The 104,328-nt window shown below is 35.2% G+C and overlaps 14 protein-coding genes, 2 long non-coding RNA genes and 3 pseudogenes across 25 annotated transcripts; 4 read left to right on the top strand and 15 right to left on the bottom strand.

The window, feature by feature from the left end:
- Positions 1–7,678: 7,678 nt before the first annotated feature.
- On the bottom strand, positions 7,679–9,712 carry LOC147282551 (uncharacterized). Its single transcript, XM_086248231.1, has 4 exons — positions 9,145–9,712; positions 8,351–9,066; positions 8,000–8,165; positions 7,679–7,845 (listed from the first exon to the last, which is right to left on the bottom strand). Exons 1-4 carry the CDS (start codon positions 9,710–9,712, stop codon positions 7,679–7,681), a joined length of 1,617 nt encoding a protein of 538 aa, XP_086104357.1.
- A 4,800-nt stretch (positions 9,713–14,512) lies between these two features.
- LOC147282550 (uncharacterized) lies at positions 14,513–16,583 on the bottom strand. Its single transcript, XM_086246137.1, has one exon. The coding sequence runs from the start codon at positions 16,581–16,583 to the stop codon at positions 14,799–14,801; it is 1,785 nt and encodes a 594-aa protein (XP_086102263.1). The 3' UTR covers positions 14,513–14,798.
- A 1,530-nt stretch (positions 16,584–18,113) lies between these two features.
- On the bottom strand, positions 18,114–20,146 carry LOC147282549 (putative FBD-associated F-box protein At5g53635). The gene is made up of 4 exons (XM_086248230.1): positions 19,441–20,146; positions 19,079–19,338; positions 18,504–18,683; positions 18,114–18,380 (listed from the first exon to the last, which is right to left on the bottom strand). The coding sequence occupies exons 1-4, from the start codon at positions 20,144–20,146 to the stop codon at positions 18,114–18,116; spliced, it is 1,413 nt and encodes a 470-aa protein (XP_086104356.1).
- Positions 20,147–21,175: 1,029 nt separating this feature from the next.
- Positions 21,176–23,236, bottom strand: LOC147282548 (DNA-directed RNA polymerase V subunit 7 pseudogene; annotated as a pseudogene). 3 transcript variants are annotated; one of them, XR_015122877.1, is made up of 2 exons: positions 23,094–23,174; positions 21,176–21,895 (listed from the first exon to the last, which is right to left on the bottom strand). The product of XR_015122877.1 is annotated as a DNA-directed RNA polymerase V subunit 7 pseudogene, transcript variant X3 (transcript). The 3 variants fall into 3 exon arrangements; XR_015122875.1 differs by lacking the exon at positions 23,094–23,174 and adding an exon at positions 22,041–22,157 and having other exon boundaries at positions 21,176–21,892; XR_015122876.1 differs by having other exon boundaries at positions 21,177–21,892; positions 23,094–23,236.
- A 205-nt stretch (positions 23,237–23,441) lies between these two features.
- LOC147282547 (uncharacterized) lies at positions 23,442–25,243 on the bottom strand. The gene has a single exon (XM_086247598.1). The coding sequence runs from the start codon at positions 25,240–25,242 to the stop codon at positions 23,458–23,460; it is 1,785 nt and encodes a 594-aa protein (XP_086103724.1). The 5' UTR covers position 25,243; the 3' UTR covers positions 23,442–23,457.
- Positions 25,244–32,178: 6,935 nt separating this feature from the next.
- LOC147282546 (uncharacterized) lies at positions 32,179–33,969 on the bottom strand. Its single transcript, XM_086246688.1, has one exon. It carries the CDS (start codon positions 33,967–33,969, stop codon positions 32,179–32,181), a length of 1,791 nt encoding a protein of 596 aa, XP_086102814.1.
- A 3,641-nt stretch (positions 33,970–37,610) lies between these two features.
- LOC147282545 (uncharacterized) lies at positions 37,611–39,444 on the bottom strand. Its single transcript, XM_086246689.1, has one exon. The coding sequence runs from the start codon at positions 39,339–39,341 to the stop codon at positions 37,767–37,769; it is 1,575 nt and encodes a 524-aa protein (XP_086102815.1). The 5' UTR covers positions 39,342–39,444; the 3' UTR covers positions 37,611–37,766.
- A 1,621-nt stretch (positions 39,445–41,065) lies between these two features.
- Positions 41,066–48,367, bottom strand: LOC147282543 (putative FBD-associated F-box protein At5g53635). Its single transcript, XM_086248228.1, has 7 exons — positions 47,662–48,367; positions 47,300–47,559; positions 46,724–46,903; positions 46,346–46,600; positions 41,851–41,925; positions 41,460–41,639; positions 41,066–41,332 (listed from the first exon to the last, which is right to left on the bottom strand). The coding sequence occupies exons 1-7, from the start codon at positions 48,365–48,367 to the stop codon at positions 41,066–41,068; spliced, it is 1,923 nt and encodes a 640-aa protein (XP_086104354.1).
- On the bottom strand, positions 43,009–44,934 carry LOC147282544 (uncharacterized). The gene has a single exon (XM_086247815.1). The coding sequence runs from the start codon at positions 44,932–44,934 to the stop codon at positions 43,132–43,134; it is 1,803 nt and encodes a 600-aa protein (XP_086103941.1). The 3' UTR covers positions 43,009–43,131.
- Positions 48,368–49,456: 1,089 nt separating the features above from the next.
- Positions 49,457–51,714, bottom strand: LOC147282542 (DNA-directed RNA polymerase V subunit 7 pseudogene; annotated as a pseudogene). 4 transcript variants are annotated; one of them, XR_015123025.1, is made up of 3 exons: positions 51,575–51,708; positions 50,262–50,425; positions 49,457–50,116 (listed from the first exon to the last, which is right to left on the bottom strand). The product of XR_015123025.1 is annotated as a DNA-directed RNA polymerase V subunit 7 pseudogene, transcript variant X2 (transcript). The 4 variants fall into 4 exon arrangements; XR_015123024.1 differs by having other exon boundaries at positions 49,457–50,113; XR_015123026.1 differs by having other exon boundaries at positions 49,457–50,113; positions 50,262–50,403.
- Positions 51,715–56,936: 5,222 nt separating this feature from the next.
- LOC147282541 (UPF0481 protein At3g47200-like) lies at positions 56,937–58,425 on the top strand (annotated as a pseudogene).
- Positions 58,426–59,392: 967 nt separating this feature from the next.
- Positions 59,393–61,476, bottom strand: LOC147282540 (uncharacterized). 2 transcript variants are annotated; one of them, XR_015123037.1, is made up of 3 exons: positions 61,115–61,476; positions 60,935–60,978; positions 59,393–60,514 (listed from the first exon to the last, which is right to left on the bottom strand). It is a non-coding gene; the product is annotated as an uncharacterized LOC147282540 (long non-coding RNA). The 2 variants fall into 2 exon arrangements; XR_015123036.1 differs by having other exon boundaries at positions 60,935–61,476.
- Positions 61,477–63,782: 2,306 nt separating this feature from the next.
- On the top strand, positions 63,783–65,948 carry LOC147282539 (UPF0481 protein At3g47200-like). The gene has a single exon (XM_086248858.1). It carries the CDS (start codon positions 64,098–64,100, stop codon positions 65,499–65,501), a length of 1,404 nt encoding a protein of 467 aa, XP_086104984.1. The 5' UTR covers positions 63,783–64,097; the 3' UTR covers positions 65,502–65,948.
- Positions 65,949–66,705: 757 nt separating this feature from the next.
- LYC (lycopene cyclase) lies at positions 66,706–68,858 on the bottom strand. The gene is made up of 2 exons (XM_086248503.1): positions 68,701–68,858; positions 66,706–68,516 (listed from the first exon to the last, which is right to left on the bottom strand). The coding sequence occupies exon 2, from the start codon at positions 68,382–68,384 to the stop codon at positions 66,870–66,872; it is 1,515 nt and encodes a 504-aa protein (XP_086104629.1). The 5' UTR covers positions 68,385–68,516; positions 68,701–68,858; the 3' UTR covers positions 66,706–66,869.
- Positions 68,859–72,946: 4,088 nt separating this feature from the next.
- LOC147282537 (SEC14 cytosolic factor family protein / phosphoglyceride transfer family protein) lies at positions 72,947–76,297 on the top strand. Its single transcript, XM_086247490.1, has 3 exons — positions 72,947–73,287; positions 74,824–75,088; positions 75,781–76,297. Exons 1-3 carry the CDS (start codon positions 73,047–73,049, stop codon positions 76,013–76,015), a joined length of 741 nt encoding a protein of 246 aa, XP_086103616.1. The 5' UTR covers positions 72,947–73,046; the 3' UTR covers positions 76,016–76,297.
- A 3,836-nt stretch (positions 76,298–80,133) lies between these two features.
- GLDH (L-galactono-1,4-lactone dehydrogenase) lies at positions 80,134–86,790 on the top strand. Its single transcript, XM_086248963.1, has 6 exons — positions 80,134–80,832; positions 81,322–81,572; positions 82,089–82,274; positions 84,979–85,381; positions 85,991–86,131; positions 86,431–86,790. The coding sequence occupies exons 1-6, from the start codon at positions 80,179–80,181 to the stop codon at positions 86,587–86,589; spliced, it is 1,794 nt and encodes a 597-aa protein (XP_086105089.1). The 5' UTR covers positions 80,134–80,178; the 3' UTR covers positions 86,590–86,790.
- A 334-nt stretch (positions 86,791–87,124) lies between these two features.
- Positions 87,125–88,210, bottom strand: LOC147282535 (uncharacterized). Its single transcript, XR_015123023.1, has 3 exons — positions 87,941–88,210; positions 87,738–87,828; positions 87,125–87,363 (listed from the first exon to the last, which is right to left on the bottom strand). It is a non-coding gene; the product is annotated as an uncharacterized LOC147282535 (long non-coding RNA).
- Positions 88,211–89,531: 1,321 nt separating this feature from the next.
- LOC147282534 (mediator of RNA polymerase II transcription subunit 15a-like) lies at positions 89,532–91,451 on the bottom strand. Of its 2 annotated transcripts, none has more exons than XM_086248878.1 (4): positions 91,154–91,451; positions 90,845–90,959; positions 89,937–90,045; positions 89,532–89,803 (listed from the first exon to the last, which is right to left on the bottom strand). In XM_086248878.1, the coding sequence occupies exons 2-4, from the start codon at positions 90,952–90,954 to the stop codon at positions 89,699–89,701; spliced, it is 324 nt and encodes a 107-aa protein (XP_086105004.1). In that variant the 5' UTR covers positions 90,955–90,959; positions 91,154–91,451; the 3' UTR covers positions 89,532–89,698. The 2 variants fall into 2 exon arrangements, with proteins under 2 accessions (XP_086105004.1, XP_086105005.1); XM_086248879.1 differs by having other exon boundaries at positions 91,192–91,451.
- Positions 91,452–95,046: 3,595 nt separating this feature from the next.
- LOC147282533 (mediator of RNA polymerase II transcription subunit 15a-like) lies at positions 95,047–99,660 on the bottom strand. The gene is made up of 4 exons (XM_086248227.1): positions 99,611–99,660; positions 99,221–99,314; positions 95,310–95,415; positions 95,047–95,172 (listed from the first exon to the last, which is right to left on the bottom strand). The coding sequence occupies exons 2-4, from the start codon at positions 99,307–99,309 to the stop codon at positions 95,047–95,049; spliced, it is 321 nt and encodes a 106-aa protein (XP_086104353.1). The 5' UTR covers positions 99,310–99,314; positions 99,611–99,660.
- Between the last annotated feature and the right edge of the window lie 4,668 nt (positions 99,661–104,328).

Here is a 104,328-nt window from a genome sequence, read left to right as displayed (position 1 = left end):
AATTTTCCAAAAAAGCCTGTGCCCATTGGTCCGGTTCTGGTTCAGTAAACTGCAAATGCAGATTTACAGAAGACTAGGAATGCCATTGGGCAATCCCCGGATTATTCAATTCGGAGATTCCCCGTACCCATATCCGTGGGGAATGGGATCCTCATCCTGTAATTCACTCCATTAATTATTATTATTTTTTTAAATTTTTTAACAAATAAATTTACTTTAAATGCAGATAATATAGCCAAGGAGGAAAATTTCGTTTTTTGAGTAGGGGGAAATTTTATTTCAATTCCATACTTTTTCGGTAAAATTTCGTTTATTTCGCCGAAATTTCGCCGAAATTTTGGGGGAAATTTCGAAGCCTACTAATGTGCAAGTCTGTTGTCTTTTCGCGATACATTGACGAAATTTCGCCGAAATTTTGGCGAAATTTCGCCGAAATTTTGGCGAAATTTCGTTTTCCATTTCCAGAAGTCAGAAGTTCAGAACAGTTCCCAGCCTCCCCGCGATTTCAGTCTTCGCGAGAGACCGGAGGGAGAGAGGGGAGGCAGAGACCAGAGCCGCCCGTCGCCGGAGGGAGAGAAGAGATCGGAGAGGGAGATCGGGGAGGGAGAGGGAGGAGAGAGAAGAGATTAGGCGGAGGGAAGAGGGAGTGAGGGATTGGGAGAGAGAAAGAGAAGGTGAGAAATCTAACTGTCTAAGCAAAGTGCAGAACTGAGAAATGATTGAGTTCAAATAAGTTACTGGAATTGGAATATACTTGAAGTTGAAGAGAAGTTTTCCGCTCCTTCTGAACTTCCTTGGAGTGATGGAGACTTGGAGAGTCCTCGCGTTGGGTTGGAACTTGGAGCCTTGTTGGAGGTTTGACATTTGACAGCTTGGCTTTCCAAGAAAGGCAATATCACAATATCACGTTCATTGAACAGTGGCCCAAATCATCTCTTTGACTCTTTCCTTTTATTTATGCAGTAGACTAGTAATAGTGTAATACTAATGAAAAAAGACTAATCATCTCTTTGATTCTTTCCTTTTATTAATGGAGTAGACTATTAGTAATAGACTAATAGTGTAATACTAATGAAAAAAGACTAATCATTTCTTTGATTCTTTCCTTTTATTAATGGAGTAGACTATTAATGATTAATGAGAGAAGACTTGAGAGGTCACGGGGGAAAAAGGAAAAATGAAGGAAAGAAAGAAAAAAAAAAAAAAGAAGAGAAAAGAAAAGAAAAAAAAAAAAGTTTAAGGTTGATTGGGGTTTGGGGCCTTTGGGCAATTGAAAAAAAAAAGATTTGGGGTTTCGTTTGGCCGTTTTAATGTTTCGTTTAGTTGTTTTTAAACCCTAATATATTTTTATATAAAAAATAATTTAAAATACCTTAAAGGACCTAAATACTAATATCTTAAACAATATGAAATATAAATTATAGAGTATATAGAGTTTAGTGAAAAATTATAGAGTATAAAGAGTATTAAGGTAGATAGAATATATAGGGTTTAGTATTAGGATTTAGTCTATAGATTATAAAGTATAAAGAATATACTAATTTTATTTATTTATTATACTAATTTTATTTAATAATATTTGCTTCCAGCGCGCATTATATTCACCTTATATCACATGAAACCTACTATATAATTTAGTTTTTTCAATATTTTTTATCAATGTAGTAGATAATATGTTAAATAAACATATGGTTAAGTTTCATTCAAAATTTATGTATTTTGATAGCAATTTCCGTCGTTTTTGTTTAATTATGTCGAAATCGAAATTTTAATCGAAATTTCCACGAAAATTTCCATCGAAATTTCCATCGAAAATTTCCTCGAAACCAAAATTTTACTCCTTGAATATAGCTAAAAAAAAAAAAAATCATACTTGACCAAAAGGAAAATATAATGCAAAGCTAGTTATACATATTTTTATATTGGTAATATAAAATATGATGAGCGCTCTAGAACTAACCAGTTAGTAAGATAATACGACGCTAACTATTATTGAGTCTACTACACAATGTAATCACATGATCTGAACCGTTTATTTTTTAGGTTCACATTTAAATATCATTCTTGCAAAAAATCAACAAAATAGGAAATTGTTTAGTCAACTATTAGTAAACTAATTGTGCTCATGTAAATAGACAAATACAAGTTTTTCGATAAAATATGAAATGATTGTAATGATAATTAAATGACTAAATAATTTCCGATTTGGTTAATTTTTTGCAAGGTTGATCTTTAATTAGAGACTTAAAATATGAACGGTTTGGATTATGAAATTACATTGCGTAGTGAGCCCAAAATAGTGGTTAGCACTATATCATCTTACTAACTGGATAACTCTAGAGCATTTTTATATAAAATATTATACAAAATGAATATATTATAAATTTTTTATATTAATAATAGGGTCCATTAACATACAGGTATTAGCACCTAAATTTATTAACCAAAACCACCCAAAGCCCCTTTCTTTCTTTGCGGGCCAACTATCACAATTCTATTATTCCTTTGCGGACACCACATCCACTGAATAACAAAAATTAAAAATACCTGCCGTGTCCTCACCAGCTGCAACATGCCAAAACACTAATAAACTGAAACTGCAAGTCAGCAACTCCAATAAACTGCAGTTTCAACTCTAATAAATTGCAGTTTCTGCAGTTTTAGTTCACTTACAGTTCCAGAAACTGCAGTTTCAGTTCACTTGCAGTTTCAGAAACTGCAGAAAGTTCACTTGTAATTCCAGAAACTGCAGTTTCAGTTCACTGTAAACTGCATAAACTGCAGTTTTTTATGCAGTTTCAGTTCACTTGCAGTTTCAGAAACTGCAGAAAGTTCACTTGTAATTCCAGAAACTGCAGTTTCAGTTCACTGTAAACTGCATAAACTACAGTTTTTTATACAGTTTCAGTTCACTTGCAGTTTCAGAAACTGCAGTTCTAGAAACTGCAGAAAAATGCAAAAAACTGCAGTTTGACTTAAAATGGCATAAATGCATAAAGAGAGAAGATGAACGTGAAGAGAGAAGAAAGAGAAAGACAAAAAGGAAATAAAATGGCAATTGACCAGATTTCAAGATAAGCCAGCTAGCTGCAACTTACCTTGTTATTAAAAAAAACTAATTGGTACACTAGAGAGTAAAAACAATAAGTAAAAGGTACCTTAGAGTAATTAATTCTTAATAATATTATAAAAATTAAATAAAAATTTTTTTTTTTTTTAATTCGGGGCTGGTTTGGAGATGGGGGTTGCAATACCATCCCTGCCTATATCTGATCGGGTTATTTTTTAAAATTCTCAAATCCATACCCATACGTACCCAGATTGTCTCTATATCTGCCCCATTCGATTCAGGTAACCACGAGTGCCCAAACCTACGATTTTTTTTGCCATCCCTACAGAAAACTCATATAAAGAGACAAAACCAACTTATATAGGAACAAGAGGTTCGACCTTGAGTAGAGTTCTTTTAATTCACCATATCCTAAACCTTGCTACAATGCACTTTTGATTACTTTAATTGAGTCAGACGAGGAAGATTGTAAAGTCAAAGATTAGGCTTGTTGACCAAATGCTAAATCATTAATTATTAGAGAATAATTAATGTTATCTTATTAATTAAAATAAACTATTAATAGTCCGTAATTTTAAATCCCATAACCTCCCAAAAAATTTGCCTAAACCTTCACCCATCTAGAAACTCTTTCGAAACCCCTTATAACTTATAATCCTAAATTACTCTTTTGATGCACGTTGACATCATTGTAACTAAATTTTGCTGAAATTGATTTTTTCTGAAACTATTTTTTTGCTAAAACTCAATATTTCGCTAAAACTAAAATCGAACACTGAAACTGAATTTCATGAATTAAATTACACTGAAAATGAATTTCAAAAATTCAATTACACTAAATTAGAGAATTTAGTTATGAATTCATTTACTGAAACTGAATTAAGTGATAAATTAACTCACTAAAACTAAATTCAGTTTAACTAAATTCTTGAAACTGAATTAATAGCCAAAGTCCATATCATCCTTCATTCTCACATGCGTCGTCAAGTACGCAACAACCATCGTTCATATTTGCTACTTAAAAATAGTTTAATTACAGTTTAATTACACTGTCACACTGCTTAAAAATTCTATTACACCTAAAATAAAATTCTATTTCACCTATACACTGAATAAAATAATTAGATAGTTACAAAGCATTGGGCATTTTTTTAATTACAACTAAAACTCAACAAAAATCTTCAGTATTTCAATCCTCAAATCTTCAAATCTTTAAATTGTAATTGAAAGTGAACAATAAAACAATTTCAATCGAAAGGGCATGAAACAGAACACTATAGTCAAAGCAACATACATGTTCAAACTAAAACTGAATACGAACCGAAACTGAATATGAACTGAAACTGAATATGAATTGAAATTTTTTTTAAAGCATATAATCAGAGAACAACAACAAAACATATCACTATAATCAAAGCAACATACCTATTCAAACTGAAATTGAATACGAACTGAAACTGAATATGAACTGACACTTTCTCTAAAGCATATAATCAAAGACCAACAACAAAACAACAAGGAATCTGATTCTCACAGTATGTTTTCTTATCCGTTCTACAATATTTGTTAATATGGTCATATGGTTTATTAATAATAAGTTAATCATCTTATTATTAATAGAATATCTTATATAGCTAAAGCCTAAAACAACTCTCACAAATTGCAAACATTAATTAATTAATTTGCTGATCCAAATAACTGCATCAAAATTTGTAAAACCACCATCACATGTTTCTTTTTCCTTACCATTTAGCTAGATTGATATAGTGAAGAAAATGTTCATCATGTAGCTTATATGATTATTTAGAGATCAGCTAGAACTATTCGATCTATTCCTTTTCTTTGTTTTTTTTTTTCTCTTGTAAAGATTAGGTTCATAAAGTGAACATCAATAACAACACCATAATACAAACCAAAAGGCACATATATACAAATACAAAACGAAGACAACCAAAATGCAAATTAAAAAATGCTCAGATCATGAAAACGTAAAATTACATTAACAATCAGATCCAAAAGACATAAATTTGAGGAACATGGAGAGAGAAAAAACAGAGAGAGAAAGAGAAAAGGCACTGACAAGTATGGAGGCATTCAAAGATGGTAGTGGCCTGACTGAAGAGCTTTTTGCAGAGAGGATGACGCCAGAATTTTAAGCATTCAGAGATGCTTGGGGCAGACTATCCTAAAGCTGTTGTATTGATTATCGATTAATTACTCGCAAATGCACTAATCAATTGTAGTAAAGCTAATGCAAGAGCGAGATCGTACCCACAGAGAATTGTTTAAAGAAAATTATTACTACTACTTATACTTTTCAATAAACACTAGTTATAAAACATAAATTAAAATGGTTGATTTTGAGTTTGTGAAGAATGCAAAGTAAATAAGAAAGTAAAGTGACGAGTAAATATTTGAACAATGATAAAAGCGAGTGATGAAGAGAGAGAGAGAGAGAGAGAGAGAGAGAGAGAGAGAGAGACGAAGTTGATGGTGGTGGTCTCGCTGGCAACCGTCGCCACACACGCCGGCGATAGTCGTGCGTGGAGGAGAGAGCAGAGAGAACAGAGAGAACAGAGAGGGTGCATGAATGAGAGAGAGAGAGAGAGAGAGAGAGAGAGACTGATTATGAATAACTAGCTAGGGTTATAATAGGAATATTTTTATTTTTTTAAAAAAAGGTCAAATCTAGTTGAGTGTTAGTTGACCAGGGGGTTTTGAGAGAGTTTAAGTGACTACTAGGAGGTTTTGAATCAGTTTTATTAAGGGTATGGAGGTTTTGAAATAACTAAGCTCTAAATAGGGGGTTATAGTTTACTAAAGGGAAAATTTGAGGGAAATGACTTCAACTTGTGTGTCGCAGTTAGATTAGGACTCTTTATTCAAAAGTGCATCTGTCAGGATTATTACTTCACTTAAACGTCAAATGAGGCTATTCCGTTAAATCCATTAACATTTTCTGTTAAAAATATTAAAATATTATTTTTCACTATTAAAATATTTATAAAAATTAAAAAAATAACACTAAAATATGAAAATTAATAAAAAAAAAACTAAAAGAAGAAAAAATAAAAACAAATTAAAGAAGAAGAAATATTATAATTGTTAAAGGAAAAAATAAATATAAATATTTTTTTGTATTTATTCTTCTTCCAGTTTTTTCATTTTTATTAATTTTAGTCTTTTAGTGTTATTTTTTTTATTAATTTTAAGTCCAAATCAAATGGCCGAAAAAGCTCATGATAAGATGACCCATTTACAAAAATACGGTGATAAGCCAATCCACTTTAATGAGTCGTATGCTTGGGTTTTTTTTTTTTTTTTTTTTTCAAATAGCCATGGTTCAATAGTGTGAAAGAGTGACTATCTGGAATTGCATTAAATTAATACTTATAGATATATATATTTTTTTACATAAATATGTCAAAAATTAATAAAACTAACATAAAACACAAAATTCAAACTTCTAGAGTCAATGACCATGATAGACATTATTGAACAAATGCAATCTGTCCAGTACGCAAAAAATTTAAAATAAACAACACACCAAGTGCTCTACAGGGGGTGCCGAGTGTTTAGCATTGTAAAAAACACACCTCCCAGTTATAACACAAGTTCATTTATCATTTTTCAAGTAAAAAGATGATCTTTTTATAATTGTAACCTTTAGGTGGTTTGATTTATTTAAAATCGTTTACTTAAAAAAGATCCATATGTTTATAAAATATGTAGTTTCAACCTGCCTTTTATTATTATACGTGTTTTACCAACCAACTATTAAATTTTCTTTTCAAAAAAAATTGTAAGTTTGACTCATTCGTGCTTTCGTGTTATGTTCATGCCGGCCCATACAACTAAGGCCTAGGACCAACATGGCCTGTGACTCATTCGTACCGTGCCTCAATTGGATGTGTTGGTGCATACAATACTGTTCTATCTTTCTTTAATTTTGCAGGCACCAGAAATCATAGATGATGACAACTGAGTTCTACATTAATTTTGGGAATACGCTTGAATGCCAACCCTTCAATGGGATTCCAACTCCCATAAATTATTTAAGACAGTTCATTTATTTTATGATTGAGTGCCTGAAAGAAAATAAAAAAGGAGGTAGCAATTCCAACCAATAGAATATAAGACAGTTCATTTATTTTATGATTGAGTCCATGTAAGAATATTTCAACCACAAAAAAAAAAAAAAAAAAAAAAAAAAAACAAGGCCAATTGATCTTTCAAGCACACCATCAAAGAGTTTCTTCGTGAAGTTACCCAAATGCAATTACCTGTATCACCATAACCCCTGCCTTAATTACAAGCAGAGGAAAACAACAGAGAGTAACAGTCACTGGTCTTAACAGACCCCTTTCTTCTCTGCAGATCAGTTTTTCATCTTTCATTTACTACATTACAAACTTGCACCCTCACCCTCACATTGCAAGACCAAAATTTCAAAATTGAGTTGGAATATTCAGCGCTGAAAGCTCTAACCAACTCTGTAATTCTCACATAGCGCCAATTTACTACAAAACCAGAATGTGAGAAAAATTAGAGAGTCAAAAATTATATATTAACTTTTGTAGGAAATCTTTGCTCCACTAGAAAGAAGAATCATACCAGGTCAAGCCTCGCAAACCCACAAACACTGTCAACCACTTCAACCATAAAATCTCTGCCCCTACAGAAAACTGTCACAGTACCAGCATCAGCACCTCCAGGTCCTCCATGATCAACAAACCTGGAACAACTACCACTCCACCCAACATTCACAGCCACCTCTAAAGACAAGAAGCACCAACATGATAAAATACATACACAAAAAGGATAATAGATAACATTTATAAGACAAGGCCGAAATGCGAAAAAATGAGATATTAAAAAAATCATATATTAACTTTTTGGGAACATCATAGCTCCACTAGAAAGAAAAACCATCCCAGGTCAAGACTGATCTTGCATCCCGCCCATACCCACAAGCACTGTCAAACACTTTAACCATAAAACCTCCCCCCGCAACAACTGTCACTGCATCAGCACCAGCACCAGCACAATCAACAAACCTGGAACATCTACTACTCCACCCAACGTTTACAGCCACCTACAAATTATATATGATAGAATACATGATGGATAATAGATGTCATATTGAAGACATCCATAGTTGTCAAAGGTGAACCAGTTTCAACGTTCATTATGATAGTAAGAAGGATCCGTTTCAATTTCAAAAGATGCAAATTAACTTCATTATGCTTTTTTTATCAATGGCAACAAAGCAGGATCTACATTATCCTTAGACAATAAGTCAACTATCAATTCCGTCGTTGATGTATCTGCAGAGAAACCCCTCTCCACCATTTCATGAATAAGTCCCACTACCCTTAATGTCTCATTATTGTTCAAAAACCCTCGGATAATTGTGTTATACGTGCAACCATTCGGAGAACAGCCTTTCCCTTTCATTTGTGCAAGCAACTTCTCTGCTTCATTTATTAGGCCCCTGTTACAAAATCCACTAATCATTATATTATATGTCCACACATCAGGTTCAAATCCCTTTGATGATAAACTGCAAAAGAGATCCCTCGCAGATTCAAATTTTCCAGCTTTGCACAAACCTTCAATTAGAATATTGTAAATCACAATATTCATATCCAACTTCTTGCCTTCTATCTCTGTAAACAATTCTATTGCCATAGAAAGTCGTTGGTTTTTACAAAGGCCATCTAGTAAAACAGCATAAGTTCGAACATTTGGAAGTTGGCCACAAGCTTGCATCTTAGAGAGCAAGTTTTGAGCATCTTGTAATCTCCCCACTTTGCAAAAACCATCGATAAGAGTGTTATAAGTAATGGTATTTGGAACCAGTCCCTTACGAGACATTTCCTCATAAAGCATCATGGCGTCTTTGATCTTTTTATGCTTGCAATATCCGTTTATCAATATGTTATAACTATGAGCATCAAAAATGGCACCCTTGCTATGCATTAGATCAAAAACTCGTTTTGCTTCCTTCAATTCTCCTCGCAAGCAGTAACCATCCATAAGCGAACTGTAAATAACCGTATTAGGTTCAATATCTCTTTGAATCATAATTTCAACCACACTGTTTGCTTCCACAGCTTTCCCCTCCTTACAAAGTGTATCTACTAAGACATTGAAGGTGTGTACATCTGGAAAGATTTTTTTACTCACCATTTCCTTCAATAATCTCGTAGCTTCTTCCCACTCTCCTAATTTGCAAACTCCATCAATCAAAGAGGTGTATGTAACAACATCTGGGACAATACCCCTACTAATCATTTCTGAGAAGAGGTTCAATGCATCAGCAACTAGTGTGTCTTTACAAAGACTGTCAATGATCGTGCTATAGACAACTACGTTAGGTTTACAGCCTTCTTGTTCCATCTTCCTAAGCAATTGAATAGCCGCGCCATTGTTACCCATTTTACAAAAAGCGTTAATTAATGTATTATATGTAACCACATTGGGCTTACAACCGCCCTCCACCATATTTCTGTACAGTCCTGCTGCCTCAGCAACTCTACCCGCAAGAAGAAAGCCCTTGATTAGAGTGGTGAAGGTCGTGACATCTGGTTCAAAGCCAAATTTGAAGAATTTTCCCAAGACAGATAAGCTATAGCCCATTTGTTTCAAATGACAAAACCAATTGATGACAATAGTAAGAGTATAAATATCTAGCACTACTGTAAAACTAAACTTCATTTCCTTTTATTCGATGTCTCATACTTTCATATATATATATATATATATATATTGTGATCAACCAAAAGGAAAATGTCTCATATATTGTTGATGGCCCAATACAACTATTAGTTGTTCAGTAATTGAGATAAAAAGGTCCAAAACACTATGCATAAGTTAGGCGCAGAGGGATTTGAATTTTTTGTTGCGTTTCTTTTCCTTGTGTTAATTCTAACTAATGTATATAGGATATAAGAAAAAGAGATAATTAGACTTAGATTCTTTAGAAAAACAGTTTTTAGATAGATACCGGAGGTGTTTTAAAATTTATAAGAAAATATTTTTAATTCATAATAATTTATAAGAAATTTTTTTTTAATTCATAATAAAGTCATTTTAATTTATAAGAAAATCTTATTAATTCATAATAAAGTCATTCTCTGATTTGAAGGCTATTTCCCTTTTTAGGATATGGAGTGGGCTTTGTAGATGTTGCATGTTAAGTTTTAACTCCGAGATTTTGGGCGGAGTCCAAAATCTTGGAGTTAAAACCTAACATAAAGCCGTCAAAGAAGATTTTGGGCGGAGTCCAAAATCTTGGAGTTAAAACCTAACATAAAGCCGTCAAAGAAGAAAAATAAAAGGACTTCAGTAAAAACTCTAAATCACTACCGGTCTTAGTCTAAGTAAGACTTATAAAATGGACTGGACTCTAAATCTCCCTAAGAAAAATTACAGTTTAGTCTTTCTAACATTTCTTATTTAGAAAAAAACTTTATGACTTTTTTTTTTCAAATAATGTTTTTATTTTTTTAAAATAAAGTCTTTTGACCATTGCCTTGTGGCCCTTGTCAAAAAAATATATTATTATTTTTTATATTTTTTGAGGGTATAGGGTACATGTTAACCTCGTATCTTCCTAGAGTTTATAATGAGGTTTGTGGAGGTTGCATGTTAGGTTTCAACTCTGAGATTTTGGGCAGTCATAGTTAAAACCTAATATAAAGCCGACAAATCAGGGTTTGCCGAAGAAGTAAAAATGTACTGCCGAACACTCGAAAATGGCCACAGCTCAACGCCCGGTATGTGTGGAAAAATAGAAAATAATAGACCAATATTATGTAACATGGAATGGTTACAATATTATTTGATTTTAGTTATAATTTTAAAAGTCATAATGCTTTATTCAGTAAATTATAAAATTAAAAAACCTAAATGGAAGTCTCCCTAAAATATATAAGAAAACTACCAAATCAAGTTTGGCAATGCTTTTAAAAGGAGAGCGCTTTCAAGTAATCAAAAACGCTTTTGTTTGCATTTGACAAAATAAATTAAAAGCGTTTTTGAGTTATATAAACACTTTAAGCGCTTCATGGAAAAACACTTTGATTTATAGATGCTTCCTCAAAAAATGCTTCCAAGTATATTTGCAAACACTATGATATTTTTTTTTTTAATATTTATATGCTTCTAACAAAAGCGCTTCCAATAAAAACACTATTGGACAAAAACGCTTCCAATAAAAACGCTACTGGACAAAAACGCTTCCTACATAAGCCCTAAGTCATCACTAATCAATAAAAAATCTTTAAGGTTTTTTATTTTTATTTTTATTTTATTTTGTTTTTAATCAAAGATTAATAAGGAAAGAGATTTTAGTAAAGTAGAAAAACAATGTACATAGGAAAAATTCGAGTAAAATGACATGACATTACACCAATACGCAGTTGAGGATGCGACATTCAAAGTGTTCCAATTAAGGACTCCACTTTCATTTACGGTTCAATCAAGGACTTTCCGTTAACTCTGTTATAACATCCGTTAAAAATTGATCATGTGCCACGCACATGACCAATTTTTAGGGGTAAATGTGTAAAAGTGTCTATTCTTCTAAAAAATAATTTAAAAAATAAAACTAAATAATTACAAAAAATAAAACTAAACTAATTAAAAAAATAGAAAAAAAATTAAACTAAAATAAACTTAAAAAACTAAACTCATCACCTAGCCCCTCCCCCTTACCCCCCCACCCTCAGCCTATGCAAAGACTTTTTTTTTTTTTTTTTTTTTTCAAATGAGGTGTACGCCTCTGATACCCATTCTCATCCTATTTTATAACAGAGTTGACGGAAAGTCTTTAATTGAACCGTAAGTGAAAGTTGAATCCTTAATTGGAACACTTTGAATGTCTCATCTTCAACTACGAATGAGTGTTAATGTCACGTCATTTTGCTCGAATTTTCCCTAAATATATATATATTTTAACATAAAATATGTTGTTATAAAATAAAAAGTAAAAACTAAAATGGGCCTTCGCGTGAGTGGGTTTTTGAGGGTGGGGTGGGTATTAAATAATGAGTGCTGCTATTTGCACACCCTAAATCTCTCTTTGCACACCCTTTCTTGAAAAAAAAAAAAAAAAAAAACTCAAGGGAAAAGACCATTTGGCCATTCCCTCACCCACACACCCCATTCCCATCTCCCCCCCCGTACACACCCCACCCCTCACCTACAAATTTCCCTCACCTGCAAATTTTTTTTTTTTCTTCTTCACCGTCGCACCCTCCACCCTTTATCTTCTTCTTCTTCTTCCCCCCACCCCAACCACCTCCCCCCGAGCCCTCCCCTCCTCTCCTCTCCTCTCCGACTCCTCCCCCCTTGCTCTGTTTTTTTTTCCTCCGCCGATCACCACCTTCCTCGCACCAGCAGCACCACATTCCTCGCAGAACCACCACCGCGCGCCACCACCTTCCTCGCAGCTAGCTCACCGTCGCGCGCCGGAGAGAAGATAACTTAAAAAAAAAAAAAATTGGAGTGGGTTCGGCGGACTAGTGCCGAACCCGATGGTTTCGTTCGGTAAGTACCCACCGAACAATCCTATTCTATTCGGCGGGTACCTGTCGAACGAAACCACCGGGTTCGGCACTGGTCCGCCGAACCCGCTGCAATTTTTTTTTTTTTAAAATTTGTTTGGCTGTCTGCTGGGTGAGAGGAGAGAGGGAAGGAGAGAGAGAGAGAGAGAGAGAGAGAGAGAGAGAGAGAGAGAGCGCTGCGCGCGGTGGCTGGAGGGCTGGGGTGGTCGGGGCTGGGTTGGGCGCGGGGAGGGTGGTGCAGCAGGGAGGAGAGAGAGGGGTGGTGCATGGTGGTGGGCACGGGGAGAGTGGTGCAGCAGGGTGGTGGGCGCACGGTGGTGGTGCTGCGCGCGGGGAGAGTGGTGCAGCAGGGTGGTGGGCGCAAGGTGGTGGTGCTGTGCGCGGGGAGGGTAGTGCAGCAGGGTGGTGGGCGCAAGGTGGTGGTGCTGCGCGCGGGGAGGGTAGTGCAGCATGGTGGTGGGCGCGGGGAGGGTGGTGGGCGCACGGTGGTGGTGCTGCGCGCGGGGAGGGTGGTGCAGCATGCTGGTGGGCGCAAGGTGGTGGTGCTGCGCGCGGGGAGGGTAGTGCAGCATGGTGGTGGGCGCGGGGAGGGTGGTGCAGCAGGGTGGTGGGCCCACGGTGGTGGTGCTGCGCGCGGGGAGGGTGGTGCAGCATGGTGGAGAGGTGGGGAGGGGGTGTATACCGGGGGAGGAGATGGGGATGGGGTGTGTGAGTTTTGGGTGTGTGTGTTTTTTTTTTCTGTTTAGGGAGGGTGTGCAAAAAGAAAAATGGATGGGGTGTGTGGGTGAGGGAATGGCCAAATGGTCTTTTTCCTTGAGTTTTTTTTTTTTTTTTTTCAAGAAAGGGTGTGCAAATAGCAGCACTCTAAATAATTTACAAGAAAGTGTGCCCACCCGCATTAAATAATTTAGTATGGATGTTTGAGAAGTTTGTACCTTGTTGTTGACGTTTTATAATTTGCGTGCTGTTTATGATTTTTATAGATCCTTGGAAGTGTTGTTTCTAGGTCTGTTAAATGTTGTATTTCTTTGTTGCTTTCGTAATCCTCTGTTGTAAAGTCGGTTACCATTCCTTAGTACTGGTGTATTCTACTGTTCTTACATCATATTTATTATAGCATTCCAAAAATGCTATAAAAAATAATTTCTTATTTATTACAGCATTTTCAAAATATTGTGAAACACTAGTTCTAACATTATTGGTGGCATCCATCTGTGTCTCCTAACATTTAAAATTTTGTTCATACCTTCTAAAATGATCAGGAATGTCATCAAATTGATAACAAAGATATTAATGAAAATGACAACAAAACAAGCTGGTGGCGGTGGGAGCATACATCAGGAATGTCATCAAATTCATTACCCTTTGCAGACCATACTATGCATTACCCTTTGCTCATTTTCTTGATTGGAGAAAGTTCACAATACAAATTTCACCAAAGATAATACCGAAAATTAAGACAATATTGAAAATACTTGAGATTGCAGGTGAAAAGGCATTTTGAACTAAATCGACCAACTGAACCATTTGATGTATTTCATATGGTACTCCACTCAATATGGCTAAGAAGCTTTTAAATAACATTTTAATCGTCATTTAAATGAGCATGTCATTTACTTCACTTGTACTTCATTTGAAAATCTCTAATCCTTTTAATCTTTTTGGTCCCTGCATCATTTTCTATGTAAAAGAAGTGACATATTATCACAGAATTTTTTTTCATTTCAAACACAGAGTCCGAAGAAAATACAAGGTTACAGTGGAAAGTGTAAACTAAACTTACATATTAACTTTTCAGGGATATCTTTGTTCCATTCGAAGGAAGAACCATACGAGGTCAAGCCTTGTACCAGGTCCTCGCATACCCATAAGCACTGTGAACCACTTGGATCATAAAACCTCTACCAACACAACAAACTATCATTGCACCACCACCACCACCACCACCACAATCAACCAACCTGCAACAACTACCACACCAACAAACTTTCACACCCAGCTCTAAAGATCAGAAGAATCTACATGATAAGAGACATAAATTTCACATATCATATAGACCGACATCTATCGTTGTTAAAAGTGCAGTAGTTTCAAAGTTTATTGTGATAATAAGGAGGATCTGAAAAAACTTTGAATTTTCAAAGATGCAAATCAACTCATGTTATCAATGCCAACAAAGCAGGATCTACATTATCCTTAGACAATAAATCAACTATCAATCCCAACGTTGATGCATCTGCAGAGAAACCCCTTTCCACCATTTCTTGAATAAGTCCCGTCGCCCTTAATTCCTCATTGTTATTTACAACCCCTCGGATAATTGTGTTATACGTGCAACCATCTGGAGAACAGCCTTTCCCTTTCATTTGTGCAAGCAACTTCTCTGCTTCATTTATTAGGCCCCTGTTACAAAATCCATTAATCATTACAGTATATGTCCTCACATCAGGTTGAAGTCCCTTTGATGATAAACCACGAAAGAGATCCCATGCAGATTCAATTTTTCCAGCTATGCACAAACCTTCAATTAGAATATTGTAAATCACAATATCCATATCCAACTTCTTGCCTTCTATCTCTCTAAACAATTCTATTGCCATAGAAATTCGTTGGTTTTTACAAAGGCCATCCAGTAAAACAGCATAAGTTCGGACATTTGGAAGTTGGCCACAAGCTTGCATCTTAGAGAGCAAGTTTTGAGCATCTTGTGTTCTCCCCACTTTGCAAAAACCACCCATAAGAGTGTTATAAGTAATGGTATCTGGAATGATTTCCTTGAGAGACATTTCTTCAAAAAGCATCATGGCCTCTTCGATCTTTTTATGCTTGCAATATCCGTTTATCAATATGTTATAACTATGAGCATTGACAATGTCACCCTTGCTAAGCATTACATCAAAAACTCTTTTTGCTTCCTTTAATTCTCCTCGCAAGCAGTAACCATCCATAAGCGAACAGTACGTAACTGTATCAGGTTCAATACCTCTTTGAATCATAATTTCAACCACACTTTTTGCTTCCACAGCTTTCCCCTCCTTACAAAGTGTATCTACTAAGACATTGAAGGTGCGTACATCTGGAAAGATTTTTTTACTCACCATTTCCTTCAATAATCTCGTAGTTTCTTCCCACTCTCCTAATTTGCAAACTCCATCAATCAAAGAGTTATAAGTAATGACGTTTGGAGGAATACCCCTACTAATCATTTCTGTAAAGAGGTTCAATGCATCAGCAACTAGCGTGTCTTTACAAAGACTGTCAATGATCGTGCTATAGGAAACTACGTTTGGTTTACAACCTTCTTGTTCCATCTTCCTAAGCAATTGAATAGCCGCGCCATTGTTACCCATTTTACAAAAAGCGTTTATTAATGTATTATATGTGACCACATCGGGCTTACAACCTCCCTCCACCATATTTCTGTACAGTCCTGCAGCCTCAGCAACTCTATCTTCGAGAAGAAAGCCCCTGATTAGAGTGTTGAAGGTTGCAACATTTGGTTCAAAGCCAAATTTGAAGAATTTTCCCAACACCGATAAACTACAACCCATTTGGTTCAGATGACTAAAACAATTAATGATAATGTTTAGAGTATAAACATCAGGTGCAATTCCCAACAGGCACATTTGTTTATACAAAGAGATGACTGCCGAATAATGTTTCAATTTGGCAAGTTGACCCATAATTTGATTGAAACGGACAACCGAAGGCAGAGGACGCATTTGAAGCATGGTATTGAACAAATTGAAAGCATCGTGGAGATTAGGGGGTTTGGGTTGGGGGTTTGTAGATTTTGTTGGGTTTGAGGATTGAGAATGAAACAAGGCAAAGTAATTGTTGAAGAAAAGAAGATGAGTAGAGTAGTGAAGACAAGGCAAAGGAATACCTCTGTGTCTGTTGCAAGAAGAAGAAGCACTTCTCCACATCGTCGTCTTCAGCATCTTAGAGCCCCTACGGTCAGAGAAAGCTGGGAACAAAGCTGAAGTGGTTTTGGAATGCGTGTTGGAAGAAGCAAGTTAAGCAACCGTTTGAGGAGTGCATGAACTAATGGATCTCGGTTTGGACTAGTCGGTGGGCTTGAAGGTGGACTAGTGGGTGGGCCTGCAAGCCCAATTTCCAGCCCACCCACTAGTGGCTGGGTTTGGAGGCTGCTGGGCGGACGTCCAAAATCCTCTCAATTTAAGGCTTTATCTTGAAAGAAATCACAAATTTCCAAAAAAGCCTGTGCCCAATGGTCAGGTTCTGGTTCAGTAAACTGCAAATGCAGATTTACACAAAACTAGGAATGGCATTGGGGATGGGTGGGGATGGATATGCAACATTCATATCCATTGTTCAATTCGAGATTCCCCGTACTCATATTCGCGGGAAATGGGATCTCTATTCCCGAATTCGCTACGTTAGTTAAAAAATTTTATTTTTTATTTTTTATTTTTTATTTTTTATTTTTAACAAATAAATTTTACTTTAAATGCACATAATATAGCTAAAGAAAAAAACAATCATAATTGACCAAAAGGAAATTATAGTCCAAAACTAGTTATATATATTTTTATATTGGTAATATAAAATATGAGCACCGCTCTAGAACTAACCAGTTAGTAAGATAATACAATGATAACCATCATTTTGAGTCTACTACACAATGTAATCACATGATTTGAACTGTTTATTTTTTAGGTTCACATTCAAAGATCATTCTCACAAAAAATTAACAAAATCGAAAATTGTTTAGTCAACTATTAATAAGCTAATTGTGCTCATGTAAATGGACAAACACAAGTTTTTCTATAAAACATGAAATGATTGTAATGATAATCAAATGACTAAATAATTTCTGATTTGATTGATTTTTTGCAAGGTTGATCGTTAATTGGAGACCTAAAATATAAACGGTTTGGATTATGAGATTACTTTGTGTAATGAGCCCAAAAAGGTGATTAGCACAATATCATCTTACTAACTAGTTAGCTCTAAAACATTTTTATATAAAATATTATACAAAATGAATATATTATAATTTTTTTATATTAATAATATTATAAAAAATAAATAAAAATATATTTTTTTTAATTCGGGGCGGGTTTGGGGATGGGGGTTGCAATACCATCCTCGCCCGTATCCAATCGGGTATTTTCAAAAGATTTCCAAATCCGTACCCATACGTACATAAATTTTTTCTATATCCGCCCCGTTCGGTTCGGGTAACCAGTAGTGCCCAAACCCACGGTTTGTTTTTTTTTTTTCCATCCCTACAGAAAACTCACATAATTAAAGAGACAAAACCAACTTATATAGGAACAAGAGGCTCGACAGATTCTCGTTCAATAGAAATGCCAAATGTTTTGAATGGATTGAAACTGCTTGGCTTAAGGTTGAAGAGACAGACAGTTTCTCGATCTGGTTGAGCCCTCTCGAGGAGAAAAGACAATCCTTGTAAACTACTTCTTCAGCTTTATCAGATAACCTATCTATTTCTTAGCTCTTTGGTTGCTTCTGTTTTGATCTTCTTGAAAGACAAGTGTGGTATTGGAAGCCCTCTTGCTTTTATTTAACCTCCTAATAGCATTAGACTGTTCGGGAGAATGAACCATCACCATTTTCTTCAAATTCTGAGCATGGCGGAGGAGATACTTTGCAAACTCAATTCCATCAAACTCATTGGAAATCTCTATGGTTACCTCCTTAAGTTGATCAATAAAAGCAAGGTTTTGCGACTTCATATTAAACCCATAACACTGAAAATGCAACAATTGAAAAGCAAATCAATTGAAAATTTCCAGAAAAATTACAAAAATTAAGGCTGATTCCAAAATGACAATAGGAAAAACCAGAGAGAGAGAGGCAAGACTTTTACTTACACCAGTTTTGGAGCCAAGGAAGTGTGGGTCAGACTTTATCTCTAAGGAACTCAAATTAGGCATTCCTCCCAAAAAACAGACCAATTCCGAGACTAGGATATTAAGCCAGCTCCCAAGATTAATACACAAATAACAAACATTCTCTAATGGTATTGGCATGGAACCTCCCTTGAATAGAGCCTGCAAGACTTGCAAGTTATAAACACAATTAAATAAAGGAACCCAAAAGCACTGCATGAAAAGTAATAGAAAAATACATATATGCAATATTTTACCAAAATCAAGTTGATTCAATGAATCATCAATTTAGTCAAAAGTTGAAACCCATCATGTTTTTAAAGTAACTCTGTAGATGTAATATTACTAAGTATCTCACACAGACATTTCATACCAAACTAGAGGCATAATGAGTTTTCATTCTAGCAAGTGTGACCAGTATTAATGTAAAAGCAGTGTTATCATTCATCTGAAAATAACATAAATTAATAAAGTAACTAATTAATCTTATTGCCATGACGTAAGAGATTATATATAATCTAACAAAATAATCCTGATAAAGAGTAGTGTATCTTTACCATTGTGGTCTCTTTGTTTAGAACAAGAACTTTTGCCCTGCGTATACTGTAAATAACCTCAAACACAATGTTAAATTCATCAGCCTTGGGCTCCAGAAGAAGCTCAGCTTTTTCTAAACACATGAAGCTCCCCAGATTTAGGTGAATTGACAAATTCCCTTCCAATTTTAGATATTTAAGACTTGGAGCAAGTATATTCAAAGATTTGTTGCCAGGTGAATCGAATTTCCAGTCTACATGTATCTCTTCGATTTTCTCACCTGAGATGTTAAGATGACAGATATGAAAATCGCGATAAGCAGCATGCTTAAATCTAAATGATATCAGAGAGGAACTTTCAATGGTGACATTGTGTATCCCACCAACATGTTCAAGATGTAATTCCTTGATGCATTTGCAGCAACATGAGATCCATTTGAAAATCCCCTCATCCGATACATGAACAAATCTGAACCTTAAGTATTCAAGATTAGAGAAAGAAGTGAGTGAGGGTGCTTTAGGCATCTTGCATTGCATTCCCACAAATAGTGACCTCAAAGATTCACAAAGAAAAACACAAGACGGAAAGGATGGTGTCTCCTTAGATGCATAGTACTCTTTGTCCAAATAACAATAAGATGTAAAGTTCCCAAGATGAATGACTTCAACGTTACACTTTACAGCATAGTGGATCCAGGTCATCATTCGAAATTTCACATCTTTGCAGAAGCTTCTTATTTCATTCAAATGGATCCAAAAAACACAAGAGCCTATGCGAAAGCACTGTATCTTATTATTCCCACGATGCATTAAGAACCTATCCAAAGAACTCAACAAATTTAAACTATTATTTGTGGAAATTTCATCAAAATTCAACGAGGGAGTTGACAGATAAAGTTGTCTGCATCTTTTGGACGCACAACCAAAACGAGTGAGGTCGGTTATAGCAAGGAAGGACAGAATGTGATGAGCAACTTCGTCTGCAAGATTACTAAATCTGTCATTCATAGTCTCAGTAGTACTACAAGCTCTAACTCCTTGAGCCTGATAACTTGCAGAGGCCAGTAACTTATTATGCCTACGCTCCATGAATGAAGTCTGAATTCTAAGTGCAGAAACAGCAACACACACTATAGAAGAAAAAAGGACTCACTTACAAAATTGCCTCGAAGACTCAAAAACTGATCCACTAAATGAAGGCATCAATCAGGCAATGGTAAACCGTTAAGGAGATTAAGAAAGCAAAAAATGGCAGTTGGGATTTGGGGTTTTAAAATCATACCTCAAAAAGATGAGAGCTTGAGAGGAAACCCAACACTTGTTTTGGCTTTCGCAGTTCATGCAACGTAGGATACTAGGAACAAGAGAGATTCTTCAGGAGGAATAAGCCAAGAGGGGGAAAAAATGAGGAGAGCAGTTACGAGGGGAGGAATTGGCGGATATACGTGGCATAATCTAAACCGTTTGATCATTTGCCTGAAGGCTGTCCCATGTTTATAGGGAGAGAAATCATTCTGCTGATATTTTGGCGATCAGTTGGATTTGGGCCGAATGGTTTTCTCTCAGCCTCTTGAGGAGTATGTGAGTATCTGTTTGAGGAATCTCTTGGTCTCTCTACACCTCCATTTTTTTTCAATTTGGTTTCTCGGGTTTGGGATGGGTTGGTGAGTTTCTTTTCACCGGCGACGCAGAGTGAGGTGCTGCACTGTGGTCTAGCAGTTTTTTGGGTACCAGATTTTGGAAGCCATGGTAGTTGAGAGTACTGAATTAAATTAGATGGCCAATTCATCATTTATATGAATAATTCCCCAGAGACATGTATGTAATTTGAAAAATGCAAAACTGGTCTCTTCTAAACATCAAATTATCTAAATTTTATAACCACTATAAAAGCAGTACTACCAATTTACCATGGCAGCACCAATTTGGGTATACTCTTTGCTGCACTTCCAACGCATCAAGTACCTTTCTTTATTGCTCATAAAGAGAAAAGGTAGTACTACAAATGATATGCTGCAATTTTAACATCAGAACTGTCCAGAGTTAGAATATCAAATAAGCATTTGTAGCACTACACGAGCAGCCATTAGGACCCCAAATTCTTGTACAAATGACCATATGACTTAAATTGCGTGCAACAAATGATTTTGGAAAACTTATGTCCACAACACAGAAAAATCAGATCTCATTTCTCACAAGCATCTAAGTAAAATAAACTCATCTTCGTATAAGATAATTTACAGAAGCAACCTTCATATAGTTTGAATATTTACAAATCGAATTCATCAGGACCAGAAGATATAATGGGACCAAGTGAATCACCTTCTAAACTGGCAAGCAACCCAAACTCCTTTCTTATATCTTCCCATCTGACTGCAAGTACCTTGAAACGAACTACAATATCTTTCTTTATCCCTACACGCTCATGACACAAGTAAAGTGGATTTTCCCCAACAACGACATAGTGGTAATTTGGCATTTTTCGGGCAGACAGAAAAGCATATTTAATAGGTCCACATCTCAGCAAGACTCCGATTCTGTATATTCTATGAACGACTCCCTCCAAGATTTCTCCCTTGCAAGGTAGGAATGTGCGACAGTTAAAAACTACACGGAATAACGCATCTCCTGAGTCATTTACAACCTCTCCTTTGCCTATCCTCTTTAAGCCAGTGACTGCAAGAAAGTAGCCATGATCCTTGCTGGCTTTCTCACTTAACAAGTCCTCCAAAAGCTTCGTTATAATGGACCTCCAAGAAACACTATCTTTGTCTAGATTTTCAGCAAGAACCATCACATTCCTGAGCAGTTCCACTTCATTAAACATGTTCCGGTCTGCTTCAAAAAACAAAAATGACCAAGAGAAACAATATTATAAATGCATTTTTGCAAAATCAATTAACCCGCTTCTTAGGAAACACATAAAAAGAAAACAAATGCCCCAATAAACTGAGAAGCAAGAATGCAAATATGCTATATAGACCTCTCTAAATATAGAAGTGGTAGCCTATGGAGAGCTGGCCAGCTATCAAGCATTGATCGATGGAATGACATTGATTTATGTACCACAGGATCAGTTCATATGGGATCCATGGCCTCAACTCTTCTCATGTACTTTTTCAGTACTTCAATGTTCAGCAGAAAGGGCTACAATTAGTCATCATGATATACTCAGGACAACCTTATTTAAAAATTCCATATATATTAATAGTTAAGCAAAAGGCATGTAAATTTCTATAAACAACAAACCTCCCACCATGGCACAACCCAAAACAATAACATTAAATTTCATACAAAACGATCATGAAGCTGCAACTGCACTCAACTCATAAAGTGGACCATGTTATTTATATTAGATATAATCATTACATACACAGAGAGAGAGAGAGAGAGAGAGAGCTTGCCAATGAGGGAAACATGAGGCATAACATACACACAAGAATGATAGTGTATGACATGAAAGAGGTGATGTGCTTTCTAAAAGCATATTACTGATTCTTCCCTGATTTCGGTTCCATTCTTTTGTCCTTTTTTATTACCATGGAAAAATACTTGTTTGTTTGAAACATATCAGATCACAAGGGTATTAGACTGTTCGGGAGAATGAACCATCACCATTTTGCAGACCATACTATGCATTACCCTTTGCTCATTTTCTTGATTGGAGAAAGTTCACAATACAAATTTCACCAAAGATAATACCGAAAATTAAGACAATATTGAAAATACTTGAGATTGCGGGTGAAAAGGCATTTTGAACTAAATCGACCAACTGAACCATTTGATGTATTTCATATGGTACTCCACTCAATATGGCTAAGAAGCTTTTAAATAACATTTTAATCGTCATTTAAATGAGCATGTCATTTACTTCACTTGTACTTCATTTGAAAATCTCTAATCCTTTTAATCTTTTTGGTCCCTACATCATTTTCTATGTAAAAGAAGTGACATATTATCACAGAATTTTTTTTTCATTTCAAACAGAGTCCAAAGAAAATACAAGGTTACAGTGGAAAGTGTAAAATAAACTTACATATTAACTTTTCAGGGATATCTTTGTTCCATTCGAAGGAAGAACCATACGAGGTCAAGCCTCATACCAGGTCCTCGCATACCCATAAGCACTGTGAACCACTTGGACCATAAAACCTCTACCAACACAACAAACTATCATTACACCACCACCACCACAATCAACCAACCTGCAACAACTACCACACAAACAAACTTTCACACCCTGCTCTAAAGATCAGAAGAATCTACATGATAAGAGACATAAATTTCACATAACATATAGACCAACATCTATCGTTGTTAAAAGTGCAGTAGTTTCAAAGTTTATTGTGATAATGAGGAGGATCTGAAAAAACTTTGAATTTTCAAAGATGCAAATCAACTCATGTTATCAATGCCAACAAAGCAGGATCTACATTATCCTTAGACAATAAATCAACTATCAATTCCAACGTTGATGCATCTGCAGAGAAACCCCTTTCCACCATTTCTTGAATAAGTCCCGTCGCCCTTAATGCCTCATTGTTATTTACAACCCCTCGGATAATTGTTTTATACGTGCAACCATTTGGAGAACAGCCTTTCCCTTTCATTTGTGCAAGCAACTTCTCTGCTTCATTTATTAGGCCCCTCTTACAAAATCCACTAATCATTATATTATATGTCCACACATCAGGTTCAAATCCCTTTGATGATAAACTGCAAAAGAGATCCCTTGCAGATTCAAGTTTTCCAGCTTTGCACAAACCTTCAATTAGAATATTGTAAATCACAATATCCATATCCAACTTCTTGCCTTCTATCTCTCTAAACAATTCTATTGCCATAGAAAGTCGTTGGTTTTTACAAAGGCCATCCAGTAAAACAGCATAAGTTTGGACATTTGGAAGTTGGCCACAAGCTTGCATCTTAGAGAGCAAGTTTTGAGCATCTTGTGTTCTCCCCACTTTGCAAAAACCATCCATAACAGTGGTATAAGTAATGGTATCGGGAACCACTCCCTTACGAGACATTTCTTCAAAAAGCATCAAGGCCTCTTCCATGTTTTTATGCTTGCAATATCCATTTATTAATATGGTATAACTATGAGCATTAACAATGGCATCCTTGCTACGCATTAGATCAAAAACTTTTTTTGCCTTGTCCATTTCTCCGCGCAAGCAGTAACCATCCATAAGCGAAGTGTATGTAACCGTATTAGGTTCAATATCTCTTTCAATCATCATTTCAACCACACTTTCTGCTTCCACAGCTTTCCCCTCCTTACAAAGTGTATTTACTAAGACATTGTAGGTGCGTACATTTGGAAAGATTTTTTTACTCACCATTTCCTTCAACAATCTCGTAGCTTCTTCCCACTTGCCTAATTTGCAAACTCCATCAATCAAAGAGGTGTATGTAACAACATCTGGGACAATACCGGTACTAATCATTTCTGAGAAGAGGTTCAATGCATCAGCAACTAGCGTGTCTTTACAAAGACTGTCAATGATGGTGTTATAGACAACTACGTTAGGTTTACAGCCTTCTTGTTCCATCTTCCTAAGCAATTGAATAGCTGCACCATTATTCCCCATTTTGCAAAATGCGTTTATTAAAGTAATAAATGTGACCACATCGGGCTTACAACCTCCCTCCACCATATTTCTGTACAGCCCTGCTGCCTCTGAAACTCTATACTCAAGAAGAAAGCCCTTGATTAGAGTGGTGAAGGTCGTGACATCTGGTTCAAAGCCAAATTTGAAGAATTTTCCCAAGACAGATAAACTACAACCCATTTGGTTCAGATGACTAAAACAATTAATGATAATGTTTAGAGTATAAACATCAGGTGCAATTCCCAACAGGCACATTTGGTTATTCAAAGATATGACCACCGAATAATGTTTCAATTTGGCAAGTTGACCCATAATTTGATTGAAACGGAAAACCGAAGGCAGAGGACGCATTTGAAGCATGGTATTGAACAAATTGAAAGCATCGTGGAGATTAGTGGGTTTGGGTTGGGGGTTTGTAGATTTTGTTGGGTTTGAGGATTGAGAATGAAACAAGGCAAAGTAATTGTTGAAGAAAAGAAGATGAGTAGAGTAGTGAAGACAAGGCAAAGGAATACCTCTGTGTCTGTTGCAAGAAGAAGAAGCACTTCTCCACATCGTCGTCTTCAGCATCTCGGAGCACACGGTCAGCTCAAGTGGTTTTGGAATGTGTGTTGGAAGAAGCAAGTTAAGCAACCGGTTGAGGAGTGCATGAACTAATGGATCTCGGTTTGGATTACTGGGTGGGCTTGCAGGTGGACTAGTGGGTGAGCCTTCAAGCCCAATTTCCAGCCCACCCGCTAGTGGCTGGGTTGGGAGGCTGCTGGGTGGGCTTGCAAATGTAACGGACGTCCAAAATCCTTTCAGCTTAAGGCTTTATCCAGAAAGAAATTACAATTTTCCAAAAAAGCCTGTGCCCATTGGTCCGGTTCTGGTTCAGTAAACTGCAAATGCAGATTTACAGAAGACTAGGAATGCCATTGGGCAATCCCCAGATTATTCAATTCGGAGATTCCCCGTACCCATATCCGTGGGGAATGGGATCCTCATCCTGTAATTCACTCCATTAATTATTATTATTTTTTAAAATTTTTTAACAAATAAATTTACTTTAAATGCAGATAATATAGCTAAAGAAAAAAAAAATCATACTTGACCAAAAGGAAAATATAGTCCAAAGCTAACTATACATATTTTTATATTGGTAATATAAAATATGATGAGCGCTCTAGAACTAACCAGTTAATAAGATAATACGACGCTAACTATTATTTTGAGTCTACTACACAATGTAATCACATGATCTGAACCGTTTATTTTTTAGGTTCACATTTAAATATCATTCTTGCAAAAAATCAACAAATTAGGAAATTGTTTAGTCAACTATTAGTAAACTAATTGTGCTCATGTAAATGGACAAATACAAGTTTTTCGATAAAATATGAAATGATTGTAATGATAATTAAATGACTAAATAATTTCCGATTTGGTTAATTTTTTGCAAGGTTGATCTTTAATTAGAGACCTAAAATATGAACGGTTTGGATTATGAAATTACATTGTGTAGTGAGCCCAAAATGGTGGTTAGCACTATATCATCTTACTAACTGGATAACTCTAGAGCATTTTTATATAAAATATTATACAAAATGAATATATTATAAATTTTTTATATTAATAATAGGGTCCATTAACATACAGGTATTAGCACCTAAATTTATTAACCAAAACCACCCAAAGCCCCTTTCTTTCTTTGCGGGCCAACTATCACAATTCTATTATTCCTTTGCGGACACCACATCCACTGAATAACAAAAATTAAAAATACATGCCGTGTCCTCACCAGCTGCAACATGCCAAAACACTAATAAACTGAAACTGCAAGTCAGCAACTCTAATAAACTGCAGTTTCAACTCTAATAAATTGCAGTTTCTGCAGTTTCAGTTCACTTACAGTTCCAGAAACTGCAGTTTCAGTTCACTTGCAGTTTCAGAAACTGCAGAAAGTTCACTTGTAATTCCAGAAACTGCAGTTTCAGTTCACTGTAAACTGCATAAACTGCAGTTTTTTATGCAGTTTCAGTTCATTTGCAGTTTCAGAAACTGCAAAAAATTCACTTGTAATTCCAGAAACTGCAGTTTCAGTTCACTGTAAACTGCATAAACTACAGTTTTTTATGCAGTTTCAGAAACTGCAGAAAACTGCAGTTCTAGAAACTGCAGAAAAATGCAAAAAACTGCAGTTTGACTTAAAATGGCATAAATGCATAAAGAGAGAAGATGAACGTGAAGAGAGAAGAAAGAGAAAGACAAAAAGGAAATAAAATGGCAATTGACCAGATTTCAAGATAAGCCAGCTAGCTGCAACTTACCTTGTTATTAAAAAAAACTAATTGGTGCACTAGAGAGTAAAAACAATAAGTAAAAGGTACCTTAGAGTAATTAATTCTTAATAATATTATAAACATTAAATAAAAATATATTTTTTTTTAATTCGGGGCTGGTTTGGAGATGGGTGTTGCAATACCATCCCTGCCTATATCTGATCGGGTATTTTTTTTTTAAATTCTCAAATCCATTCCCATACGTACCCAGATTGTCTCTATATCTGCCCCATTCGATTCAGGTAACCACGAGTGCCCAAACCTACGATTTTTTTTGCCATCCCTACAGAAAACTCATATAAAGAGACAAAACCAACTTATATAGGAACAAGAGGTTCGACCTTGAGTAGAGTTCTTTTAATTCACCATATCCTAAACCTTGCTACAATGCACTTTTGATTACTTTAATTGAGTCAGACGAGGAAGATTGTGAAGTCAAAGCTTAGGCTTGTTGACCAAATGCTAAATCATTAATTATTAGAGAATAATTAATGTTATCTTATTAATTAAAATAAACTATTAATAGTCCGTAATTTTAAATCCCATAACCTCCCAAAAAATTTGCCTAAACCTTCACCCATCTAGAAACTCTTTCGAAACCCCTTATAACTTATAATCCTAAATTACTCTTTTGATGCACGTTGACATCATTGTAACTAAATTTTGCTGAAATTGATTTTTTCTGAAACTATTTTTTTGCTAAAACTCAATATTTCGCTAAAACTAAAATCGAACACTGAAACTGAATTTCATGAATTAAATTACACTGAAAATGAATTTCAAAAATTCAATTACACTAAATTAGAGAATTTAGTTATGAATTCATTTACTGAAACTGAATTAAGTGATAAATTAACTCACTAAAACTAAATTCAGTTTAACTAAATTCTTGAAACTGAATTAATAGCCAAAGTCCATATCATCCTTCATTCTCACATGCGTCGTCAAGTACGCAACAACCATCGTTCATATTTGCTACTTAAAAATAGTTTAATTACAGTTTAATTACACTGTCACACTGCTTAAAAATTCTATTACACCTAAAATAAAATTCTATTTCACCTATACACTGAATAAAATAATTAGATAGTTACAAAGCATTGGGCATTTTTTTAATTACAACTAAAACTCAACAAAAATCTTCAGTATTTCAATCCTCAAATCTTCAAATCTTTAAATTGTAATTGAAAGTGAACAATAAAACAATTTCAATCGAAAGGGCATGAAACAGAACACTATAGTCAAAGCAACATACATGTTCAAACTAAAACTGAATACGAACCGAAACTGAATATGAACTGAAACTGAATATGAATTGAAATTTTTTTTAAAGCATATAATCAGAGAACAACAACAAAACATATCACTATAATCAAAGCAACATACCTATTCAAACTGAAATTGAATACGAACTGAAACTGAATATGAACTGACACTTTCTCTAAAGCATATAATCAAAGACCAACAACAAAACAACAAGGAATCTGATTCTCACAGTATGTTTTCTTATCCGTTCTACAATATTTGTTAATATGGTCATATGGTTTATTAATAATAAGTTAATCATCTTATTATTAATAGAATATCTTATATAGCTAAAGCCTAAAACAACTCTCACAAATTGCAAACATTAATTAATTAATTTGCTGATCCAAATAACTGCATCAAAATTTGTAAAACCACCATCACATGTTTCTTTTTCCTTACCATTTAGCTAGATTGATATAGTGAAGAAAATGTTCATCATGTAGCTTATATGATTATTTAGAGATCAGCTAGAACTATTTGATCTATTCCTTTTCTTTGTTTTTTTTTTCTCTTGTAAAGATTAGGTTCATAAAGTGAACATCAATAACAACACCATAATACAAACCAAAAGGCACATATATACAAATACAAAACGAAGACAACCAAAATGCAAATTAAAAAATGCTCAGATCATGAAAACGTAAAATTACATTAACAATCAGATCCAAAAGACATAAAATTTGAGGAACATGGAGAGAGGAAAAACAGAGAGAGAAAGAGAAAAGGCACTGACAGGTATGGAGGCATTCAAAGATGGTAGTGGCCTGACTGAAGAGCTTTTTGCAGAGAGGATGACGCCAGAATTTTAAGCATTCAGAGATGCTTGGGGCAGACTATCCTAAAGCTGTTGTATTGATTATCGATTAATTACTCGCAAATGCACTAATCAATTGTAGTAAAGCTAATGCAAGAGCGAGATCGTACCCACAGAGAATTGTTTAAAGAAAATTATTACTACTACTTATACTTTGCAATAAACACTAGTTATAAAACATAAATTAAAATGGTTGATTTTGAGTTTGTGAAGAATGCAAAGTAAATAAGAAAGTAAAGTGACGAGTAAATATTTGAACAATGATAAAAGCGAGTGATGAAAGAGAGAGAGAGAGAGAGAGACGAAGTTGATGGTGGTGGTCTCGCTGGCAACCGTCGCCACACACGCCGGCGATAGTCGTGCGTGGAGGAGAGAGCAGAGAGAACAGAGAGAACAGAGAGGGTGCATGAATGAGAGAGAGAGAGAGAAAGAGAGAGAGAGAGAGACTGATTATGAATAACTAGCTAGGGTTATAATAGGAATATTTTTATTTTTTTAAAAAAAGGTCAAATCTAATTGAGTGTTAGTTGACCAGGGGGTTTTGAGAGAGTTTAAGTGACTACTAGGGGGTTTTGAATCAGTTTTATTAAGGGTATGTAGGTTTTGAAATAACTAAGCTCTAAATAGGGGGTTATAGTTTACTAAAGGGAAAATTTGAGGGAAATGACTTCAACTTGTGTGTCGCAGTTAGATTAGGACTCTTTATTCAAAAGTGCATCTGTCAGGATTATTACTTCACTTAAACGTCAAATGAGGCTATTCCGTTAAATCCATTAACATTTTCTGTTAAAAATATTAAAATATTATTTTTCACTATTAAAATATTTATAAAAATTAAAAAAATAACACTAAAATATGAAAATTAATAAAAAAAAACTAAAAGAAGAAAAAATAAAAACAAATTAAAGAAGAAGAAATATTATAATTGTTAAAGGAAAAAATAAATATAAATATTTTTTTGTATTTTTTCTTCTTCCAGTTTTTTCATTTTTATTAATTTTAGTCTTTTAGTGTTATTTTTTTTATTAATTTTAAGTCCAAATCAAATGGCCGAAAAAGCTCATGATAAGATGACCCATTTACAAAAATACGGTGATAAGCCAATCCACTTTAATGAGTCGTATGCTTCCGTTTTCTTTTTTTTTTTTTTTTTTTTTAAATAGCCATGGTTCAATAGTGTGAAAGAGTGACTATCTGGAACTGCATTAAATTAATACTTATAGATATATATATATTTTTTTACATAAATATGTCAAAAATTAATAAAACTAACATAAAACACAAAATTCAAACTTCTAGAGTCAATGACCATGATAGACATTATTGAACAATTGCAATCTGTCCAGTACGCAAAAAATTTAAAATAAACAACACACCAAGTGCTCTACAGGGGGTGCCGAGTGTTTAGCATTGTAAAAAACACACCTCCCAGTTATAACACAAGTTCATTTATCATTTTTCAAGTAAAAAGATGATCTTTTTATAATTGTAACCTTTAGGTGGTTTGATTTATTTAAAATCGTTTACTTAAAAAAGATCCATATGTTTATAAAATATGTAGTTTCAACCTGCCTTTTATTATTATACGTGTTTTACCAACCAACTATTAAATTTTCTTTTCAAAAAAAATTGTAAGTTTGACTCATTCGTGCTTTCGTGTTATGTTCATGCCGGCCCATACAACTAAGGCCTAGGACCAACATGGCCTGTGACTCATTCGTACCGTGCCTCAATTGGATGTGTTGGTGCATACAATACTGTTCTATCTTTCTTTAATTTTGCAGGCACCAGAAATCATAGATGATGACAACTGAGTTCTACATTAATTTTGGGAATACGCTTGAATGCCAACCCTTCAATGGGATTCCAACTCCCATAAATTATTTAAGACAGTTCATTTATTTTATGATTGAGTGCCTGAAAGAAAATAAAAAAGGAGGTAGCAATTCCAACCAATAGAATATAAGACAGTTCATTTATTTTATGATTGAGTCCATGTAAGAATATTTCAACCACAAAAAAAAAAAAAAAAAAAAACAAGGCCAATTGATCTTTCAAGCACACCATCAAAGAGTTTCTTCGTGAAGTTACCCAAATGCAATTACCTGTATCACCATAACCCCTGCCTTAATTACAAGCAGAGGAAAACAACAGAGAGTAACAGTCACTGGTCTTAACAGACCCCTTTCTTCTCTGCAGATCAGTTTTTCATCTTTCATTTACTACATTACAAACTTGCACCCTCACCCTCACATTGCAAGACCAAAATTTCAAAATTGAGTTGGAATATTCAGCGCTGAAAGCTCTAACCAACTCTGTAATTCTCACATAGCGCCAATTTACTACAAAACCAGAATGTGAGAAAAATTAGAGAGTCAAAAATTATATATTAACTTTTGTAGGAAATCTTTGCTCCACTAGAAAGAAGAATCATACCAGGTCAAGCCTCGCAAACCCACAAACACTGTCAACCACTTCAACCATAAAATCTCTGCCCCTACAGAAAACTGTCACAGTACCAGCATCAGCACCTCCAGGTCCTCCATGATCAACAAACCTGGAACAACTACCACTCCACCCAACATTCACAGCCACCTCTAAAGACAAGAAGCACCAACATGATAAAATACATACACAAAAAGGATAATAGATAACATTTATAAGACAAGGCCGAAATGCGAAAAAATGAGATATTAAAAAAATCATATATTAACTTTTTGGGAACATCATAGCTCCACTAGAAAGAAAAACCATCCCAGGTCAAGACTGATCTTGCATCCCGCCCATACCCACAAGCACTGTCAAACACTTTAACCATAAAACCTCCCCCCGCAACAACTGTCACTGCATCAGCACCAGCACCAGCACAATCAACAAACCTGGAACATCTACTACTCCACCCAACGTTTACAGCCACCTACAAATTATATATGATAGAATACATGATGGATAATAGATGTCATATTGAAGACATCCATAGTTGTCAAAGGTGAACCAGTTTCAACGTTCATTATGATAGTAAGAAGGATCCGTTTCAATTTCAAAAGATGCAAATTAACTTCATTATGCTTTTTTTATCAATGGCAACAAAGCAGGATCTACATTATCCTTAGACAATAAGTCAACTATCAATTCCGTCGTTGATGTATCTGCAGAGAAACCCCTCTCCACCATTTCATGAATAAGTCCCACTACCCTTAATGTCTCATTATTGTTCAAAAACCCTCGGATAATTGTGTTATACGTGCAACCATTCGGAGAACAGCCTTTCCCTTTCATTTGTGCAAGCAACTTCTCTGCTTCATTTATTAGGCCCCTGTTACAAAATCCACTAATCATTATATTATATGTCCACACATCAGGTTCAAATCCCTTTGATGATAAACTGCAAAAGAGATCCCTCGCAGATTCAAATTTTCCAGCTTTGCACAAACCTTCAATTAGAATATTGTAAATCACAATATTCATATCCAACTTCTTGCCTTCTATCTCTGTAAACAATTCTATTGCCATAGAAAGTCGTTGGTTTTTACAAAGGCCATCTAGTAAAACAGCATAAGTTCGAACATTTGGAAGTTGGCCACAAGCTTGCATCTTAGAGAGCAAGTTTTGAGCATCTTGTAATCTCCCCACTTTGCAAAAACCATCGATAAGAGTGTTATAAGTAATGGTATTTGGAACCAGTCCCTTACGAGACATTTCCTCATAAAGCATCATGGCGTCTTTGATCTTTTTATGCTTGCAATATCCGTTTATCAATATGTTATAACTATGAGCATCAAAAATGGCACCCTTGCTATGCATTAGATCAAAAACTCGTTTTGCTTCCTTCAATTCTCCTCGCAAGCAGTAACCATCCATAAGCGAACTGTAAATAACCGTATTAGGTTCAATATCTCTTTGAATCATAATTTCAACCACACTGTTTGCTTCCACAGCTTTCCCCTCCTTACAAAGTGTATCTACTAAGACATTGAAGGTGTGTACATCTGGAAAGATTTTTTTACTCACCATTTCCTTCAATAATCTCGTAGCTTCTTCCCACTCTCCTAATTTGCAAACTCCATCAATCAAAGAGGTGTATGTAACAACATCTGGGACAATACCCCTACTAATCATTTCTGAGAAGAGGTTCAATGCATCAGCAACTAGTGTGTCTTTACAAAGACTGTCAATGATCGTGCTATAGACAACTACGTTAGGTTTACAGCCTTCTTGTTCCATCTTCCTAAGCAATTGAATAGCCGCGCCATTGTTACCCATTTTACAAAAAGCGTTAATTAATGTATTATATGTAACCACATTGGGCTTACAACCGCCCTCCACCATATTTCTGTACAGTCCTGCTGCCTCAGCAACTCTACCCGCAAGAAGAAAGCCATTGATTAGAGTGGTGAAGGTCGTGACATCTGGTTCAAAGCCAAATTTGAAGAATTTTCCCAAGACAGATAAGCTATAGCCCATTTGTTTCAAATGACAAAAACAATTGATGACAATAGTAAGAGTATAAATATCAGGTGCAATTCCCAACAGACACATTTGTTTGTACAAAGAGATGACTGCCGAATAATGTTTCAATTTGGCAAGTTGACCCATAATTTGATTGAAACGGACAACCGAAGGCAGAGGACGCATTTGAAGCATGGTATTGAACAAATTGAAAGCATCGTGGAGATTAGTGGGTTTGGGTTGGGGGTTTGTAGATTTTGTTGGGTTTGAGGATTGAGAATGAAACAAGGCAAAGTAATTGTTGAAGAAAAGAAGATGAGTAGAGTAGTGAAGACAAGGCAAAGGAATACCTCTGTGTCTGTTGCAAGAAGAAGAAGCACTTCTCCACATCGTCGTCTTCAGCATCTCGGAGCCCACGGTCAGAGAAAGCTGGGAACAAAGCTCCCGATCAAGTGTCTGTTAACGAATAAAGGCTGTGCGCTAGCCAATAGTGTTGAAACCCCACGGCGTTGGAGTGGTAAATATTATGGTGGTGGGCTAAACCGCTAAAGTGTATTAAAAATTTAAAACCCACCGGAATCCTCTAGTGGCGTATATGTAAGGTGGCATTAGCCTCATTTTCTTGTAGTGTCTAAATTTAAAATGCTATACAATAAAACTAAACTTCATTTCCTTTTATTCGATGTCTCATATTCTCATATATGTATATATATATATATTGTGATCAACCAAAAGGAAAATGTCTCATATATTGTTGATGGCCCAATACAACTATTAGTTGTTCAGTAATTGAGATAAAAAGGTCCAAAACACTATGCATAAGTTAGGCGCAGAGGGATTTGAATTTTTTGTTGCGTTTCTTTTCCTTGTGTTAATTCTAACTAATGTATATAGGATATAAGAAAAAGAGATAATTAGACTTAGATTCTTTAGAAAAACAGTTTTTAGATAGATACCGGAGGTGTTTTAAAATTTATAAAAAAATCTTTTTAATTCATAATAATTTATAAGAAATTTTTTTTAATTCATAATAAAGTCATTTTAATTTATAAGAAAATCCTTTTAATTCATAATAAAGTCATTCTCCGATTTGAAGGGTATTTCCCTTTTAGGATGTGGAGTGGGCTTTGTAGATGTTGCATATTAAGTTTTAACTCCGAGATTTTGGGCGGAGTCCAAAATCTTGGAGTTAAAACCTAACATAAAGCCCTCAAAGAAAAAAAATAAAAGGACTTCAGTAAAAACTCTAAATCACTACCGGTCTTAGTCTAAGTAAGACTTATAAAATGGACTGGACTCTAAATCTCCCTAAGAAAAATTACAGTTTAGTCTTTCTAACATTTCTTATTTAGAAAAAAACTTTATGACTTTTTTTTTTCAAATAATGTTTTTATTTTTTTAAAATAAAGTCTTTTGACCATTGCCTTGTGGCCCTTGTCAAAAAAATATATTATTATTTTTTATATTTTTTGAGGGTATAGGGTACATGTTAACCTCGTATCTTCCTAGAGTTTATAATGAGGTTTGTGGAGGTTGCATGTTAGGTTTCAACTCTGAGATTTTGGGCAGTCATAGTTAAAACCTAATATAAAGCCGACAAATCAGGGTTTGCCGAAGAAGTAAAAATGTACTGCTGAACACTCGAAAATGGCCACAGCTCAACGCCCGGTATGTGTGGAAAAATAGAAAATAATGGACCGATATTATGTAACATGGAATGGTTACAATATTATTTGATTTTAGTTATAATTTTAAAAGTCATAATGCTTTATTCAGTAAATTATAAAATTAAAAAACCTAAATGGAAGTCTCCCTAAAATATATAAGAAAATTACCAAATCAAGTTTGGCAATGCTTTTAAAAGGAGAGCGCTTTCAAGTAATAAAAAACGCTTTTGTTTGCATTTGACAAAATAAATTAAAAGCGTTTTTGAGTTATATAAACACTTAAGCGCTTCATGGAAAAACACTTTGGTTTATAGATGCTTTCTCAAAAAATGCTTCCAAGTATATTTGCAAACACTATGATATTTTTTTTTTAATATTTATATGCTTCTAACAAAAGCGCTTCCAATAAAAACGCTATTGGACAAAAACGCTTCCAATAAAAACGCTACTGGACAAAAACGCTTCCTACATAAGCCCTAAGTCATCACTAATCAATAAAAAATCTTTAAGGTTTTTTATTTTTATTTTTATTTTATTTTGTTTTTAATCAAAGATTAATAAGGAAAGAGATTTTAGTAAAGTAGAAAAACAATGTACATAGGAAAAATTCGAGTAAAATGACATGACATTACACCAATACGCAGTTGAGGATGCGACATTCAAAGTGTTCCAATTAAGGACTCCACTTTCATTTACGGTTCAATCAAGGACTTTCCGTTAACTCTGTTATAACATCCGTTAAAAATTGATCATGTGCCACGCACATGACCAATTTTTAGGGGTAAATGTGTAAAAGTGTCTATTCTTCTAAAAAATAATTTAAAAAATAAAACTAAATAATTACAAAAAATAAAACTAAACTAATTAAAAAAATAGAAAAAAAATTAAACTTAAAAAACTAAACTCATCACCTAGCCCCTCCCCCTTAATCCCACCCACCCTCAGCCTATGCAAAGACTTTTTTTTTTTTTTTTTTCAAATGAGGTGTACGCCTCTGATACCCATTCTCATCCTATTTTATAACAGAGTTGACGGAAAGTCTTTAATTGAACCGTAAGTGAAAGTTGAATCCTTAATTGGAACACTTTGAATGTCTCATCTTCAACTACGAATGAGTGTTAATGTCACGTCATTTTGCTCGAATTTTCCCTAAATATATATATATTTTAACATAAAATATGTTGTTATAAAATAAAAAGTAAAAACTAAAATGGGCCTTCGCGTGAGTGGGTTTTTGATGGTGGGGTGGGTATTAAATAATTTACAAGAAAGTGTGCCCACCCGCATTAAATAATTTAGTATGGATGTTTGAGAAGTTTGTACCTTGTTGACGTTTTATAATTTGCGTGCTGTTTATGATTTTTATAGATCCTTGGAAGTGTTGTTTCTAGGTCTGTTAAATGTTGTATTTCTTTGTTGCTTTCGTAATCCTCTGTTGTAAAGTCGGTTACCATTCCTTAGTACTGGTGTATTCTACTGTTCTTACATCATATTTATTATAGCATTCCAAAAATGCTATAAAAAATAATTTCTTATTTATTACAGCATTTTCAAAATATTGTGAAACACTAGTTCTAACATTATTGGTGGCATCCATCTGTGTCTCCTAACATTTAAAATTGTGTTCATACCTTCTAAAATGATCAGGAATGTCATCAAATTGATAACAAAGATATTAATGAAAATGACAACAAAACAAGCTGGTGGCGGTGGGAGCATACATCAGGAATGTCATCAAATTCATTACCCTTTGTAGACCATACTATGCATTACCCTTTGCTCATTTTCTTGATCGGAGAAAGTTCACAATACAAATTTCACCAAAGATAATACCGAAAATTAAGACAGTATTGAAAATACTTGAGATTGCGGGTGAAAAGGCATTTTGAACTAAATCGACTAACTGAGCCATTTGATGTATTTCATATAGTACTCCACTCAATATGGCCAAGAAGCTTTTAAATAACATTTTAATCGTCATTTAAATGAGCATGTCATTTACTTCACTTGTACTTCATTTGAAAATCTCTAATCCTTTTAATCTTTTTGGTCCCTCCATCATTTTCTATGTAATAGAAGTGACATATTATCACAGAATTTTTTTTCATTTCAAACACAGAGTCCGAAGAAAATACAAGGTTACAGTGGAAAGTGTAAAATAAACTTACATATTAACTTTTCAGGGATATCTTTGTTCCATTCGAAGGAAGAACCATACGAGGTCAAGCCTCGTACCAGGTCCTCGCATACCCATAAGCACTGTGAACCACTTGGACCATAAAACCTCTACCAACACAACAAACTATTATTGCACCACCACCACCACCACAATCAACCAACCTGCAACAACCACCACACCAACAAACTTTCACACCCAGCTCTAAAGACCAGAAGAATCTACATGATAAGAGACATAAATTTCACATAACATATGGACCGACATCTATCGTTGTTAAAAGTGCAGTAGTTTCAAAGTTTATTGTGATAATGAGGAGGATCTGAAAAAACTTTGAATTTTCAAAGATGCAAATAAACTCATGTTATCAATGCCAACAAAGCAGGATCTACATTATCCTTAGACAATAAATCAACTATCAATTCCAACGTTGATGCATCTGCAGAGAAACCCCTTTCCACCATTTCTTGAATAAGTCCCGTCGCCCTTAATGCCTCATTGTTATTTACAACCCCTCGGATAATTGTGTTATACGTGCAACCATTTGGAGAACAGCCTTTCCCTTTCATTTGTGCAAGCAACTTCTCTGCTTCATTTATTAGGCCCCTCTTACAAAATCCTTTAATCATTATATTATATGTCCTCACATTAGGTTGAAGTCCCTTTGATGATAAACCACGAAAGAGATCCCATGCAGATTCAAGTTTTCCAGCTTTGCACAAACCTTCAATTAGAATATTGTAAATCACAATATCCATATCCAACTTCTTGCCTTCTATCTCTCTAAACAATTCTATTGCCATAGAAAGTCGTTGGTTTTTACAAAGGCCATCCAGTAAAACAGCATAAGTTTGGACATTTGGAAGTTGGCCACAAGCTTGCATCTTAGAGAGCAAGTTTTGAGCATCTTGTGTTCTCCCCACTTTGCAAAAACCATCCATAACAGTGGTATAAGTAATGGTATTGGGAACCACTCCCTTACGAGACATTTCTTCAAAAAGCATCAAGGCCTCTTCCATGTTTTTATGCTTGCAATATCCATTTATTAATATGGTATAACTATGAGCATTAACAATGGCATCCTTGCTACACATTAGATCAAAAACTTTTTTTGCCTTGTCCATTTCTCCGCGCAAGCAGTAACCATCCATAAGCGAAGTGTATGTAACCGTATTAGGTTCAATATCTCTTTCAATCATCATTTCAACCACACTTTCTGCTTCCACAGCTTTCCCCTCCTTACAAAGTGTATTTACTAAGACATTGTAGGTGCGTACATTTGGAAAGATTTTTTTACTCACCATTTCCTTCAACAATCTCGTAGCTTCTTCCCACTTGCCTAATTTGCAAACTCCATCAATCAAAGAGGTGTATGTAACAACATCTGGGACAATACCGGTACTAATCATTTCTGAGAAGAGGTTCAATGCATCAGCAACTAGCGTGTCTTTACAAAGACTGTCAATGATGGTGTTATAGACAACTACGTTAGGTTTACAGCCTTCTTGTTCCATCTTCCTAAGCAATTGAATAGCTGGACCATTATTCCCCATTTTGCAAAATGCGTTTATTAAAGTAATAAATGTGACCACATCGGGCTTACAACCTCCCTCCACCATATTTCTGTACAGCCCTGCTGCCTCTGAAACTCTATACTCAAGAAGAAAGCCCTTGATTAGAGTGTTGAAGGTCGTGACATCTGGTTCAAAACCAAATTTAAAGAATTTTCCCAACACCGATAAACTACAACCCATTTGGTTCAGATGACTAAAACAATTAATGATAATGTTTAGAGTATAAACATCAGGTGCAATTCCCAACAGGCACATTTGGTTATTCAAAGATATGACCGCTGAATAATGTTTCAATTTTGCAACTTGACCCATAATTTGATTGAAACGGACAACCGAAGGCAGAGGACGCATTTGAAGCATGGTATTGAACAAATTGAAAGCATCGTGGAGATTAGTGGGTTTGGGTTGGGGGTTTGTAGATTTTGTTGGGTTTGAGGATTGAGAATGAAACAAGGCAAAGTAATTGTTGAAGAAAAGAAGATGAGTAGAGTAGTGAAGACAAGGCAAAGGAATACCTCTGTGTCTGTTGCAAGAAGAAGAAGCACTTCTCCACATCGTCGTCTTCAGCATCTTAGAGGCCCTACGGTCAGAGAAAGCTGGGAACAAAGCTGAAGTGGTTTTGGAATGCGTGTTGGAAGAAGCAAGTTAAGCAACCGTTTGAGGAGTGCATGAACTAATGGATCTCGGTTTGGACTAGTCGGTGGGCTTGAAGGTGGACTAGTGGGTGGGCCTGCAAGCCCAATTTCCAGCCCACCCACTAGTGGCTGGGTTTGGAGGCTGCTGGGCGGACGTCCAAAATCCTCTCAATTTAAGGCTTTATCTTGAAAGAAATCACAAATTTCCAAAAAAGCCTGTGCCCATTGGTCAGGTTCTGGTTCAGTAAACTGCAAATGCAGATTTACAGAAAACTAGGAATGGCTTTGGGGATGGGTGGGGATGGATATGCAACATTCATATCCATTGTTCAATTCGAGGATTCCCCGTACTCATATTCGCGGGAAATGGGATCCCTATTCCCGAATTCACTACATTAGTTAAAAAATTTTATTTTTTATTATTAACAAATAAATTTTACTTTAAATGCACGTGATATAGCTAAAGAAAAAAACAATCATACTTAACCAAAAGGAAATTATAGTCCAAAACTAGTTATATATATTTTTATATTGGTAATATAAAATATGAGCAGCGTTCTAGAATTAACTAGTTAGTAAGATAATACAATGATAACCATCATTTTGAGTCTACTACACAATGTAATCACATGATTTGAACTGTTTATTTTTTAGGTTCACATTCAAAGATCATTTTCGCAAAAAATTAACAAAATCGAAAATTATTTAGTCAACTATTAATAAGCTAATTGTGCTCATGTAAATGGACAAACACAAGTTTTTCTATAAAACATGAAATGATTGTAATGATAATCAAATGACTAAATAATTTCTGATTTGATTGATTTTTTGCAAGGGTGATCTTTAATTGAAGACCTAAAATATAAACGGTTTGGATTATGAGATTACTTTGTGTAATGAGCCCAAAAAGGTGATTAGCACAATATCATCTTACTAACTAGTTAACTCTAAAGCATTTTTATATAAAATATTATACAAAATGAATATATTATAATTTTTTTATATTAATAATATTATAAAAAATAAATAAAAATATATTTTTTTTAATTCGGGGCGGGTTTGGGGATGGGGTTGCAATACCATCCTCGCCCGTATCCAATCGGGTATTTTCAAAAGATTTCCAAATCCGTACCCATACGTACATAAATTTTTTCTATATCCGCCCCGTTCGGTTCGGGTAACCAGGAGTGCACAAACCCACGGTTTGTTTTTTTTTTTTTTTTTCCATCCCTACAGAAAACTCACATAATTAAAGAGACAAAACCAACTTATATAGGAACAAGAGGCTCGACAGATTCTCGTTCAATAGAAATGCCAAATGTTTTGAATGGATTGAAACTGCTTGGCTTAAGGTTGAAGAGACAGACAGTTTCTCGATCTGGTTGAGCCCTCTCGAGGAGAAAAGACAATCCTTGTAAACTACTTCTTCAGCTTTATCAGATAACCTATCTATTTCTTAGCTCTTTGGTTGCTTCTGTTTTGATCTTCTTGAAAGACAAGTGTGGTATTGGAAGTCCTCTTGCTTTTATTTAACCTCCTAATAGCATTAGACTGTTCGGGAGAATGAACCATCACCATTTTCTTCAAATTCTGAGCATGGCGGAGGAGATACTTTGCAAACTCAATTCCATCAAACTCATTGGAAATCTCTATGGTTACCTCCTTAAGTTGATCAATAAAAGCAAGGTTTTGCGACTTCATATTAAACCCATAACACTGAAAATGCAACAATTGAAAAGCAAATCAATTGAAAATTTCCAGAAAAATTACAAAAATTAAGGCTGATTCCAAAATGACAATAGGAAAAACCAGAGAGAGAGAGAGAGGCAAGACTTTTACTTACACAAGTTTTGGAGCCAAGGAAGTGTGGGTCAGACTTTATCTCTAAAGAACTCAAATTAGGCATTCCTCCCAAAAAACAGACCAATTCCGAGACTAGGATATTAAGCCAGCTCCCAAGATTAATACACAAATAACAAACATTCTCTAATGGTATTGGCATGGAACCTCCCTTGAATAGAGCCTGCAAGACTTGCAAGTTATAAACACAATTAAATAAAGGAACCCAAAAGCACTGCATGAAAAGTAATAAAAAAATACATATATGCAATATTTTACCAAAATCAAGTTGATTCAATGAATTATCAATTTAGTCAAAAGTTGAAACCCATCATGTTTTTAAAGTAACTCTGTAGATGTAATATTACTAAGTATCTCACACAGACATTTCATACCAAACTAGAGGCATAATGAGTTTTCATTCTAGCAAGTGTGACCAGTATTAATGTAAAAGCAGTGTTATCATTCATCTGAAAATAACATAAATTAATAAAGTAACTAATTAATCTTATTGCCATGACGTAAGAGATTATATATAATCTAACAAAATAATCCTGATAAAGAGTAGTGTATCTTTACCATTGTGGTCTCTTTGTTTAGAACAAGAACTTTTGCCCTGCGTATACTGCAAATAACCTCAAACACAATGTTAAATTACTAGCTTCTGTTCTAAAAGCTTGCCAAGTGCCAACCACTTATTACTCCAGGACAAAAGAATGGTACAGAAAAACTGAAAACTGAATGCATTGCCAATTTTCTGTTTAGATTTCTGAATACATGTTCAATTAGCAAGAAAGTATGATTAATAGCGGAATATTTACCTTTGGAGACAAATTAAAAAACTGAGATTCTCTAGTTCCCCAAGAATCCAATCTTCTTTAAAAGCACTTCAATTTTCAGCTACTGTCCCACCTTTTTGTACCAACCAACAATAACATATGAGAGTTTTTCTACAAGTCTCCGGTCCTGCTACGAAAGCTAATAAATTGTATACAACTTCAGAGATAAAAGAAAATGAGAATTTTATTTATGTTAGTCATATAGAAGTTTAGATCTAGTAACTATCATACAAGTTCAACATGTACTGTATCGCTTTTTGCTGTTACGCTCCCAACTTTTTGCACCAACCAACCCAAAATGAGAGCTTTATTACAAGACTCCAGTCCTGCAGTGAAAGCTACTAAATGGTATACAACTCCATAAACAAAAATAAAATGAGAGTGTTATTTATGTTACTCATATAGAACTTTAGATCGAGTAACTATTATACTAGTTCAACATGTACTGTAACCCTTAATAAAGGAATTCCTCTCTAGACAAAATAGGATATGCAAACAAAAGTGAGCCATCGATTTCATTTGATGCATAGGTTGATCCACGAAAAAATGGATTTAATAAATAAACAGGCATGAAATGGAAGCAGCCATGAACCTTTAAGTGACAGTATATTCTCTCCTTGCACGAAACAAAAAATGCAAATAAGTTTCAACATTTGAGGAATTTTAATCAAAATAAATTGGGCCCAACCACAAACTGACATTGCAATTGCACATGATTGATTAATAAATAGCACATATGATACTTTCATTGTTGTAAAAGGTGATGAAGTTTCAAAGTTCACTGTGATGGTGAGAAGGATCTGTATCAACTTTCTATTCTGAAGATACATATTAACTTCATAATGATTTTTTTATCAATGGCAACAAAGAAGGGTCTACATTATCCTTAGACAATAAATCAACTATGACCTCCGTCGTTGATGCATCTGCAGAGAAACCCCTCTCCACCATTTCTTCAATAAGTCCCACCGCCCTTAATGTCTCATTGTTACTGAAAAACCCTCGGATAATTATGTTATAGGTGCAACCATCTGGAGGACAACCTTTCTCTTCCATTTCTCTAAGCAACTTTTCTGCTTCGTTCATTAAGCCTCCAGTACAAAATCCACTAATCATTATATTATATGTCCACACATCAGGTTCAAATCCCTTTGATGATAAACTGCAAAAAAAGTCCCTTGCAGATTCAATTTTTCCGGCTATGCACAAACCTTCAATTAGAATACTGTAAATCACAATATCCATATCCAACTTCTTTCCTTCCATCTCTCTAAACAATTCTATTGCCATAGAAATTCGTTGGTTTTTACAAAGGCCATCCAGTAAAACAGCATAAGTTCGGACATTTGGAAGTTGGCCACAAGCTTGCATCTTAGAGAGCAAGTTTTGAGCATCTTGTGTTCTCCCCACTTTGCAAAAACCACCCATAAGAGTGTTATAAGTAATGGTATCTGGAATGATTTCCTTGAGAGACATTTCTTCAAAAAGCATCATGGCCTCTTCGATCTTTTTATGCTTGCAATATCCGTTTATCAATATGTTATAACTATGAGCATTGACAATGTCACCCTTGCTAAGCATTACATCAAAAACTCTTTTTGCTTCCTTTAATTCTCCTCGCAAGCAGTAACCATCCATAAGCGAACAGTACGTAACTGTATCAGGTTCAATACCTCTTTGAATCATAATTTCAACCACACTTTTTGCTTCCACAGCTTTCCCCTCCTTACAAAGTGTATCTACTAAGACATTGAAGGTGTGTACATCTGGAAAGATTTTTTTACTCACCATTTCCTTCAATAATCTCGTAGCTTCTTCCCACTCTCCTAATTTGCAAACTCCATCAATCAAAGAGTTATAAGTAATGACGTTTGGAGGAATACCCCTACTAATCATTTCTGTAAAGAGGTTCAATGCATCAGCAACTAGCGTGTCTTTACAAAGACTGTCAATGATCGTGCTATAGGAAACTACGTCAGGTTTACAACCTTCTTGTTCCATCTTCCTAAGCAATTGAATAGCCGCGCCATTGTTACCCATTTTACAAAAAGCGTTTATTAATGTATTATATGTAACCACATTGGGCTTACAACCTCCCTCCACCATATTTCTGTACAGTCCTGCTGCCTCAGCAACTCTACCCGCAAGAAGAAAGCCCTTGATTAGAGTGGTGAAGGTCGTGACACCTGGTTCAAAGCCAAATTTGAAGAATTTTCCCAAGACAGATAAACTATAGCCCATTTGTTTCAAATGACAAAAACAATTGATGATAATGTTTAGAGTATAAACATCAGGTGCAATTCCCAACAGGCACATTTGTTTATACAAAGAGATGACTGCCGAATAATGTTTCAATTTGGCAAGTTGACCCATAATTTGATTGAAACGGACAACCGAAGGCAGAGGACGCATTTGAAGCATGGTATTGAACAAATTGAAAGCATCGTGGAGATTAGGGGGTTTGGGTTGCGGGTTTGTAGATTTTGTTGGGTTTGTTGGGTTTGAGGATTGAGAATGAAACAAGGCAAAGTAATTGTTGAAGAAAAGAAGATGAGTAGAGTAGTGAAGACAAGGCAAAGGAATACCTCTGTGTCTGTTGCAAGAAGAAGAAGCACTTCTCCACATCGTCGTCTTCAGCATCTTAGAGGCCCTACGGTCAGAGAAAGCTGGGAACAAAGCTGAAGTGGTTTTGGAATGCGTGTTGGAAGAAGCAAGTTAAGCAACCGTTTGAGGAGTGCATGAACTAATGGATCTCGGTTTGGACTAGTCGGTGGGCTTGAAGGTGGACTAGTGGGTGGGCCTGCAAGCCCAATTTCCAGCCCACCCACTAGTGGCTGGGTTTGGAGGCTGCTGGGCGGACGTCCAAAATCCTCTCAATTTAAGGCTTTATCTTCAAAGAAATCACAAATTTCCAAAAAAGCCTGTGCCCATTGGTCAGGTTCTGGTTCAGTAAACTGCAAATGCAGATTTACACAAAACTAGGAATGGCATTGGGGATGGGTGGGGATGGATATGCAACATTCATATCCATTGTTCAATTCGAGGATTCCCCGTACTCATATTCGCGGGAAATGGGATCCCTATTCCTGAATTCGCTACATTAGTTATATATATTTTTATATTGGTAATATAAAATATGAGCTGCGCTCTAGAACTAACCAATTAGTAAGATAATACAATGATAACTATCATTTTAAGCCTACTACACAATGTAATCACATGATTTGAACTGTTTATTTTTTAGGTTCACATTCAAAGATCATTCTCGCAAAAAATTAACAAAATCGAAAATTGTTTAGTCAACTATTAGTAAGCTAATTGTGCTCATGTAAATGGACAAACACAAGTTTTTCTATAAAACATGAAATGATTGTAATGATAATCAAATGACTAAATAATTTCTGATTTGATTGATTTTTTGCAAGGGTGATCTTTAATTGGAGACCTAAAATATAAACGATTTGGATTATGAGATTACTTTGTATAATGAGCCCAAAAAGGTGATTAGCACAATATCATCTTACTAACTAGTTAACTCTAAAGCATTTTTATATAAAATATTATACAAAATGAATATATTATAATTTTTTTTATATTAATACTATTATAAAAAATAAATAAAAATATATATTTTTTAATTCGGGGCGGGTTTGGGGATGGGTGTTGCAATACCATCCTCGCCCGTATCCAATCGGGTATTTTCAAAAGATTTCCAAATCCGTACCCATACGTACATAAATTTTTTCTATATCCGCCCCGTTCGGTTCGGGTAACCAGGAGTGCACAAACCCACGGTTTGTTTTTTTTTTTTTTTCCATCCCTACAGAAAACTCACATAATTAAAGAGACAAAACCAACTTATATAGGAACAAGAGGCTCGACAGATTCTCGCTCAATAGAAATGCCAAATGTTTTGAATGGATTGAAACTGCTTGGCTTAAGGTTGAAGAGACAGACAGTTTCTCGATCTGGTTGAGCCCTCTCGAGGAGAAAAGACAATCCTTGTAAACTACTTCTTCAGCTTTATCAGATAACCTATCTATTTCTTAGCTCTTTGGTTGCTTCTGTTTTGATCTTCTTGAAAGACAAGTGTGGTATTGGAAGTCCTCTTGCTTTTATTTAACCTCCTAATAGCATTAGACTGTTCGGGAGAATGAACCATCACCATTTTCTTCAAATTCTGAGCATGGCGGAGGAGATACTTTGCAAACTCAATTCCATCAAACTCATTGGAAATCTCTATGGTTACCTCCTTAAGTTGATCAATAAAAGCAAGGTTTTGCGACTTCATATTAAACCCATAACACTGAAAATGCAACAATTGAAAAGCAAATCAATTGAAAATTTCCAGAAAAATTACAAAAATTAAGGCTGATTCCAAAATGACAATAGGAAAAACCAGAGACAGAGAGGCAAGACTTTTACTTACACCAGTTTTGGAGCCAAGGAAGTGTGGGTCAGACTTTATCTCTAAGGAACTCAAATTAGGCATTCCTCCCAAAAAACAGACCAATTCCGAGACTAGGATATTAAGCCAGCTCCCAAGATTAATACACAAATAACAAACATTCTCTAATGGTATTGGCATGGAACCTCCCTTGAATAGAGCCTGCAAGACTTGCAAGTTATAAACACAATTAAATAAAGGAACCCAAAAGCACTGCATGAAAAGTAATAAAAAAAATACATATATGCAATATTTTACCAAAATCAAGTTGATTCAATGAATCATCAATTTAGTCAAAAGTTGAAACCCATCATGTTTTTAAAGTAACTCTGTAGATGTAATATTACTAAGTATCTCACACAGACATTTCATACCAAACTAGAGGCATAATGAGTTTTCATTCTAGCAAGTGTGACCAGTATTAATGTAAAAGCAGTGTTATCATTCATCTGAAAATAACATAAATTAATAAAGTAACTAATTAATCTTATTGCCATGACGTAAGAGATTATATATAATCTAACAAAATAATCCTGATAAAGAGTAGTGTATCTTTACCATTGTGGTCTCTTTGTTTAGAACAAGAACTTTTGCCCTGCGTATACTGTAAATAACCTCAAACACAATGTTAAATTCATCAGCCTTGGGCTCCAGAAGAAGCTCAGCTTTTTCTAAACACATGAAGCTCCCCAGATTTAGGTGAATTGACAAATTCCCTTCCAATTTTAGATATTTAAGACTTGGAGCAAGTATATTCAAAGATTTGTTGCCAGGTGAATCGAATTTCCAGTCTACATGTATCTCTTCGATTTTCTCACCTGAGATGTTAAGATGACAGATATGAAAATCGCGATAAGCAGCATGCTTAAATCTAAATGATATCAGAGAGGAACTTTCAATGGTGACATTGTGTATCCCACCAACATGTTCAAGATGTAATTCCTTGATGCATTTGCAGCAACATGAGATCCATTTGAAAATCCCCTCATCCGATACATGAACAAATCTGAACCTTAAGTATTCAAGATTAGAGAAAGAAGTGAGTGAGGGTGCTTTAGGCATCTTGCATTGCATTCCCACAAATAGTGACCTCAAAGATTCACAAAGAAAAACACAAGACGGAAAGGATGGTGTCTCCTTAGATGCATAGTACTCTTTGTCCAAATAACAATAAGATGTAAAGTTCCCAAGATGAATGACTTCAACGTTACACTTTACAGCATAGTGGATCCAGGTCATCATTCGAAATTTCACATCTTTGCAGAAGCTTCTTATTTCATTCAAATGGATCCAAAAAACACAAGAGCCTATGCGAAAGCACTGTATCTTATTATTCCCACGATGCATTAAGAACCTATCCAAAGAACTCAACAAATTTAAACTATTATTTGTGGAAATTTCATCAAAATTCAACGAGGGAGTTGACAGATAAAGTTGTCTGCATCTTTTGGACGCACAACCAAAACGAGTGAGGTCGGTTATAGCAAGGAAGGACAGAATGTGATGAGCAACTTCGTCTGCAAGATTACTAAATCTGTCATTCATAGTCTCAGTAGTACTACAAGCTCTAACTCCTTGAGCCTGATAACTTGCAGAGGCCAGTAACTTATTATGCCTACGCTCCATGAATGAAGTCTGAATTCTAAGTGCAGAAACAGCAACACACACTATAGAAGAAAAAAGGACTCACTTACAAAATTGCCTCGAAGACTCAAAAACTGATCCACTAAATGAAGGCATCAATCAGGCAATGGTAAACCGTTAAGGAGATTAAGAAAGCAAAAAATGGCAGTTGGGATTTGGGGTTTTAAAATCATACCTCAAAAAGATGAGAGCTTGAGAGGAAACCCAACACTTGTTTTGGCTTTCGCAGTTCATGCAACGTAGGATACTAGGAACAAGAGAGATTCTTCAGGAGGAATAAGCCAAGAGGGGGAAAAAATGAGGAGAGCAGTTACGAGGGGAGGAATTGGCGGATATACGTGGCATAATCTAAACCGTTTGATCATTTGCCTGAAGGCTGTCCCATGTTTATAGGGAGAGAAATCATTCTGCTGATATTTTGGCGATCAGTTGGATTTGGGCCGAATGGTTTTCTCTCAGCCTCTTGAGGAGTATGTGAGTATCTGTTTGAGGACTCTCTTGGTCTCTCTACACCTCCATTTTTTTTCAATTTGGTTTCTTGGGTTTGGGATGGGTTGGTGAGTTTCTTTTCACGGCCGACGCAGAGTGAGGTGCTGCACTGTGGTCTAGCAGTTTTTTGGGTACCAGATTTTGGAAGCCATGGTAGTTGAGAGTACTGAATTAAATTAGATGGCCAATTCATAATTTATATGAATAATTCCCCAGAGACATGTATGTAATTTGAAATATGCAAAACTGGTCTCTTCTAAACATCAAATTATCTAAATTTTATAACCACTATAAAAGCAGTACTACCAATTTACCATGGCAGCACCAATTTGGGTATACTCTTTGCTGCACTTCCAACCCATCAAGTACCTTTCTTTATTGCTCATAAAGAGAAAAGGTAGTACTACAAATGATATGCTGCAATTTTAACATCAGAACTGTCCAGAGTTAGAATATCAAATAAGCATTTGTAGCACTACACAAGCAGCCATTAGGACCCCAAATTCTTGTACAAATGACCATATGACTTAAATTGCGTGCAACAAATGATTTTGGAAAACTTGTGTCCACAACACAGAAAAATCAGATCTCATTTCTCATAAGCATCTAAGTAAAATAAACTCATCTTCGTATAAGATAATTTACAGAAGCAACCTTCATATAGTTTGAATATTTACAAATCGAATTCATCAGGACCAGAAGATATAATGGGACCAAGTGAATCACCTTCTAAACTGGCAAGCAACCCAAACTCCTTTCTTATATCTTCCCATCTGACTGCAAGTACCTTGAAACGAACTACAATATCTTTCTTTATCCCTACACGCTCATGACACAAGTAAAGTGGATTTTCCCCAACAACGACATAGTGGTAATTTGGCATTTTTCGGGCAGACAGAAAAGCATATTTAATAGGTCCACATCTCAGCAAGACTCCGATTCTGTATATTCTATGAACGACTCCCTCCAAGATTTCTCCCTTGCAAGGTAGGAATGTGCGACAGTTAAAAACTACACGGAATAACGCATCTCCTGAGTCATTTACAACCTCTCCTTTGCCTATCCTCTTTAAGCCAGTGACTGCAAGAAAGTAGCCATGATCCTTGCTGGCTTTCTCACTTAACAAGTCCTCCAAAAGCTTCGTTATAATGGACCGCCAAGAAACACTATCTTTGTCTAGATTTTCAGCAAGAACCATCACATTCCTGAGCAGTTCCACTTCATTAAACATGTTCCGATCTGCTTCAAAAAACAAAAATGACCAAGAGAAACAATATTATAAATGCATTTTTGCAAAATCAATTAACCCGCTTCTTAGGAAACACATAAAAAGAAAACAAATGCCCCAATAAACTGAGAACCAAGAATGCAAATATGCTATATAGACCTCTCTAAATATAGAAGTGGTGGCCTATGGAGAGCTGGCCAGCTATCAAGCATTGATCGATGGAATGACATTGATTTATGTACCACAGGATCAGTTCATATGGGATCCATGGCCTCAACTCTTCTCATGTACTTTTTCAGTACTTCAATGTTCAGCAGAAAGGGCTACAATTAGTCATCATGATATACTCAGGACACTCTTATTTAAAAATTCCATATATATTAATAGTTAAGCAAAAGGCATGTAAATTTCTATAAACAACAAACCTCCCACCATGGCACAACCCAAAACAATAACATTAAATTTCATACAAAACGATCATGAAGCTGCAACTGCACTCAACTCATAAAGTGGACCATGTTATTTATATTAGATATAATCATTACATACACAGAGAGAGAGAGAGAGAGAGAGCTTGCCAATGAGGGAAACATGAGGCATAACATACACACAAGAATGATAGTGTATGACATGAAAGAGGTGATGTGCTTTCTAAAAGCATATTACTGATTCTTCCCTGATTTCGGTTCCATTCTTTTGTCCTTTTTTATTACCATGGAAAAATACTTGTTTGTTTGCAACATATCAGATCACAAGGGTATTACACAAGCCCCATGTATCCTCTAATCTGACCTTTTGTTATATAAAACCTCTAAATCAAGTTTTAAACCCTTCCTCTACGGAACTGCTAGCCAAAGGGTTGAACAAATAACCACTCAGTTTGTTTGGTGTCACTTCTTCAATCTCCTTCAGTAAAATATGTAGTTGTTTAAAAAATATCAGTATAACTAGGGGAATGGAGAACCCCATAAGCTCTAGCTCAAGTGACATTGGAGTGGGAAGGTGGTAAATCCTAGATTCAAATCCTATTGCTAAAAAAAAAAAATGAAGGGAATAGAAAGAAGAATAGAAAGAACAGTAAGGAAAGTAGAAAGCAAAATTCTCCATCCTTAGTACCTATACAACCATTTCTTATATCTTATATGAGTGTAGACACACAACTAAGTCTCAATAGCAGCCAAACAAATTGGGTTATGGGTCAATTAGTATGTGCTTTTCTATGTAGATGGACTGCAGAGCAATCATAAATACATTAATCAAGTGCATGTACAACTGCATCAGTAACCAGTTCCTATGAATCTATTAACACATATTACAAATTAAAGCACTGTCCATGAAATAAAGTCATTTTACTCAAAACCCAGATACACATAGCCTAAAAATACTTTAAAGCACCTGACTTCAACCTTATAGAAGTAAAATTATAATTTGCGAGATATAAGTATATAACAAAGAGGAATCAAGAAAAGAACCTGGCTACGATTTGAGAAAAACCCAATAGAGAAAACGTACTGGGGCTCTACAAGAGACCCACAGGGGGACCAAATTTGATGGGAAGGAAGAAACAGAAGATTTTGGGATGCGTGATTTGAACACGAATTTTGGATGAGAGAGACAACGCAGCACCTGGCGCAGTTTAACTCTTTTTCAAGGTGTTTTGATATAGTGCGCCACTTAAGAGGATTTGGCCGGTTTCCAAGTTTTTTTTTTTTCCTGATTGGGTGGAGAAGGGGGATTTGAACTTGGGAGGGAAATTTGAAAAAATAGCCAAAATTTTAACCATATAAAGGAATTTAACCAACTGTTAAGAAAAATTTATAAAACTAACCACAATTTGTTTCATTTTATAAGAATTTTAGAATTTAGAAATATAATCATCAAGTAGGTATTGAGCTCCCATTTGCTTGTGAGGGGTTCGAGCACTTCTTTATTGGAGCTCGAGCACTACTCGAGGATTAAATTTTTAAATTCTAAAAAAATTGATTAAAAGTCTTTAATAAAAACAAATGGAAAAGGGTTATTTTTAAAAAAAAATTTTACTAAATTGGGATCCAAATGAGAAAAATCAATGAGTTTTCAGATCAATCGAAATCAGGAAATCTTGTTAACTATTAAAGATTATAATGAAAATAAAACTAATTTCTATAAAAGTGTTACCAAGTAGTAAGAATAAGTGTCAAAACCAATTTGATTACTAAAAACCCTTGTATAAAATGAATTATATTTTTTGTCAACTAATTAGTACTAACCACAATTTTTTGAAGAGAAATTCTATTTAAACCATATCAAATATTTAGTTTTTTAAAGGTTACTTACAAAATACAAAAGAAAGTTTTTTGTCAAAAATAACTAATTTTAGCATGTGCCCTTTGCATCCAAGTTCGCTCTAGCAAAAATTTCCATATTTTTTACCCGAAAATTTCTTTTCAAGTATGGAACTATTAATTAATTTTCATGTGTATCACATTGATTCTTGTGGTATGCAAGACGATATAGCTTACTAGGAAGGGAATGGTTGAAACAAGTCTCTCTAGTGGAATTTATTTCAATATCAACTAATTTAACGTACGTTGTCATAATATACTAACTTTCTTTTATAGTTTTTTTTTTTTTTGGCCAGGTTTCTTTATAGTGTTATTAGTAATGTGTTTTAATATGTAGTGTGAAAATTCATATATAAAATAATTTGGTCCTGTACGGAAAGTGACAGGTCTTCCATTGATCACATATATGCATGCTATGAGCTTCTGCAACTTCTGCAACGTTTTCCACATATCAACCCTGATTCTTTCGTCTGTAGGACGATACAACTTTTCCTTCTTTTTAGCACCTGTAAATTAAAGACGCCCCAACCAATTCCAATTTCCAAGTGTTAGTAATAAGTAGGAATAATGTGTTTTTCTGCATTGTGGGCCTTTGTTATTCCAAATGAAACTTATGCTATACATCCGTACATGAATAAAGTTACAAGCTATTAGCTAGGCAAGTATTGTACTTTTTTTTTTTTTCTTTCTTTATCAAAAGGTAAGTATTGTACTTTTTTTTTTTCTTTCTTTATCAAAAGGTAAGTATTGGAGTATAAAAGTTTAAAGAGCAAATTACAATTTAGTACCTTAACTTTACATGTTGTTTCAACTTAGTACCATAACTTTGAAAACTTGTAAAAAAGTACCTTAACTTTCATTTTGTGTCAAAATAGTACCTCCGTTAGTTTTTCTGTCAAATAAACCGTTATATGCTGACGTGGCAGGGGTATTTTCGTCTTTTTCTCTAAATTTTAAAAATAATAATATTTTAAAATTATTTGAATAAAAAAATTTCTTAAAATAATTAAATAAAAAAATTTCATAAAACAAAAAAAAAACTTTTCCCCAGCCATGCCCCATGCCCATCCCCTCATCCCTTCCCCGCCCCCCACCCAGCCCCTCTTCTCCCCCACCCTCGTCCCTGACCAGCCCCCCACTCCCCCCACCCATCCCCTCCCACAGCCTCAACCCCGTTGCACCCCCTCCCCACCGGCCACAGCGCCATCGCACCCCCCACCCCTAGCCCCGTCATACCCCCCAACCCCAGCCCTCGTCGCACCCCAGCCCCTCCCCGCCCCTAGCCCAGTCCCGTCGCACCCCCTCCCACAGCCTCAACCCCGTCGCACCCCCTCTCCACTAGCCCCAGCGCCGTTGCACCCCCCACCCCCAGCCCCCGTTGCATGCAGCCCCAGCCCTCGTCGTTCTAAAATATTTAAAACTTTTAAAAATTAATTTTAAAAACAAATTGGGGGATATGGGCAGGGGAGGGGTCGGGGTTGGGTAAGGGGTGAAAGGGCTAGGACTGGTGGTGGGTCGGGCAGGGAGAGGGGGGAGGATGGCGGGCTAGGATGGCTGAGGGAGGGGGTAGGGGTGGGAAGAGGAGGGAATGGGTGGGGGTCGGGGCAGGGAGAGGGGGAGGATGGCTGGGTGGGGGTGGGGAGGAGGAGGGAGGGGATGGGTAGGGGAGTGGGGGGCTGGTAAGGGATGAGGGGTGGGGGAGGGGAGGTAGGGATGGGCGTGGGGCATGGCTGGGGAAAGTTTTTTTTTTTTTTTTTTTTATGAAATTTTTTTAAAATATTATTATTTTTTTAATTTAGAGAAAAAGACGAAAATACCCCTGCCACGTCAGCAGATAACGGTTTATTTGACATAAAAACTAATGGAGGTACTATTTTGACACAAAATGAAAGTTGAGGTACTTTTTTGCAAGTTTTCAAAGTTGGGGTACTAAATTGAAACAACATGTAAAGTTTATGTACTAAATTGTAATTTGCTCAAATTTAAACTATCAAAGACATGTGAATAATATATATATATACTAGAATCTTTGAAGTACAATACATACTAAATGATTTTCAATTTAGTTGATATATACTAAATGATTTCAAATTTAGTTGATTTTTTATAATGATGATCTTTGAAGTATGACCTAAATAATTGACGGTTTGGATTATGAGATTAGTTATGTGGTAGTCCCAAAAGCATGGTTAGCTTCGTATTAACTTGCTAACTAGTTAATTTTAGAGCACTCCTAATATAAATATAAAAAACTAACACCCTTACTTGCATGGATATAATTATAAATAAGTTGAGATGAGATAACGCCGGAATTAGAGGTTTTTTGAACTCAAAACTTTCTGAAACTAGAAGTATAATACCATATTAAACAATATAACACAAAGCAAAGTAGAACTGTTAATTTTTCCTAGATTCATTGAAACAAAACTCACAAAAGTAATTTCTTTTGCATAGTGAGTGTACGTACTAAATATATACCAAACTTGTCCTGCAATAAAGTTAGGAATTGAAGTTAGTAATATGTAGGAATAATGATGTTTCTGTACTGTGGGCTGTGTTTCAAATGAAACATATGCTACATCCGTACATGAATAAAGTTACAAGCTATTAGGTAAGTGTTGTACTCTTTTTTTTTTTTTTTCTTTATCCAAAAGGTAAGTATTGGACTCTAAAACTTTAAAGTATCAAAGAAAAATGTGAATAGTATATAGAGATAATTAGATTTAGATATTTTAGAAAAATAGTTTTTAAATGAAAATTAGAGGTGTTTTAAATTTTATAAGAAAATTATTTTAATTCATAATAAAGTCATTTTAATTTATAAGAAAATCATTTTAATTCATAATAAAGTCCTCCCTCGATTTGAAGGGTATTTCTCCTCTTATGGTGTATAGTGAGTTTTGTAGAAACTGTATGTTAGGTTTTAACTTTGAGATTTTGGGCAGAGGAAATCTCAGAGTTAAAACCTAACATAAAGCCGTCAAATAAGAAAAATAAAAGGATTTGATTAAAAATCCTAAATCACTATCGGTCTTATGGCCAGTTTGGTATTGCTGTGAGGAAAAACAGCTATGAAGTAAAACAGATGTGAAGTAAAGTCAACTATAAAGTAAAGTAGTTAAGTGTTTGGTAAATTATGTTTTCAAAAGTGCTGTGAATACAAAAAACAGTATCAAAGTGTTTGGTAAATGTTAATAAAAAAGTATTGTGACTGTGTATAATTACTAAACATTGTTGTTGTGATGCACTGAGTTTTCAAAAGCATGTAGAAACATGTTTTCTGTTTTTGCTGTGGGGGGTTGAGAATTGTGAGGAAAAACAATTTTTAATTTTTTTTACTAAACACCAAAACTATTGTAGGTGATTGAGAATTGTCACCCACATCAACTTTTAGGTCCTCCCACCACAATTCCAAACGGGGCCTTAATTTAAGAAAGACTCATAAATTAAATGAACTGTACTCTAAGTCTCCCTAATGTATATATATATATATATATAGTTTCCTTCCCTGCATAGATATATAATTATAAATAAGTTGAGATAGCTATAGGGACGAAATTAGAGGTTTTTCTAACTCAAAACTTTTTGAAACTAGAAATATAATACCATATTAAATAATCATTAAACCCCAAAAATTTAAGTTGTCACATGACTCACATGTTATGTTATATATCAAACTAACACAAAGCAAGGTAGAACTTTTAATTTTTTTCTCATCGAGACAAAACTCACAAAAGTAATTTCTTCCTCATAATATATATATATATATATATATATACAGGCTCCTTCTGTTGAGGTATACCTCAACTTATTTATGTTGAGGTATACCCTGTTGGGGCCCACACGAGTCGTTTTGTGTCGATCCGAACCGTTCAATTTTTACATCTCCGTAGATAGATCATCCTTGCAAAAAATTAGCCAAATCGGAAATCATTTGCCTATCTAACTTTGATCAAATAAATGGACGAACCAAATATTTTTGATAAAACCGTCCATTTGTTTTATCAAAGTTAGATAGGCAAATGATTTCCGATTTGGCTAATTTTTTGCAAGGATGATCTATCAATGAAGATGATCCTTGCGAACGGTTCGGATCGACACAAAACGACTTGTGTGGGCCCCAACAAGGTCATACCTCAACATAAATAAGTTGAAGTATACCTCAACAGAAGGAACCTGTATATATATATATATATATATATATATATATATATATATATATATATATATATATATATATATATACACCAAGCTTCTTGTGCAATAAAGTGAGGAATTGAAGTGTACTTGTTATATATACCAAGCTTCTCGTGCAATAAAGTGAGGAATTGAAGTGTACTTGTTCCTTGATCACTGGCAAAGTGGCTTCTATATTCTCTTGAAGCTGAAGTTTTTGCCGCATGTTTTACTATAAATGCAAAAACTAGAATTACTAAGTATATATATACCCACAGAATCGATCAGCCTCCCCAAATCAAAAGAAGCTTGTAATTCCAGTCACTTTGAAAATATGGCCCGAAAAGATGGAGAAGTAAGCGAAGATCTCCAACCCAAGGAGGCAAGGTTAACCCCTTTGTCTAAAGCTGACAGATTACAAAAATTGGAGGAAGCAGAAGGACAAAGTTCAACATCAACTACGACTCGACCAAAGATCCAAAGGGTTCCCCCCTGCAGGCTCCTTGATCGCGAAAATTCCAAGAAATACTACGAGCCAAGGGCCGTAGCTTTCGGTCCTTTCCATCATGGGAAGCCCGAGTACGAGCAGGCAGAGAAATTCAAGTACAAATTGGCAGCAGCCTTCATCAAAGAAAGTGGCCAGACACGTGAAGCTTTGTGCTTGGAGATTGAGAAGCACATCAAAGAACTAAGGGAATGCTACGAGGACGAAGCCACAAAGCCATATAACAATGACGACCTCGCCTCAATGTTGTTCGTAGATGGCTGTTCGATTTTGCAATTCATTCACAAACATGATAATTTAGGAAATTTGTTCCAGATGAAAAGAGACCTGGTAGCCTTTGAAGAACAGGACTTGTTCTTGCTGGAAAACCAAGTCCCCTATAAAGTCCTCATGCTGTTGATGAGCTCAAGCAGCCAACATGACGGGTTGAAGAAGTCGATCGAGATTTTTGTTAAAAAGATGCACGTTATTGCACCATTAAAGGGAAGCAGCAACAACAACAACAGAAGCAGCAGCAGCAGCAACAACAACAACCACGTACAAGCGCAAGCAGTCGACGAACAAGCGCAAGCGATAGCAATACAAGATCATCAACAACCACCAACTCACCTTCTTGAGTATCTTCGGAGACGTATGCTAGACTCAGTATCACAATCTTCTCATGATCGTGGCTCAAACGAAAACGACGTCATTGGGCTTCAACAAACAACTTTTCGCAACGTGCAGGAGCTGAAGGCGGCCGGGATCTATTTTTGGCCCAGTACGGGAAAGTCCTTAAAGGACATTTCTTTCGACAATTTTCTGTACTTTGCAGGATTCCTTAAACTTCCTCCAATCAAAGTGGATGACTCCATGGGGCCTAAGTTCATGAACTTGATCGCCTACGAAATGTGCCCGGATTTCCATAACGACTTCGGGGTCACCTCCTACATAGCCTTCCTCGACTCGCTCATCGACCATCCCGACGACGTTAAGCATCTGAGGTCGAAGAACATACTCCACAACTTGTTAGGAAGCGATGAAGAGGTTGCTAAGCTGTTCAATGAGATAGGCACCGACTTGGTACCTAACGATCAGACGTACGGCGATGTCAAAAAGAAAATACAGAGGCACTACGAGAACAAGTGGAAGACATGGATTAACGAATTCCTTGACGACCATTTCAGTAGTCCCTGGACTATCTTTGCTTTCCTTGGTGCTATATCAGCATTGGTGTTAAGCGGCATCCAAACTCGCTACTCGATCAGTTGACTCAGTTCAACCCTCTCCATGTGATGGATTATGCCACTACTTGAAAACACACCGGCTACGCATATAGTGATCGATACATGGATCGAGGTACTAAAATTTTATATGTTTGCTTGACTTCGGATTCTCTGTTAATCTTTTTCTTACTCATCTTACGCTTATATATGTTTAAATACTAAATCTTTCTAGAAATAAAAATTAACTTTTAAATTCTAAAACAACATTGCTTTCAAGATAAGTACAAGATTAATACCAGCGAGTTCTTTTGCATGCATGCATTTTTCCTTGAAATAGAATCTTCACTTATATTGTTAGTGCCTAAATCCAAATCATGGACAGAGCACGAGGTTGGCTAACTTGGGTTGTAACTTGTAACACAGGCTATAGTTAACTAATAAATAGTTTTTTTTTTTTTTCTTTTTTTCCTATATAAATTTGACTGACCAAGAAGTTTCAGCCCACCCCAACCCTATCTGCAGCCCATCCCAACCACATCCACTCAAGTAAATTTTTTGTCCAACTCACCCACTACACCATTATCCTCTTAAATCCACTATTGATTTATGTTATCTAATGATGCATTTGCAACTAAAGATTGGTTTGAATGATCAATAGACACCCTGCAGTCACTCTTAGGCTGTTTGTTGCAGAGAAAGGGGTGGCAATGTGGCTACCCAAACTAAATTTTTGGAATGGTGGAGTTTGGAGACAAAAACTGTCCAACATGCTGACAGTTTCTGCCTCCACCAATGCTGCAGGTAGTTGCAAATACAGACTCACCATTGTTGCAATAGCTGCTTTATTGGTGAAGAGCAACTTGAATTAAAGGAATGCCTCCATGGACTTTGGTGACTAATTAATTAGGATTCAAAATGCATTTTCCCACCAAAATAAAATTGCAGCTATTTAAATTGCATTTTTTTAATTCTGGGCTATTTGCAGATTGACCCTTTTCCAATTCTATTATTTTCAAATGGTGCTTGCTGATACTTGCATTGCAGCAAGAATTATGCAAAAAATCAGACCACAGAACAATATGTCAATTGAATCTTACACTACAACTCATTCCATGCAGGAATTCATAAGTTTTCTTTACACCAATTACAAAAGAATACAACCAAAAGAGTAAAACTACCACCATGTGACCCTCATAAATAGAGAACCCCCACATTGCCAAAATCATAAAGATCTAATGTATACAGAGAAAAAAAATAATCTAATGTACACTAGAACTATCACCAACTCACTGACATTTGCATTTGTTGTTGTTTAGAGCACTAGATCCCGCTGCCTTCATAACAGCCTTCCAAAATTTAATCCTACAGTTCACAGAGAAAAAATAGAGAGAAAAAGAATAGAGAGTGAAGGAAATTGTAACAACTTCATTCACCCAATAAGTTATATAAAATGTCTTCATCCTTACCAATAATAGTACGTAAATTGTTATTATCAGTCTTATAGAATAACATTGCAAGATATGATAAGAACTTCAATAGGCATGATATTCACTACTACAAAATTAGTCATAGATGACACAATTTACACGTCATCTTTGACACAATTATCAAACTAAGCATTGACACTAGAGAACACAGAGGAACCCTACAAATCATATTATAAACGCTTTGCTAGCTCAAAAGGTTAATTGATGGCAGGGCAATAAAGATGTCCCCTCATGCAATGATGCACCTTTGCAGCAAATTTGCAACTACGCTCAGTTACACCAACAAACTGCCTTTGCATGTATGTAGGATTACAGTCTTCCAAGAAAAAATAAGATAATAAAGAACCTTAGTTCCAAATGATTAACCTGAGTTAGCCTATAACAAATGCTTAACTTCTAACATGTTAAGAATGGAACTCTATCATTGGCAAGCATTAGAAATGAGCAATCAATAAGCAAAGTGGTAGAGAAATAGATAAGGGGTTAGTCCCAACTTGATGACTAAAAATTATCAAATTAGTGTCATATCAAGATATAGTCTCATTGCAATATTGATCACATTATAAATAAAGAATAGTCAAAAATGAAAATACAGTTATCAATCAATAAACTTATCCAAATATATCTCAAAGAACCTCTTCTTTGCTGCCTCAGTATTGAATCCCTTTACTCAGCCCCTTAACAGAAGCAACACCTCCTAAGAAATTTGCTTCACCTAGTACATTGATGAAAACTGGGCAACATTAGAAAAATTAAAAAGAATATTGTTCATAACAACCTTTACACCAAGTAGATCAGAATATTGGTCCATCACATATACTATTCTCACATTATAGTTTTCATAAATTGTGTATCAATTTCACTGGGCAGAGTCATTGATAAAAGAAAATTGAAATCACAGACAAACTAGCCACTGAGTACTAGCTATTTAAAAGTCAAAACATGGAGATTGTTACATTGGAGCAATATGATATCCAATATATATGACCTAAGAGAATAGCAGTCACGACCTATAATTTAAATGCTCTAGTGCACACATAGCTGCTTCCTAAATTTCTTTTTCTAGTTCGCAAGTTTTAATAATGAAGAACCAGCCTAATAACTTTTAATAATGGTGGTTGAGCTGAGAACATACCTGAAAGAGGGAGGCAAAGTCGGTTCGAATAACAACCCCAAAATCTGAGACACAAAATTGGAGCAAATTAACATCAAAATCACTAAATCGGATACAACTCAAGAAATAAATAACACATTAACAAATTATGGATTTATAAAAGATAAAATAAATGGAAAGAAAATGGAATGGAGATAAAACCCAATCTGAAATCGCCGCCATCCTTCGCTAGACTCGCCGAAAATCGGCACTGAAAAGTCACGATTTCTAGAGTTTCGATCGGCCAGCTACGGTGATCGGGTGAATGATCGGAGGTCATCAGGTTAATCACCATGACGAGGAGAAGAAGATGGTGATGGTATGACATCACGTCGTCGTCGAAATCGGCAGATCGTCACGATCGGATCTGTTGAAATTCAACCATCTTCTTTTGTTGTATTTTTTGAAAATCAGACACCACCAAGTCGAAGAAGAGAAGGAGACGATCAGTTTGAGGGTGGTGTCGCTGGCAAAGTCGCCGGACGACATTCTGCTCGGACCAGTTCGATCGATCGAGAGAGAGAGAGAGAGAGAGAGAGAGAGAGAGAGGCGGGTTGAGAGAAAATAAGAAAAATATCTGAAGTCTTGAAGTTGAAAGTAACCCTAGGATGAAAGTTACTAAATTACCCTTAAAACCCTGATACAGTTGAGCTGGAAAATGTCTCTCAAGGGTAGCTGGTGGCATTTTCCAATCACCATTCTAAAATTAGTTTTAAACCTTAAGTGGCAAAGAATAATTAAGTCTCTTACAAAACAAAAAAAAAGGATAATTAACACAACTTTTTAATCCCACATTTGCCTCTTAGTTGGAATTATTGTGGGAAAGGAATAAATCTCCCACCAATTTTCCAGTTTGGTTACTCTATGGTTTCCCTTTTGAGGTTTGATACTCATTAATCAACTTATATTGTTAATAGTTGGACAGTCAGCAACTTTTTGGGCTAGTGGATAATGTCTACTTCCTCCAAATTATTAATTAGTGGCAATGGCATGAATCAATTGTCACCAACTCTAATATAGTTTATTTTCATGGTGGCTTTAGGCCATATTTGTTGTAGTGACCTTAAAACTTTTAGTCCCAACCTCTAACACTCATCTCTCAACCCTTCTCATTTAGGCCCAATATTTCAGCCCGCTCTAATTTTTTGGGCTGCCTCCACCACTGTCCAAAATCACTTTGTTCTAATATTAAGGTTTAAGTATTTAGTGTTTCGAATTTAGTATTTAGAGTCTATATTAAAAGAATAAATAAAAGCCTAAAGTAATATTGTTTTAAACATATTAACACAATATAAAAACGGGTCTTAACTCTTTCTACCCTTTGGTTTGTTTAGGTACATGCATGGTTGTATGCCTCCCCAATTGTTGCTGCCTTAGAAAGAGTTTCGCAAAGGTCCTCTCCATCTGGTACGTTTCAAGGTCCATGAAATATCCCAACATTCCGGTTCTTTATTATTATTTTTTCTTAATTTTTTGAAGTTTTTGTCATAATGTAGTTGAATTTTGTGTGAGGAGTGTATTTGTAAGTTACTCATTTAACAAATAATATTGTTATTACATGCGTGGCCTATATTATGAGTTCCTGCCTACTATAAATTAACCAACATGTTACATATATCAAATATGTTGGAAGCAAATTTTTATGAGTGAAAAAACTTTTTAGTAAATGATAAAAAAACCTCTTACAAACTTTACAAAGGTAAAAAAAAAACAAGTTGTGTTTAAACTTTTTTCAATCTAGTTCAATTTTAAATTAAGCGTTTGAACACAGCTAATTATGAGTGTTCAAACACTCGTATACCACTACTGAAAACACAAATATACATAAAGTGTGACATCGTGAAACTAAATGATAATTTCATAAAGAGGTCTAACCCAACCCATTTTTGTGAATGGGTCGAAGACCTTTTTTCTTTTTTTCCTTAGGCTGACTTTGTGGCTGCTGAATTCATTATTCATAATGTTTTTGGTGACCTTGTGTTAATACAAATAATCTTGATTTATCCAATGTGCTTATAGTTGAAGCTACAACTCTCCGAGAATGTCTTCTTTGGGCTGCTTACAAATTAAAAGAGATTTAAAACTTATCAACTAATTATTAGTCTAGTGATATTTCTCCTCTCTATATTGGAAAAGGTCTTAACTTTGAATGTCAGATAGGTAATGCGTTGCTAGAGTAAGGCATCGAACGAATCACACTCCATAGAACTCAAGAGGCTAGGGTTGGGGAAAACTTGAACCTAAGTCCTACAATGATGAATATAAGCGCAACATAAATTCCTGGAGAGTTATATATTTGTGTATTGATAAGACCATTCACTATTTCTTGAAGCTTGATCTCTCCCCCGGATACTTTGTAATAGCCTGACTAGACCGTACATCTTTATTGGTATATATATCTAGATAATATATAGTAGTAAACTAAAAGTCTAAAACACATAGTTATTAAATCGTTTGCAAAATTGGTGGGTAACCTTTGGATGGGCCGTGCCCCTTTGCACCCAAGTTGGCTTCAGCAACAATTTCCACATTTTTTACCCGAAAAATTCTTTTCAAGAATGGAACTATTAATTAATTTGCATGTGTAGCACATTGATTCTTGTCGTATGCAAGACGATATAGCTTTTCATTCTTTGTAGTATAAAAAACGACCCCCAAAAGCGACCCCCAACTATTAATCAGTCAGAATTATGCTAAGGCAATCACCAGCAGCCAGCAGTTCTTAATTTCTGTTCGAGTTAGCACAAAACATATAAAGTTACAAGTAACAACTGTCTCTTTTTTTTTTTTTTTTTCTCGGGCATTAATAGTTGTTCAGCATATATAATTGCCGTTTATTCCAAACTTGCAATGAAGTTAAAGTCAGAATCAACAAAAAAAAAAGTCAGAATCAACAGTTTTTCCACATAGGATACCAAGCTTCCCAAGCAGGTAAAGCTATTGAATGTACTTGTTGCTTGGCAAAGTGCATGTCCAAACATCTCTGAATAAGGGTGACCGGCTGACCACTCCTATATTCTTACTTAAAAATGAAGTTTCTATGGCCTGTAAATGTAAAAAAGTAAAAATCAATACTCAAAAGGCCAGAGACTAGCCTTTTCTTAGACAGACTTTGAAAATAGCCTGAAAGGACAACATAGTTTCCATGGAGAAAGCTTCAACACTGAACACTACAATGCAAGAGGAGGAAAGGACCAGTTCTAGGGAGGAGAGATTCAACAAATTGAGGAGAGCACCAAAAAGTCCAACACCAAGCTCGAAACCAAAGATCCAAAGGGTTCCCTTCATGCTTCGAGATAATGAAAAATTCGAGAAGTACTATGAGCCAAGGGCAGTAGCAATAGGCCCTTTCCATCATGGTAAACCAAGGTGCAAGCTGGCACAAGAATTCAAGCTTATATTGACAAAAAGATTTGTCGAAGAAAGTGGCCAGACAGATGAAGATTTGTACAAGAAGATTGAAGAGAATATCAATGAACATAGGAACTGCTACGATGAGGAAGCAACAAAGTGCTATGATGATGAGACCCTCGCCTGGATGTTGTTCTTAGATGGGTGCTCAACCTTACAGTTCATATACTCCTTTATGTATGAAGATTTAGAAAAATTATTCAAGATCAAAAGGGACCAGATAGCCTTTGCACAACAGGATTTGTTCTTGCTAGAGAACCAAGTCCCTTATCAGGTCCTCAAGCTGTTGATGAGCTCAAGCGAAAAATCGACGGTGTTGAAGAAGTCAATTGAGGATTTTGTTCAGCTGCACATTATGGCAAAACATAAGCACCCGGAAAGACACAAACAGAAGCAACAACCAGACGACCACCTAGCAATAAGCACAGAAGAAGATCCAGAGCCCACTCATCTTCTTGAGCTTCTTCGGACAAGAATGCTAGGTCCACTACCAAAAAGTGATGTTCCAAATAACAAAGTTAAAGATTTCCCCGGACAATCTTTTCGAAATGTACAGGAGCTTAATGCAGCTGGGATCTATTTTAGGCCTAGTAAGAGTAGCTTCTTGAGGGACATATCTTTTACTTCTCACTGGTATGCAGGATTCCTTAGTCTTCCTCCAATATCAGTAGACGACTCAATGGGACCTAAGTTCTTAAATTTGATAGCCTATGAAATGTGTCCTGACTTCCATAATGATTTTGGGGTCACCTCTTACATAGGTTTCCTTGATGCACTCATTGATCATGCAGACGATGTTAAGAAGCTAAGGTCAGCACGCATACTTGACAACTTACTTGGGAGTGATAATGAGGTGGCTCAACTCTTCAATGAGATAGGCACTGACTTGGTGCCTAACACTGAGATATACCGCAATGTTAAAGCCAACATAGAAAAGCACTACAAAACCAAGTGGAAGACCTGGTTGACTCAGTTCTGTCACGATCATTTCAGTAGCCCCTGGACTTTCTTGGCTTTCATGGGTGTAACAGCAGCACTTTGGTTAAGCGGCATCCAGACTTGGTACACAGTCCATTCTCCACCCTCTCCCTGTCGTGCCTTATGCCAATACTTCGAATCACAGCTACACATAAAGTGAGAGATATATAGAGGTAATAAAATATATTTGGTGTGTTTTCATAAGCGTTTCTGCCTTCTGGGTTTTTAGGTACATGGTTCTACACTTCCCCAATTGCCGTCGCCTAAAGAGTTTTTCACAAGCCATATAACCCAACTTTTCAGTTCTCATTTGTTTTACTGTGTGCAGGTGTGACTAAAATAAGTCAAGTTGAATATGTACTTTCTTTTTCTTAATTTGGTAGAAGTTTTTGTCAGATGTATTTGAATTTTGTGTGTAAAGTGTATTTGCAAGTCCTCGTGTAATAAACAATGTGATTCCATATGTTTCCTATTTTATGAATTGCTGTAAAATAACCACCAAGGTACATGTTGGAAGCAACTTTTTCTCAGCATTTCCAAAACCTCTTGACAAAATTGAGTCAGGTGTACATCATTCTGAGAGCTTAACTCGAATTTGGTGTTCAAATTAAGAAACCAAATTTGTTCACCCATGCTCAGTTCAATTTGAATTTGAAGTTAAATTTCTAAGTTCTAACCGACCTCAATTAGCCCAATCTCAAGAAAAAGATAAGTCCAAAAACTTTCAGATGACCTATTGCATTTCAGGCCAATGAAAGCTCTAATAATTATAGCTTCAATTTATTCAGCCTAAAAATTTTCAGATAGTAAGCATTGTAGAACTGTACTGCAGAACACTACAACTATTATTTACTGTAAATATATGTATTAGAACTTCCAAATCCTTCCAGCCTTCAAATCAAACAAATTTTCAACAATTTAACTTCTTTATGTTTGTGGCCCTTTATCCAACTTGAAGACTTAATCTATAACTCAGGCATTCATAGATGATGCCATGGAGCTAATTTTGAACAACTTAAATTCATTGATGTTAACTACTTTTTGTGTCTCTTTGAATTCTAATTCAACTTCAGTTAACTTCTCTATCTTGAAAACCTAACATATAACTCATGATTTATAGGTGAATGTGATATCTCAGTAAAGCAACAATAACCAGAGTACATTTTTTTCCCCTTTTTTCCTACAAACCAGAATGGGTAATCCGTAAACCAACAGACAAGGAAAACTAACCTTTATTGATTACACGCCATCAAACATAGCAATGTTGGGTTGCATGTAAGCACACAGCATATATTAAAAAATTGAAATATTTGAAGCCATTTTCAACCACAAAAGTTTCTGTGAGCTAAGGATTGCACAAAGAATTTAACAGCGGTAAGGATGAGTCCTTTTTTTTTCTTTTCTTTTCCTTTATTTTTTTCAAAAGTAGATGATTCATAATGATTTGTTGACAGTTATTAGCAACTGTACGTATTTTTGAGATGCTAATTCACCAACACTATGAATAATACAAATTATATCAGTCATCCTAATCTCTATCCTGTATCAAGTTGTTGATCATCTTTACCAAAGGGAGAGTTCCCTTTGCCATAATTTCTACTCTACTAGCATTAGAAGCATGAGAAAACAGTGAAAGCCCGAAAAATATAAGATCGGGAAGAAATAGTCGAGATGACAAGAATCCATGCCAATAATGGGGTTCTAGATCAAAAAATGCATTGAAAAACCTCCGAGTGCCTTTCAAATCAAGCTTAAGCAGAATAGCCATACCGAAACAGAAGAATTCCCGTTGTCTCCTCCTTTGTATGGGCCATAAATCCTTCCAAACTTCTGTAGACAGTTCATTTCCTGGAAGAGTTCTATCAGAACCAAGGTACTGAACTATGGCATTTGCAACAATAGGAGCCGCTGCCAGAGTCCTAGCAACCATATACCCAGTTGAAGGGTGCACCATCCCAGCTGTACCACCAATTCCAACAACTCTTTGAGGGAGCACTGGGAGGGGCCCGCCCATTGGAATGACACAATGCTCATCCTCTTCAATGCTCTTAACTTTTATACCTAGGTGCTTTAATCTAGCAACCATCCTTTCCTGTATATCTTTCATGGATACTCCAGGCTGAGCTACTAGAGAAGTTTCTTCAAGAAATATCCTGTTGGATGAGAAAGGCATTGCATACAGAAAAGTAGGGATCCTAGCATTTCTCTCTTTCAGTTTGATATTATCGTTCAGATGTGAATCTCTCCAATCCATAAAAACCATCTTATCTACATCAAATGGATGTTCTTCAACCTCAGCCAAAATCCCATAAGCCACTTGGTAACCTGGATTGTACGGCTTATCATACTGTACAAGGCATCTTGAAAAACCAGTTGCGTCAAGAACCACAGCAGCTTGAATTGTGACACCATCGTTGCAAATTAACAGTGATTTGTCCTCCTCGTGAATAACCTTAATAACTTTAGCTTGGTGAAATTTGACACCATTTGATATGCATTTTTGCAGCATTTTGGACTTCAGCTGCTTCCTATTAACCCTCCCATAAGGCCTATCAAGATCCTTTTTTGATTTTTCATCTATATACACAACAGCACCAGACCAGGTAGTGTCCAGGCAATCAAGCAAATCCATGGCCTCAAATTCATCCACCCAAACACCATAATTATTGGGCCAAATTAATTTGGGGGACGGGTCAATTGAGCAAACAGAAAGCCCTGCCTCCGAGACTTGCTGTGCCACGGCAAGTCCAGCAGGGCCGCCTCCCACAACTGCAAGGTCCACCACAAGGCCCTTTGATGGGTCATACATGGGAAGCTCAAACTCAAGATTCTCCTTCTTGGTTTCTGGTACAAGCTCCAGAAGAGCACTGCTGCTAGCATTAACACGACCAGTCCTACCCAATTTCATATGAGACTTCCTAACACCAAATCTAAGCTCATGGCTTTGAAGCTTTGAAGAGCTCGAATTACTCACTTTCTCCGAAAACCCATGAAGGGGGTGCAAAAATGCAAGCTTGTTATGTGTTTTGAGTAAAGTATCCATGAAATTCCAATATGTGTGCCAGATATCTCTCTAAAACTCAAACTGGGTCGCCACCAATTCCTGAAAGAACAATCTGGGTGTGGAGAATTCCAGCAATTCTCAGCTGAGAAATCAATTTCAGGGGTGGGATCTCTGGAATCACACAGAATATGAAGTGGGCCTCTTTAGAAAACTTAATTTACAGCTAAAGATACAGCAACTAGAGCAGTAGTATTAAAGCCACAACAATTCCTTTAAATATCAAAGATTCTTCCTGGAAATCTAAAAGAAATGAAGCGAATCAGTGAATTAAAGGAGTAGAGAATTGATTGCTTACCAAAGAGCGGAGAGATAAGAAAAAGAAGAAAGCATTTTGGAGCACGCACAACTAATTTGGAGCTGACCAATTGACTCCAGAGATGTGTAAAGGTGAAGTTTGTGTGGCCTGCCCTGAACGACAAACTCAAGTGGTTCCTTCGGACTCTTGTATAGCAAAATAGGATAATTTATTTGGTGGATGTCATGTCTAATTGTCTAGTGTCCTCCATCTCATGAAAAAATGAAATGGCCCACTTCTCCTCGTCACAGTTGAGAGACATGTGAATGTCATCTTCATTTTTTGTCCTAATGTGAGAGAGAAAGGATAGGAATTAAAATAGGAGAGGATCCTAGTCCTTTTCTTTTTTCCTTAACTCCTGCAATCCCAGCAATTTTCTTTTATAAAGAATTGACCACTGGATTGTTTTTAATGTAGTTAGACAATTAGGATTTGAAGTAGAGGAAGAAAATGAAGGAAAAAAAAAAAAAAAACAGGAGAGGAGAGGATCCACTGTAGTTTTGATGTTTGAAGTCTATATGTAGTTTCAATTTTTTGATTTTCACAATCTTAATATTTTTTTGGTCGAAAAGGAACTTCATAAATTAGCATTCTCTTTTTTGGGTTTTTATATTCTAGGACTTGAATGTCTAACTTTAGACGTGGATGGATCATTTAGAACAAATTTTACTGTGCTACCAATTGAATCACCAATTTTGTAAATAATTGGGAAATTAATGGGTGAGTGGAATTTGGGAATCATTTAACATTATGGAGAGAAAAATGACTATTTAGGTGGTGAGTTAGATTTAAATTTTAAGCTATCAATTTATTATTTTGGTTCAAGTACATTGAGTGGAGTGTTGCAAATTGTCAATACGAACTATGGATCCGACCAAAAACTAAAGAGTCCAAGTAGTCAAAAGCTTTGTTCACCAATTTTATATAAGAGACCATATATGTAGTTGGACTAATTTCGGATAACAGGTTATATACAGAGTTAGGATATTGTTTTTAGAATGGTTTAAAGTTTTTTTTTTTTTTGGTACAAATGAAGTTACAGGAGAAGGGAGTTTGAACTTTGCCTGAATGTAATAATAAATAAATTTTAAGTTTTTTTTTTTGTTCCAATAAGATTAAATGATAAGGGAGTTTGAATTATGGATTTGAATGTAATAGTAAATGCTCTTTATCATAAGTGTTTTTTTTTAAGAGATAATTAGGGTTGGGTCATTTAGAAAAATAATTTTTAGATGAAGACCTGTTTTAAAATTTATAAGAAATTTTTTTTAATTCATAATAAAATCCTTTAATTTATAAGAATTTTTTTTATTCATAATAAAATTTTTTTAATTTATAAGAAAATTATTTTAATTCATAATAAAGTTTTTCCTCAATTTGAAGGGTATTTTCCTCCTAGAGTGTAGAGTGGGTTTTGTAGAGGCTGCATGTTAGGTTTTAACTCCGGAATTTTGGGCGTCAAAGAAGAAAAATAAAAGGACTTGATTAAAAACTCTAAATCATTACTGATCTTAGTCTAAAAAAGACTCATAAATAAACTGAACTCTAAATTTCTTTTTTTTTAATCACCAGAACCAACTACAAACAAATAAACCTAAATACATTGCCATAACCAACAAGTGACACTTGTTTCTAGCCACATCCAAATACCTCTTTTCTGCAAAGCATTTTGAGCAAGCCAATGGGCAACCATATTACAATCAAGCGGGTCAAACAAGTATCTTAGAGCATGTGCAATGTTTGATGTATGTCAATTCAATTCAATTCAATTGATCTCATGTCAATAATTGAATTTACATGAAACAATTTTACTGCAATGGTTCAAGTCAATTATATAAATCAAATCTTATATGTTTTTTAATCACTTTTTGTATATTCTCTTACAAATTAAAATCTATAAATGTAATTATTTTAAAAATTATACCATTGAAAATGTCTTACTAAAATCTTTCAAATGTGCCTAATTTTTAGTATTTTTAAATAATTTTAAATTAATACCAAAAAAAAAAATGGTAAGAGTGAAAATATGGGAATAGTTTCGACCAAAAAGAAAAGGGAAGAGTTTCAACTAATCAAAAGTCGCCAACTGTACACTCTCTCTCTTCACATACATCTTATTTTTCAAGTGGGTCTAGCTTTTCTTGGCATTTGTGAAGTCAATTTCAATTTGCATATCAATTTCTTGACTTTTGACATTAACACTTCATTGCAAACATTTTTTCTTCAAAAATATCAATAAACTAAAATTAAATTGACATTAACACTCCATTGCACATGCTCTTAGGAATGTGCAACTGATGAAGGAATTCCTTTCCTCAACAAGATTCACTTCAGCAGCCGAACAAGCCCCAACCCCAAAGATTATGAAGACAAGAAGTTTCAAAAGAATCACTCTCCACAACCAACCAAACAAAACTTGCGACACCATGAATGAATTTTTTTGTTTGTAGATGGCATATGTTAATTTTGTTGCTAGGTTTAGGGTCTAAGGTAAGTCTAGCTTCGAATGGTCATTGTCTGATCTCATCCCCCTTTAGGTTAGGAACACATGCATTTAGAGCTAATTTTAAAGTTGTATATGCATTTTTTAGGATTTTTAAGCTTGCATATTCAGTTTTTAAGATGCACATGCACATACTGTGCATGTTTAGGTTCCAAGTGCTTGATAAGAACTGGCAAGTGCTTTGCAAGAATTGTCAAGCACTCGATAAGAATTTTGTCATTAAAGTTAAATATTGGGTTGAGTGAACAGTGAGTTAAGTTTATTTCTCATTTTGGCCTTCTAGGTTAAATATCCTAAAAAAAACCATGTCAGCTATGTCTATCAGTCTACGTGACATTTAGAGGGGTGTATTCAATTAAGATTTTAAATGATTTTGGTGGAATTAAAAAGTCTAGTGGTATTTAATCAAAACTTTTAAAGAGTTTATAAAAGTCTGATGATATTCAATCAAGACTTTAAAAAGTATATGATATTCAATTAAGACTTTTAGAGAGTCTATAAAAGTGACATGGTATTTAAAAAGTCATTGACTTTATTAAATAATAGACTTTAAAAGACTTTCATGGACTTGTAGTGTAAATTATATTATATCAAAGTCAATAATACTCTAGCGTTCTCTCTACAGATTCAAAGGATTTCAAATATTAAAAAACTATTAAAAAAGTGGTTTTTTTTTTTTTTTTTAAAGAGTGATGCTAAACCCTCTAATCTTATTTCTTCACCCACCTTTTAATTTATTTTTTTTCTAATTATTGTATCCTCTTATATTAATTTTCTTTTTCTCTTATATTAATTGACTCATCATCCTGGGTTGAAACCAACAACGTTGCCACAATGCAATGTAACATCAAGACATTCAAACCAACCACTTCACATGATTATATATTTATAATTTGAGAAATAATGTTACCACCACATTATATAATGTTCTCAACCTGTCAATTCAATTAGACAAATTCTAACGACTCGTTAAAACACAATATTTGACAGTCTAACAACATAAAAAAATGAAATTCAGAACACTTATAATAAATTATGAAACAAAATAATTTTGGTCCCTACAATTTTAGTCCCAACTTTTTATATTGTTTGCAATATTATGACAATTTATAACACATGTATCTCGGTCTTGAAGCTCATCCACATTCCATTCACTCACGGAAAATAAAAAAATAAAAAAAATATTGAAGAAATCCTAAAATAAATAATAAAAAATTATATCAAAGTTATTAGAAGTTTATAAAAATCCTTTAAAATCTATGAGAAAAGTCGGAGAAACTCTAAATAGAATTATGTCAAAATTTATGTGGAGTTTATAAAAGTTATTAAAAATTTATTAACTCTACTAAAGCCAATAACTTTTAAAAACTCTACAAAAATTCATTAAAATCCTAATTGAATACACCCTCGTTAATGTGTTTTTGAATGGATTTTTCAGAGAAAAGAAAAGGTGTTTTCGAATGGAAGTCTCTATCCATAGAGGTGTTATATTGTAAATTTTGTTAGTTAACAATTGAACATATGAATTTGATTGTTTTTTCTTTTCTTTTTTATAGAGAAAATTATTTGAACCTAAAAAATAAATAAGTAAATAAAACAGACCGTTTATAATCCTGTGTGCTTCAAGACAAATGGTCTTCCAAACGACTTCCACTGCCACTCTACCACTGCACCATGCCTACATACTACTCGAATGAAATTATCCCACGTGTCCAGTCTCACATAGTCTGTTCCACACATTGCACACCACACCCTCTATCCCCTGCTACAGCGCTCCACACAGACGCACCAAGAAAACCGGAAAGAAAGCGCGAGAAAGTGAGGGAAACCGAGCAAAGCAGAGATGGGTAGCTCGCCGGAGGACTTCTCGGTGCTGGTACTGGCATCGGATCTAGGGGTTGATGCGAGGCCGTTCTTGACGAATCAGGAGAGAGAGATAGAAGAGGAGAATTGGCACGACTGCCCTCAGAACCTCTCTTCCGACGAGGACTTCTCCGATCTTGAGCTCTTGCAGTTCTTTCGCATCCAAGGCTGTGACAAGTCTGGGAACCGTATATTTCGCATAGTGGGGAAGTATTTTCCCGGTAAACAAACAGATCCAACACTCTTTACTTATTGTTCCGTCTGGAGAATACGTTGGGATGTATATCGTAGTTGTTCATATATCATTTAACTGATAATTTATTTTGGCCTCTGGGTTTTGTTTGATTTTGAAGATTGTCTATGTTTGTTTGGAAATTAAGTTTCTTTGTTATGTAGTTTGAGGGTTCGTATCACTTACGGGACTTATTTATTATTTCTTAGTCGTAATTGCTTTTTTCTTTTGTTTTTTTTTTCTTGGGAGTAAAAGCAGATTAAGAATTTAAGTTAAACTCTTTTCTTATGCATTCTTTTTGGGTCTTCTGGTTTAGTTTTAGATTTTTTTTTTTCTTTTTAATTTCCCCTCTTTGGAATTTTGAACTGACATAGTGTAAGGAAAGGTGCTATATTGAATTGTTTTGTGTATGATGAGAGAAAGTTGATTACTGTGAAAATCAAGCTTATGTAAAGAACTGTGTTTTTCCTTCTTGAAATATGTGATTGTCTGTTCTGTGAATTGTGGAAGCTGTTACTGGAAGTAGTACCTTTTGTGGCGGGGATTTACCCAAAGTTTCTTAATTTTACTCATTAGAGGAAATGGTTATCTGTTTTCTTCTTCTAGATAGATGTCTCAAGGGAAATATATTGCGTTTTGTTCTATGGTTTTAAGTATGTAGCGTTTGTAAATGTTAACTCCTTATTCTTTCGAATAGTCTGGTTTAGTGTTTGAAAGCAAGCAAATGGGTTGTTTATCACCATCCTGCTTGTTGTTGAGCCTGTTTAGCATAAACAACCATTCTCCATAATTCAGGCGGAACATTAAGGTTTTGGCTATTAGGAATTGAAAGAGAAAACCAGATGATCTTCTTAGGGCTAGGATTTCCTTTATTGTACTGTGTATCTATTTGTTGCTTTTTGGATGTCTGCAAACAGTTAACTTTTAAGGTGAGAGGCAGGGAATGTGCATGCTGTGGGGATAAGCTTTGAAGGCTCTTTTCCCTGATTTCCTAACAATAGATGAAGATAAAAGGGTGGTGCGGGACATAATTTGTGTTTTCGGTTCAGTGACTTGAGTCTATGATTTGTGAGAGTATTCAAGATTGGGTTTTGGAGCAGGGAAAGCCAATTTTTAATAATCTACATGGCTGAACATAATGGTGCTGTCAATAGTGACATGAAATGGCCAGTGTTTAGTGGAGAAAAAAAAACTTGGTTTTGAATTTTCCAACATCTTGCACAGATACTGTGATTGCTGCTTGCAGTTCTTCTTAGAAGACTCTGTATCACCTTTCAATAATATTGTATCTGTGCTCAGTTTTTTATGGTTCTGTTATATCCGTTTTCTTTTTTTGGAAAGAAGATGGAATTCTTGTCCCTTTTTCGTTTGGATAAATTATTTTGGAATTTTATGTTGGTGGGAAAATAATAAATTCACAATAATTTAATTTATTTTTTTATTATTTTTTTGTAAAAACTGTTTACTCTACTTTTGAGAGCCCCTCAGCACAAACAATTTTTTAATCTAATTGATCTTTCTGCAGCTCCAGTTGTGAGTGGGGATAGGCTGAAGAGGTATATATTCCAAAAATTATGCAGTGATTGTCCAGAAGGTCCATACTGCATTGTTTACATGCATAGTACAGTGCAAAAGGAGGATAACTCCCCTGGCATGACTATCTTAAGGTGGATTTATGAAGAACTTCCGTCTTATTTGAAGGATAGGCTTCAAGTTGTGTACTTCGTTCACCCTGGGCTCCGATCAAGACTCGTCTTTGCCACTCTTGGCCGTTTTTTCCTAAGTGGAGGGTGAGTGATTTCATGCATTTTGGAAACCAACAATCTAATATGAAAATAATAATAATGATTTATTTCTAATAAAAATAAATTAAGGGCATTAGGTATTTTTAAGATGACATGTCTCTTGACTTTTTTCAAAGAGTAATGCTGTTTGAACCAAATTAAATGACCAAATGAGAGGGATCAAGTGAGGTGTCACTTGGGGAGGGGAGGTGGTCCTCATCTCCACATCTCCCCAAGTGACACCTCATTTGGTCCCTCTCATTTGGTCATTTAATTTGGTCCAAATAGCATTACTCTTTGAAAAACTGTTTTGGAGTTGGGTGAATATTAAATTGCAAGAATCATCTTTCGCAATTCTTGCAGTTGAAAGAAATCAATGAACTGCAATTCAGACAAATCTGCTTTTGTTATAAGTGGGATAGAATCATTTTGGTGGCTGATGTTGAATTCTTCATGTGACTGACATTGCTTGGCTTTTTTAAAGTTGGTTCATAACAGATCATATGGTTTGAAGCAACATTATAGCATGTAGCCATGCAAATTAAGCCCAAATGTCCCCCAAATGACTATATTTAAACCCTTAGATACATTACTTTCCAAGTAAACCCATGTCCAAGTTACAGCGAACAGTGAATAAGTAATAGTTTATCAATTTGATTTGGATACTGCTTTGTTCTAAATATTCTCTTTCTTTGCAGCCTATATTGGAAAATCAAGTATGTAAGCCGTCTGCAGTACCTGTGGGATGATATAAAGAAGGGGGAGATTGAGATTCCTGAATTTGTGAAAACCCACGATGATGTTCTTGAGCATAGACCGCTAACAGATTATGGCATCGAACCAGACCCTCTTCACATGATTGAGATGCCATCAACAGCCTACTCTTTTGGAAGGTACCAGGAGAGATGGGCATCAAGAGAATATGCTTCTTAGTTTGGGATTATATAACCAGCCTATCCCTAGTAATTACTAATTAGGATTTAAGCGTCTCAAAAGTTAGGTTGAGATGTGGCTATCATATGTAGGCATGCTTTGTACAGAATAAGTCTGATGTTATGCTTTTTGTTTCTTGTGTACGTTGAGCTCTTGAAACCAAATTGTTGAATGCTACTTTGAAGAGTTCGACTCCAAGGTGAGCAGTATTCACTGCAATGATCTAGTTGTAGTTTACGAACACCTTGATGCTATAGTGCTGGTTATTAATTTGCTTTTTAACTTCCAGCCATCACAATCATTGTGGTGACCACATGTGATGTGTGCATTTTCTCATTGAGGAAAGTGTTTAAATTTGACAGTTCCGATGATTCTATTGTTCAGCATGAGGGACCCCACTATTTTTTTTGCATTGTAGTTTATTGATCTTAACAATTTATTTTTACTTCGAACGATCATCTTTAACAAATTCCTTAAAATTTAATGCAGAGTGGGCTCTACTTTGTAGTCCTCAGTGAAAGCTCCTTGTCTATTTGTTATATCCATTCAATTATTTTTAATAAAATTTAAAATCTATTCTACTCTTCAGAAAGTTAAAAGGCAAAAACCTAGAAAGTAAAGTAAAATCATTTTCCACCTCAAATTTCATTCCAAAATTTTCTCCCTCAAGTCTCAACCCCTTCCCCTATCCCTCCCCCAGGCCATAGCTCCAAACTATGGTATTTGTTCATGAATTCGTGATCTATGGTGTAGCCATGACACGACGTCCCTCCTTTAAAGAAATGTTGTTGGATTGCAATGTCATGGTCATATGGCCGAGTGTCATTTTCACAGTGAGTTCGGAGAAATTTCTGCACTTATGGATGGTTGTATCCGTATACACAATCTCTCTTTAAGGGACTTTAACACAAATAGCAAGTGAGAGATAACTCATCTAATGGTTTAATTTAATAAGATTATAATATCAACTATACAATAAGTTGTCTCTTACTTATCCTTCATATTAAGTTTGAGTGAATCTCACAAATCATATATTAAAAATGAGGAGGGATAAGTATAATTCAACGAAATCCCTCTGTCATTTTTTATGAGTGTTGCTATTACACATTCATTTTTCCCTTTTTGCATACTCCCAAAAACTTAATTTATAAAATAACAAAAAACACCCAAAACAAAATTACTCAAAACCCTTATCATTCTATCTCTCCTTCTCTCTCTTTACCCATCTCTCCTTCCCTCTCTCTCTCTCTCTCTCTCTCTCTCACACCACCTCCCCCACGGCCCACCCTAACCTCGTCAAGACTGGTGACCACCTCGGCCCACCCCTCTCTCTCTCTCTCTATCTCTCTCTCCTCTCCCTTTCTCTATCTTTGTTTGGCTTCAAGACCAGCAACCTCCCTGCCGCCTCCCTTCTCCCCACATAAACCCATCCCCACCCACTGAAACCTCCATCCCCTCCTTTTTCTCTCTCCCCTGAAACCCAACCCCAGCCCCTCTTCTTTCTCTCTTCCCGAAACCCAACCCCCGCCTCTCCTCTTTCTCTCTCCCCGCCTTACTTCCCCTACTCTCCTTCAACGAGCCCCCAAACATTTTACAAAAAAAAATTGCAGGTTCGATGGATGACAGCTAAAATTGTTAGTTTTGTTCGGCATATACTCGTCGAATAGACCAAAATTGTTTGGCGGGTACTTGCCGAATGAAACAACCAGTTTGGGCATTGATCCGTCAAACCAGCTACAACTTTTGTTTTTCAAGATGGATGTTCGGAGGGAAGAGAGAGGATGGGTGGGTCGGGTGAAGGGGGAGGGAAGTGATTGGGTGAAGGAGGGAGATGGGTTGAGTGTTTTTTTTTTGTCTGAGTTGATGAGATGTGTTGTGGTGACAAATTTTGTGAGAAATGGATAAAATAAGAATATTATGATAATTAAGAGGGGTGTGTACGAGAAAATTCAATTATGAAAAAAATGGTAACGTGTGAAGCAAGGAATGAAATTTCGAAAATTTCGGCGAAATTTCGCCGAAATTTTCGTTTTTTAGAGATCCCGAAATTTTATAACATTTCCATTAATTTTCGTTAATTTTTCGACGAAATTTTCGAAATTTCGCGAAATTTCGCTCTACCGAAATTTCGAAGCTGCCACACACATGTTTTTGTAAACTTTCGGCGAAATTTCGCCCAAATTTGGCGAAATTTCGATAAACCCATCCATTTTTAGCATCTGCCAGCCCTCCCCTCGGCGACTTTTCTGCACTTCCCAGCCCCCCGACGACTTCTCTACATTTTCCAGTTCCCTCCCCCGCTGGCTTCCCCCCGTGACCCAAAGCAGAGATCGGCGGCAAGAGAGAGTGAAGTGGCAGAGATGCAACAGAGAGTGGGGAGAGATAGAACTGAGAAACAAATATATATGAGAGAGAGAGAGAGAGAGAGAGAGAGAAGAGAAGAGAAGAAGCGGCGCAAAGTTGAGAAATAATGAACACTGAAGAGATATCAGATATGTTAGGGACTTAGGGTTCTTTGACCACTTGATATATAATATAATATAATAAATACTGACGTGACCACTGAAGAGGTCATACTTATAGACTTAGAGTATGGTACTCATCATCTAGTCATCCCACTCATTATAACTTGCTTAATATTAGTTTATTAAAGAATATGAGTATAAATACACTATTTTGGACAAAAACTCATAACAATTCAATGGTCCAGTGGATGAGGCTTTCCTTTTTTTATTGGTCTTGTGTTCGAATGATGTAGTGGAAGTAATATGTTTTATAATTTTTAGAGTTTTAGGAATTTCATGTATAAAAAATTTAATATAAAAAAAAAACATATATAAACTAAACAACTATATAAACATAATTATATAATTTTTGTACCAAAAAAAAAACATAATTACATAATCTATGGGTATTACTATTAAGTATTAACTAGTTTAATTAAAAACTTTGTACTAAAACTATATACATTACATATTTAAAGATGGTTTTTTGTGATATTAGGGTATTAAAAATGTAATAAAACCTAATTAAAAGTTTAAAACAATATAAACTATAATATGGTTTTTTTTTATAGAAAAACTATAATATGCATTTAGTAATTTTATATAAGTTTATAAACTAAATATCACTATGGAGTATTTAAGTTTATAATTTTATATAAGTTTGTAAGTATATAAGTTTAATATAATTTAGGGTTTATGGAGTGGTTTATGGTTTAGGAGGTAGGGTTGAGTAAATTTAATAATATAGGATATATTTATGGTATAGCCTAATAGGGCATATAGAGGGTATAGCCAAGGAGTTAAATTTCTTTTTTTTTTTTGTATGAAAATTTTAACACTAGTTCATGAATTTTTCGCCAATATTTCACCAATTTTTCGCCAATTTTAGCCTTTAGGGTTGATTAGGGTTTGAGGTCTTTGGGCAATTGGAAAAAAAAAAAAAAATGTTTGAGTTTTTGTTTGATTTTTTTGGGATTTCGTTTAGTTATCTTTAAACCTTAAATCATAATACATTTCTGTATAAAAATAATTAAAAATACTCTAAAGAGCATAAATCCTAATATCTTATATCATATCCTAAAGAATATAGAGTATATAGAGTTTAATGTAATATTAGAGCATATAAAGCATAGAGTTTAGTGTATAGATTATAGAGTATAAAAAATATACTAATTTTATTTATTCATTATATTAATTTTATTTAACAGTATTTACCTCCAGCGCGCATTATATTCATCACATATTACATAAAACCTACCATATAATTTGGTTTCTTCAATATTTTTTATCAATGTAGTAGATAATATGTTAAATAAACATATGATAAAGTTTCATTCAAAATTTCCGTATTTTAATAGTAATTTCCGTCGTTTCCGTCTAATTTTTGTCGAAATTTAAAAATCTTCGAAATTTCCGTCGAAATTTCCATCGAAATTTCCATCGAAATTTCCTCGAAACCCGAAATTTTATTCCTTGGTGTGAAGTGAAAAAAAGTGTAAAAAAAAAAAAAAAAGGGTGTCCAAATTGGCAGCACTGCAGCACTCTTTTTTATTGGTTGCATTGCTCCAACCAGTTCACACTGCCACTTGATCTACTGATCACTGATAAACCCAAAAACCCACCATCCCAAAAACAAAACAAAAAAAAGAAACAGTAAAAATGCTCAGAGCTCTCACTCTCAGACGCTCCCTCCAGTCCCTCCATCACAACAACAACCTCAGAACCGTCGCTTCCACCGCCATCCCCCTAAACCCACTAAACCCATTTAACCCAATACGTGCATGCTCCTCTCTTTCATCGCCACCACCAACCGAGTCATCTGCCTCGGAGCTTCGCAAATACTTGGGCTACACAGCCCTCGTCCTGTTCTGCGGCGCAGCCACCTACTTCTCCTTCCCATTCCCCGAAAACGCCAAGCACAAAAAGGCCCAGATTTTCCGCTACGCTCCTCTGCCGGAGGAGCTCCACACCGTCTCCAATTGGAGCGGGACCCACGAGGTCCAGACCCGGGTCTTCCACCAGCCCGAGACCCTCGACGACCTTGAGAGACTTGTCAGGGATGCCAATGAGAAGAAAGCCCGGATTCGGCCCGTCGGGTCCGGGTTGTCCCCGAACGGGATTGGGTTGTCGAGGGCCGGGATGGTCAATTTGGCGCTGATGGATAAGGTTCTGGAGGTGGATAAGGAGAAGAAGAGGGTCAGAGTGCAAGCTGGGATAAGGGTGCAGCAATTGGTGGATGGGATTAAGGAACATGGGCTTACTTTGCAGAACTTTGCTTCCATTAGGGAGCAGCAGATTGGTGGAATTTTGCAGGTGAGTTTGGGTTTTTTTTTTTTTTGGTGGTTGTTTTCTGTTGGATTTTGGTAGATTTTTTAATGTAATCCAGCTCACATTTTGTAGTTTTTATATTTGCCTTTTGGATATACTGCTCTTTTGGGGTATGTGATTTTGAATTTTCTGAACCCATTAATGTGACACCAATGTGTACATACTTTTTTTGGTGATTAAACATGAAGCAGAGATCTCCAACGGGACACATTGCCGAATTTGGCTACTATAACTGCAAGGGCAATATAGAATTTTTTTTATATATATTGCTATCTGTCCTTCAGTTATGATTCCTTTTTTGTTTATGATAGTGTAGAAAAAAGGGGAGAGAAAAATTTGTTAAAAGAAAGTATAGTCTGTATACGATATCAATGAAGAAAGACTTTATGAAGTGATGTGGTGTTAGGGATTGGCATTTTTGCTGAATAGTTATGATATAATCTTTCTGTTTTTCTTGCGTTCATATGTTTGTAGGTTGGTGCACATGGTACTGGTGCAAGATTGCCTCCGATTGATGAGCAGGTGATCAGCATGAAGCTGGTCACTCCCGCTAAGGGAACAATAGAAATCTCTAAAGAGAAAGATCCAGAGCTGTTTTATTTAGCCCGCTGTGGCCTTGGTGGCCTTGGAGTGGTTGCTGAAGTCACCATCCAATGCGTTGAGAGACAGGAGCTTGTAGAGCACACTTTTGTTTCAAGCATGGAAGAGATCAAGAAAAATCATAAGTAATCATTTATTCCTTTCTTTGGGCAGATCAATCAATTATCTCCTATTCAGCGAAATAAGTACATAATCTCTCAAGAATGTTGATTGCAACTTGCAACTAGTGTTGAGGGCTGAATGCTGAAAGATCATTTTAATAGATTTGTCAAAGTTTTCTGATTGTGGAGGCCTGTAATGGGATACCCTTCATTGAATTTGGTCTAGTAATAATAAGCACTACTTTCTAGTGAAACATAAAAGATGTCAACCACTACATGCTCGTGTACTTGTGGTTCTTAAATCTCAGAATTCATATTTGATAACTGAGGCTTATCTGCAATACACTGTTTTTATTTGTTATAACCAATGCTCTCTCTCTCTCTCTCTCTCTCACTCTCTCATACACACACACACACACACACACACACATATTCCTCACTCTCTGTGTGTGTTCATGTATGAGTATAGTACAATACGAAATCAGGATATGAATTATACAGGATCTATTTGTTTCACACAAGTATTCTTTTCTCCTTCAGGAAATTGCTGTCCGAGAATAAACATGTGAAGTACCTTTATATTCCATATAGCGACACTGTTGTGGTTGTGAGGTGTAATCCTATATCGAAATGGAAAGGTCCCCCAAAGTTCAAACCCAAATATAGTAAGGATGAAGCCATACAGCATGTTCAAGATCTCTACAGGGAATGCCTCAAGAAGTACAGGTACAATTGTTCTCTGTTCTTGTTGAACTGTCTAATTTAGAAAGATATTTTCTCCTGTTGAAATTGAAGGACAATAAAGCGGTGGTATTAGTTCTTTTGAGACATTTATAAGCTGCACTTGCTGAATTTCTCTTCTCTTTTCTTATTTCCTTTTTCAAATTCTTTATCTTTCTTTATTCATATTCTCTTGGCTTGAAGGACCCAGTAAGTACAATCAAATAAAGACAAAAACTTTTTCAAACAGTGTTACATGACTGCACATTTTCATTGTCATTTCTCTGTTTCAATTTCGTTGACAGGTCAATTCTTGTTTTCCCACTACTGGCTGGAATTCTTGAAAGCTGCGTATATAATTAAAAATATACTCATTATTAGTAAATATAGAAATGTATATTTATATTCAAGTAAGTTTGAGTATGATTTGCATGTTGGAATTACTTGGATACAATCTGTTTTCTACTTGGTGGGGGTTGGTTTGACCAAAGTCAAGCAAGGTCATAAAATCCCATCTAACTGGAATGTTGTATATAAGTTGGTGGGCATGAATTGCAAATTGTTAGAGCTATCTTTGTAAATATTTGTACTGAGTAGGACTAGGAGTGATAACCTATTTCAATGTTTGTATAGTTGATTTGTTATTATTTTTTGTAGCTTGGTTTAGCTTTGGTTTAGCTTTGGTTATGATGTATATGATTCCTCTACTCATGCTTTTTTGATTGTGTATATAATTCTGTAATACTATAAAAGAGAAAAGAAGGGATAGGGAAGAGAGAGAGAGAGAGAGGGGCATCGGTTGAAGACTTGCTTGGTGCAGAGGTATAAGAATTTTTTTTTTTTAAAAAGTCACATGGACAGCTTTCAATTGGTTTGTCATCTGGGATGTTTAGCCTGGTTGGAAAGAAATTTGATCCATGCAATTAATTAGAAGAATGTAGAGTTGTTTTTTGGAAAATATAGAACAAGCTTTTTTTCTGATGTCATGGAGTTCAGAGTTAATAGAAATGGATTTCTTATGACTCTCTGAAAGTATGGAAGTACTGAGAGAATAAGTTGTTCCATCATTCCCGGAGCTGATGTCAAAGGTTGGTATGATTTTTTGAAGATGATCAATATTTTGTTGAATGTGAGAAAGCAAGAAAGGAAATGGGTTGGTAATCAAGAAATGGTAGGAACTTCTACCTTAAGGTTCAAGATCAAGAACTATGAAGCATTAGTGATATACTGGTTTCATTCAGTTAGAGTGTCTGTTTGCTCAGTACACGCTTATTTTTATTAGCAAATTGTATCATTCTAAGCCATAACAGACCTTCCAGTTGGCTAATCAGTTAACAACTTTTAACAATCCTTATCTACTGATACAACACTAAACATCTAACTGTCATGCTGGAAATGGTGATGACATGGCTAAGCTGCTGACACACATGGTTCATGCTCTAATGGGAATGTTAGGATGCTCTGATTGAAGGAAGAAAGGATCACTTGTTAAATTGGAAGATTTTTTTCAATTGGCATTCGGCAATCTTGATGTGAGGAATATTTCTTTCTTGGATTTGGAGATTTTTTAGAGCAGACTGCTTTGTGGCATAAGTAATAAAAAGCTTATGTGAGAAATGCATGAAAACCGTTGGACTTATTCAGGGGCTGGTAGTGTGACTTCTAAGTGTCCTTGGAAGGCTATTTCTCAAGGATATCATGGCTTTATTGCAGTTTGGTTTTTTCATAATTGTGAGGGAATTAGATATTGGGAAGACCGATGGCGGAATATGTTCCTTTCATGCTCCGGTTTCTTAGACTTATAGTTCTTCTAATGCTAATGGATGCTTTATCTATGATCTTGTAGAGTTGTAGTGGGTTCTTCTGGAAATTCTAGTGTTTTTTTTTTTTGGTTTTTTCTGAAGCCTTAATAATAGAGAGGTGGAAGAATTCTCTTCCTTTATACAATCCTTTATCTTACTTGGAAAAGACTAACGATCGTGGTTCGTTATTTCTTTGGGTATGGCTAAAGTCTTTCTTTGAGAAGTTGATTGGTGGGTTGCTTTTTATCAGTTTTCATCCTAAAGCTTTTCATTGGAAATCTCTGGCTCCCCTAAGGAGGTTTGACAACCTTTCTTTATCTCCTCAATAGTGCATAAAATGAAAGGAGGAGCCACTGCATCATTTTGTTTTGGGCATGTGATTTGGCTTATGAATTAATGGACTACGTTCTTATGCTTAGCCGAGGTAGTTTGGATTTTGGCTTGATCTGCTTCTCATATTTCAGCATAGATTTTGGAAGATTTGTAAAGACTAAGAGGGGTAAAATTTTATGGAGATAGTGCAGTGAAAGAATTGCTATGGGTCATTTGGAGTGAAAGAAATAGTAGACTTTCAATAGAAAATAATAAGGAATTTGAAATACTTTTTAGGAGAAGAATGTATTTTGCTTCATACTTGGTTCAGCATCATCTGTTTTTTAAGGAACTTCCAGAAACTCTCTTTTTAGGGGTTGAAAGAGTGTTGTTTGGGATTGATTTTCTTTTTCCCTTGATATGGTCTACTGTTTTCTTAATGCTGTTCTGTTAGCATAGGATGGATCACCAGTCCTCAATTATTATTCCTCTGTTTTCTACTACTTTGTGCTTCATATAATTTTTTTTTTTCCATATAGGTATTGTGTTGATTCATCTGTTCATTGTAGTTAATTTTTTATACATGTTACTTGCAGAGTGATTCCAGACAAAAATGAAGTAGACATAAATGAGCTCTCATTTACAGAGTTAAGAGATAAACTACTTGCCCTAGATCCTCTCAACAAAGATCATGTCGTAAAGGTTAATCAAGCTGAGGCTGAGTTCTGGAGGAAGTCGGAGGGATACAGAGTGGGATGGAGTGATGAAATTCTGGGCTTTGATTGTGGTGGCCAACAATGGGTTTCAGAGACTTGTTTTCCAGCTGGAACCCTTGCCAAACCAAGCATGAAAGACCTTGAATACTTAGAAGATCTAAAGCAGCTCATCGAGAAGGAAGAAATACCTGCACCTGCTCCAATAGAGCAGCGCTGGACAGCCTGCACTAAGAGCCCCATGAGTCCAGCTTCAAGCACAAAAGAGGATGATATATTTTCATGGGTAATTTCATGAACCATTCTTTTTTCCCCTAGTTCTTTATATCTCGGGTTGATTTCTCATAGGTATCTTGAATTAGAAGGACGTAAGCAGTATGAAAAGATAAATCGCTTGCTGACCGTGCATACAAGACAATTTTAAATGATATCTGAGGCTTTTGGATCTTTTTTTTACATCCACTAAGCTTGACAAGTGAATTGGTGGCACAAGTCTTGTGTGTTTTATTGTATAAGTAGATTCCGTTTAGGTTTAACAGGGGGAGTAATTTGTCTTTATGGGTGGTGTTTGTGTCATATTGAGGTTAGGGTACTAAAGAATATGGTTCGGCATGAATATGATCTGCATAATTAATTTTCTTAGGTCTGGGATACAAACATGACATGTTTATTAGGTGACACAACACAACTTGTGTAATCTGTAAATTAACGGATCAACTTTATCATTTTTTTAATGCGTTTAAAACATTAGATTGATGGGTTCTCAAACTTCAGTGCATGGCTTGAGTCATTGTGGGCTTAATGGTTTCCATATATGTGGAATTAGTTACCTCTCTTATCGAATTCTGTTAACAATTATAATTTTCATCTCTGAAAGCTTTTAATTTTGTAACAGGTTGGTATCATCATGTACCTTCCAACAACAGATGCCCGCCAAAGAAAGGAAATTACAGAAGAGTTTTTTCACTACAGGCACCTGGCCCAGGCACAGTTGTGGGATAAATATTCTGCTTTTGAACATTGGGCTAAGATTGAGGTATTAAATGCATCTTAGATGGTGGACTCCTTAATCTCTTTCGTTTTTCATATACGCACCAAGTTCATGTTAAACTTCCTACATCTTTGAAAAATTACATTTTAAAAGGGTTGCATTCAAATTTAACCAGAACAAAAAATCTTTCTATGGAAAAAGCTAGAGTGGCATGTGCTGATTAAAATTATAATGTAGATAATCATAGCCTCTTCTCCACCGATTAATCACTGTAGAATGTCTGAATAAAGGATGTTATATTGTTACTATTATGTATTTTATTCGGACACATATATCATGCACAGATTCCGAAGGACAAGGAAAAGCTTGCTGCTCTCCAGGCAAGGCTAAGAAAGCGTTTTCCAGTTGATGCATACAATAAAGCACGAAGGGAGTTGGACCCCAACAAGATCCTTTCAAATAACATGCTGGAAAAGCTTTTCCCATTATCAGATACCATTTGAGAAGCATCTCTCGTTGGTTAGCTATTCAGTAATATTTGTTTTTACTTAAATTCAAATGCAGTCTTCTCTTCTTTGTCAAACAGGCTCGAGCATCTTTACCCCTGATAATTTGATTGTAAATTTAAGAGGAATCTTGAGAAATAATGTGATGTATCATTAAGTTAATAGATTATGGTTCATAGGAGAAGCCTTTTTGTTCAACCTCTGATACCAAAGATACTGACTTTGATTCTCAGGCCTAGGTAGGCATTGGAACATATTGTTTCTGGGGCTTGCCTGAAGAAGAATAATGTAGGTTTTGGGAATCCAATAATTTATTTAGCAGGAAAATCTGCCTTTGCTCATTATCAATTGGTTGTTTGTTTGAAGTGTTGGAAAGTGCCAAACATTGGTGAAATCATTCAATTAGATTTTCTCACAATCTTGAAGACCGATGCAACAGGGTTATGTCATATTAGAGATTTGCTATAACATAACTTGTATAATTTACTTATGCTTTGTATTATCACAAGCGCAATGGTCTTTTTGGGCTATCTAATCACAAACAAATGAGCATAAGTTTAATGAATTACTATTACAAATGAGCAGAAATTGAAAGCATGATGGTATGCTATTACAATATGTAATTACCCACAGAATAATAATATTAGTTAGGCAACCACTCCAAGATAAAAAAGAGAAATCATTGACACTAGTAAGCTATTACAGTAGTCGTGTTCATAAATAATTCAGAAGCATTCCTCACAAAGCCAGCAACAGCATAAGGCGAAGAGGCTGCACCAATAGAAATCACAAAGGAAACAAATTTATTAGCATCAATAGACAGGACAAAGGAAAAAGGTAGGGCATTTTTGAATGCTACAGCTGTTGGAAGAATTGGTTCCACTTGAATGCTCTCTTATACTCTTATCACTGTGTGAATTAATTGCTAGGGAATCCATGGTGTTTGGGTAATAAATCCACTAATTTCTGCAGTAATTCATTGTATGATATTGTTTGAATATTGGCTTCTGAGTTAGGTGGCAGGCCTTCTCCTGTTTCTCTTTGAGAGGCTCTCCTTCATGTATGAATTTTTTATAGTGAAGATTGATGCATAGCCAGTTAAGAAAATGAAAAAAGAAGGTTGATGCATAATTTGTGTAACTCACCATCCCTCAATGAAGCCCCTCTCTCCTTTCTTTTTTGTCTGTGGCCGAAACTTCTTCCCAGTTGGGGGATTCTCAGTTGCAGTTGGGTATCCTTCAAACCAAAACAATATAAAAAGTGAGTCCTGGTATAAATTCTTTGACAAAAGAGATTTTATAACATAGAAAGAAAGAGAGAGAGAGAGATGGGATGTGTTTTGGGGGACCTGGTGGAGGTTGGTTCTCTTGTGTCTCTGTCTTGGCCATTTTGGAGAAGAAACAGCAGCAGAAGCTATGAGCTAACTTCTTGTCTTGGTGACTGTAGTATTATTAATCTGTATGTGGAAGTACTGTAATGGTGTCCCATCTACTAATGCATAATATATAACTTGCTCAGAAAGATTCTGATAAGGGTGGGCTGCTAGTAATGCAATGTCTAGAGAGGCTTTTTCTGAGGGCGGTGGTGAACAAGTCAGGTTCCAGTTGGTCCATTTGTATTCTGCATATTGTGGCCAACATACATTTTTATCCTTTTAGCTTCTACACCTTTTGTGCATCTGTTGCTTGAGAGAAAGATTCGTATGCCAGCAAAAAATGCATAAAGAAGTGAAGAAAGCAAGGCTGTTCCACATCATACAATTCCAAAGCAAACAGAAAGCCAATGAAAAGGCCAACAATTAAGGAAACAGGGTCCTAATCTGAAAGGCATTCGAGTTACTTTTTATTTGGATTCTTTACTTGGTGAAGAGGAGAATAAACTCATGATAAGGAGTTTAAACAAAGGTGTGAGAACAAGAAAGTTCTACACATATTTTTCTAAAGAGTGAAGATGTACTTATTTATACAAAGAATATATACTCTAGTTGTCTAGTTCCACTAATGTCAAAAAAGAAACACATTAACAACACGGTATTGACAATTTTGTTGATGTTCACACAAATTTCGTAAACATCCTCAAAGGGTGTTTGAACATTCTCAAAAGTGTTTAAGGTGTTCGAACATCACCAAAGGGTGTTCGAACATTACACCGGCATCATGAAATCAAATTTATGTTTTAAGCCCTGTGTGGGGTTGTTTGGGTTTTTGACTCAAACCCGACTTTTTGGGGGTTTTGTGCATTTTAGGCTGCATTTGTTAATGTTTTAGGAAATGGTTTTTCATTGTCCAAAACCAAAAACATGAATAAAATGTGTTTGGTTGCTGTTTTGTGAGGCATCATTTAAGAAATTTGTCTGTTTGAAACATAGGTTACTGTTTATTTGCCCCTCCGATAATCAAGCGGAACCAATATTCTAAAAATGCCCTACCAATTTCCAACACTAGACAATCAAGTTCAGAGCAACATTCATAGTTATATGCCAAGGTTTTGTTAAACTAGTTGGTTTATGGATGAATATTATGACAATTTATTTGCTTAAATACAAAGTTACACAACATTAACAAACCCTAGCCCTTGCAACCTCTCTTCTCTCTAACTTTAACACACCATAATTTGACTGTAAGTTGGTACTGGCTCTGTTCACAACGGTACCTACTCAGGGAGAGTTTCAGGCTACTTTATATCGACTCAAGCAGATGAATTTAAACTCTGATATATAAGTATATAACAGAAGAGAAACACTGAAGAATCCACATGTTTAATACACTACATATACATCATTTTGTTTATTATGCAATGTGATGAACCATTGCAATTTTGAGATCTCGCCAAGAATGTCTAGTAAATTCAGGGGAAACATATATATGGTGATGCCAACTTTTGAGAAAAGTTCTACTTTGCATCTGGGACAATTGATAAAGCTTGTACAAGAAAGAAGATCAAGAATATAAATATTGTGTTTGTATATAGAGCATTATGAAGAACACAACATAGGAACCTTGCTATTCTTCAATAATTATTTGAGTTTCTATAATTCTGAATTCTTTTATTTTAAAAATCCAAGCATTTTATACAGGACCAAGTTACAAAGCACCTATTACACATTTCAAGCAAGGACACGATGCCGTTTCAGGTTGGAGGGGTTGGTTGAGATCTGAGACTCGGCCTCAATGGTGAGCATCTTTAGAGAAATTGTCCGTAGATAATCTGACTGGAAAAAGAGATACACACAAAACTTAGAGTACAATGCTTCCACAATACAAAGAGAGTTCAAAAATTAACAAACCAAAAGGGTCATATGTATGTACCATTACATATTAGGACCCCGAGAGTTATGGACGTACCTGGCTTGAGGCAGCATCAAACACCCTTCCCTCAAACGTTGTAGCACTTTTCTCGACTTTGTGCAACTCTTGACCAGAGAAAGCAGGATGCTTCTTTAACGTACCAATTCTTTATATGCAATACACGTAGTTTGTTATTGACCATGAAACATGGAGGTGGAGTTGTTAAGAACAAAAGTGAATTCAGAGTGAAAAAATCAGTCGCCTCAATTGTCCCAAAGAAAATATATGAGGGTTATATTAAGCTAAAAAAACAAAAAAGTACCTAGAACAATCCATCAGTAGATTATAACAATTTGAACAGAAGGCACTAGTCCATCATCCATATTAGAACAGAAGCATAATTTGATTATAACAAATCCTATTCGCATAAAAAGGGTTACACATCATTTAAGCTTGTTAATCTGAAAACATCCACATGAATGTACTCATGGGTTTCATGTAAGTAAACGAATATGCACCTCAATCAAATAATTATCTATTTTTATAGTAAAACCAGTCTTAATTTATATGCTATATATCCATCATACCTCTCAAACTTTTTTATTTCAATTAGTGTCTGCATAATTGAACTCAGTGCTAAGTAACTGCTCACTAAATGCCTCTAGCTACAGTCAATATTGAGCTTGCCCTGCCCTTTATTATAACAAACTATGACACAACATGTCTCTGATATAAAAAGCTACTACTACTAGATGAGCATCTCCATACTGGACCAATGGACCATACAAACCCTTTTTTGGCATGAACCAAATAACATGCTTCTGGGTGACAAAATTAAGGAAATTACTGGAAGACAAAATAAAGATTCCAACTTTATTTATTGAAGTCGTTGAACATTCAAAATAAACACATTTTAGTATTGCACGACATCCCAATAACATATATATTTTTCTTAATATTCTTACATCTTGTTGACAATTCTTTGTCGTGAATCTGGCTTCAAGTGGCTCCTCCAATCGAATGTTCTCACTGAGGGTTCTCCACCTTGAAGACGCCTCTCATTTTGGGCATCCATCAAATCTAACCAACCAAACACACCGTCAAATAAGACAACAATTTGAATTGCAAAACCAGATACCCAAATCCAAATTAAAGGCTATGATCTATGATAACAAGAAATCAGCCTAAGAATTGGAGTACTGTGACTGTCACTGAACTGGGTATCAAAAAATGAATTTAATGCATATCAAATTGAAACAAACTTGGTTTATTACCTTGAACAAGAGATGGGTGATACCGTGATAGAGGTTACCTGAAGAGAGAAGAGAGAGAGTTTGAAAGAGCTTGAAGATGGGAGCGAACAGATAAAAGTTACCCAGAGTTTTTCTCTTGGTCTAAAGTGAACCAGAGTTGCTCAGCCAGTTTTTCTTTATGCGCGTCCGGGAATTGGGCAAAAGCTAAAGTATCAAAATATGAACCGGCGTGAATTGTCCCTTTTTGATCGGTTTAAAAATTAGTCTACTGCACAGAAGCTGACGCAAGATACCTCGATTACCATAAAAGTATGAACCAATCTTTTATTGGCTTAATTGTTATCGTGCCACCCAAAATATTACACTAATCACATTTATATTGTTTAAGACTTTAAGGTTACCCTTTATAATTTATTTTTTGTGTTCCACACTTCCACTTTATTTTTATATTATTCCGTCACATTTAATGATGCAACGTTTACATGTTCACTAAATGACAGACCTACAACTGAGCTGTAGTACTCTTGACCCAAACCCAACTAGTTTCAGCTCAATAACTCAAACACACCCATATACCCAATAGCCCAAACATGAAACAACCTGATTAGTGATTACTGATTTCCATCCCAAACAAAAAAGAGAAAAAGTCTTCACGTAATTAGATAGAGGCGTGACCTTTGCCTGTGAACTTTCAGAATTTGAGCATGTGTCTTCCCTTTTGAATACGTCTAGAATTTGTTAAAATAAAAAAAATCATACTAGTTGGTCGAGAGATTGATTCATCTATTAGTGACTATTCATGTTTCAATGACAACAACAGAGCGAATATTTTTATCTATAAAATTTTTTAAAACTCGATTTCAAAACAAGATATGTGATGATTTTCTTGCTGACTGTATGGTTATTCACATTGAAAAATATATTGTTTGATAGTTATAATTATGATTCTCTAATTGATGGTTTTTATGTCATGAAGGAACGTAGGGTACTATATTGTACTTGTATTGCATGTTTATTTGTTGTTTTATTGTCTTTGTTGTATGAATGTTATTTTGAGGGGTAAGGCTCTTTACGTCCTCCTTGACTAGGCGTATATTTTGTTTTTTATTAATGAAATTCACTCGTATCGTCAAGTTTTGTTTATATAAATTTCATTTTAGATCAATGAAGTGTTTTAGCATGTTATATAAATTTGGAAAATGACATAAAAATAAATAAGATATTGCTGAAATTTTAGAAAAAATTTTCACTAAGAAAAGTGAGAACTAGCTTGGAAGTCTAGTCCACTCCATTATAAACTTATGAGCCTGTCCCTATGTTCCTTTAAGCCTGCCTTTTTAGAATACCCATTTGGACATTTGCAAAGCTCATGAAATCATACTAATACACAATTTGATTTATGTTAAAAAATTCTATGTCTACATGATGTGATAACTATCCACCTATTTCCTTTTATTTTTCTTTTTGTAGTTTTCAATACGTTGGCGTTGCCTACAATTCTATTATATTCATTTTAGAATTAATTACTCTTGAATGCATGATAGTTATACTATTTACCCTATAATACTTTATACTCCTATTTTGAAAATGTAATAATAAGGTCAAATTTTTAACAATCAGGTTAGTCATCTTAACTCACTTGCCACAGACATTCAACATAGCTTTTGACTCATCTGCCTTCTAGAACTATGGGTCTTTAAGTCTACTGTGATTTTCTTCTCTCTTCACCATTTCTCTTCCGCTATTTCACACATCGATCTTCTTCTCAATTTCTCTTCGGCAATTTCGCACATCGATCTTCTTCGATTTCGCAGTTCGATCTTTTTTTCTTCATCAATTGCTGAGTTTTAAGGTATGTTTGACATTAATCTATTGATTAATTTCTATATTTTTTGTTTTGTTTTTTATTTTATTGTTTGTTTATTTTCGATTTTTGATTTCCAATTTGCAGATCGATATTACCTTCATTTTGCACTCAGATTTGTAGTTGACTACATTGAAATCGATTTTGCAGATTAATTTTTGTTGTAACTACATTTTTAGTTTTCAATTGCAGTTTCAATTTCAATAGTAGAAATTCTCAAATTTGATGAACTAGTTGAATCTGAAGTCTTAGAATTCTTAAATTCTTCGTTACTATAACAGTTTCATAAATACTTGCTCTTATTCTGTGTATTTTTTCATCTTTTTATTGGTGTACATCTCTAATACTTTTCTGGAAGGTGGTATGCAAATGAAGAGGGATAAGTGTGGTTGTGGTTAAATTTTTTTGTTGTCAGTACCTTAAAATTGAGGGACTCTTGTTTTCATATATTCATGGTATTGTTATGATAATGGAAATCTACTTCCAACCACTTCAAAAGATTCTAACATTTTTATGTCATGCAATAAGGTAACGACTAAATATATTGAAACATATGAAGATGGTAAACTATCCTAGTCTACATTGATCCGGCCTTCATGAGGCATCATTTAATCTAATTAATTATAGATACTTATGTATCATCCTGTAATTGCCAGTTTTACTTAGCTTTATCACTTACTATGTAGTTGTTATATAACTCTTGTAAACCATGATGTATTATGATTTTATAAATATCAATATAACACAAGTCCTCATCGACTAAGGCTTTCAACATTTCTTTCCAACTCAAACTCATTATAATTTTTCCTAGGAATTTTATGAGTTCGACGCACATCCAGCGTGCCAAGTCAGTATTAACGGCCACATCAACATTTTTAACGGAGTTGTTGATGAAACAAGGTAAAATGAGACACAGATGTAAGTTACAGGTGGTAATCTAGGATAAAAAATCTTTCAGGTGGCAATGTGGGAATGAGTTACAATTTTGAGTGGTAAATCGATAATCGAGCCCAATATTTTTAGTAAACTACTGCAAATCCCTTATTCTTACCCAAATTATGCCTTAACCCCCAATAATATATGGATTTATTTGCCACCCCCTACCGTTGCACTATTCTACTGCACCGCCCCATAGTCAAATCCGTTTATGGCCAATTACCATTGAGCCCTTCTATCATCATGCACTGTTGCACGTATTTGCATTATTACGATTTTTGAATGAATGTTTTGACAATTTATTTGCCATGTTAAACTTGTATTGTCAGTGCTACAGATAGTGATTTGCCATGTCAAACTAGTTTTATGGATGAATTTTGTGACAATTTATTTGCTTAAATACAAACATGGGCGGATCCAGGGTGGGGTCAATGGGGTCAATTGACCCCATAAACCCATAAATCTCCCCTATAAAGAAAATCTTGACCCCATGGCTGCTGCTTGAAGACTTGAAGTTGCAGGGGCAAAAATGGTGGAAGACTGAAAGATGTTTATGAAAATGTATGAAAGAGGCAAAGAGAAAAATAACAACACGTGACTAGCAGCTAAGATTTTTTTTTTTTTTTTAATTTAGAGAATTTCCAAAATGATGTCGTTTTGGCCGTTAAAAAAAATTAAGGACTTATATCTTCACTATTTAGACAATACAATCCCTTGTTGCATTTGGAGAAAGAACAGAGCCCTAGGCCCCTAACTCAAAAGGCTAACCCAAACCCACTTCGCCTCTGGTCTCAACCACCCAAACCCCATTCGACTCTCACCCAAACAGGCAAACCTAATTCGACTTCTCACCCCCGCCGTTGACTCCCGCACTCGACTTGAATCTTGACCCCATAAAGAATAATTCCTAGATCCGCCACTGAATACAAAGATACACAACACATAATAATGAAAGAAGAACAATATTTCAAATAAAAAAAATAGAAGATCAAGAATACATAAGGAATAGAGTAAATATTCTGGAATGTTGCAAATAGGTTAGGAATCTTGCCATTCCTCAATAACACTGAATTTATTTATTTTTATTGTATTTTATATGGAAAGACTAAAGTTACTAAGCGTCTACATTCCAAGCAAGGACACGATGCTGTTTCAGGTTGGTGGGGGTGGTTGAGGTCTCCATGGTCATCTTTAGAACAACAATTCGCAGAAAATCCTCAACTGTTTGTATATAATCCGACTGAAAAATGAGATTCGAAAAAAACTTAGATTACAATATATGCCATCCACAATACAAAGAGAGTTTCAAAATCAACAAATCTTAGTAAGCTTACATGTAACCATTAAATATTAGGATACCCGGAGTTATGAAAGTACCTGGCTTGAGGAAATAGAAAAGATCTTTTCCTCATACTTTCTGCTCTCACGTTCGATCGAAACCTCTTGACCAGAGAAGGGAGGATGCCTCTTTAACAAATCAACTCTTTATATGCAATACATAGTTATTAATTAACAAATTACTCGACTAAATTGTCCCAAAAGAAATATATAAGGATTAAATTAAGTTTAAAAATTACAAAGAATAATCCATCACTATATAATATATTTGACAGAAAACATAGAAAAAGAAAAACCGAAATAGAATACAACATGTGCTATTTTTGCTTCAGTATAGGGAACCAAAGCTTAGCAGTCACTAGTTCATCATACATATTGGAACATAAGGCATAATTTGAGTATCACAATTTCTAATCACATAAAAAAATCTAATGGTTCACAAATTTATTCCTTAACTAAAATGAAAAAGTGAACATGTTAAAATCCAAGAATTAAAATCCTATTTATATGTCAGAAATGTTCGTCCCAAAGAAATTTTCAGATTATAAAGCATTCAAGCTTGTTCACTTCAGTGCATCCAAATGAATGTACTCGATCATGCGTTTCATGTAAGCATTTTTTATTTCAAATATTAGTGCCTACATATATAATTGAACTCACTGCTAATTGTAAACTGGGTATATTGAATATGGATTTCAATGGAGTTTAATAGACTTGAAAATTCTAGGTGTATTTAATTTAGACTTTTAAAGTGTCTATAAAATTATTGTGGTATTCAATTAAGATTTTCATAGACTTTTAAAAAGTCCACGAAAGTATGAGAGTATTAAATCAAGACTTTTAGAGAGTCAATTAAAGTATTATAGTATTCAAAAGTCATTGACGTTGAAAGACTTTATTAAATTGTGGAGTTTCATGGACTTTGGAGGTAGAAGTATAAATAATAATGTCGATCTCATAATTCTACAGCATTCTCCCCAAAGATTTCTATGGATTTCAAAATTTTGTTTTTTTCTTTTCTCTTTAGAGCCTTCATGTTCTCTTTTCCTATCTCATTCTCCTCCATAAACCCTAACCCTGAAATTTGATAAATCCAACACTCCCATTAAGAAGGTGGCGTCTTTCATGAAGAGTCTAGCGCACTTGCAACAACGAGTAGCCTTGATGTTAAGATGGATTCCCAAGTACACTTCTTATTATTAATGTTTATTTTCTTCAACTTTCATTTGATCATATAACATTTAGTTGCGTATTTTTGTGCAAATATTCTCACTAAAACATTCTAGTCTCTTGTAACATGAAACTTCAATTAACATGGAAAATTTTTATCTAAGTGTTGATACAAAAATTTGTTTGATGATGCAACAACTTAAGGTTGATGAAGTGGATGATGATTCAGCCTTATTGGAAGGTGATTAGGATGATGACTTGCGATGAACAAAGCTTGCTGGTTGGCTTTGGTGAGATCTTCCTACATGAACAAAGATCAAAGGAATTAGCATTGGTGTGGTACCAGCCAACTACATTCTGATGATGAAGTCAGTAAAGTATAGGTGAAGGTGTTTGAACAAGAACATGGAAGAACAAACAAGAACAAGTGATGAATTTGGGAGAATATGGAACAACAAGGCAAGATCTTCTTGGTTATTCTCAAGTGTTTGTGTGTAATGTTTGGAGTTTTTTGTGAACCCCTTCTTTGTGGCTATATGTGCATATTTATAGGCAAGGAAAAGGCAAATAGGAGGTTTACCTGCATGTTGATGAGTGATGGAGATGAAGCCACGTCACCTAGTTCGGAATAATGTCATACACAGCTACCCAACATGCTTTACATTAAATGCACGGGAGACTTTGGTGCCAAAGATAACCCTAGGAGTCTCATCTCAAGTTAGAGTGTCAGGAATAGTAGGATGTTAGGTAGTAGACACTCGAGTCTGGTTGAAGATATTCTCGGAACCTTCCACAAGAGCGGTGAAGTACAATGTCAAGCTGAACCAAAACTCCTATCACGAGTTTCTTGAATGTAGAAAGGCTATTACTTGATGAGCTCAAAAGCGATGAGGTACAGTCCCCTAGTCGAGTTGAGTGATGCCAAGTAGATACAATCCAAATCTTTCCCAAGTGCAAGGTTGTTAGGAGAGTCGGTTCGGATCAAATCCGATATATACTTATGGGAGCTAAGCTAAGGGATTAAAGTAGTGCCATGATGGAATGGACTAAGCATGTGCTTATCTCCTTGTTTGGCTCGGATCGAGGCAAAGCTGAGTTGGGAGTGATGAGGTGGCTGGTGTAGCTGATCAGGTCAACGACTTGAGTACTGGTCAAAGTGCCATGTAGGATCTTAGCAAGCCATGTGCCAGCGTATAGTCGGTTATTGGAGCCATGTGCATTTATCCACAAACAGTAAGACAATGGCCCAAATATGTTTGATTCATTGTCTCACATAAGTTTTTCCTTGTGAATTGAAATTTTATGTTTTGGATTGGTTTACTTAGATACACCTATTGGTTTGTATTGAGATGGTTCAATGTTGGCAATTGAAGTTAGGGGTGGGTTTGAAAACCGAAAAACTGACCAAACCGAAAAAGTCAGTTTTTTTTTACCAAAAATCGAATCGACCATCCCTTAGGTTCAGTTCGGTTTTGATCTTCAAAAAACCATAAGAACTGACCAATGGCCTTCATCTTATTAGTGAAACAACGTCGTTTTGCTTTCAGAAACCCTATCTCCCCTAAAACTTTCCTTTTTCGTTTCACTCTCTCACCCTCTCATTCTCTCATTCTCTCATCTCAACTCTCCCTCTCTCATTCTCTCTCGCCATGTCGTCTGCAACAGTCATCATTCCCTAGCTCAGTCCCTCCGCTCATTCAGTCATGCTCTCTCTGATTCTCCCTCACTCATTCTCTCTCTCCATCTCCCTCTCCATCTCCCTCTCCATCTCTCATTCTCCATTTATCCTTCACTCATTCTCCCTCACCTTGCAGCCTCACTCATTCAAACCCATCCCTCCCCCAAATCAAAATCAGCGAAACCCCTCACGAAATCAATCTTCCTCCTATTTTTTCTGTTTCATCTCCTTCAATTCCCTCAATTTTCATTTTGGGGGTTCAAAGGAACTCATTAAACCCTAATTTTGTTTTTGGGGGGTTTAAAGTGTCAGCCTAAATCAATTGAACCGACCGAACCGAACCAATAGGATTTAGGTTTGGTTTGGTTATGAATAATTTTAATGGTGGAACCGTACCAAACCGAATTGATTCCTTGTAATAGGTTTGGTTTGCGGTTCAGCCCTAAAACCATGCCGAATCAAACCGAACCCAATCCTAATTGAAGTTCTGTTTCGTTAATATTGCCAAGGTAAGAACAAACTATTATTTCAAACGTTCATAAAATAAAAAAAATTGAAAACAGTAGATCATATTTTATTTTATTTTTTTTTTCGGAAAAACAGTTCATCATATTGGTTTTGGATTTTTACAAGAATTTTATGATCTATATGTGTAGATTATATATCATTGTTTCATATACATTATTTCATTTACAATTTTAATTTTATAAACTCATGAAAAAAAAAGTATCTCAAATTCTATAAGACTCTTTAGAAGTCTACAAAAATCTACCATTCAACTCTATAGAATTCTGTAAAACTCAATCATTCAACCTTGTATAGTCTATGGTGTTAATGAAAATCCATGAACGATTTGTAGAAGTCTATCACTTACAAAAAGTCTACAAAAGTCTATGAAATTTCATATTGAATACACCGCCTAAATGCCTCTCTACATTCAATATTGAGACTGCCATGCCGTCGATCTATAACAAAACTATGACACAACTATTGTCTCCAATATAAAAAGCTACTAGTAAACATACTTTTGGGTGACAAAATTAAGTAAAGAAATGGAAGAAAAAATAAATTTCACCCATGATTTCTAGCTTTTACTACTTACAGCTTGTTGACAACTCTTTGTCGGAAACTTGGGTGCAATTGGCTCCTCCAATCTCCACCTTGAGGAGGCCTTTCATGATCGGTATCCATCAAACCTAACCAATTAACCAAACCCACACCCTCAATGGAATCAACAATTTCAATTGAAAAACTAGATGAAAGTGGAAAGTGCAAAACAAAATCTGAAAAAATAAAATAAAATATATAATTGGAAATCTGAAATAATATTATGCTATATACTCCATAATCTATACTAATTAAAGCGTACGATTTAAAATCAACAATATAAATCAACCTAAGAATTGAATTACTAGATCTGACTGTGACTGAACTGGGTATCAAAAAATGAATCTGCATATGATTGAAAAAGTAGATGAAAGATCGAGGTTACCTGGAGAGTGAGAAAGTTTGAAGACGAGAGCGAACGAGGTGGATAGAATGTAAAAGGGTACCAGAGTTTGAGGTTCTAAACTTCTTTCTTAAGGGTTAGCTTAAGTGATGATGGTAGGTAGGGTAAGGCTTAGGATTCGACTAGATCTAGAATTTGATTCCATGCCAATGTAATAAAAGGAAGCTTCTTTTTTTAGCGCAATAATAAAAGGAAACTTCTACCTTTACCTCTTTTATGTAATTGCACATCTATACGTTATTTTCTAAATTTAAGTAATATACAATGATTATTATTATTATTATTATTTTATTTGGGAGGATATTCAAACTCAAAACTCTAAACAATATTGGCAAGAAAAAATCATTTGACTAAACGTTACTTGGAAATCTTAAAAGTAGGCTACATCATTATTAATGCTAAGATTTTCAATTACAAATAGAATCCTATGTTGTGCACAACACGGTGTTGTTTTAGAGTCCATAGCATTTTGGGTTTAAGATTGACAGAAAGTACAATGACATGGCTAAATGCTATGCTAAAAGCCATAAATAGTGAAATTGATAAAAAAAATAAAAAATCCACTACAATGGCATGACTATATTTAGCATTTTGCTAAAGCTATATTTTCCACTATATAGCTATTGTGGATATATGCCAAAAAAACTTGTGGCCCCACATTAGAAAAAACATGTGAGAAAAGAGGAAATTGGTGTTGGTTGGTGGGGGTTGATTGGTTGGGAAGAGAGAGAGAGAAGAGAAAGGTTGTTAAAGGTGTGTAGACCTGGAAATATCTTATCTGACTCGTTAACACAACACAAAACAATACAAAAAATTCAGTGTTCGAGTTGCATCTTATTGTGTCGTGTTCATGTTAACCCGTGAAACTCGTTAGTGACCTGTTAAGAAATAAATATATTTTATTTAATTGCGAATCTACATTTTATAATCTTTAAAGATTTTCATATGGTATTCGAATTTACATATGCAATGAAAACGTTAAATTTATCAGATTTGTTAAAACGCAGTTGCATCTATAATAGGCAAATATATATATATATATATATATTCTTCATATCCACAATTTCATGTTTGTTTAGAGAAACCTGGTGCCACCATATATAGTGATTTTATTCACTTTCTTTCAAACACTCTATAGCTTTCAAAATTTAACTTCTTTGATTTTGGTGTTTAAACTATGGAAAAAACTTACCTATTCTTATGTTGTAGTGATGTAGCATCCCTTGAAGAGAGAGACAAGATATGAAAGAAAGAGAGAGAAAGAGAGTGAGAGGAGAGAGAGAGAGAGCCAATAAGAAAGGGTGGGGATACCATGTGGATCAAACACACGTCCAATTTCAGTTTAAAATCTTGCAGTTATTTCAACAATTATATATTTTCAAATACAAAAACTAATAATAATAATCACTGAATTTATACTGCAGTTTAAAGTCTTGCAGTTATTCCCATAATATATTCCTTTGTTCTTGTTCTATAGTAAAAAAAAAAATTGAATGAAGATTAACTGGAAAGTATGTAATATAAATCATTTTATTAACAAAATCTACTCTTAAAAATTCATTTGACGTATGTCTAAGAGCATCGGCACTCCTTCTCTAAATCACTCCTTAAATTTAAATTTAAATTCAAATTTAAAGAAAAATGACATAAATTATATATATATATATGATTATCTAGTGACCTCTAGTCTCATATTTGGTTAGACTAATGTCTAATAAAATTATATACTCTCGCACTTATTATCTTAAACTTTTAGCATATATAAATAGATATTCAACATGGACGGAGCTACTCTAAGGGCTGGGTAGGCTATAGCCCAGCCCAACTTTAAGAAAAAAAAAATTCTTAGGCACGTATTCTAGTCTAAGCCCAGCCCATAGCCCAACCCAGCCACCACTTTATCCAGCTCTAGACATAAGCCTTTCCCTATCCTGTGAGTTCTAAACTTCTGTTCAGGCTGACTTTAATCCTATCTTCTCATTTTCAAATTTCTATGTTTTTTTTTTTTTTTTTTTTTTTTTTCAAATCATCCTCAGCTCCAAAGTTATCTCTCAATCCAAATATTCAATTCTTCTTGTTGTTTTTGGGACCATCTTCTTCTTCTAAGCCTCATTCACCCATAAATAACCCCATATATTCTTCTTCTCCTTTTAGTTTTTTTTTTTATTTTTTTAAGATTTAATAATAGTTCCATTCGCATTCAACGTCAAGTGCTTGGTGACCAACGTCGAGCGCTCGTTTGACTGCGTTTATGTTATAGTTTAGTTTTGGAATTTTGGACTCCAGCTAAACCCTAACATAACATCTCTAATAAGGCTATTCTATACCCTAGAAGGGGATGAAGTGAACCCATCGAGTTATACCCTCAAAATCTGGCGACGCTCAGTACGTGGCACGTTCGCATGTTCACTCGTCTGCACTTGATCGAATATATATATATATACCCCCTATGCTTAATTAGAAGATTAGAAAAATAGTAAGATTTGTACTGGAAACAACAATCGGCGATGACATGCATATGTTATCCCATAAATTAGTTAGCAAGTTCATATGAAATTAACTATTCTTTTGGAGCTCACCACAAAGCATAATGTCATAACTTTAGCCATATATTTTTAAGGTCTTCTTAAAATTTATCTTTGTAACAAATTAATTAAATTGAATATTAACCATTAAATAAATTGGTAAACACAATATTATTGTGGATAAAACATTAAAATAATAATAACCATAATCAAATTGTTAAACAATTTCTAATTGATTAATTTTTTGTAAGAATGATATGTGGAAATAAACCTAAAACATGGATGATTATTATACAGTGTGAACCCAAAAAATTGAGTTATTGGTTTCTTATTAACTTACTAACCAATTAGAATTTCATTAATCTTATATATATATAAATAACAACTACAAGAGATTAGTCAAATCTCTTGAACCCCAATTTATTAATAAATAAATAAAAACTTCTCTTGAGTAGGAAACATTAGAGCATCTGCAGTGGTTGTTCAATAGTTCAGTTCAATAATTCAATTTTGTGAACTGTTTTGGCATCTATTGAATTGAACTACAGTTTTAATTGCAGTGGTTATTCAATAGTTTAGTTCAAAAATTTAAGATGAGAGACAAGAAAATATAATGCAATTCATGTATCGACAGGAGAGAGACTGTAGATATATATTTTTTCACATGATGGGTTAGCTTAAGAGTCCATATATATTTTTTGTCTCTGAAATGAACTATTGATCCCCAATTTAAAATGAATTCTACCACTGCAAGTCATTCTTTTACCCTTAGTTCAATTTATTAAAATAAACCTCACCATTGATGAGAATAGAGTAATCCACTTTTAGACTTGATTTAATTACGAAACTGAGAATATGATCCAATTTCAGAAAGGGATCAGCATTTATATAACCTACATAACTTGATGATTAATTAATATCAATTAGCTATTACGTAACAAGGGAAAATCAATTTATCAAAAAAGAAATAAAAAGGGAAAATCAATCATTATATGTATTATTATTAGCGTGGTATAATCTAAATCATGTATGCATTTTGATGCCCAAAAGGCTAGCAAGCTAGCTAGCTAGTCAGTTCAATGCACAATCATTATATAATTGCACAAATTAGATCATCAAGATTATGCTACATTTAAATAGTCTTGCATAAAAAATGGTGCAATCAAGCAATAACTTAATTAATTGATGAGAATATTATTGATATATTGAGCATAATTGTATACACCCATCAAAGAAGATCAAAGGACATCAAGAAATGGTTTGTTCTATAGACATACACCACTTGGCAAAATTCTGTCTGAATTACACATGCACTAGTAGATCGAGAACCACAAAACTTACGCATTATATATTAACTTAACTTGCGGATCCATATATATCGAAGTTGTGAGAAAGATGAGAAAACAAAAAATGTTCAACAGATTAAAAATAATGAAAAATAATGCTATGAAATGCTGGAGAGTAGCTAATTATATAAGAGATCTACAATATTAGACCACTGACCACCATAGAAACCCATAGGTGAGGTCAAGACAAAGACAAAAGTACATTAAAGAAAACTAGGGTTTTTAGCTGTATGTTATGTAGAAGCATAACTGCATATATATATATATATATATATATATATATATATAAGAGGGCTGATCATAAGGCAAGAAAGACAAAAGAGGATTACATTATAAAGAGGGAATCTGGACAGATTTTGATAAAAACCAATTATTTTAGTGTCTAGTCTGTAGCATTCATGCAAGACAAGCCCTCACTTTGTCCATACCCATCAGTTCTCTCCTACGTACTACTTTAAAATACATATTGGCCAAAACGACACCCAACCAAATCATGTTTCTTCAGACCTTATTGCAGATATAAGTAATTGGAAATGAGAAGTGAGAACAGACAGCTAGCTCATTTCCCTATAATTCCCTGTTTGAATTAATTAGTACCCGTGTGCAAACAAACTCTTATAATTAGACCAAAGAACTAGCTAGATAGATAGTTACCCCTACCATAAGATACCCAACTCCTATTATAATCATAATCTTATTCAAATAAGGATTTGAGGTTAAAAGTTTGTGTTAACAATTATTATCTCAATCATTAAATGACGAGCCCTTGCCAAAAAAAACATACTATCTTCATTTCAGATTTAAAAAAAAAAAATCACCAGTTTTTGTA

The sequence above is a fragment of the Dryas octopetala genome, chromosome 6 (assembly GCF_963921425.1).
Source record: "Dryas octopetala chromosome 6, drDryOcto1.1, whole genome shotgun sequence".
NCBI classification, from domain to species: domain Eukaryota; kingdom Viridiplantae; phylum Streptophyta; class Magnoliopsida; order Rosales; family Rosaceae; genus Dryas; species Dryas octopetala.
Note: the sequence above shows the minus strand (reverse complement) of the source record. Positions and strands in the feature narration are given on the sequence as shown.

Bases quoted from the DNA above. Each gene is read 5' to 3' on its own strand.
- LOC147282551 (XM_086248231.1), bottom strand. From the start codon at position 9,712: ATGGGCTATAGCTTATCTGTCTTGGGAAAATTCTTCAAATTTGGCTTT. The intron at 9,067-9,144 runs ATATTGAACCTA...AGGAAGCAAAAC, and splicing joins TGAAATTATGATTCAAAGAG to GAGTTTTTGATCTAATGCAT. The intron at 8,166-8,350 runs GTAGATCCTGCT...TATAATTTGTAG, and splicing joins ACTTATTGTCTAAGGATAAT to GTGGCTGTAAACGTTGGGTG.
- LOC147282539 (XM_086248858.1), top strand. From the start codon at position 64,098: ATGGAGAAAGCTTCAACACTGAACACTACAATGCAAGAGGAGGAAAGG.
- LOC147282544 (XM_086247815.1), bottom strand. From the start codon at position 44,934: ATGCTGAAGACGACGATGTGGAGAAGTGCTTCTTCTTCTTGCAACAGA.
- LOC147282543 (XM_086248228.1), bottom strand. From the start codon at position 48,367: ATGGAGCGTAGGCATAATAAGTTACTGGCCTCTGCAAGTTATCAGGCT. The intron at 46,904-47,299 runs GTAAAGATACAC...CAAGTCTTGCAG, and splicing joins TAAACAAAGAGACCACAATG to GCTCTATTCAAGGGAGGTTC. The intron at 46,601-46,723 runs GTAAGTAAAAGT...TTGCATTTTCAG, and splicing joins TCCTTGGCTCCAAAACTGGT to TGTTATGGGTTTAATATGAA.
- LOC147282534 (XM_086248878.1), bottom strand. From the start codon at position 90,954: ATGGATGCCCAAAATGAGAGGCGTCTTCAAGGTGGAGAACCCTCAGTG. The intron at 90,046-90,844 runs GTAAGAATATTA...TTGCATATAAAG, and splicing joins CAAAGAATTGTCAACAAGAT to AATTGGTACGTTAAAGAAGC. The intron at 89,804-89,936 runs GTACGTCCATAA...CTCTTTTTCCAG, and splicing joins TTGATGCTGCCTCAAGCCAG to TCAGATTATCTACGGACAAT.
- LOC147282533 (XM_086248227.1), bottom strand. From the start codon at position 99,309: ATGGATACCGATCATGAAAGGCCTCCTCAAGGTGGAGATTGGAGGAGC. The intron at 95,416-99,220 runs GTAAGTAGTAAA...TTGCATATAAAG, and splicing joins CAAAGAGTTGTCAACAAGCT to AGTTGATTTGTTAAAGAGGC. The intron at 95,173-95,309 runs GTACTTTCATAA...CTCATTTTTCAG, and splicing joins TTTCTATTTCCTCAAGCCAG to TCGGATTATATACAAACAGT.
- LOC147282547 (XM_086247598.1), bottom strand. From the start codon at position 25,242: ATGCTGAAGACGACGATGTGGAGAAGTGCTTCTTCTTCTTGCAACAGA.
- LOC147282537 (XM_086247490.1), top strand. From the start codon at position 73,047: ATGGGTAGCTCGCCGGAGGACTTCTCGGTGCTGGTACTGGCATCGGAT. The intron at 73,288-74,823 runs GTAAACAAACAG...ATCTTTCTGCAG, and splicing joins AGTGGGGAAGTATTTTCCCG to CTCCAGTTGTGAGTGGGGAT. The intron at 75,089-75,780 runs GTGAGTGATTTC...CTTTCTTTGCAG, and splicing joins CGTTTTTTCCTAAGTGGAGG to CCTATATTGGAAAATCAAGT.
- LOC147282550 (XM_086246137.1), bottom strand. From the start codon at position 16,583: ATGCTGAAGACGACGATGTGGAGAAGTGCTTCTTCTTCTTGCAACAGA.
- GLDH (XM_086248963.1), top strand. From the start codon at position 80,179: ATGCTCAGAGCTCTCACTCTCAGACGCTCCCTCCAGTCCCTCCATCAC. The intron at 81,573-82,088 runs GTAATCATTTAT...TTTCTCCTTCAG, and splicing joins GAGATCAAGAAAAATCATAA to GAAATTGCTGTCCGAGAATA. The intron at 82,275-84,978 runs GTACAATTGTTC...TGTTACTTGCAG, and splicing joins GAATGCCTCAAGAAGTACAG to AGTGATTCCAGACAAAAATG.
- LOC147282546 (XM_086246688.1), bottom strand. From the start codon at position 33,969: ATGCTGAAGACGACGATGTGGAGAAGTGCTTCTTCTTCTTGCAACAGA.
- LOC147282545 (XM_086246689.1), bottom strand. From the start codon at position 39,341: ATGCTTCAAATGCGTCCTCTGCCTTCGGTTGTCCGTTTCAATCAAATT.
- LOC147282549 (XM_086248230.1), bottom strand. From the start codon at position 20,146: ATGGAGCGTAGGCATAATAAGTTACTGGCCTCTGCAAGTTATCAGGCT. The intron at 19,339-19,440 runs GTGGGATACACA...TTAACATCTCAG, and splicing joins ATTACATCTTGAACATGTTG to GTGAGAAAATCGAAGAGATA. The intron at 18,381-18,503 runs GTAAGTAAAAGT...TTGCATTTTCAG, and splicing joins TCCTTGGCTCCAAAACTGGT to TGTTATGGGTTTAATATGAA.
- LYC (XM_086248503.1), bottom strand. From the start codon at position 68,384: ATGGATACTTTACTCAAAACACATAACAAGCTTGCATTTTTGCACCCC.